Source organism: Podarcis pityusensis (assembly GCF_964106645.2).
Source record: "Podarcis pityusensis genome assembly, chromosome: 4".
Taxonomy (NCBI): Eukaryota; Metazoa; Chordata; class Lepidosauria; order Squamata; family Lacertidae; genus Podarcis; species Podarcis pityusensis.
Window position 1 is genome coordinate 17234771 of NC_138027.1, and position 144179 is coordinate 17378949.

General features: G+C 45.5%; 2 protein-coding genes across 2 annotated transcripts; one reads left to right on the plus strand and one right to left on the minus strand.

Moving 5' to 3' along the window:
- The first annotated feature begins 999 nt into the window (after nt 1-999).
- ENDOD1 (endonuclease domain containing 1) lies at nt 1000-17948 on the plus strand. The gene is made up of 2 exons (XM_081002209.1): nt 1000-1894; nt 13992-17948. The coding sequence occupies exons 1-2, from the start codon at nt 1577-1579 to the stop codon at nt 15117-15119; spliced, it is 1446 nt and encodes a 481-aa protein (XP_080858335.1). The 5' UTR covers nt 1000-1576; the 3' UTR covers nt 15120-17948.
- Nucleotides 17949-19879: 1931 nt separating this feature from the next.
- Nucleotides 19880-90590, minus strand: SESN3 (sestrin 3). Its single transcript, XM_081002200.1, has 10 exons — nt 90374-90590; nt 42529-42594; nt 41366-41563; nt 39926-40108; nt 37893-38129; nt 36083-36230; nt 32282-32400; nt 30978-31168; nt 29894-30038; nt 19880-29437 (listed from the first exon to the last, which is right to left on the minus strand). The coding sequence occupies exons 1-10, from the start codon at nt 90473-90475 to the stop codon at nt 29351-29353; spliced, it is 1476 nt and encodes a 491-aa protein (XP_080858326.1). The 5' UTR covers nt 90476-90590; the 3' UTR covers nt 19880-29350.
- Nucleotides 90591-144179: the final 53589 nt, after the last annotated feature.

Sequence of the window (144179 nt, forward strand, 5' to 3'; positions counted from 1 at the left end):
AAGGGTGCTGGGAATTGTAGCTCCGGTGAGGAGGAATCTATAGTTCACATTTTCTGGGAGATGGGTGGGAGATGCACTTTAAATGCATGGTGCATACACAGCACATTTTGAGGTTTATAATGGATAGGGCGCAGAGTGAAATAAAAAATAATCCCAGCTCTAATATTGGGGGATGGCTTGCAGCCCAGTAATATATTGCATGCTTTGCAAGCAGAAGGTCCCAGGTTCAATCCTAGCCACCTCCAGATTGAACTGGGAGAGATCCCTGCCTGAAACCTTGGAGAGGTGCTGCCTGTCAGAGTAGACCAGGGGTCAGCAACCTTTTTCAGCTGTGGGCCGGTCCACCATCCCTCAGACCATGTGGTGGGCTGGACTATATATATATATGTTGGGGGGGGTGAACTCATTCCTATGCCCCACAAATAACCCAGAGATGCATTTTAAATAAAAGGACACATTCTACTCATGTCAAAACACACAGATTCCCAGACCGTCCCTGGGCCGGATTCAGAAGGCGATTGGGCCGCATCCGGCCCACGGGCCTTAGGTTGCCTACCCCTGGTGTAGACATTACAAAGCTTGATGGACTTAGACAGCTAACTCGGTTTAAGGCAGCTTCCTTGGTAGAATCCTTTTCCGCCGTCGCCCCAGGCGGCTGATTTCAGGTTTCATGCAAGAGCAGCAAACTGCTACTTATTTTACTATAATTATTGCACTTTTATAACCTGGACAAGGGAAAGGGCTCCTGGCTGTGGGATTTTCCTGCCTCGGGTGCCAAAGCACCTTCTCCAGCCTTGGGCCACCTTGACTTTGATGGGGGGGGGGGATTTTGCTGCTCAGCCACTGCGCGCAAAAATCCGCGCGCTGCTGCTGCTGCGTAAAAACCCCTCCCTGTGACCCGCTGGCTGGAGAAGGGCGTCGCAAGCGCGCCATGATCGGCTTAGCCGGAGCCACTGACCCGCTGCAGCCTCGTCTCTCTTTCCCCCTAAGTGGGTGGCAGGCCGGGCGGGCGGGCAGGGTGCTGCACGGGCGCGCGGGGAGGAGATTCTGGCCGAGCCACCCGAAAGGCGTGCTGCTGGGGATCCCCACTGCAATGCGGTCCTCTCTCCGCCCATCCTATCTCTTCCTCTCCCTCCGCCTGACACCAGCCGTGGCCCGGAGCCAAAAAAAGAGAGGAAGATAGCCTGGCGCTGATCTAGTGACGTAAGGGAGGCAATAACTCGGGATCTTTCTTCCTCCCCTCCCCTTCCTTCCTCCCTCTTCCCGATCTGCGGCCTGCACGCCTCTGAGCGCGTGCAGAGCGCCCATTTTCGCTTTTGCGGCGCGTGTCACCACGTGTTGGCGCTGCGCGCGGAAAGCCTCCTCGCGCCTGCCTGCGGTTTCGGGTTTCACTTCCCTCCTTTAAAGGCTGCGCCGCGCGCCCAGGCGCGCACACACACACCCGCACCCGCGCGCCTCTGTCGCAGCAGCGTCTGGTCTCGCCCTTTCCCCTCCGCTGCCAAGAAGAGCCAAGCGGATCGCATCCTCTTCTCGCCCGGGAGAAACTTCAGGCAGTCCTCGGCGCTGCGCAGGAAAGATGCGGACCTCGTTGCCTCTCCTCGCGGCCGTGGCGCTGGCCTTGGCCGGCTGGGCGCAGGGCGAGGTGGTGGCCACCAAGGGAGGAGAAGAAGCCGCGGGCTTCGGAGACTGCGACGGCTTCTTCTACCAGCGGACGCCCCCCGAGGGGCTCCCGGGGCAGCCCGGGGATCAGCACGTGAAGATCTGCCAGAAATACAACCAAGAGCCGCGCTTCGCCACCCTTTACAGCACGCGGGACAGGATCCCCCTTTACGCGGCTTTTCTCTACACGGGAGGCGGCCAGAGCGGGGAAGAGAGATGGCTGGTGGAGCCGCAGGTGAGGAGGGAAGTGGCGGGTGGTATTACTGATGATGATTTCTATCAATATGTTGTGAAACGCCCAGTGATCTTTGGATGAAGGCCGATACACACACATTTTATTTATTACACACACACACAAACACAATATCTGTCCTTCTCCAGCAGCTCCAAGGCTGGGTTACAAGCTAAAATTCATATTTCAAAACAGTTAAAATAGATTATAGGAACAGTGCAAGCTGGCCAGTTTTCTGGTTTTTTTATATTCTGCGATATTATGTTGTGAACTGCCCTGAGATCTACAGGTATAGGGCAGTATACAAATTTAATAAATAGATTAAGTGGGGGGGGGGTAGGGGGAGTGGATTTTGCAAAGCACCAGGTCAGGGCAGCTTGCTGTGAAACTGTTTGCTGCCGTCATTGTTACTTAATGAAAGCTATTGGCTTTGGAACTTGCTGCCAGGAGAGGAGATGGCTTTTTCTTCTTCTTCTTGGAAGAAACGGATTAGGCATCAGAACAGAGCCTGGTACTTGGATGAGGCCAGTGGCCTGCCTGGTCCAGCGCCCTGGTCTTGACAGGTGCCTGCGGGAAGCCTGTAAAGCAGGAGAGGATGCCGCTGGACAGCCCTGCTGTTGGAAACAACGAGAGAGGATTAGCTGTTGCCTCCCTGCTTTGCTTTTTGCCACTGTGGGAAGGAGGATGCAGGAGGGGATCACTGGCCAGGGTGCACTTAGGTCATTGGAGACTAGGCATTTAATGGCCTTGGAGAGCTCCCCTCCTTCGCACTTCAGAAGGCAACGGCCATTACTTCAAAATGTGGTAAGCCAGCAAGCCAGCCTCCTCCCTTTTGATTATTCTGCTGGCTGAGACGCCAGACTTCTAGTGCGGCACCGTTGTGCTGGGTTTGTGTGCGGAAGACGTAGCTTCAGATGTGATCTCCGAGCCTTCTTTCGTATTCTAGGACACCTTGGACAGACAGGGAGCTATAATTAATCCTGGCTTCTTCTTTTTTTACCTGTGTTATCTTTCTGATGGAAGTGTTTGCTGCATTCTGGAGTGACGGCTCGTCTCTTCTCTCTCCCCCACCTGTCTACTCCGACTGCCAATTCCAGCAGCAGTAAGGTTCTCCTCCTCCCCTTGCGCATCGAGCGCATATCCAAAAGCACATTACTTTGTGCTGCGAGATTCAGAGCACAATGATGTCAGGGGGAGGATTGTCACATGGGGTGGCGGCGGCTCCAAGTGTCTTTTTCGTTGGCCCTCTCCGCATTTAGCACATATTCACGGCAATCCCATTTTATACTCTCAAGAACCCTGAGAGTTTGGTTGGGTTGAGAGGCAGCGTCACCCAAAAGCCACTCGTTGCGCATCGTGAGCGGGGATTTGAACCCAGGGCTCCCAGTTCATCATTCATGCTGGCACTCTCTTCCATCTTAAAGTGGACCCATGCTTCTGACAGCGATCCATCGTGCGACTTGCCAAGGAATGCATCCGTGTTACACCCATGTAGGGGCCTCTTGAATGTGCACTCGGAGATGTTGAGAGTTGCCAGGAGGCCCCTATTCCTCAGTTCCCTGAGAAGAGGGATTGATTGTTAAACTGTTCTGGGGATCATAGCTCTGTCAGGGAGATCTAGGCTGAGACTGGCAAAGACATGCTTGGGCCAGGTGGATGAATGGGAAACAGAAGCCTTGGGGTGTTATTTGAGATTCCCCAAGGAAGGGGAATTTAAAAAAAACACCCCGCTGCAAAAGCTTGGGAGCTATAGCTCCTACTTTACAGATGACAGTTTTCAGTTTGAAAGGCTGTTGGGTCCAATCCTGGCTTAAGGATAAAGAGCCCCAAGAAGGGAGAACAAGGCTGCATACAATACCCAAAGAGAATCCTGGGAATGGGTGTACTAGGAGTTATAGCACTGTGAGGAGTAAGCTACAGTTCTCAGGATTCTTTGCCAGGGGTGGTGGCATATGAACTTCATATCTATGGGGTGTAGGCTGCCTAGAAAAGGCCGCAAAGTTGCCCGTCAGCCGTGAGCACCCAGAGAGCAAATTGAGCAGCTGCACACAGGTCAGTCTTTCTCACTGTGGAACGATGCCTTGTATTTCTGTTTAATCTGAAGCAATTGCTTCTAAATTTGCATCTGTTCATGTAAATTGGCAGATGCAAACTTGTGCCTTCTTTTTAATTATGAAGTTGCATTTCCTCCCTTTGGGAAGTAGCTACCTCAGGAAGGAAATTAGAAAGTGTACTGATGGAGTCTCTTAGCAGGCAGGAGGAGCAGAACATTGGCTTCATCATACACACACAACCAGATGTGGGGGACCTTTGGCCTTCCAGATGTTGTTGGACTACAACTCCCATCTGCCCCAAGCAGCAAGAGCAGTGGTCCAGAAGTCATAGTCCCACAACACACCTGGGTGAACACAGCTTCTTTCTCCCTGATATGTATAATTAACAAAAACCCAAGAAACCAGGTGAGGGTTGTTAGGGATGATCTCCACCTTCCCCTCACATCTGGCAGGGTTGTCAACATTTCTTTCTTCATCCAGCAAGACTCCTGCACCTGCAACACCTGTATGGCAGGCAACAAAGAACTATCGAAAAGTAGAGGCATTGTCACACGGCTGCACACCTATGCAGGAGGGAAATAAGAGTTCAGCTCAGTTTCCTCCTTTTGGGTCACGTCTACAGGCAGAAGAAACCTCGGCACTCTTAGCTAAACCAGAGGTGGGAGCACATCCGAGATGTTGTTAGACTACAACTCCCATCATCCCCAGCAGCCAGCATGGCCATTAATCGGGATGGTGGGAGTTGTGGTCCAGTGACACCTGCAGTCATTCTTTGGGGGAAGCTATGGTTGCTTAAGGGGACGCTGGTGGCGCTGTGGTGTAAACCACTGAACCTTGGACTTGCTGATCAGAAGGTCAGCTGTTTAAATCCCCGCGACAGGGTGAGCTCCCGTTGCTCGGTCCCAGCTCCTGCCAGCCTAGCAGTTCAAAAGCACATCAAAGTGCAAGTAGATAAATAGGTACCACCCTGGCGGGAATGTAAATGGCATTTCCGTGCGCTGCTCTGGTTTCACCAGAAGCGGCTTAGTCATGCTGGCCACATGACCTGGAAAAACCGTCTGCGGACAAACGTCGGCTCCCTCGGTCAGTAAAGCAAGATGAGCACCGCAACCCCAGAGTCGTTCATGACTGGACTTAACTGTCAGGGGTCCTTTACCTTTTTTTATGGTTGCTTAAAGTGGTATAATACTGCTTTAAATGTATACAGTGGTACCTTCAGTTGCGTACAGGATCCGTTCTGGAGCTCCGGTCAGATCCTGAGGCTTCCGTAACTGGAAGGACCTCTTCTGCGCATGTGCACGGTAGAGCGCGCTGCGCATGCGTGCGTGGTGAAACACTCCTGGGTTTGCCGCTTTCGCAACCCGAAGGTTACATTACGTAAGCCGAGGTGCTACTGTACTGCGGACAGAGCCAAGTGCCCTAAAGTTTGAGTAGCCAATCTGCAGCAAGGGGCCAACAGGTGACAGAGGCTGCAGAAGTTTGTGGCGCACCTGGGTGAAAGTAGGCAGGACCACAGGCCAGCTGTGGCGCAGAGCCAGCCGTACATTGCTAGCTGCCTCTCCAGAGCTGTGCTCGCTGCTGTTGCCTGTTCCCAGGCTCAGTGGAGGAGAGGTTAAAACTGCACAAGCCACTGAGATGGGTGGGGCTGTTCTTGCAGCGTGCACTGCAGCGACTTGGGCATGCTTGCTAAGACGGATGCACATGCGTAGTTGTCAAGACTTCCTGTGCTTTGAGAAAACCATTGGATGCAGGAACACAGGAGGAAGGCTCATAGCTTACTGGCAGAGAATCATGCTTTTGCATGCATGAAGTCCCAGGTCCAGTCCTTGGAATCTCCAGATAGCAGCTTGGTGGCTTTTGCAACACCTTGCGGGAGTGAATCCCCTTGTTTTAACTCTACGTTGCATGAAGAAACTGCTTTCTTTTGTCTCTCCTGAATCTTCCAACATTCGTCTTCATTGAATGGCCCCGAGTTTTAGTGTTATTAGGGAGATCCACCGACTTTCTCTCCATCCCCATCCACCATGCCTTCGCCCCTTTATCTGGCTCCCCCCCAAAACTAAAAATACTGTGACCTTTCCTCCTTGGGGAGCTTCTCCAACCCCTTGACCGTTTTGGTTGCCCTCTTCTGAACCTTTCCCAATATCCCTTTTGAGGACAAAATAGGGGTGTGCGCAGTTTGTCCTTCCGGGAAAGAGCGTCTATCGTTGCTGATTTCTTGGAGGACCTCTGGCCATGACTGTGGTTCCCACAGGAAGGAGTCGGAGGCTGTCTCCCGAGGGAGCCAAGAATGGTGCCAACCTCTGCCCTGACCCCTGCGGTACACAAATAGTCTTCTCCAAACAGACAGAGGCTTGACTCCAAAAATGAATAGGGAAGGAAAAAGGCAAGAGGGGTGGGCGGTCGCTAGCTATTCTTTGCACACAAACGCATCCCATTGTCATGGCCCCCCTGCTCATCGGCAACAGAGCCGTCTGCAGAGGCTTCAAGAGGGGCATTGTCTGTGGAGGCCATTAGCCTGTTTGGCAGTGATGCTTTTAGGCATGCGCCTTGCCAGCTGATGCTCTGCAAGGATCGCCCTTTCAGCTGCAGGGACATGCAAGGCACTTCCTGCTAGCCCCAAGGGGGGAGAAGGGCTTGTTACCACTCTAATCTTAGGAGCTGTAAAGGGAAGCATCAGCAACATTCAGAGACAGATACTGCTTTCCTCTTGGGACCTTGAGGAAGCAAAACGCCCGAGATACAAAACTGGCATGCCAGCCACAGAGCCTTTCTCCCCCACTGATGTCACTGTCAGCCTGGTTCTCCCAGGGTTGTCAGCTGTGGGCCAATTATCTCACCACAGGAGGGAAGAGGCTTTTTAGCTTGGAGCTGGTGCCGCAAAACTGGGCAGGGAGAAGTTTCTCCTCCCTAAAACTTGGGGGCATCCAGCAAAATTGACTCTGTTGGAAGATTCGGGACAGGCGCGAGAAAATGCTGCTCCATACAGTGCGCCATTGAACGGTGGAGTTTTCTCTCGCAGGAGGCAGCAATCGCCACAAAATTGGATGGCTTGGGAAAAAAGGATTAGATTGGGGTTTCCCAAACTTGGGTCTGCAGCTGGTTTTTTTGGACTACAACTCCCATCGTCCCTAGCTAGCAGGACTGTTGGTGAGGGATGATGGGAATTGTAGTCCCCATACAGCTAGGGAAACCCTGGATTAGATAATGGAGAATTAGGCTATCAACAGTTACTATATGGCTGTGTTCTTTCTACACTGCCAGAGGTGGCATGTCTTTGAACACTGGTTGCTGGCAGTCCCAGGTAGGAAAGACTTTTGTTGCACCCAGGTTCTCTTTGTGGGATTCCCAGAGACATCAGGATGCTGGACTCGATGGACTTTTGACCTGAACTAGTAGGGCTCTCCTCATGTTCTTAAGAGGCATTCTCCACTTCCTCAGTCCTTCGGGGAGTGGTAGAGGAATGTGCAGAGAGCTTTCAGCCAGCTAGCCCAGGGGGGAAGGTGTGTCTGGCAAGGTTGCCAGAAAACAATACAGTATTTTGAAATAAGAAACGTTGGCTGTGGTGCAGGGCACAGCTGAAACCCAAGGTTGCGGGGAGGGTGTGTTTGCAGAAGAGACTGGTTGCTCTTTTCTTCAGTTCCTGAACTTGCATTCTTTTGCATTTTCTGCTTCAGACTGGGAGAGAGCAGATTGCTGCAAACCGCCTGTCAAACTGGATGGCAGTGGCCTGGTACACGCACGCAACACCCGTCGCTTGATAACTGCAGTGTCAGATGGGTGGCTTGCATGTCTAAAAGCAGTGGACAGTGCTTTCGTACTCTCCCCTGAAAGCCGGTGCTTCTCAGTGGAGGCAGATCACACATTCAGCAGACAGTGGAGCATTCAAGGGTAGGGTGGGAACTGGCTCCAAGCATGGAGCAATTAAGTGCAAGGAAACATAGGCATGTCTGAAACAGGCCTGAGTGAGGCTTTGCACTTGGGCATTCACATTCCAAGTTGAGAAGACTTCCCCACACGGAAAAGTGTCGCCAATCATTCGTGATGCGGTTGTTGTCATGGTGATGCGGCTAGGGATGGCCGAATGTGCCAATCTCACTTTGTCATTTTAGTATTTAGTATTTTAAATTTTATACGTTTTAAGATACGGTTGTAAAACTTTACTAGTAGTTTCCTCTTTTGCAAGCCGCTTTGAGGTTTTCCGCAACCAAGCGGTGTATACATTTTATGAAATAAATAAATGGAAATTCAAAAATTGCAAAGCCATTTCCCCTAATATAACATTTTTGGGGGTATATTTTCATGTGTTTATACGCACATTTTACCTTTATGTGTGCCTCTCATTGCTTACCTAGACTAGAGAACTGCACAGCAAATTTGGGGAAACGTGAAATTTGGAAGTTGGCTGTGCTTTCTTGGTCCGTGCATTATTCTGAAAAGTGCAAATTTAGATAAGTTTGCATTTAAACACAAAGTGCATCAGATCCCACCCCTAGCTGCCAGGTACTGGTCTGATCTGATCAGGGAGGATACAAAGGAGTGCCGTGGGATGTGTTCTGGACCCGTTCTACCTGAGGAACTGCATGACAATGCCGGGTGCAGAAGTAGCCCCAGAGCTGGGGTGAGTGACACAGTCAGGACATCTGCTCCGTGAGATTGCAGAGGCTTTAAGTGCTGGGGACCCGCATCAGATTACAGGCAAGGAGGCAAAGCACATGCTCTACCCCAGCCCTTGAAATACCAAATAGCCTTTCTAAATACCAGCGAGAGTAATGGACATAAATTTTTAATAGCCGTGTGTTCAAGACGAAAAGGGCAGGAAGCTGCAGACAAAAGGGCAACATCTGCTAGCGCAACAGCAGTGGCACAAGATAAGATGTCCTTGCCTATGCTCCTGTTCAGCTACCCACGTCCATGTGTACACACATTGTTGCTAAAGAATGTTTTTATCCAGGATCGTGGGCAATAGCTTAGCTCTGTGTGTGTTATGTACAGTGGTTAAGAACTTAATTCGTTCTGGAGGTCCGTTCTTAACCTGAAACTGTTCTTAACCTGAGGTACCACTTTAGCTAATGGGGCTTCCTGCTACCGTCACCTGATTTCTGTTGTCATCCTGAGGTAAAGTTCTTAACCTGAGGTACTATTTCTGGGTTAGCGGAGTCTGTAATCTGAAGCCTCTTTAACCCAAGGTACCACTGTATTAGGCTGTTTCATAGAGGATAAGTCTAGAAACCACTGTGATAGCTAAGCTGAGCCTCTCTGCAGAGTGGCAGCTACCTGAGAATATCAGGTGCTAGGAACGAATTGAGAGGGAGTGGCATTCACTACCTCATGCCTTATTTGTGGCCTTCCTGGGTGCTTCTGCCTCCGCGGACAGAACCGGAAGCAGAATATGGAGCTGGAAGGAAATTTGGTCTGAAGCAGGCTCATGTCATGGTCTTACCTTTCTTCCCCTATCACTGTAGTCTGTGCCTATGCACGACTGGGCCACTTTTTCTCTCTCTCAGGCTCTTTCAGCACCAGCAGGCATGGGTTCAGCAGGTAAAGTTTTTTCCTGTGTCAGGATGATGTGATGGGGGAAAGGCTTAACGTGTGGAATGTCAGCCATGCATGCAGCTATTTAAGCTGCAGGAATTCAGCTTGGGTTGAGAGGGGTTAGTTCTGTGTTTTGTCAACTCCTCCCTAGTCCCAGCCTCTCAGTACATTGCCTCTTCCTTTTGGAATCCTAAATATTCCTCTACATTGAATTTCCTCCTACTGTTCAGCACCTAACTTCCCATTCCCCTCTGACTGACCAGGAGATTCTCTTTCTCCAGCTGCTTAACCCATTTCACCCCCTCCAACAATCTCTGGTGAAGCACAGTGGCTCCAAACTATGATTTTGGTTAGTCTTCCCTAACCAGTTGCCCTCTAGGTATCTGGGACTGCAACTCTCATCAACCCCAGTGTGTTGGCAGGGGCTGACAGGAATTGTAGTCTGAAAACCAGGAGAGCAACAGGTTGGGGAAAGCTGATTTTGGTGACGTCGCTTTCCAAGTGTCCCAGTGGACAAAGCACTGGATTTGGAGAACAGACTCTGGTTAAACCTCTGACCTCAGTGTTTGGCTGCAGATCAATAACCGTTTTCCCTCAGCTTCACATCTCTAAAGAGGGAAGAACACGTACCTGCGTTTCTGACTGAGTTGGGCAGGGGGCTGAGATAAAGTTGGCAGCAATATACAGTATCAGTAGTAAATAGCAGTTGCTGTCCCATTTTCCTTGTTCCAAGTATTTAGTTACATGAAGAAAACTTTGGATCACTTATCCGAAACCTAATACATAGGCTGCAATTTGAGAATGATCGCAGGATGTTGTTTGGCTGATAAAAGTGAATGAGTATAAAACTAGCAAACAGTGGACACAGGTACACAGCCCCAATACAGTAGGAGAAAATGGTGGTACCCAAAGATTCCATTTTGGCAGCAAGATTCCATTGGATTCCATTTTGGCAGCAAGAATGCGTGTTTCTTTCTTAAGATAATTTCTACCCTACGCTTCTGTTCCAATAGTAATATTCAGGGCCAAATGTAGCCCCCTCCAAGAGACCCCTATTTCCCTCACAGAGCTACAATTCCTAGAGTTCCCTGGGAAGGAGAGCTTGATTGTTAAACCGCTCCGGCTATTGTAGCTCTGTGCGGGAAATAGGTGTTTCCCGAAAACTCTCGGCACCCTTAACGAACTGCACTTCCCATGATCCTTTGAGGGAACCAGTGACTGCTTAAAGTGGTATGACGCTGCTTTAAATGTCTAGTGCACATGGAGCCTAAAATAACGGTAGTGTGGTCTTCCCAGGTTCCCCTCCCTCCCGTTTTGACAAGTAGCCGCAGGCTGTGTCTGAAAGGCTGAAGTGAAGGAGGTCTGGATCTAGTCAGGGCCTGGATGAGTGCCCACTTGGGAACCACAGGGCTCATTGATGGGAAAACAAGTGTGATATAAATGTAATTAGTAAAACAGAAGAGGCTCATCCAACTCCTGTTTGGGCTAGTAGCCATGGCTGGGGGGCTGTGCGTGCTTTTGCATGGGCGGTGGTGGTCTGGGTGCTGAGAAGCATTCTCCCACTGCAGCAAGCTGGTACCCATCATTATCAAGCTTAGTGTCGTCCTCTTTACAGGAGCTGGAGAAAGAGAGGAGGGATGTGGGTGAGGACCGGGTGGTTGCTAGGCAACCGCAGCACAGCTAACCAGTTGTTAAGCAACTGCAGCAGTCGGGAGCCATCCTTCACGGCATAAACAGCTCCTGCTCCCTCATTAGGAAGAGAAGAAGGGAAGAACATTGTCCAGATGCTTCTGTAATTGCAGGCAACACAGCGCAGGGGGATGCTTCCGCCTGTTAAATATAAGAGGAGCTAACCTGATTAGCAGCAGACAGGGCTTGGTTTTTGAGCTAGGAATCAGCACTGGAGACAAGGAACAGCCATGCGCTCTCCTGGAATACGTAAAGCAGTAAGAGACTGGAGGAGTGGATGAAGCAGATAGAGAGAGGGTTGATACTCAATGAAGTTGAGTATTGGGGGTTCAGGAGGACAGGCAAAAGGAGGTGCCTCTTTTGCAGAGCACATAGTTAAACTACAGAATTCACTACAAGATATCCCAGTGGCCACCAACAACCCATCAGCCCCAGCCAGCATGGGCAATGGCCGGGGTGATGGAATTTGAAGTCGGTAACATCTGGAAGGTCAGAAGTTACCCCACCCCATCCTCATCCTAGAGACTCAACAACTCCCAGCCAGCCAGCCAAAGATCTGGAGTTAAGGACAGGGTGGAGAGACTATTGCTTGCAGGATGGCTGGAGCCCCAGTCCTTGTCTGCTTAGAAATTACACAGTAGCATCAGAAGGACTATGACAGCCTTGCAAATACAGTGGTGCCTCGCAAGACGAAATTAATTCGTTCCGCGAGTTTTTTCGTCTAGCGAATTTTTCGTCTTGCGAAGCACGGTGTCGGAAAAGTTTTGGAAAAGCTTCAAAAATCATCAAAAACCTCAAAAAAGGCTACCACACCGCGTTCTATGAGTTGCTCCTCGAAGTCAAGTCGCAACTGTATTAACGGTGTTAAGAAAAAGGAAACAAACTTGCAAGACGTTTTCGTCTTGCGAAGCAAGCCCATAGGGAAATTCGTCTTGCGAAGCAGCTCAAAAACCGCAAAACCCTTTCGTCTAGCGAGTTTTTCGTCTTGCGAGGCATTCGTCTTGCGGGGCACCACTGTAAGCCCACAGACGTTACTAGCCTGCTTCTTCTTTTTACCAGCCAACTAAGAAGCTACTCGTTTGCATCTTTGGTTGTAACAAAAGGAAGTCCCCTCCTCCATAGTCCTCATGAGAATTTGGGCTACTTGCAGGGCAGTTTAAAAAAAGAAAATTGACTTCTACCAACCAAACTGGTGGGATGGGTAGAATGATTTGTTTCTCCTCTGCCAGCCGGTTTGGCTTCCATGGTGGCCACAGAGGAAAGGGCTCTTCTACCTTCAAGGCTTGCATGGAAGCCAGGTGGACTAGCAAATGAGAGAGTGGGCAAGAGATGGACCCATACTTCCTCTACCAAACCACTCACTCACCTGTATGGAATCTCTGATTGCCTCTGGGTACCAGGTGAGCTATGAAGTACAAGGCTAGATGATGCACATTCCAGGAATGGCTCTAAGGATGGAGGCCGACTGGCCATGATTCACATTGACTCCCTGACATTCCATTCATTTGTATGCGTAATTGAGTTGTTCTATAAGCTGGTTCTGATGCAATCTCTGCATCACACACACAAGCTGTTAACAGTGTCATTTGGAAAAGGTCATCCTAGTGGTCACTCTGCTACTATAGACCTCTGGAACAGGCACATTCCTTTAGGTGACTCAGGAGAAATGCATACTCAACCTATGTAATAATCTGAAGCTGGCAAAAAGCTGTGTAATGTAAGAGGCGTGTCCACCTGTTCAAAATTGTACATTGCTTGTGGCAAAGGCACTGATTGGCCAAGTTGGCATGGAATGCTGCTTACAGATATTCCAACTGTTCAATGAAATGAGGTTGTCAGGATGTTTGTAGATCAGCTTCTGTAAGGGAAGGGAGAACTGCCAGTTTGGCTGGAATTGTAATAACTTTGTTTGTAACAACCTTGCAAGAGGTGTGGTTTTGCAGGAGAATCTAGGAATAGAGATGCAAAGGGCCAGGAAGCCCTGAAGGAAAAGTGAGGAATAGGTCTCATATTAAAAGGTAGCAGTGTTACTGGGGATACTGTTGACTGTATCAACATACAGAGGTTTTATTAATAAATGTTGTGTACAATCTCTGTAATTTAATCTCTGTAATTTGGAGACAGCAGTAATTACCAGTGTGTCTTTTAAATATGATGGGTTGGCGCTAATGGTAGTCCTACTCAGAGTAAACCCATTGAAGTAAACATACATTAATTTCAATGGGTCTACTCTGAGTAGCAATTAGTTGGATGCAATCCAGGGCATGGACGTAGCCAGGATTTATGTTGTGGGAGGCAGGATTTATGTTAGGGGAGCAGAACTGAGCTATCTGTGACGCATTTGTCAGCTAAGTATTTTTATTTATTTACTTGATGGGGGGGCAGCTGTCTGCTGTCCCCCCCCCCGGCTACCCCCATGATCCAGTATTGAGATTTATGGAACTTTGGATGGTGATGAAAACGTTTTTGAACCATAAAGTTACATTACATGAATTGCTAATTTTTCAATGTCAGGTTTTAATATTAATACTTTTTTTTTTACAAATTTAACATTCAAGATTTCAGAAATACCACAAACACTGAACTCCAGCTGAAGGCCTGTGTATGGTTTTGTGCTCAATTAGAGAAATGGCTGGCAAGTTTTAAATCACAAACTTTCGTTGTTCTTGTTTAAAGGCTTGAGACAAAATGTAAATTTTGAAATTAGACAGTCTTAAGATTTCTAGAATCTGGATTGTCCAGGAAATTGCACATAGGGCCCGAGAAATTTAATGAGTGACCTTTGTTCTAAAATCCAATTATTTCTCTTGTTCGCATTTCAGATTGATGATCCCGAAAATGGCCTGGAAGGAATGATGCCGGAAGTTGAGGTCACAGGTTCAGTGGACAACTTGGGGTCCAAGCAGGCCGTCACAGCAGACTACGTGGACTCTGGCTACGAGAGGGGACAACTAAACCCTAGTTCTCTTCATAATGGCGACCACGAGATAGCCACCTACACACTGACCAATGCGGTGCCATTGACCCCACCTCTCCATGAGATATGGCACTGGGAGATTGAGAGCCTGGTAGGCGAGGCCTTGGCTCCACACTGTGACAATGGGAAGGGTCTCTATCTTGTTTCTGGAGCAATTCCTTCCACCCTCAAAGTGAAGGACAAAGTCTCTGTCCCCGAGTCTCTCTGGCTGGCCGCCTGCTGCGATGATGGCTCCAAGACCTGGTCTTTGGGATTTATTAAGCAGGCAACTGCTGAGAATCGCCTAGAAGACCTCACTGTGGAAGCCCTTGAGAAGACGCTCCACGCAGGAGCTCAGCTGTTTAAGAACCACTGCGGCCAAGACAGACACGACCCCAAGAAACTGGAGGAGGTCCACCATGCCGTGAAACACGTCCGAGCTAAGGAACCGGTGCCACAAGCGAAGAAGTCCACCACAGGCCAGCACACCGGCACACAGCCAAAGGAGGAGAGTGGCTTTCTGAAGAAGTTGTTTTATTTCATCGTTACACCTATCTTCAAACTGCTGAAATTGGTTGTCTACCTGGTTGGCCATATTGTGAAATACACCTTCTCTCTCCTGTGGCGCCTCATCCAGACAATTGTCGGAGGGGTATTCACCTTCATCAAAGGAATTGCCACAGCGCTGCTGAATGTCTTTGTTGACGTGGCTCGCGTGGGCGTCAGCATCCTGAACGGCATTGCCAAAAACATCTACAGTGTCCTGATGGTTACATACAAGATTCTCAGCATCCCTGTGAACGTGATACTAGACATCGTGTCCTTCCCTTTCTACACCCTGGGTGCCATCCCTACAGTCCTCCGAGATATCGCCTCAGGTATTGGTGGATTATTCTTACTGGCAATTGATGCCACGACAAGCATTGTGACTGGCCTAAATTACATCGTTTCGCATTTAGCCAAAAGGTTCCTTCCTAAGATTTACGATGCCTGAAAAGCGGTGTGAGAGAGCAAATGGCTATGAAGAACTCTGGGGAAAGAAACCCAAAGCAATACTTTCCGATATGTTGCTAATCTCCTGCTGTTCCTATAAAGTATTTATTTGTGATGACATTAACAGTAATGAACCGATGTTCTGGTAACATGGGTGAGCTTCATGCCCCCTTCCCCTCCCAAAGGGGCATTTTATGGCAAAATTAAATGTTCACTTATTGTAAAATGTTGCACTTTGGGTGGCTGGTTGACCTTTCCGTCTCATGTCAAGTCTTTTGAGAACCAGGAAAAGTTCTGAACAGGAGAGAAACCTTCATCCTCTCTACTAGAATATATGAAAATGGTGGATACAGAATCCTCTGCAGTGACTGAACCTGCCAAAATACTTCTCTTTGTAGTAAGTTTGCAGCATAAGCAGAGAACCTTACTGGGGGGAAGGGGTTTTTAGAGATTTTGAAGAAATCATTTTCCCAAGTCAAGAATTATCCATGGAGAGGAGAGTCGCTTTCAAAATTTCCCTTTTTGGTTTAGGCTTTAACTCAATAATAAGAGAGCATCCTTGGAATGTTGAGGGTCCCACATTCAATCTTTGACACCTCCGGTTAAAATAGAGAACTGGGCTGGAAAACCCCAGTTGAGCCCATCAAGCAAAGGATACAGCATTTGGGTGGCCAGTGCTGTGACTCATTGTAAGAATTATTTTTGCACTTTTTTGCACTAGTTCCTCCTTCCCCCCACTCCTCAGGCAAATAATAATAATAACAATAACAATAAGAATACCCTGCCCATCTGGCTGGGTTTCCCCAGCCACTCTAGGCAGCTTCCAACAAAGTATTAAAAATACAATAAAACGTCAAACATTAAAAACTTCCCTAAACAGGGCTGCCTTCAGATGTCTTCTAAAAGTCAGATAGTTGTTTATTTCCTTGACGTCTGATGGGAGGTCGTTCCACAGGGTGGGCGCCACTACCAAGGAGGCCCTCTGCCTGGTTCCCTGTAACTTCACTTCTTGCAGTGAGGGAACCGCCAGAAGGCCCTCGGCATTGGACCTCAGTGTCTGGGCTGAACAATGGGGGTGGAGACGCTCCTTCAGGTATACTGGGCTGAGGCCGTTTAGGGCTTTAAAGGTCAGCAGCAGCACTTTGAATTGTGCTCGGAAACATACTGGGAACCAATGTAGGTCTTTCAGGACCCCTGTTATATGGTCTTGGCGGCCACTCCCAGTCACCAGTCTAGCTGCCGCATTCTGGATTAGTTGCAGTTTCCAGGTCACCTTCAAAGGTAGCCCCACATAGAGCGCAAGCGGGAGATAACTAGAGCATGCACCACTCTGGCAAGACAGTCCACGGACAGGTAGGATCTCAGCCTGCGTACCAGATGGAGCTGGTAGACAGCTGCCCTGGACACAGAATTGACCGCTGCGCCTCCATGGACAGCTGTGAGTCCAAAATGACTCACATAGAGCATTTCAGCTAGCAAGTCATCCGCTGCTGTCCCTTGAAGGTAGAAGAATGAGTTCCTACAGGGAGGAATTCAATCTAGCGCTGATGGAGCAATCTCCCATCCTCTCCCCTTGTGTGCTGTTCTGGGGTTCTTCCAACCCCCTCAAGCCAATTTCAGGGGGCACGGGGGGGAGGAGAGAAAGGGGGCAAGCCTTGTTGCACTAGTGGGAGCCCTTGTGTGAGGTTCTGCTAGTGTCGTTGGTTAGTTGAACCTGGTCAATACTGGTGTAGAATATCTGTTTAAGAAACGGAGTAATGGACTGGGAAGTTGCCAGTTGAATTTCATCTCTGCGATGAACTAAACTAGGCAACCTCAAGCCCCTCCATCCACAATATGGAAAATAATTATGTTGACAGGAAGGTGTGTAAGGTAAAGGCATAATGTAATCTTGCAAGCACTATGCATACATTCACACGATCCAATTAAGGCACTACAATACCTCTTGAAACAGTAATGGGTTGCCTCAAAGGATTCTGGGAGCAGTTTGTTAAGGGTGCCAAGAATTGTTTAGCCTTCCTTCCTCCCAGAACTACAATTATCAATCCCTGTTCGTGGAAAACTGGGAATTGTAGCTCTGGGAGGGGAACTACGGGTCTCCTAAGAACTTTCAGCACGTTTAACTCCTCCTCCCAGAATTCTCTGAGGCAAGCCACAACTGTTTACATGGTGTGAATGTGGCCGTAGTGCAGTATCTATTCTATGCTCTGTTCTTTTCAGAGTGTTTGAGGCCTACTGGCTTTTGCTTCTAGGGCAGGTCTGGGTTTCAAACCTGTGCTTAGATTAGATTAACTTCTGAATTGGATTGTTGTAACACAATGGACATGGCTCTGCCCTAGAAGACAGTTTAGGCCGTTTTAGTGAAAAACGAGGCAGCTAGACTTCTTATCTGTGGCTAGATGTAAGGAGCACCTCACCAGTTTTTTTGTTTTCGTTTTAAGAACTAGCCATGAGGCTCCTGGTCGATTTTAATCTTTAAAAAGCCTTTAAAAGGCTTGAGACAAGTTTAACTTAAGGACCACTTCCCCCTCTACGAAGCTGCTCAGCTCGGGAATGCTTTCCCCATGGCAACTGGCAGGGCACCAACCCATATATCTTCTGTGTTCCTGGAGAGGATATTTCTATTTGCCCAGCCTTTTGAAGTTACCGAGTTTTAATCTGGTTCTCTGCTTTGATCTCTGCTGCTGTTATACATTGGATTTTTGGTTTCATGTATTTATTGCTAACCTTTATTTCTGATTTTGTTTGCCACTCTCAAGACGTTTCACATGGAGAGCGGTATAGAAACACCACCTAAGTGAATAAATAGTATTTTAACTAGCTCTATAGAGTGAGGCTTCTCACAGCAATCTTTATTATTTAATTTATCCCTTGCCACATACTATGGTGTCAGCAGAAGAAAGGTAGCAGTTCTGTGCTTAAGAACCCTCTGCCAACGCATAGCCCAAAAGCAGCTTCCATCACCCATGCCCATTGGCCGCACTGGCTGGGGCAGCTGGGAGCTGGAGCTCAACTGGAAAGCCAGTTTCCCCATCTCAGTCTTAAAAGGTGGCATGGCTGACAACCACCAATAGGATCCATCTTTCCCTAATTTGTCCACAAAAAGAGCCACCAGGGAAACTTCTTCTAGTTTGCAAAATAAGTGGACCCAATTGGGGACCAGGGAGAGGAAGAGAAAATGCTATGATGAGTGCTCTTATGAACGGTCACATTCTGCATCAGGTCATGCCTCCATGTTTAAGCTGCTAAGTTACAGACAAATAATTATCTGGTACAAGCAACACCAGGAAGAAGTGTACCGGTATTTGCAGCATTTAGTGCCCCCTTGTGTTCAGATCAGGTTAAACAGGCAACTATCTCCTTTTAACTGGCTGGTTTGAGTCCTTGGTTTGGAGCGACTGTGGTTCCTGGGAATAATGGGCACGATCCAGCTGAAGTTAAGGATTTTTAATCACACCCCATGGATTAAAATGTGGAATCCCTCTTTTTGAAAGGTGTAGGCATGGCAAAACACATCAAGTTAGCTGTGTATTTTGGTTTTTTTTAAGCGTGTAACAGCAAGAAGTTGAAACATTAGGAAGATAGTTCTGGAAAGCTAATTACCGTATTTTTCGCTCCGTAAGACGCACCAGACCACAAGACGCACCTAGTTTTTGGAGGAGGAAAACAAGAAAAAATATATTCTGAATCTCAGAAGCCAGAACAGCAAGAGGGATCACTGCGCAGTGAAAGCAGCAATCCCTTTTGCTGTTCTGGCTTCTGGGATAGCTGCGCAGCCTGCATTCGCTCCATAAGACGCACACACATTTCCCCTTACTTTTTTAGGAGGGAAAAAGTGAGTCTTATAGAGCAAAAAATACGGTACATTCTAATTAAGCTGTGTGGAGATAAGTTTCAGGGCAAAAGAAGTACTTCTACACACCAGGTGCATGGGATTTACACAAACTCATTACCACAATACGTGATGGTGGCCAGAATCTTTTAAAAGAAAGATAAGACCCATGGAAGATGTGCCTTATTAATGGCTATTAGTCACGACAAGCCGCACAAAACCTCCATGATTAGAGGCAGTTTACCTTTAATTCACAAATGGGGGGGGGGGCAAAAAGGGTAGATGGCTCTCTTGCACCACACCTTGCCTTTGAGCCTCTCATGTCACACAACTGGCTTCCTGCTTGGAGAGAGGAAAGCTGGGTTTTAATACTGAATTTTTATGTGTGAAATCAGGCACACTCCAGTTTTCCTCCTAAGGCTAGAACCTGTGAACATCTAATGCAGCTGAATGTTGGAAAATTCAGGACAAAAGAAAGTACTACTTTGCACCGTGCATAATAAAAGCTATGGAATTTGCTCCGGATCAGAGGTAGTGATGATGGCCCCCAATTTGGATGGCTTTAAAAAGAGAACTGGACAAATTCATGGGGGATAAGGCTAGCAGTAGCTACGAGTCCTGATGGCTATGTTCTACTTTCACTTTTAGGGGCTGCATGCCTCTGATAAAGCATTAATGGGAGCAATTCTTTTACAGTCATGGCCTGCTTGCGGGCTTCCTGTCTGGTTGACCACTTTGAGAATAGGATGGTGTGTTAGATGGGCCTTTGGGCTGATCCTGCGAGGCTTTTCTCGTGTTCTCATGACTATATGGACCTTTGCTCTGATCCAGCGCGACGGTTCTCAAATCCATATATAAAATTAATTTCAAAAGCACCTTCCAAGAGAGCCACTGAACTGAAGAAAGAAAGACACGCCACATTACAGGGGTGGGGTTTCTCGCCAGTTTTTATTGAACCAATAAAATTCCTACCGATAACAATGAAAGAAATTTCAGCAAGTATAAACGCTATACAGTTTTTAAACAAACCCCATTGTTCCGTACCTATAAATAGAATTTTTCAAAACCTCATAAAAAGTGCAGATTTTATGAATTGCTGTTAACAGGTTAATAATATGCACACACAAATTCCTTTATTGAAAAATATGGTGTGTTTTTTTTTCTTTTTGTCTCAGCTCGCTAAAAAGTTCCTTCCGCATCTGTTCAGATACAATTCAAGTTGCGTTAACTAAAAGCTTAACAGAAAGAAAAAGAGTCACACAAACAGATCCAGTTGGATAGGCTTGTCCAATAACCACGGATGTCAGAAAAATGCTAGCTGAACTCTTGGTTCTGCCTGCAAGAAGTCCTAAAATCGACACAACTGCAGCAAGAGACACACGCACAGTGCAACTCTATACCTGTCTACTCATAGCTAAGCCCCCAGTGAGCTCAGTGGGGTTACTCCCATCTTGTGTATGGGTTTGCACCCCGAGGGTGTGGTGCTTTTAGGGTGGGCAAGATCTAGGGTTCACCCAAGTGCTCCAGCTATTCTTGGAGTTAAATATTTCTGGGGTGTAGGAAATGCTTTGTTGCTCCAGAGGAGCTTTATCCTGCACTTGTCCTGAGATAACAAGAGTTCTCCTAGACATATATGCTGTAGTAAAGATACACTGTTAGCCTCTTCTCGACCCACCACCCTTCAGTGCCATTAAATTCCTTGTCGCCAAGATGGCATAGCCCAGCCATAGGCAACCAATAGTCACTTGGCAAGGCAACCGTCAGCTGAATGAGTTGCATACACTCTTAAGGAAATAGTGTATTTGTTTTAGTCAGCTTCTCTGCACAAGGAAAGCTCTCACAAACATGTCGGGTCCGTTGCTGCCGCCCTTGGAGTTTCTGACCTACTCCTTTTCCCTCCCAGGATAGTCTTTGGCTAACTGCATCCCTTGATGGCAAGGGAAATGGGCCTGGCGTCTTCTTATGGAGTTCAGCCTTAGTTAGGACTGCCTTGTTGACCCGTCTAGACCTTTATGGTGGTTCTTCCTGGGTGATCATGGGAGGCCATCGCCTCCATTCACAAAGACTTTTGCATTCCCCCTTAACACATCCTAGCACTGTACTCACTTAGTTTCAAAACAACCTTTCCCCTCATGTGGTGCAAAATGAGCTCGTTTCCCCAGGTATGGGGGTGTGTGTGTCACTATTCGAAACTTACAAAGAACGTGATCTTGCCTCTACAGCAAGGTCTGTTCAGCATGGACAGTCCTAAGTGGCTATGGATTTTACCGAGTCAGTTACTTTACAAAAGGGAAAAGAAATAAACCGAAAAAGCTTAAGCCTATAGAAAACACATCACCTTTCTCTCCCCACTCCTGCAGTACACACGTACAAAATGCATACACGTGGACGTTAAAAAAAAAAAAAAGCTGTGCGAATCCTAAATTGCATCATCAATAAGCTTATTCTACGTACAGCCATAATGTAGAACGAACAAACTGAAAATGGGCAACCTTGGAGGACTGAACCATCCAACTCGGGTTAGCCCTACATTTCACAAACTTTTTTTTATTTAAAAAAAGAAGTTACAGTAACAAAGTCAAGGACCACAAAGGCCTATCACAGCTTCTAGAAAGACACTACGTTTAAAAGGAGGGTGGGGGGGTAAAAAAAAAAAAGAAGCCGAAAGAATTAAAGCAACATCAATACTGATTATTTTGCAGAGACCAGGTAAGACGTTCACAGCATGCTACATATAGGACTTCAAACTAAGAAAAGAAAAAAAGGTCAATTCGCTTGGCTACCCTGCATTTGTTCAGGTACCATTTTGGTTTTTACCCTAGAGAACCCCATGCATGGACTAAAGGATTATGTAAACCAGGGGGTGGCCAGCTTATGGGTCACCATAGTCTGCAGGCATTCACTGGGAGCCAGAACACTCAGTACCACTGCCACCCCATGGATGACCAAGCTGAACAAAATATTTAAAAATGGCCCATGTGTGCCGAGATGGTCATTCAGGCTGCGGATGGAATGTGCAAGCAACAAGTCCAAGAGAATCTATGCAGAATGCTAGGTGGACATTCAATTGCTTCGCTGCCGTCTAAGCAAAACTACGGAGAAACATCTGACCCCCAAGTTGATCAGAATGTATTTGATAGGGCTACCAAGAGAGAGGGGGCAGAAAAAGGTGCTTTGGGGGCTGGATCCTACCCTTGTATGGTTGGCTGGTCAGCCCATAGCTTTGGTATCTCAGCCTACTGTACGCTCAGTTAAATTGAGTACCTCTTTAAACAGGGAGCTCCTTTCTACTGTGAGCTCAGAAGCGAGAATTAAGGGGAAAGGAGGGGAGAGGTCTGGCATTTCAGACAAAATAGCATGGAGCAGAATACTGATACAGCTGAGGTTTCTACTGCCTCTACAAGTTTTATTAATTTATTTCCCAAGCTCCACAATAATTTAAAAGGCAAGGGCTCCTGGATGTTGCCTGGGGGCATGGGAGGCTGCTGAACTATTGAAGCTAAGCAGATGTGGAGCTGGTCATTCCTTTGGATGGGAGGCTGTTGGGAGCAGAATAAAAAGCAGAATAACAGCAGAATAAAAGAATTAAAAAGGATTTTAGGTAAGTACATATGCCTTCCTCTGGAACAGCGGTTCTCAACCTGTGGGTCCCCAAATGTTGTTGGACTACAACTCCCATCATCCCTGAGCTCTGGCCTTGCTAGCTAGGGATGATGGGAGTTGTAGTTCAACAACATCTGGGGACCCACAGGTTGAAGTTCCCATTTGTGACCAAATTTATACAGAGGGTTTTTATTTAAGAAAATGAAGGCCTCAGTCCGGAAGATGTTTATTTCAGGGAAGCCAGAGGAGAGGCATTTCAAGACGGCTGTTATTTTCAGGTGGGATTCAATCACAGGCTGGCAAATTCATGAAGTTTATTGAGAGCTCTTGTCCAAGAAACCTGCTTCCCAAAAGGATCAGATTTTTTTTTGCTGTAACTGAAGGGGCAGAGAAATGCACTGCTAAGCATGGAATAACACTTGCTGTGACACAATCGTCATCTAACCTCCCTGAAAACAAATCAGAATGAAGGCTCAATAAACAGCACACATCGCCTGATCTCTCTGCAGACAAATCTGGATGAGTGCTCAACAAAAAGGCTGCCTGGAAGCACCTTAAGGGTTGTGGAGGTTGTGCCTACAAGCATACAAAAAACAACAACCCATATCCACTTGTGGCTTTCCTTGCTTTGTAACAAACATCTGTGGCAGATGTTTGGCACCCTCTTCATTTAGTCCTGCCACACCAATTGCAGAGGAAAATGTACACTCCACAGAGGTGGGAAATCCTTACAGTTGTGCAAGAACCTCACATGCCAATTCTGATTTCTACTATTCCTGTCTCATAAGATGTGCACCTTTTGACGCATAGACCTGTGAGCATACAAATCTAGAAGAGGTTTGTGGGGGAAATGTGAAACTTTTAAAATTTATATGGCACTGTAGAAAGCAGAGCCCAAAATACCGCAAATCCACCTTCCCAACTCCAACAACAGCATTCTGACAGAAATCGCCATTAAAAATGGCCCCATGCCATTCAGCAAATGTTTGTGTTGAAATCTCTCTTCGTATGATGAGACTCTGTGTTCCTTTTATAATGCAGGCCCAATTTTCTGTTTTATTTGTGCAAAGAATGCTTCACTTGCTAACAAAAGAAGCACACTTTTAAAATGTCAGCAATTTTGAAAAAGGGATATCAAAAAACCGAATGGTTCTTTTGAGGGGGGCGGGGGCAAGAAGGTTCAAAGCCAGTTGGAATTTCACCCTCTTAACTAAGATGAGCCAGTTTAAGCAAGCAAATTTCCAATAGTATGATACCCGAGGCAATCTTAATCGGCTGTGAATGATCGCCAAAGAAGATGACGATGCAAGGTACCATACTCATTTGAAAAATCTGGTCAGGAGGTTTGTACATGCCTTCCTCAATGCAGGGAGTGTTAAGTGTGTACCCCATCATGGTTTAAGGGATTTCACACAAGAGCTGGGCATCAGTCCAATGCCCATCTAGTCCAGCATCCTATTCACACAGTGGCACCAGCTACTTAGCAATGACCAACTGAAGCAGACTCAGTTGAGAAGAGTGGATTGGCACTAGTAGCCAAGAAAGGTATCATTCAACTGCCTTCCAACAACATTAAGACACAGATGAACAGCTGCACCCCAGTGTGGGGCAAACAAAGGTGGGATGGGGGGGGAGTTCTAATGACCTATCAGACCCTCAAATCAGAACCTGGGCAAAATTTCAAGTAGTAACCATGCTATGTGTGCCTGTGCTTGCAGAGGGGAGGCCGAATATGCAGGGAACCTAGAAACCTGTTCGGTTAACATCAAATCACGTAACAGTCCATTTGCTTTTGAGCCTGGCAGCTGCTGCAAATCAGAAGCCCGCTGCACACCAAACGCGAAACTATTTAAGCAAGCCAGTTCTGTGAATTGATTAGGGCATCTGAACACAGTGGGACTTACTTCAGAGTAAACATACCCTGGAACTGGGCAGTAATGACCTGATCCCCTGCCCCTGACCAATATGCCTTGATTTCTTTATTTATTTATTGTTTGTTTCTTTACTGGAGCTAGAATCTGGAATTTCCCCACGCATACACCTATTTCCTGCATCTGCACTTGCGGGCTCATGTTTGAAACTTCTCTCTCTCTACCGAGTATGTGCAATTCCACCTGTGAGCCTATCTGTCTCCCACCCCAAATAAATTTGATGCAGTTTCCCCACCTAAAAAAGGAGGGGTGGGGAGATGTCTTGACACAAGATCTTGAAGCAGCCATATTTTATTTTTGCAATCACAGCAAAAATAGCAGAGGGAATGAACAAGCACTTGAGGGCCCCCCTTTTTATGCGCTAAGTAGCAGCCTGAGTCCCACCGCCCTTGCTTTGGGGATTTATATCCTGCCATATAATCCACAGAGCCTGCTGGGGGATTCCCTTGCTGCCGAGTCCTGCTGCTACCAATGGCTGCAGCCTATGACACTCTTTTGCCCCTTGGTTGACAACTAGGACAGATTTTGGCCCAAGGGTGCCAGTTGCTGACACATAATCCAAAGCCATACTAGAAGAAGCAAAACAAAAACGAAAAACAAACCCCCAACTATGCCTACACTGCAAAAGAATGATATACGTTTTTTACATCCATGAAGTTTGATGATTCATTCACATGTGCTATTTTATAAAAAAATAGATTTTGCACATTTTTTAATTTGGCACATCTGTGAGCTTAAGGGGTATATGTCAAGCAAAGAAGTACAATCATATTCACTTGGATGCCTACTCTGAATGTCAGCATTTAAAAACACACACACACATACACACACACACACACACACACACACACACACACACATAACCCCATCACATTTGAGTATATAAAGCTATGCACCAGATCATGACCACATAAAATGTCTACTCTGAATCAAACATCATCACCTTGAAACATTTTGTTAACATTCAAGTTTGCCATTCTATTTCTAAGGAAAAAACACAAACTGGTTTTCAAAACAGCAGGTCCCAACCTTGGATACCACATGTAGGTCTGAAATCACGTGAAATCAAGTTTACGCTCCTGTTAATGGATTCACTTTATATATATTTCACAGAAGGGCGAGAGAGAGAGAGAGAGAGACAGAGAGAGAGAAACCAACAGTCTTACTGATTTAAAATCTAATTGCCTCTCACTGAGATGACTATTCAGTTCGAACAATAAAAAAAGTCTACAAGAAAAGGCACTAATGCTTCTGCAATTGGAACACCAGCCTCCCTGTTAAGAAGAAAAGCCACGACTGCTCTGAAGAAAACGTTTAAGCTCTTACAGTTACATACAAAGTCTGTTTATGTCTCTACCTCTAAAGGTGAAGACAGATGTTATATCTGAAGAGCCGTGGGGCCAGAGGGCTCAGTCCTTCCCCAGCTGACTTCCCTGCATCCACGCCCTGCCTGGCTTTTCTCTGCAACATGCAAACAAGTGCCTGGAACAACAGCAAAGGGTAAAAGAAAGAAAGAAAGGGGCAGAAGTTCCCCTGGCAGAAGTTGCTCCCTCCCCCTCCCACAATCACCAGGGAGGTGTTTGGTGGAGACCTGTCAGCACCTCGCTGCACTTCAAATCCAGTCAGGGTTAAGCGCCTTAAAAGTCCCAGGGAGTCTCCAATGGAGCCCTCAAACTCTTCCACCGAAATCAACCTTTGGACTTCCAGCTTCTGCAATGGTGTCATGCCAAACACAGCCCATAAAGGTAAGTTGCAGGCAGCGTTTGCACAACCCATCCCCATTGCAGACCGCAGATGGCTGAATTATCTTGTTAAATCCAACGCCATCCTTCAAAAAGCTTAACTTTAGCTGGATTTTGATTTGGCTTTTTAAAACACACACACACACACACACACACACACACACACACACACACCCTGCTCCCGGTTTCTCACATGCACAGACAGAGCAGTGAGCTACCATTCATCCTCGGCAGCAATGCGTCGCTCATTCAGTAACTTGTCATCAATGTAGTCATTTCCTTCCAAGGACATACAGACACACTACTGACTCCAACAGGTTTCAACGGTTTCCTGGGAAGCTGAACTGGTTTGGGAAGTGTGTGTTTGGGGGTGTCTTTTAAGAGAAAGCCCTCAGCACTATTCCCAAACTGCAATTCCCAGACTTCTTTAGGAGGAGCAACACATGAAGCCAATACGAATCTGTAGTGTCAATATCGTCTGGGAGAGTTTCCATGTCAAAACAGCCCTGGCAATTCCAAGCGCAGAAGGTTACGTCTCTTCAAAGCAACAAACAATTTTTTCAGCAGCCAAGGGGTGTGTGTGTCACAGGACAATCACACAACATCACAGCCGTTAAGAGAGAGAAGGATCAAGTAAATTTTTAAAAAAAATTAAAATAAACCCAACAAAATAACCACATCCAAACTTTAGTTCCTCTACCCCCTCTTTTTTTACTTTCCAAAATTGCTCTCATGAAAGAAACCACTGCAGAAGTCTTCAATGTACAAGCTTATTCTATATTGCTTTCTACAGCCTACTGGAATGAAGGTCCATCTCATTCATTTCCAATGTGTATAAAAGCAGGTAAAAATAAATATTCAGGGGGACACAAAAATCTGACATCAATATCAATTCAGCAGAAGTTAGTCACAACTGAGTCTTGTAAAAATCAAAAGAGAGGAAAAGACTGGGGCTTAAATCGTTTTATAGACTACCCAAAAAGTCTTGAGGGCAGGTTAAGGTTCCTTTCCTGGATCCCAGATACTGACAGTGGGACACAAAGGGGTGGTCTCCAAGCCCCGCTGGGCCTAAGCAGTGTTAATTTCAAGGGGACTCAGTTGAGCCTAGCTTTTCCTGAAGCAAGCCAGTCACGTGAAAGTCTCTATCATGTCTTGTCTTTCTGGCCTCTCTTTAGGCACTTCACTGGATCATTAATGCAAGAAGGTAAAGCTCTAAAAACCAAGACATTTGTGCCCTGAAGGGAAAAAGTAATCAGTGTAGTCAAGCAATGCAAGGGCAGGACTCTCTTGGCTGCTCACTTCTCTTTCCCAACAATGACATCTGCCCATGGGCACAAGCCAATCGGCCCGGCACTGCTCTGGCACCTCCTCCATTCACTTCTATGGAGCTTGCATGGGGTCTTCCCCGCTAAAAGGAAGGTGTAAAAGGGCTTGGGGACACATCCGATTAAACCAACGCTTTGGTGCTCGAGTAGGAGCCGATTGTTCGCAGCAAACACTACCAAAGTTTGGGAAGGAGAAGCCATTTTTCACCGCGGCCATGTTGAGCGGGACATTTCAGCAGCGACTTCATAAAGGAAAGGCTCGCTCTTCTGCTATATATTGCACTTCCTTTGTTCGCTCATGTCAACGTAGAGAAACATGATTCTTAGCTTGAAAATATTGCAGAGCGTTCTGAAAAATATTTGACGGGAATCGATTTCCCCAAAGCTTAAGCTGAACACTGATATAATTACCCTTGAATTAAGAAGTGGGGTGGGGGGGGGATGACAGTGGAGCAAAACGAGACTGGAACTCAGGGGCAAAGCACATTCTTTGTTTGTAGAAGGGTTCCAGTTGCGGTCTCCAACACTTTGAGTTAAAGGTTAGGGACGATCGTGACCCAAGACCTCAAGGAATCACTGCTGGTCAGAACAGACAAGTCTGACTCAGTAAAAGACAGCAAAGCTTTCAGGGGAGGGGGAAATCTAGCTAAGCGACTGATACATGCTTTGCATGCGAAAGGTCCTGGGCTCAATCCCTGCCATCTCCAGTTAAAACCATCTCAGGTAAGAGGGCTGGGAAAGATTTCTTCCCTCAACTTTGGAGGACCAGAACAGACAGGCCAGGGGCCTGATTCAGCACAAGGCAGCTCTTTACAGTTTTAAGAGAATGTGCTCTTGCAGATTGCTTTTTGGTTTCTCTGATCAGACAGCATGTGCGTGTGTGTGTGCTGGATTTGCACGCATCACATTACCACCAATCAATGAACCAGTTAAGGACGAACCTGGATTTCAAAACTTTTTTAAAAACTCTTAAAGTCAAACTTCTACAAGTTCAGATATCCCAAGTTAAACTGGCTTGCTGGCTGGGCAGTAAGTACCATTCAAGCATCATTAGGGTCAGCAGAAAGAGCAATTGTAGGCAACACAGAAGAATGCAATCCCTGAACTGATTATGTACAGTTGAAATGGATATGGTAGAAAACCCTCTTTGTTCAGAAAAAAAAGCATTTGAATGCTGTGTCTCAGTAGCACGCTGCAGGATTCGCAGCAGTTCTTTTCACATTTAAAAAAAAAAAAGGCAGACAATAGTTGCATCAGCTTTCACACAGCCTCCAAACTACTGCCAAAGTACTAAAACTCTAAGAAAACTCTAAGAATAAGCCAGTTGAGCACTTCAGTTTAAACACAGCACATACTGGATTCAGGAAAGCTGCATTAATATTCTAGAAAGAACTAAAAGGAGAAAATAAAATAAAATCCTTCGCTCTGGATTCCATTTGCAGGAAAAAGTGGGTAGGAACAGAACCTCGGAAGATGCACCAACAAGTGTTTTTCTTCCGAGTGTGAGAAGAAATAGCAAAAGAATCAAATATAACAAACCGTTTTAAGGTTTGTGACCAATACTCCAACTGGAAACAACTTAAGAAGTAGTGTTCCTCAGTGCTATTTTTGTTATCGTTAGTAATGTTAAGCATCAAGAAAACAGGGGGGGAAATATATAGATCATTGCACGTTAACCACCGCTAGGAAAGCGGCTTCAGCTTTTGACACTAGAGAATCCAATAACCTGATGCTACACCACAGGCAGGTGTTTCTGCACATCTGTTTGGAAGTTTTCTTCACACACTTGCAACGGCGGTTCAGGTCAAGTGGCGCGTAATGGCACGGAGGGCGTAAAGGAGTTCCGCCTGCATGCGCGCTTCCATCAGGAGAAGGTTCACGTGGACCTGCAGGAAAGATTCAAACAAAAGATGATGATGGCATCTTTTAAAAATACATAAATGCCGTAGCTCACCATGAGGTTGACCGAAGGGCATTTATATTTCTTTCAGCTTTATCGTTCCTGAGTTGAGATTGTGATAAACGGGTTTGCCACTCGTCAGACTGCAGCATCCAGCAGTGACTTGCACATGTGAACAAGCCATTGCAGAGATGATCTTTTGTACTACCTTGTCATGTGGGTGTGTGTGAGCATTCAACAGAATTCAGTGTGTTCATTTTTCCAAGGTGTTTCATAGTAGTGTGATGTGCGTTTCACTCTTGGTGGCTGTGCAGTGCAGAACTTCACATTAATGCAATATGAACTTTGGATTAATGGCTATGGGAGCTTCCCTTCTTAACAATGCCATTTCCCCTGTTTACACATAGACACTGGTTCATGCATCCATCAATGAGACACTCACCTTCTCCGAGTGCTTGAACTGGCGCCAGTAGCTATCGTACATGCGCTTGGTAGTTCGCTCTGGGTAGCAGGTCACTGTCTTAATGTAAACCTTCAGGCTCCGTTCAAGTAACTGATTAACTTCTCCATAATCGTAGTCATCATACCTAAGCAAGATTAAGCCGGCCTGAATCTCTCTTTTCTGAGCATGCACATCTTTAAAAAGAACACCTTTCTACTGCACAATTGTTTTTAAAAAGCATATGCTGGGGTAAATCTGCCTGAAGATCAGATGATAAGTCTCCTAAAGCCAGGCTGGTATTATTCAACTAGATTTGCAAAAGGAAGGAGGGCAAGACAGGTGGACGACTTGTACAGCTCTTCCAGTAGCCGGCAGAACCCACGTTTGGAACTGCACAGAGGCCACAAAGAATAATGTGCTAAATTGATTTGAATATAATTTACACCCTTGTAGATTATTGGGGCCCAATTCACACTGTACATTTGACGGGCTTCAGATGATGACAACCATGACTCCCATCCTGAACACACACACATTTCTATGGTGGAAATGGACTGCACAGCCCTTTGGCTTCCTGGAAGTCATTTTGAACAGCTAAGGGGAACTCAGAGGATTACTGTTCAATTAATTTCCAAATAACTGGTTAACAGATTTTTATATGCACCCTAGAGAAATCACTCGAGGGTCTTTGATTCCAGAACACATGTTGCACAAGTGTGTCTAAATTTACTGTTCTGCTTGGTTTAAGAATACTTCGCCCACCCCAACATCACCCATGTTGTCCCTGTATTTATGCTGATAAATACTGCAAACACCTTACAGGGTGGAGGGAAGACAAATGATTTTACCCTTTTATCCACTCTTTCTCCCTTCCACTTGAAACATGCTATTGTGAATGCTTAGGCCTGCGCTAAGCAAAATGCAACCACTGGTCCAATCCTAGCCCCCAACTTCATTCCTATAACCAAGGACATGCAAGCCTCTTTAATATAAGCCATAGCTACATTCTGAACCTCAAGCAGCACCCCAATCACAGAATACCTCCAGAAGTGCACTTATTTAGCCAGATCAGTTGGTGACATACCTGATTCCAAACATACAGTGAACATAATTAAATAAAGCTCTTCTTAACATGGTTGTGTCAACATCTTCATGCGTGGCCATAGTGTTGTACGTGAGGCTATAGACCATTCGGAACTTCTCATCCAGGAGATGCCCAATGTCGGAATAAAGCCTGTTCACAAGGGAGAATCCATGGTTTTCCCAGGTATAGTCCTGCAGAAAAGCATGAAGACTACCAATTTGTACATGGCATGTTTGAACAGTACTGCAGAATGGTTTTGAAGACACACAATGCCGTTCTACTGCTGAAGGAAAACAGGGGAGGTCACAATTTGTTGTGTGCCCTTGTGTGAAATGCATTGGGCAAGGGGGGGTCCCAATTTAGTCTGATTATGCCCCTGTATCCAAATGCATACTTCTGATCGGAGGTGAAGCATGATCAAGAGAAGAAACCAAATTAAGTAGGAACCGTGTATCCTCAGAATGTATTTAAACTGTAAGTGCAAATTTATACGTAATAATAATTGACACAATGAAGTTATATTAGAATATGAAAACCAATTTATTTATTTTTAAGAATCAATAACTTTTCAATTCAAATGCAAAACCTTCTCTTTCTTGCTCTGAGATAAGCAAACTTGTTGTGATTTTGGGAATACCCAACTGATGTACTTGTTTATTCTCTACTGAAAGAACAGCGAGTCATGAACGCCTGTCTCGAATCAACTTTATGTTGCACCGACCATTGCGTGGAAGTTTTGAGCAGCTTAATTTTGGAAAATGACTTTTCAGCTGTGGTAACTGACAGGAATATTAAGAGTGAACATTAAACCCACGTGGATAATAGGGGTGTGCACTGGCTTTGAGTGTACCTTGAATTACAAATCAAATCAGGGTAATTTGGGGAAAGGCTCTTATGTTTTTCCAAGTCAGATTGCACCGTTAACAAGGCATCGCAAGACAGCCAGGGACTTCTGAAGCTTCCAAGGTGATATTTATTTAACTGAACTTAATCAGATCATGGGTGGCACCAAACTGGGTGGATATCTGCCTAATTTGGGGTGAATTCTCCACTCCCTCAGCAGCCCCCCATGCCCCATTCCACATTGTTCAGCGAATGTCCCCATGCCCCTGAGGCTTTTGGGGGGACATGCATGGCTGCAGGTGGGAAGAAGTCCCACAAACTTCCTTAAATTCACTTATCTCTAGATCTGAGCCACTGCGTAGTGAGTGTGCTATCTGGAAACTTTGCATTCTGACCTCATGCAATAAACCACCTGGTTTTTCAGAGGGTTACAAACGTAAGCTACACCATGTTAAACGCACCTGGGCTCGGAAAGTTGGAAGATGCTCCTCACCCCGCCTGGCAAAGTCTTTGTACCCAAAGCCAGGATCTTCAACGTAGCGCGAAACGTCGGCTGTGGAAACTATTTCATCATCAAATGCTGGCAAAGGAAAATATTGAAGCCAATTAAGTGTACTCTTCTCATTCCTCCTCCACGGTGTAAACCACTTAGAAGTTTCTTTTGTCAATTAAGCAGTATATAAATCTTGTCGATTAAAAATAAAAAATAAGGTGCTTAATGGGAAGTATTCTCTGGAGTGGCATTCCATTTTATTCTTCCTGGCACTATTTCTACATACGGAAGTAAAGCAATGGCTCTGATTTGGGTTAGCCGCTTGACCTTTTAAAGGTCAGTGCCAGGCAAAACAACAACAACAGAGACCGCTGAAGATTTGTTCCCCACTGAATACACATAATAGAGGCTGAGGGCTGAATCCAATGCTAGTCCTACTCACTCGTTGAAATTAATATGACTAACTTATGTGCATTAATGTCAATGGGTCTACTATGAATAGGACCGGAATTGGATAGTGTGGCTGTCCCTGTTCTGAGCAGTAACATTTCTGTAGAACCACAATAGACACCCACTTGCTGCATCCTCTGGAAACAATCAAAGACATTTTTATTCCAATAAGTTTTCCCAGCTAGGTGGCTTCGGCCATGAGTGTCTACTTTGTATTGCTTTTAAACCTACCGTGCTATGTTGTTTTAAACTTTCTCTTTTTTTGGCATTTTCATTGCATTCTGTACATCGTGTTGAGACATCTGAGGAGTGAGATTAATAACTAACTAACTAACCCTGAGGCAATGCAAAGGAGCCAATAGGAAACAGACTGGAGATGTTCAAAGTAATCAAGAATGGAAAAGCCCTCCTGTGGCGCAATGGGTCAGTTCGGCTGGCTATCAACCTGAAGGCTGATGGTTCTAGCCCACCCAGGGATGGCTGTGGGCAAAATTCCTGAATTGCAGGAGGTTGGACTAGATGACCCTTGGGGTCCCTTCCAACTCAAGAATTCTATTATTCTAAGAGACACTGTTTTAAAATTGCTCTAACAGAGGAGTCAAATTTAAGAACCAGGTGATCATAAATATTACACTTAGTAGGAACACTGTGCAGTATATACATGCAATGGTATGGGAACAAGGCTTGGGGGTCTGGGAACAAGGCTTGGGGGTCTTGAGCTCTCCCACACTGCACACAGAACCTTAGAGTTGAATAGGACCTTATGCACACAATGCCTGGGCAAGGAAGCCCTGCTCCTCGATGAATAGAAAGGACCTCGGAGATCAGGGTTCAAATCCTCACTCAGATATAAAGCTCAATGGGTGACTTTGGGCGAGTCACAGTGTCTAAGTCTAATCTATCTCACAGGGTCGTTGCAAGAATAAATTAGGGAGGGAGGGAGAAATGAATGCAAGCTTGAGCTCCTTGGAGGAAAGCTGGAATATACATTTAATTAATAAAACAGACCTAAGTCCAGAAAAGGGGGTGGATAGGGACCAACTAAACAGAGGCTACTTGAACAGGCATATACACACATAAGCCTCAAATCACAGCAATGGTTGTGTATCGTAGTGGGGTGTTCGCCTAAGCCCTGGGGCTCACTTTTAGAAGGGGAAAAGCCCCTGTAGAAGGACAGAGGTCCTTTCTCATGACGCCAATTCAAGATTGCCAGCCATGCACATGGCAAGAGATGCCACAGCCTGAGCATGTCTGGCAGTAATCATTGTTAGCCCTGTTGAATCAGTAAGGGACAATCATGAACCACCCTGGCGTCATGTACTGTGGGATATCAGATGCACTGAAAAAAGAAATCCAGGCGACCCAACCCTTTAAATTAGAGCCATTTGGCTAGAGTGGATGGGTTCAGCAAGTTGATTTATGGCTATGTAACCAAGCACCATGGAAGAACTTCAGCAACACCAGTACTAAGGAAGGCCAATTGCTCCCATCCAGAGATGTTCTCCACCTCGTTGCCTCCTGTCTGCCAAGCGGCTTCAGCACATTAATCACACTTCCGGAGAGCTGACTGCTGCAAAATTACTGCAGTTGACCTTGATGGTCCAGCTTGGCTCACTTTCAGGAGCCCTAATAAGCCTGGGTGGGGAAAGCGCCCTGTGTCTACCGCTAGAAAAATCACTACGGGGGGGGGGGGCGGGGAGAGGGAATCAGTTGATCCAAGAATCACAAGGCTGCCTTTATCCTCCTTCTGGCTCATTAGCCAATCAAAACATAAATCTGTGTGGGAAGAAATCAGCTTGGCAACCATACAAATAGGTCCTCAGTGCAGTTGGGGGGAAAATGAGCTATTGAGCCTAGGCTTATCCTTTGTTTCCTGGTTCCTGCAATCTGTTTTGAACTAATGCAGAAAGGAGGTCCATGCCTGCTTCTGCTTCTTTTAATGACTAGGCTATTAGATGTTGACTGTCAGGGGTGAAATAATTTCTACCTTAAAGTTCCTTGCTTGCTTTTGAACTCTTCCATTCTAAGAGGCACAAGGAGATTTTTAGTTCACAAAATAAAAAATGGACCACTTTCTAAATGAGTTTCTTAGGCCACTAGTCACTTTCGAAATCTAAAATCTTTTGCGGTATCTTTAAATTAACTCTTCAAGCATCATGTGTGCCTGGATTGGCTCCAACATAAGACTGTCTGGAGCTGATGTGCCATTTTGGTCTTCAACAGTTGCCCGCCAACCTTTTTGGTTTTCCCAAGATTGCCCCCTTCCTCTATGGCTATAGCATTTTAATGCATCACTGAACTGGCCCCATGTTGGGTTGAACTGGGACTCACCTGGAAACACGGGACTCAAACAGCACAGAAGTCTGATGGAGAAAGTGCTCTAAGGTGTTAAATTCAAGGCCAAACTCTCCACCCAGAAAATGTTCTGCTAATAAATGTCAACTCCACCTGAACCAGATATCAAAACTACCATTCTACTTCAGACACTAACATCTGAACAATTATGGGCATTTCGCCTGCAGCTCTGACAAGTTCTCTTTCTCTAAACATTTATAGCATGAATGCAATAAGAAAAAGGTATTTTCTATATGCACATATGCCCATAAACTCTTGGGGCATCCAAAGCAAATATTATTGCTGTTAAAGCAGGCATACATGTCACCAAAGATGGTTCAGCTATTCATGTCTAGTGTGTAAAGGCCACTCTGAAATCTTCTCAAGGTCCCAAATAAACCTCTTTCCTAAGGATTATTTACCTACAGAAGAAGGCCCTGTGGATCAGCCTTCTAGATATTGTGTTGCTTCAGCCACAGGTGGTTAATCAGCCTGAAGAATGTTCCAAAACTCTCCACAAGATTATTTTGTTTTTTAACAGTAACATGTCAGAAAGAAGGCTAAGCTAGAGGCTGTCAAGCTACTTTTCTATGGGCAAGTTGTTGTTCTTAAACAGGGGAGCAATCATAGCTCTGTTGGTAGAGCATGAGACTCTTACAATCTCAGGGTGGTGGGTTCAAGTCCCACACTGGGCATTGCAGGGGGTTGGACTACTAGATAATCCACGGGATCCCTTCCGACGCTACAATTCTTTGATACTATGAAACAGGCAGCCTCTGACCTAGCGTGGCATATAGCCGTATTCCATAGAAAATGGATTCCTCTGCATGTATAACTTGGCTCCAATCAAACATCAGAAAGTGGAATGCTTGTTTTCCTTTTCAGCTGTTTTTATTTAACTTGGTTTGGTTGGGTTTTTTGCTCTTCAGCAAAACCTCTGAAAACTGGATTAAATGAAAGCAACTAAAATGAAAAGGAGCAGTACCTTCAGTGACAACCAGGAGGCTCTCAGTCTTTTCCTTTTCAAAGCGAGTATCCATTTCCTCCTGAGAGGCCTCCTCGTCCTCCTTCTCCTCCTGCAGCCTTTTCATTCTGTCCATCAGGGCCTCCAGCTCACTTAAAGAATCTGAGATCTAGAAACACATCACATCCTTCAGGATCAAATACAGATCATTCCCTCTCCGGCCCCTAGTTCCATACACAACATTTTTGGGGACACGCTCAGGTCTGTGCACTGCATGCACTAACAGATTTAAAATTGCGCCAAGCAAGTTTTGTGCACTGCCTAAATCATGCAAACGTTCCTGGGGCCCATTAAAAAATCCTACCAATCTGATCCAGCCACTCCTCTGGCTAATGGAATTTCAGCAGGCATTGCCCACAGATGTTTAAGTGTATTGTAAAAGCAGTTAAGAGAAAGAAACTTCCTTTCTGTTTTAAAATGAAAGCAGAGAACCTCCGGAAGCTTGTTTTTGGGTCTAGAATCACTTTCTGTGTTTGAAATGCAGCTGCAGAACCCACAAGCTCTGACCATACCCAGCCCGCTCCTTTAGTTCTTTTGTGCCAGGCTCTTCTTTGCAAATTCCAATCCGATATGCTGCTGTGCATTTGCCAGTTCAGCCCCTAAGAGTCCGCACACTGTCACTTTTGCCCCCAATCTACCTGTATCACTTTACTCTAAGCCAGTCAATCAATGATATCTGATCCCCCTTTTTAGTATCCCAAAGAAGTTGTGACACATCATTTGAGAAAGCAACTTTTCTTTTCGTAAGTAAGTCACTATTACAGAATGAAAACTATTTGTTACCTCTGCCTACTGACGTTTTGTAAACATAATTGCATGATTTATACGGCCAGCAGAATCCTTGGTAAGGAATGCGAAAGCCATCTTAGAAAAGGCAATTTTTAGTCGTCTGGAAGAACCCAAAAGCTCTTTGTAGCTCCTTCCTCTAGAAAGGTTTGCTATTTAGGGCTGTACAAAAGGGACAGGCTCTGGTTGGAACAGGATGGAACTAGACTGTTGTCACTTGGAATAAAAACGGTAGCAGAGGAGAATTTGGTCACCCTAAGGATGAGGGTGAAAATGTTTATGATCATCCAGATGTTGGGAGGAGAAGAACTGAGCAACAGAGAAGAAAGGAGTAACATGATCCTCCCATGTTCTGGCATGGGTCTGCCCCTCCCAGCAACCCACTGATTCCTCCTGACCTCACATGGCTATTAAGTGCTTTCAGATGCAACCTCAGACACTGCCTGGGCAACAGAATAAGGCTCTTTTCAAGACTGCCTGTCATTTTGCTGGTTCCAGTGAAGACACCAAGGTGTGGGGAAATGGGACCGGGAGGGAGGAGCGAAGTAGTGTTCAATCAGTTTATTATGGCCATAGACCAGCAGCAGCAAAGTGGTGTTCCGGTGAGAGTTTGCACCACTTACGATTTGCGAAAGAGAAATGTATTTCATGTTAGTGCTGCGTCTGCAGTCCAGTGTTGCTTCCCCTACCCTGAAACGGACATCTCGATTCTGTCCTGCAGAGCTAGCTTGCCTCTCAACGGACCTCTCTTTCGGATCTGCCTGCAACACCCCACTCAACTCAGATCCCAATTCTTCTGGGGTTTGAGTTTCAGCTCCCTATTTCCCAGCCCTGACAAACATAGGAAAAAGCTAATCTCTCAACCCAACCACAAGCAGTAAACGCACCTCCTCTCCACCCTGCAAACCCCTTCCAAAAAAAGTACGAAAAAAAAGTGGGACAAGCAAAATGGGAATTAAAGAAAAAAAAATCTGGCAAGACTAACCCCAAAGTTGTTACTGATGAGGGACGCGTTTTCAATGTTGTTGTCGTTGGCAAGGTCGCAGACACAGAAATTGTTAACTGATATGAGCCTGTAGCCGTTCGAGGTATCGAGATCTCTCTCTGGATTGATGCCACTACCAAAGACAAAGCTTGCCAAGGCATGGTAGTGTGCCAAGAGGACCACAGCATGCACCAGTTCTGGAAGAGACCAATTATTTTCCCCTGTCTTGACAAGTTTCTGAAACGGATGAAAAAAGGAAGACATATGCATATATGTTAGATGCAGACACAGGAAGGAGACGGAATATTCCAGTGGCAGGAAGGCAACAGTTATCTGGTCTCTTCCAAGTTTCCATTTTGAGAGGGGTAAGTTGGGAGCATCAGTATCAAATGATGCCAGAAGGCTGCCAAGTCACAAGGGAAATTTTTTTTTTTTACAGCATGCTATGGTTTAAGAGAAAATTGTATGAAAATGATATATCGATGGCATCTAACACCAAGTAAACTTGCAAAAATGTATAAAACTAAATCAAATGAGTGTTGGAAATGTAAAGAGAAAGAAGGTTCTTTTTATCATATGTGGTGGTCTTGTAGGAAGGTTAAGGGTTACTGGGAAATGTTATACGAAAAACCCAGAAGCCTTTCACTTGCAAATTATAGGGATAAAAAGGTAAAGGGATCCCTGACCATTAGGTCCAGTCGTGACTGACTTTGGGGTTGCGGCGCTCATCTCGCTTTATTGGCCGAGGGAGCCGGCGTACAGCTTCTGGGTCTGCTAGGTTGGCAGGAGCAGGGACCGGGCAACGGGCGCTCACCCCGTCGTGGGGATTCGAACCGCCGACCTTCTGATCAGCAAATCCTAGGCTCTGTGGTTTAAGCCACAGCGCCACCCGCGTCCCCTATAGGGATAGAACTACCTAAATTGTATAGAAATTTTTTCATGTATGCAACTACAGCGACAAGAATGTTACTTGCCCCAAAATTGAAAAAAGAAGTAGTCCCAGAAAAGGAAGAACAGATACAAAAACTTATGGAATACCCAGAAATGGCGAAACTTACCAGAAGAGTAAGAAATCAAGATAACAAACTTTTTATAAAAGAATGGAAATGGCTTATTGAATATTTACATATATATTGTAAACAAATAGAAACACTGGCAGAATTATTGTAATAACCTGCAGCTACATAAGGGTATATATATATATAAAGAAGATAAATAAATGACTGTGTTAAGTTAATTTGGATATGCAGAAGATATTAAAAATAAATTTAAGGAACCATAGAAAGAGGGGGAAAGAAGCCAAGTTTTAAAATGTCAACATGATTGTTAAATTAGTGAAATGTATATATCTGAAAAGAATAAATAAAATACATTTTTTAAAAAGTCACAAGTAAGCACTATTTAGGCACTACCAGCCTTTCCCAACCCTTGCCTTTTTCTGGGCAACAGATGGGAAGGGCCATAGCTCAGTGACAGAACATCTGCTTTGAATACACATTATCGCAAGGTCAGTCTGTACCAAATCCATGTAGGACTGGGAATGTCCCCTGCCTGACACTTCGCAGAGCCACTGCCAGCCAGTGTAGACATTACTGAGCTAGATATACCAAGGTGGACCACTGGCCTAAGGCACTTTCCTATGCTCCTATGGGCTCTTGTGCCTTTAACCAGGATTGTAAGTGGCCGTTTCTGTATCCTGGATGCTCTTTTTAAAAAATCACCGACTTCTCTCTCTCCCCCTGTTATTGCTTGAGCAAAAACTACTTAGCCATTACACCACTCTTCTGAAAAAAGCTTAAATAGGATTCCTAGGCAGGCCCACTGCAGAAGAAAGTCCCTACAAAGAAATTGGCTCCAAGAAACGCAAACAAACAAATCCAAGCCAAGTTCACCAGGTTAAAAAAGAAGACGTTTGAATGAGATTCCCTCCTTCCCAGATCTTATTCCTTTTAAAAAACAACAACGCACACATACACACTGTAGTAATTTACACATATGCAAATACTGGAGCGTTTCTCATTTGTAGTAAATACCTGAATGTGCTCTTTTGAAACTAGCCAGGGTCGATGTGCAAGAAGCTTATTGATTTCATTCAGGTTTTTCAGTCTTTGTGGAACGTATTCCAAGCCATTCAGCCATTCTGGGATCCCTCCAGTCTTCAGGAACTCATCCACATGCATGTTTATAAGGTAGGAACACTGGTGCCTGGCAGCAGCCTGGAGTCGGAAACAAAGATGAAAGTGAGCTGATCGAAACCTGCCTACTCTCCTTGAGGAAAGGAGGAGAGCGCAGGCACAAGAGAGAAAAATGCATTGTCATAAAGGCGGAGAACCACACATTAAACACATGTGCAAGAAATTCCAGTTCGTTTTCTCTGACAGAAAGGCAGATGATAGAGCAAGAAACCTGTTTTGAAAAGCATGATTTTTAAAACCAAGCAAGCGATAAATGCGCATACTGAACGTCTGCAAGTATGCCCTAGCAGAGCAGCCAGGACACTTCCAGCCAAATCCCTACTTCAAATTTTGCCGTGAATTCAAAACGTGGCCTTGGGAAAAGCACCAGCTTTCAGCTTCAGTCCTCCCCTCTGCACTATGGGGATAAGAATATTGATTCATTTTTACAGGACTTCATAGATTGTTGTTGACAGACTAATATATGTGAAACACTTTGAGCATTTGAATGCTAAGCAATATATTTTGACTACTTGCAGGATTTGGCAATTTAAGGACTATGCTTTGCATTTTATTTATTTTAAATGGAAATTTAAAGAGGAGCAGGTGGTGTGTGGTGGCTCAACTGCTGGGCCTGGACCGGAGATATTTAAGTTCAGATCCTTACTGAGCCATGACATATTCCAGCCAGGCAAGAACACAAAGACACCTGGTGTGGAAAGCAAGGCCAATGAGGGGAGTGCTCTGAGGAGAGGTCAAACAGCCAGATAGAGAGGCCTGGGGAACCACATTCTGCCTTGGGCCTGAGGTTCCAAGGGAAGCAGATCACTGCTGAGAATTTATAAATTTATTCTGTAAATAAATAAAATTTATTTACTGAATAACTAAATCCATATAACTTATTCAGAGTGCAGCTCTGAGTGTTCCTGCATGTGAAATATATATTCTATAATAGTATCCAGCACATAGTCCATGTCATTGATCGCAGGGAAGCAATTTCATTTATGGCTGCATGTCAATCACCTTGGGATGCAAGCTCTGGTATAAATCCCTTAATACTCTGGGATTGGTGCCTTTCTTCTGAAGCCAGGCTCGATCCTGCCTCAAGTCCAGCTGCTGGAATTTAAAGCTCTTAAAAATGCCAGACTTGTGAGATAGCACCCTTTTCCTTTTCTTTTTAAACCCTCACAAAGTGAAACAAATAAATGTTGGTTCGATTTGCAGAAGCGCTGGAAAGGATACAAATGTCAACTACAACCGGGAAGGAAACAATAAGAGGTAGAGTTTCTGAGTACATACCATGATTGCAATGTAGTGCCGGTAGGGCAAAGGAAGAGGCCCGTCCATACGCAACATATAGAACTGGCTGCGAAGGAAAGACTCCAGGTATTGAGTGTGTAAACTCATGACCTGGGTGATGTTGTCTAGGCGGCCCGATGTAGAATATTCTTCCACAAGCAGGTGCATGCGTTCATTCAGACTGTTGGCTTGGATAACCTACAGGGAACATAAGCAAAACAAGCTAGCTAGGGAGGATACGTATATTTACCTCTATACTGTACTATAATCAGTCGTACCAACAGGCTAAAAAACAGTTTCTATCCGTGGGCTGTTATGCTGCTGAATGGAAAATAATATAGTGCAACTGACTTTTGGGGTTGGTGTGTTGTGCGACATGCACAGAGTGCAATGAAATTGAGTGTTTGTGGGGGGGGGAAGGCTCGGTTAATTTCATTGTACACAGACTGTACATTGACAATAAATGTATTACTACTACTACTACTATTATTATATTCAACACCTTTTTTATGAGACCCTTGAGGAGCTATGACCATTCCAAAAACAAACAACTACAACAACCATAACAACCACAAACTAAGTTCAAATGGTGGTTTACTCCATCTCTGTAGAACTTGTTGGTGAGATAGCCTCTACAGAATATCTACTGTTGCACAAACTTCTATAATCACAGCCTACTTTATTAAAGGGTTTTTAACAATTCCGTGCATCCAGAAATCTTTTTAGCAAATAAACATTCAGTAGAAATTAAAGCCTGCAGAAACACACAACAGAATGCATGCTTGCATGCCCAAGAAGCTGGCATAAAGAACGCAGGTGTAAGCATATGTTTACACCAGATCCAAGCCCCGTTCAGCAGCAGGGACAGGGGCTACTGCTCTGCCTAAGCCTGGCAGAGGGAAAACAAGCCTTTAAATCAGAGTTCTATGCCAGGTTGCCAGGTCATGTGACTGAGCTGAACAGGCGAGTTTCCTAGGTGAGTTTCCCTTCTGGAATTCTCATCCAAGAAATTTAAGCCAAGCGGTCACCTGCCTGATATAAACCTGGGGTCAAAGCTGTTTAGACACTCAGGAAGAAACATAGGGTGCAGGGGGGGACATCATTCAACAGGAATGTGTCCCGTCATCATTATTGCACATTTAAGGTGCGGGAAATAAACTTACTTCCTTTTCTGGTATAAAGGCACTTGGTCCTCTTGTCAAAGGCAGGGACACTCTGATTTTCTTTTCCTGCAGAAGAAATAGCAGATGCAAAAATTACCATGCTTTGAAAATATTAGGCCTAGAAAGCCTGCCCTATATTGAGTCAGACCATTGGTCCATCTAGCTCAGTACTGTCTCCACTGACTGGCAGTAACTCTCTCTAGGGTTTCAGGCAGGGGACATTTCCTGCCCTGTTTGGAGGCGCCAGGGATCAAACCCGGGACCCTATGATGCAAAGCAGATGCTACAGCCCTTCCCAGGCAAAATGGGCAAGGTTGTGTCTCCACTGAATTCTGTATGAAGAGATGGAACACTTCTAGAAGCCAAGCCTTATGAGGAACGGTTGAAGGAGCTGGGTACGTTTAGCCTGGAAAAGAGGAGACTGAGAGAAGGTATGATAAAGGTAAAGGTAAAGGGACCCCTGACCACTAGGTCCAGTCGTGACAGACTCTGGGGTTGCGCTACTCATCTCGCTTTATTGGCCAAGGGAGCTGGCGTACAGCTTCCGGGTCATGTGGCCAGCATGACTAAGCCGCTTCTGGTGAACCAGAGCAGTGCACGGAAATGCCGTTTACCTTCCCGCCGGAGTGGTACCTATTTATCTACTTGCACTCTGTCGTGCTTTCAAACTGCTAGGTTGGCAGGAGCAGGGATCGAGCAACGGGAGCTCACCCCGTCATGGGGATTTGAACCGCCAACCTTCTGATCGGCAAGTCCTAGGCTCTGTGGTTTAACCCACAGCTGTCTTCAAATATCTCAAGGGCTGTCACATGGAAGATGGAGCAAGCGTCTTTTCTTCTGCTGTAGAAGGTAGGACTCAAACCAATGGCTTTAAGCCACAAGAAAGGAGATTCCCACTAAACTTATGGAAAAACTTTTTGACGGTAAGAGCTTTTTGACAATGGAACAGTCTCCCTCGGGAGGTTGTGGACTCTCCTTCCTTGGAGGTTTTAAAGCAGAGGTTGGATGGTCATCTGTCATGGAGATTCCTGCATTGCAGGGGGTTGGACAAGATGACTCTTGGGTCCCTTCCAAGATTCTATGATTCTGACCTATATGGCCTGGCCCCTCCTCCTGTTGTGGGGCTGGGGCAAAGATTCACCTACCACGCAGTACCACTAAGAACATCCACAGCACGTCAATTTCAAATAGCACTACCTCAAATCATCAGGTATGACATACTGAATAGAATGGGTGGTGATAGAAGAGGGCAGAGCTTGGAAAATACCCAGAGGAGGAGCAACAGCTAGACTGTGAATTCTTAGGATGCTGGAAACCAGTCCAGCTTGCCAAGCAAGCTCCCCACTATGTAGCTTGCAGCATGGTCAAAACAATGATCCCAGCAAGAAGCCACTCACTTTTAAATATCTGTTTTTATACGCTTTTTTTGTTTGTTTGTTAGAAAAATGTTTACTCCAATGCAATTTACAGAGAGATGTGATAATTGTACACCATTAATACAAAACCACGCTGTGTAAATTAGGGATGGGTGAATCCGTCCATTTAGCTTTACTTCAGTTTCTCATTTTTCCAAATCTTAAATCGACTTAACTATATTTCCACATCCGCTTATAGCTTTTTAAAAAAAAGCCCCCATGAAAATTCATCAACACTTTAGTGCAAATTTCCCCTAACAGTTATTTGTACGCAATTTCGCCTAACTCAGTATTTCCGCAAAACAATATGTTATGCACCCCTGCCTGAAAGCAATCCTACTCGCCACAGGTGACCAAGCCATCTGCAAGCCTGCTGTAAGACTGGACAAAAGAACCCAAAGGGTTTTTGTTTTTTTCACATATGGGCAGAGAAGCACATTCTACACACATAAGCAATTTGTTTAAGGGCTCCAAAAGTCATTAACAACGCTGCAGTTCTTGGAAAGTTATCAGAAAAATATATTGTAGCAAGTTCCAAAAAGAAAGGGGGGGGGCAGAGAAGGAAGTGAAGCCCTGCCAAGTTAACACACACACACACACACACACACACACACACACACGTTATGTCAAGCTTCTTGGACACAAAAGGCAGAAACGCATGAAGAACTAATGCAAATTGTTTCCCAAGTGGTGAAGATTTTGGACGAGGAAACATACAGAAAAGCACAAGCAAATGCTTGCTGCCTGGGAAAACAGCAAGCTGTAGGCTGGCCACCCGTTTATATAGCTTCTTTTTGCAACAAATGAGCCAGGAATGGCTCGAGTTCTCTTCGCCTGATACTTTCCCACTCAATTCAAAACAAGTTCTGATTTAATTTAATTAACACGTTGAGTAATACGCTGCCCTGGCTGTGCAAGTAGATGTCTCCTCATCTCACTGCGCAGCGAACTAACTCTGTCGTTCTTCTTAACCCTTCATGGGTTTCCAAGAGCTGGGGACCTCACGTTGTGTTCCGCTGCCTCCGCATGATCCTGGCATCAACCTCAGACTGCCAGTATTTTGTGGGAGGGATTCAAGTGCACACAAGAAACTTAGATCTGGGCAATTAAAGTGAATTAGTTGTACCTGAGATGAGCAGATAATAACCTCCGATGTTATTAGGCTCTTGTGTTTGTAGGGGGGAAGAGTTCTAGGGTTTGCTGCTGGGCAGACTTATTTATTAAACACCACCAATTCCCCCCCCAAAGAAAGTTGACAGGGTGAAAAAATTGACCCTGATGCTTATTATGTACTATTAAGTATTCTTTCGGCATTATGCATTATTATACATTGCTAATTATTATGAACCGTGTTTATATAATTATATTATGCTTTTTGTATTTAATGAAGATTATGCTATGTATTTGCATTAGGTGGTTTATGTTGCTATGCTGTAAAAAAAAAAAGGTGGCCTTTTGAAGAAGGGTGGTATATAATTTCTTAATGGTTATTATTATTATAATAATGCTTTGCTGCTGTAGCACAGCAAATCTACTTTTAAAACAAAACAAAAACACTTCTCCCTTGAGAGGCTGTGGGCTCTCCTTCCTTGGAGGTTTTTAAGCAGAGGCTGGATGGCCCGTCTGCCATGGATGCTTTTGTTGACATTCTTGCATTGTAAGGGGGCTGGACTAGATGACCCTCGGATCCCTTCCAACTCTTAAGATTCTATGATTCTGTGTCCATGACATATCCTTCTCTCTCACGGTTCCACTTCTCCACTGAAAATCTCCCCCTCGCAGCCTCCACTCTGTAAACGAGAAGAGGAGCCAGTGGTCAGAAACTGAAGACATGTGGTTGGAGGTGGGGATTTCTGTTGAGCTCCAAGATACTCTCTGGAACAAGATTTCAAGCCTGGGTCAAAACAATAAGGGCTTTTTCTTTTATTTTTTTTGCGACTTGTCAGATTTTGAAAAAGAAGGCGTGCCATGCAATAATATTGCACAGTGGTGCCTCGCAAGACGAAAATAATCCGTTCCGCGAGTCTCTTCATCTAGCGGTTTTTTTGTCTTGCGAAGCAACCCTATTAGCGGCTTAGCGGATTAGCGCTATTAGCGGTTTAGCGGCTATTAAAGGCTTAGCGGCTTAGAAAAAGGGGGGGGGGAATCGCAAGACTCGCAAGACGTTTTCGTCTTGCGAAGCAAGCCCATAGGGAAATTCGTCTTGCGAAGCGCATCGAAAAACAGAAAACCCTTTCGTCTAGCGGGTTTTTCGTCTTGCGAGGCATTCGTCTTGCGGGGCACCACTGTATATCTGAGGCTTGGTTTAATTGAAACATTGTCTATGTGCCCTTGAGAAGGGATTGGAACATAACACATGTGAAAATAAAATTTCAACCTCAGGCGGAAGTTTACTTTCGGAGGTGCAGCTTTCATCCATGTTTGGGGTTAGCAGCAACTGGCAACCTATGTGCAAAATTTAGCCTTTAAATGAGTGCTACCTTATTTCCTCCATCCTCCAGTTCCCAACTTTGCATCGATAAGGGTCAGTTTAGAGGCAGGACAGCAGTCCCTCAAAGCCCTACTTCTTAGAAGTGACCTTCCAGTGAAACTATTGACTTGATCAAAAAATAGGTGCTTGGCTACTAAGTGCTGTGTGTGTTTAAAGTATTTCCTTTTAAATCCCACCTTTCCTCCAGACAGTCTCCTGCTCAGGTACTAGCCAGGCTCAGACCTGCATATCTTCAGAGATGGAACTACATCAGACAACTCCAGATACATTCTCTGGGCTTGAGCCATTCTCTGATTGCTATTGTTCCAGGAAAATATGAATTGGTGCAGTTCCTATGAATTAGGTACATTTACGAGTCGTGGTTGGGGAAAAGAGGTAGGAATCCCCCCCCCCCGCTAATGAAATGCAGCCTTTTGAGAGTGTTTATTATTTAGAGAGCTGAATGAAATAGTGGAAAAACATCACAGAGCTGTAGGAACTGCAGCTTTCTGCTGCATGAAATGCCAACACTTATTCACCTAATGGTCTAAGTAACCTAATGGACAGTAAGTACAGTGGTACCTCATTTTGAGTCCGCCTCGTCGAGCGTCCATTTCGGCAAACGTTCGTGGCAAACCTGGAAGTACCAGAGTGGGTTACTTCCTGGTTTACTGCTCTGCGTGCATATGCAGAGTGGTGCGTTGTTGTGCATCCTTTTCGTCTAGCATCCGGGGCTCCGGAATGGATCCCGGTCACAAAACAAGGTACGACTGTATCTGGAGGGGGGGGGTGGACTGAGAAATCAGATGATTAACCTGGTGCCTTACTAGTCTGCAAAGGACTTAGAACTAGTTTTATGGGAGGCGGAGGCACATGAGGAGCGCATGGAAAATGGTAGTCCAGCCCCACCCCAGTGGGCTATTAGGACATCCCGTTTGCCACAGCCATTAGTCCCTCCCCACTATTGGGCTGGCACCAAGGGATTGTGATAGTGACCAGTACTCTGTCAATCTGTCCTGGATGCTCTCCAACTCTACAATTCTATTATTCTTAAGGGGCATATTCGGCAAACCCTGCCTTATACAGACTTCTTCCCTGAGGAACACTGTGCTGTGCACAATATAATATCCCAAGACATTTTATGAAAAGGGGGGGGGAGGAGCCAAGGTATGATCTCTTAGAGTCCTTGTGCCATCCTGTTTTTAAATAAACAATCTATAAGACACCATCTGCAGACTCTAGGTCTCCCTGCCTTTATGCAAGCCGAAGGCGAACGGCACCTTGGCAGAAACAGAACCACAAACTTGGTTGGGATGCTTTTCTACAAGGCACGTGGCATTTCAGAGCCTTAGAACGACATTGCCTTCAGGCAGGTTTTGGCATGAAACAGAGGACTGCTGGGCAGGCAGCACAGAAGAGAATCAGCCATTCTGCAGGCAAGTCGGTTGAAGGGAGCTCATTAGATGGCAGCACTAAACAAGCTATTGCTCGAGAAAGCTATTTCAGATACGTGCAAATGTATCTGCGCAAATGCTCCAGAGATCATCATAAACATCCACATTTAACCTAGAAGAAAATGGGCCCTTCGTGTCCCATTCAAGTCATTATTATTTTAACCACAGGGATCTGGCATTCCTGTCTGGGTAAGGGTCATCCACACAGCAGAGTGGGAGGAAGATGGATCGGTGCCCCAGGACACCCCCAACCCCTTTAGCGTGAACAAAGCTGCAACTCCCGCCCTGCCTGCCCTTGCCAATCTGTTCCATAGACCACAATTGCAGGGCCAAAGTAATATCCATTTTTTTTTTGCTTTTCCATGTTGTTGAAATAAAAGCACAGGAAGCTGCCCATCTTGAAACACCCTTCAAGGGCAGAGAGACAGCCTATGGGCCAAATGAGATGATGCATAAAACGTGCGAATAATAATCATTAATGAGAATGGTGAGAAGTTCAGGGTAATTTTTTTAACGTTTTGACAGAAACAAGTTGTTATTATTATTAATTACATTTTTACACTGCCTTTTCAGTGGTTTACAAACTTAATCTGTTCCGGAAGTCCGTTCTTAAACCAAGGCGTGCTTTCCCATAGCAGCGGGGGACTCAATTTACAAATGGAACACACTCAACAGGAAGCGAAACATCTTCTTATTCCAAGGCAAAGTTCACAAACCAAAACACCTACTTCCAGGTTTGCAGCGTTCTTAATCCAAGTTGTTCATAAACTAAGCTGTTCTTAAACCAAGGTACCACTGTATACCTGTAGGTCTCAGGACTGTTCACACTACCCAAGCTTATGCCCTGGGGAGGTCACTTCGGTGCTGCTAACACAGTGGTTTTACTTCACCCCCAGAGACGCACTTCATTGTCTCTCGAGATAGACGCATGCCAACTATATCTTCCAGGCAGCTTAAGCTGGCATTCATATTTCCCCCCGTCCCCACTATCTCCTATCACAGGCATGGTCAAACTTGGTCCTCCAGCTGTTTTGGGACTACAATTCCCATCGTCCCTGACCACTGGCCCTGTTAGCTAGGGAGGGCCAAGTTTGGCCATGCCTGTCCTATGAGGTAGGTTAGGCTGAAAGAGAGTGAATGACTGAAAATTGCCCCATGAACTTCATGACCAAGCAGGGATTTAAACCCTCCCTGGTCTCCCAATCAGTTGATGCTTTGCTATATAGGAATACTAGTACTCCCAATTCTGTGTCAACCGCACCCTCACAGCAGCCATTTTGTGTCAAGCCACGCCATCTTGGGGTAGCCATTTTGTGACTGGTGCCCACACAATTCTTTAAAAATTCCAAATTTGTCCCCTGGCCCAAGAAGTTTCAAACCACTGTACCAAACTATGCTGGCTCTTTAGCAGACATAGGCAGGCTGTCTTGCTCAAAAGAACTGCACTGGAAACATATAAGCTGAAGTTAATTTGAAAGTTATAATGTGCATAATTAAGAACAATTCTTCCAACGTTTGCGTGTATATGGTGGATTAGAGCCATCTGCCTTTTGGCTATGCTTTCTGTAGCACATTCATCCACTTTCAAAATGTAATTCCTGGCATTGATGAGTCTTCTCCTGGCCAGCTGAATCCATGTGTCAACCAAAGTTATAAGAAGGCCTGATACTGCCAGACTCAAGTCCAGAAATCATTTTTACCTTCCCACCCACCAGCCCGACATGGAGTACTGAGTGCATTAACTTGTGACATTTAAACATTGTGGTGTTTTTGTCTTTACTGCTGCCTTTCTTTCTTTAAAAACTGAGGAGAAACAGATATTGGGTACGCACCACAAACTCCCTCCCTAACTAAAAGCACCCTCCTTTACATATATTTTTTTCCAGGACACTGCACACATGGGCAAAGGCAGCCACCCATTCAGAGGGACTTCAGGAAACACGGCCTTCAACTTTGAATTGATTTCATGGCATCACTACATAACCAAAGCAGACGGGCTACGACGGCGCCACCACTGGGCATGTGACTCCAGGCTGTGGGATCACTATTCCCAACATGGTTTCATAAACAAAAAACAAAGAGGCAGAAAAGATGTCAAAGAAGCGGAAAAATAGGGACAACCAAGAGGTGCAATAAAAGAGGAACATTTGGGAGGAATATTCTGAAGAACCAATGGTTTCAAGCAAGGTAATCATAGATATGGCATAGCGAGCTCTGAGCACGGATCTTTGTGTAGTCCAAATGGCATCATTCACACACAAAGGAGATTTCAGCAGGCGTGGAGGAACTCTAAGCTTGCAGAAGTACCGAAAATTATAACAGAAAAGTGGGGGAAGAGTCCAAAACAGATGAATGAGGTCTGAGCACATTAAATGGCTTTGGGGGGGGGGGGAGAAAGGAGAGGAAAATCAGGGGGTGGAAGAATTGAATGAAATACCCTGAAAGAAGACATAGCTGGATGGCTCCCTAAGCAGAAGCATTCCACACTTCAGAAATTTGCTTCTGGTCCCACTTGAAATAATCTAAAAGCCAGTTTGCAACTCTCTACCATGCTATAGGGTGTCCAACGAAAACCACTGATAAAGCTTTTGGGGAGGGGGGAGTGCTTGACTCTCATTGGCTGGGGTTTACTTGGGCCAGAGAACAGGTTTGGTCCTCATTCCAAGTGTGCTAAATGCACCCCTTTCCTTCCTGCCCCATAAATGAAGGATTGCCATTTGCTCACATGGGGAAAAGTCAACTGCTGCCCTTTGGGATAGTGCTGCAGTATGGACAAGAGCCAGAACCCCAAAACCCTATTGCACCTTACTATCCATTCCTGACACAAGCGCCCCAGCCCTCACAGACTAGGATCCAGCAGAGCAATGCCAACTTGGGGCAGAGGTGGATATAAACTGCACCCGCCTCTAAGAGTCCTTGCAGTAATCAGGACTTTTCTCCACGCACAAACCAACTTGGCACAATAGAGGCATTTGCAAGTCAGCCTATACAGTAATACACAGCTCGGGAGCAATAGCAAAGAATACAGTCAAATTTATTTTGTTGACTTCTGCTGTTTTATTGCCTCTGTTCAGCAGCTTGAAACGGAGAGATATCTGGTTGCAACAGAAAAAGAAATCTTTTCTTGCTGTGGAAACTTCCACAATCTCAGTGAGACAATTCGGCATTAAAATTTCATACCGCACCACTCAAGAGAAGAAACTCTGAAACGTGACTGTACTGTTTGCCAAAAGGACTGTGTGTCATCCAAGCTATGCATAAGTTCAGACGGAGGACTTTGTCCCAAGAATCTTCAGTTCTATAAACTTGAAAAAACTAGTCAATCCCTTCAGACTGATTATTACAGTCAACAAATCCAAGCATGTTTGCAAATTATTCCCAGTTTAGCTCCCGTAACACCCAACCTCTTTTTGCTTTATCTGTTTTTCCCCCAAATGAAGCTCTCCTGCAATTATTTTACTTCAATAATCACCATCTGCTTTGATGGCCTTTGCTTGAGCATGCTTTAAAAGGAACCTGCTCCAGCCATGATGTGCCAGGTTTCTTTGGAGTAAAGATCAATCTGAACTGCTGATTCATTTAACATCCATCTGCCCAGATGCTTTTTCATGCTTTTAAAGACAATCAGGGAAGTGTTGTACCTGTGGCTCCTAGCAGTTTATTTTAATACAGTTAGCCCGCAATTTACGCACGGGTTACATTTTGGGGGTCGCATCTGAAGCCAAAATAGTCAAAACACACTGGCAAGTGGGAATACAAATGTCTCCCCCCCCCCCGAATGCCCACCCCCTTTCAGCCCCCTTTCAATTTTAATTTTTTTTTTGCCAGCACATAAAGCTGAATGCATGCAAGCTGATGTGCACAAGTTAAATCTGCATTGTGGGATTACTGTACATACACATCTCACCTTTCCTCAGAGTTCAAGGCAGTGCACATGGTTCTTTCCCACCCCATTTTATCTACAATACCACACCTGTGAGGTGAGGTTAGACCAGGGTTTCCCAAACTTGGGTCTCCAGCTGTTTGTGGACAACAGCTCCCACCATCCCTAGCTTAGCAGGACCAGTGTGGTCAGGGATGATGGGAATTTGTCGTCCAAAAACAGATGGAGACCCCTGTTTGGGAAACCCAGGGTTAGACCAAGAGATGGGCCCAAGGCTACCTGGGTAAGCTTGGTGGCTGAGGTTTCACTGGTTCGGGTCCAATACTTTCACTACTGGCACCACACTGGCAGATAGATCTTCTCCCTGCCATGCTCAAATACCTTAAGGAGCAACAGGAGGCTACTTCAACTCCCACACTAGGGTTGCCCACGCTTCCAGGAATGAAACCATCATGAGGAGGAGCTGTAAGATAGTCTCCTCCTGTATGCCCAGTCTCTCATTACCTTTGGGGTACTGCAGTGCATCCACTTACTGGCATCACTCTGCTAAAGTAAGAAGGGAGAGGCAGAGAACAGTTCTAGACATTGTATTGACTAAACCAAGGGTCAGCAAACTTTTTCAGCAGGGGGCCGGTCTACTGTCCCTCAGGCCTTGTGAGGGGCCAGACTACTTTTTTTGTGGGGGGGGGAGATGAACGAATTCCTATGCCCCACAAATAATCCAGAGATGCATTTTAAATAAAAGGACACATTCTACTCATGTAAAAACACGCTGATTCCCGGACTGTCCGTGGGCCGGACTGAGAAGGCGATTGGGCTGGATCCGGTCCCCGGGCCTTAGTTTGCCTACCCATGGACTAAACTGACAAGATTTTGGGTTGCACCTTCTGGGATGCTTCCCTGCACCTTAGACTGCAGGGGAGCAGAGACTTACTGAACTCTTTCTGTAACATAAAAGTTTGCTGCATGCCCTGAACTGGCAACTCAAAGACCAAGGAGGCTCTTTCCCTGGTGTGCTACTTTATGAGCATTCAGAAATGCAACCCATCTCTAGTCTGAAGTGGCACAGCCCAGAATTCTGTCCCCCTCAATCTGTATAAAGCGCAGGAAAATATCTCAGTGATTCACCCAAGGACACAAGAAGTGTCCCCAATTCTGCATTTTCCTCGGTATGTTGGGAGAATCCCTGGGTAGGTGACTCAACTTACAAGAGAAGTTGTTCTTTTAAAAAAGGAAGAAGATCGGTTATTTATAGATCGGTTCTCCAGACCCAGAACTATATGGTCGTTCATTCTGGATTCATTTAAAAGCAACACTATAAATAGGGATGGGAGTTGATGACATCCTGTGATGCAATCCTTGTCTGTTGTGCTCTAGAAATGACATTTTAGAGGCCCTCTTTCTTCGACCCCAAACTGTTTTACTGCTGCAGTTCTGTACATGCACACATTTCTAAGCATGTGAAAATATTTTATACCTCAGGTTTGGGTTTGGGGAGGGCCCTAGAAGAGCTAAACTGCATTACATGATTGGTAAACAACCAAAGTAAAAATATTTGTGAGCCAAATCTATACTTTATCTTGCAATCCATGGGTAATTCCTATTTTTTGTTTCCTTTTTAAATTGTGAAATGTTCAGTTAGGCACCCTGAAGGCATTTGAAAAATAGCTTTTTTCAAATAATAAAAATAAATGATAGACTAGAAGGAGCATTTTTCCTTTAGCCTCCGTGAATTCAATCATGTTGGAAGGTTGTTTTGCCTGTCCAAGTTTGAATTTGGCAGAGCTTGGTGGGTGTGAGAGAGGAAGAGGGAGAGGGAGAGAGAGCTCAGCAGGGAGAAATCATTTAACAACTGAAACAGAAACCTGACCTGCAACTCATACCATACATTCATTGATGAACTGTAAATTTCTAGAGGAATCAGCATTTTTGATTGTGAAAGCAGTCTGTAAGGCATCCAACTTATTCTGAGCCAAAACTGCTTCAAATGCCATGTTTACTTGAGTCTAATGCGCCATCGAATCTAGCAGGCCCCTCAATTTTCAGAACCTTGAAATCAAAAAAAGTATTTGCTGCTGAATGTAAATGTGCCATCAAATCTAATGCACACCTTGATTTTCACAACATAATGTGGCAAAAAAAGGCGAGCATTAGATTCGAGCAAATACGGTAATCCTTCAGTAACATGTAGGAAATTGCTAGGTTACTTCCAACTATGAAACAGTGCTTGTGCATTTAGAAAAGGAAAGCATGACATCGGTTTCTCTTAATTTCTAATCACCTTGCTCATAGCAAGACTCTTTGTTAGTTGAGCTGAAAACAAAAATCTGCTTTATGTTCTTTCAGAGCCTCAAAGTTTTAAATCTAACCAGCATATCATTTCAACTATTTTCAAAGAGAGAGATTAAACAAGGTGCCAAATGCAGCAACATGGAAGTAAACACCTTAAAAAGAAGATTGCTTTGCTTCACTGCAGAATGCATAAGCAGGAGCATTTACTCAATTCTAACAACCTCCTTTGCTCTTATATGGTTTTACTAATGCTTCAAATCTAGGTCAACAAGAGCTGCGCTTGCATGTAATGCTTGATTCACAAGCAGGGTTTATTTGTGGCTAAACTATGGTTAAGACACTAGGGAAGGTTTGGATGATTAAATCAAACCTTTATTTATAAGCCATGACTTTATGTGTTATGTGCAAACAAGGCCAATGTGTGAGATGAAAGGGAATCCTGATTTTTCAGGAAAGCTGCAGAACTACACTTGTGCAAGAGCCATGCATGGGTGCAGGTATCTCATTTCCTTACAGCCAAACCATGAATTGACCTCCAATCTGCACCTGTGGATAGGTGGGAAGACAAGGGGTTCTGAGTTCAAATGTGAGGTACCAAGTGTGCATTGAAACAGCACCAAATAAACGTCCTGGAGAGGTTTTATACTATTCTGGGTCAGTTAAAAGACAATGCCCTTCAGTTCTAGAAAGCACAGAAAGGGCCAATACAGTCATACCTTGGATCTCGAACGCTTTGGCTCCCAAACAAATCGGCTCTCAAACAATCGAAACCTGGAAGTGAATGTTCTGGATTTTGAACATTCTTTTGGAAGCCGAACGTTCGACGGGGCTTCCTGCAGCCAATCAGAAGCCACGCTTTGGTTTTCAAACTTTTTGGAAGTCGAACAGACTTCTGGAACGGATTCCATTCGACTTCCAAGGTACGATTGTAATCGTAAGCATTTAACATTAGCCAAGGAAGAAAAATGCAACCTAGCCTCTAGGCAAGCTCCCCTTGCTGGCAACAAGTCTCTCCAACTACTAAGCCACAGAATTAAAGGTAACCCATCAAAGCCATTTGCCGCCTCTTGGTTTGACATTTCCTATGTAATAAAGCAGCTGGAAGAATAAAGCGACATGTTACCATCTTTACAGCTTTTAAATTAACTACACCAGGAAACGGGGTGGGCGTTTCTTGTGTCCTTAAGGTTCTCTACACAGAAGAGCAAGTCACTCAATAGTCAATATTTTTCTCAGTGCGAGTCCTGAGCACCACAGACTGAGATCCATGCCAAGTTGTACAAGGCTGGCTAGAGGGCAGCCAACACATGAGGATCTTAAAAAAAAAAGTGGGTCAAAGTTCAGAATTCTTGCTTTTTATAACAGAGTACAGATTGAATGCGAATCTCGACATTGTGCCAGATCTACTCACCCTGCAAGCTATTTTTAAAAAGGCAAGACATCCCCAACCAGACAGCCTTCCCTCTAGAATCGGAGCAGCCATTGGGAACTTATTTCCGAATATACCTGTATTACGTTCTCTCCATTAGGGCTCATTCATGCAGCTCTTCCAAGGTATCCTTTAACTCACTTTCACTGTGGATTCTGTCAGCACAATCAAAAAGCAGACCCTCCAAGTGTCCCTATTTTCCAGGGACATCCCTAATTTAGACAAGACATCCTGGTTTCTGATGTGATCCCAGAATGTCCTACTTTTCCTTATGGCGTCCCTATTTTCATTAGAGAAATGTTGGAGGGAATGGACTTATCTGCCCCACCCCCCCGGAGCTGTGTGAAGGCAATCCTGTATAGGAAAGGTTTTTTAAAAAAATGTTTAATGTTTTATTATGTTATTATATACGTTGTAAGCTGCCCAGAGTGGCTGGGGCAACCCAGTAAGGTGTGTGGGGTATAAATAGTAAAATTATCATTATGGAATAGGACGTCCCTATTTCCATTGGAGAAATGTTGAAGGGTATGAAAAAAACAAAATGAAGACAAGAGTGAATAAAAGTGAGGAACGAGGTCTAGATAGGGGGCTCAACCCTTCGGCATGGCTGCAACTACAGATGCAGCAAAAGTCTGTAAGTCATGACACCATGTTAATGCTTCTCCACATAGAAAATCACCCTTCCCCATCAAAACAAAGACATCAACCAGAATTCCTATAATTCTTTGGAAGAAGCTGTGAAAAGGACTAAAAGAACAATAAAAATTTGTAGTATGTCTAGGCCCTTGGGCGCAACCTACCTTCATGTTCTGGTTATTTGAAAGAAAACCCATGACAATTCTGTCCTATTGCAGAGTTTCCAACTGGGCAGCTCAAAAGATCTGATAAGGTGCTGGCTGCATACCCACCCAACCCAACACATTGTTCAGGATTACCCGAGCCTTATTTGTAGGCACTTCTAGTCAAAAACAGTACAAAACTGATGCAACAGGAGCACTGCAAAGAGAAAGAGTTATGCTGTATGACAGCCATAGTCAAGCGCTTCTGGATCAACTCAGAAGACTCATTATTTTAAAGCTGTTTCAGCAACTACCAACACTGCACAGAATGCTTACGCAGCTCTCCAGGAAACAGATACAAAAAGTTTTAAGAGTGTAGACTGCTCAGTATCTTGAAAGTTGATTTTAGAGCACGGACATTTAAGAACTCTCCCAACACACTCAGCCTATTTTGTCTCTGCCAGCAGAAACCTGGCTTAGTTGTCACAGGAAGGGCTGAGCTTTACGTTGCAGGTAATTTCAGAATTCTTTTGTAATGCTTAATTTTTTCTCTAGAGTAATGTAACGACAGAAGCAGCAGTGTGAGGCAGTAGTCTTGGTTTTTGTTTCAAAGTACAGTGGTACCTCGGGTTACAGATGCTTCAGGTTACAGACTCCACTAACCCAGAAATAGTGCCTCAGGTTAAGAACTTTGCTTCAGGATGGAAACAGAAATTGTGCAGCGGCAGCGGGAGGTCCCATTAGCTAAAGTGGTACCTCAGGTTAAGAACAGTTTCAGGTTAAGAGCGGACCTCTGGAACGAATCTAGTTCTTAACCTGAGGTACCGTTGTAGCCCCATCCTAAGGCTGCACCCCAAACAAGCTTACCTGGGAAAAACCTCATTGAAATTAAAGGGATTTTCAAGGAAACATGCTTAGGATGGGGATACAAGTTGAACATCTCTCCCCCACTTGCCACAAATCACTTTGGCAGCCAAACGTTAAGACTAGGGACAGGGAACCTGAAGTCCAAAGGTCTCACTGTCTTGTCACTTAGCTCTCTCACCTCGGCCCACAGCAACTCTGCCCTGAATGCTGCTCAAGTGTTCTTCCCTGGCTGGAATGTGTCCTTGAACTCGGATAGTGACTCTTTGCTTGCCTACATGGAGGATAAAGTGTGTGCATGGGTAGGAAGTTAGTCTTTCCACAAAGGTAAAATTGCTCCATCTGCTTTTGGCTCTGGCCTCAACCCCTACCGGCACCTGGAAGGTCACCTGGGTAGCAAATGCCCTTCCCTAGATTTAAACACTCCTCATCTTTAAATATTTCAGGCGTACACCTAAAATACACACCTAAAAATGTAAAGCGGAATTTCTACAAATATGTGTTTCTAAACTTGAGCATCCTATCAGGAAGCCCCAGTTTGCTGCTGCTCCCTGGAGGGAGAGAGAGAGTTTTGTTTGTTTACAGTAATACCTCTGCGAACGTCCGCCTTGTCTAGCGTCCATTCCAGCGAACGTCCGCGGCAAACCTAGAAGTACCGGAATGGGTTACTTCCAGGTTTGCCACTTGCGCATGTGCAGAAGCGCAAACTGCTCCATGCGTGTGTGCAGACGCGGTGCTTTGCCCTGCATCCTTTTCGGCTAGCAGCCGGGGCTCCGGAACAGATCCCGGTCGCAAAACAAGGTACGACTGTATTAAATTTGTGAAGTGCACACTTCTTGGGGAAACCATGAGTGAAATGGCGCTGAGAAAGCTGATCACAGCATTTGATAAACAAATCCTACAAGTCTCCTCTGAAAAAGGATCCTCTCATTGCCGTTTCTTTAGTCCTATATTATAAGTCTACTTTTTCGTTTCTCGGCTTTTAATCAAAAAGATACCAGAGATCCAAAATGCTGTTTGAGACAAACGGCTTCTTGTTTTCAGGCCAGTGTCAAGAGTAAGAACACATGTTACAGCCACATCTGAAGACTGCCTGCGTTTTGGATGCTGGCCAGTATTCCCCACCCCAAGGAAAACCAGTTTCCCCATAGCCACAGCTGCAGAGCCAACTTTTACGGAGCAAGGAAACGCCGTCACATTCTCTGCTGCAAACTGTCTAACTGGCTGCTGATGAAAGGGCAAAACTGTACCCATTTGCTGCTTCCTGTGTAAAGCCAATTTCTATTCTGAAACACCAGTTGGGGCCACGGCATTGAAGTTAGGTGGGTTAGTGAAAGCCACAAACAAACAAACAAACAAACAAACAAACAAACAAACAAATATATATTCATTTGGAAGGAAACAGTAATTGGGCCCTTCATTATGTGCAAACATGCCATGTCTCATTGAAAAAGGTAGGATTCCAATGCCTCCCCTGCCTTCAATACAGGAAAGGGAGATGGAATTACATCTCAACGTTGAACAAGCAAAGATCTAGCATATGTCATGACATATACACTCAAAACGTGCATCATCCTACAGGTGCACTCATCAGAGAGCCAAGATTTATTACATTTCACTGCCGAACACACTCTCTCTCTCTCTCTCTCTCTCTCTCACACACACACACACACACACACAGCTGCAACCCTTGGCTTGTTGCTGTGCAATGAATGGAATAGTTCTAATTTGAAAAATGCGAAATTTGCACTTAAAATGTGTAACCCACCACATGGATCCTTAAAGAAAACCCAACAGCAGCTAGCAACAAAAAGTCAACAAAAACAAAACAATCGCAGCAGTAAAACTCAACGGAAAAGATCATAAAGACGACATAATCCATATAATCCCCTATAAACGGCAACAGATCGTTTCAGCTTTGCTACAACAGCTCTCTTTGCTTCCCACACCTTCTGCTAAAACCAATGTCAAATCCAAAAGATAAACTAGCCAGGTATTCCACTGCAAAATACTCCAATTATATTTTCTGAACCGTAATTAAGGACCATTTCACAGCAAACACAACAGCACCTGGTTTGTCACAGTGTGTATGAAGAGCATCGTGTGAAGTGGTTGTCTCAGAAGGTAGGGCTGAGCCAAAATGGAACTTCTGTCTTCTATCAGTGGTGAAATGGTGAAAGGCATTTGGGGGTGGGTTATAAATACGCAGCAGCTACATTTGAACCTCAATTACTACCAGTCCTCCCATGATGCCATCATGAAGTACCACTCATAGTTGATGATGCTCTCCCACTAGCCATCCCTTCATATTAACAGAGAACCTAATTTGTCCCCTCAAAATGGGCTGGGGATATGAACTGATGCTCCACCTTTGCTGAATTTATTTCTCTGTTTAACAAAACATATATTCCGCTTGATTGTAGTAGTAGTAGTAGAAGAAGAATAAGAAGAAGAGTTTGGACTTGATATCCCGCCTTTCTCTCCCCTTAAAGAGTCTCAAAGCGGCTAACATTCTCCTTTCCCTTCCACCCCCACAACAAACACTCTGTGAGGTGAGTGAGGCTGAGAGACTTCAGAGAAGTGTGACTTGCCCAAGGTCACCCAGCAGTTGCGTGTGGGAGAGCGGGGAATCGAACCCGGTTCACCAGGTTACGAGTCCACTGCTCTTAACCACACTGGCTCTCTTTCTTTGTAGCTAAGCCTCCAAGCTTCATAGAATCATAGAGTTAGATGGGACCCCAAGGGTCATCTGGTCCAAGCCCCTGCAATGCAGGAATCTCAACTAAAGCATCCATGGCTGATGACCATCCAACTTCTGCTTAAGAAGCTCCAATTAGTGTTATCAATAGAAACAGTGAAAAACAATGAATTGAAAGCATTTTAAAAACAAATGTATTTAACAGAACATTTTTGCTGTAAAAATAGTCACACAGAGAGAATGGCAATGCTGTTCTCTTTGCATCACTGCAGTGTTTAAACTTTTCTTCCTGCTTTGCTTTAAAAAAGGGAGAGCCCCTCAAGCATTAGTATTATTTTTTGTGTGCTCATTTTCTTCATTTGCTATATTAACACAAGGTGTATGGGCTGGTTGAGTGACTCTAGGACATGCACCTATCTTCAGCCTTACCTCGAGGGCCAAGTTCATAACATGCAATGTTTCCCTACTTGCCATTTTCAAGCATTTTAATTAAAACAGTATTAAAGAGTACAAGACAAGTCTGGAGCGCTTGCAGTGAAAATAGCTCCCTCTTCTCTTTGCTTCCTTGATGTCTGATGGCCCAAGTCCACCAGTAGCAGGATCACCATCCTAATTCTTTCAAGAGTAGCAAATACAGAAAAAACATGAAACTTAAGTATGAGCAAACTGAAACTCAAGAACTGTACTCTATCCCCAATAATAGGGATAAAGGGAGAAAACAGTGATGGCTTTATACGAGAGATGGGGAACTTTTTTTTTAAGCCTGAGGGCCATATTCCCTCAGAGGCAACCTTCTGAGGGCCGCACGCCAGTGGTGGATTGGGAAACAGGAAAAAGTGGGCAAAGCAATGAGTATGACTCTTATGTTTGTACAATAGGCTATATTCTAGACACAAAAAAAGTCAGAGGTTTACATGCACACAAACACACAAAACCCCTCCATCTTCCATACAAGCAAGCAAGAGAAATCACTACAGTTCAAGGAAACTTTCCGGTCAGGCACAACTCCTCAAAAGGTGTGGAGCTGGGATAGATGGGGAGATGGCCTGGAGAAGACTCCTGAGATCCAGACAGACTTTTGAAGAGCTGAATTTTAGGCCCCAGCCCTGAGTTTCACCACCCCTACTTTATTCTGTGGCCATTTACTCTCTTGCAAACAGTTCTGTGGCCATTTACTCTCTTGCATTCTGTGGCCATTTACTCTCTTGCAAACAGTTTCTATCCCTGAATCCCACCCATCTGACCACACTACCACAATGCCCCTTCCGATCGTCAGGAGGAGGGGGGGTTGTGGGATCACGACCCCGCCCACTCTCGCTCTCCCGAGGCTGGCGCCAGCCTCGCGGGAGGCAGGGATTCCCCCAATTAGCATCCCCTGTGGCGCCAGCCAATTGGCTGGCGGCAGGGGCGGGCCTTAGAAAGGCCACTTAAGGTCGGGGAAGCCCTGGCTTGCCCCTTTTCACCCTGGAGACGACGCGGTTTGGTTTAGGTGATCCTTCCGCTCGCTGGAATCCTCGGAGCCTTGTGGAACCTGGAGCCTTCTTCCAAGCCTTAGTGGAGCACCAGCAAGCTTAGCCTTTCGGAACGTTCTTTTGCCGCTTGCCTTTTTTACTCGAGCTGAAATCACCACAGGAGAAGTTTTCCTCCTGCGCTTAGCAAGGCTATTGGGCAGAAATCGCTCAGGTTCCTCGGGGGGCTTATTCTCTTAGGTTGCTTCAGCAGCGTGACTCACCACCGGCTCCTTCATCGCTGGAAAAAACCCCATGCAGCAGGGGAGCTAGCAGCGACGCCCCCGACTGCCAGCTGATCGAGCCCTGCAGCCTCCCTTTCAGTGCTACAACCCTCCCCACGTGGCTTTACTGTGTTTCCTTGAAGCGGAGTCTTCGTATCTTCCAGCAGGTCGTATCTTACTTTATGGCTTGTTAATTTAGCTGGTTCTCCTGTAGTCCCCCTGGTGGTGCAGCAATAAAACTGCTGGCACATTTGCAAAGCTAAGCAGGGTCTGAGGTGGTTTCAAATTGGATGGGAGACATGGTGTTAAAAAGTTCAATATTAGATTATTAGAAAAAGGCGGAATATATTTTGTTTAAAAAAAAAAAAAAAAGATTGTCTGCTGCTGCGGGGGCTTTGCTGAGTGTTTTGCAATTTATTATAAACGGGTTACTTGTGTGTTTCCTGCTGCCACGGGGGCTTCGTTGGGTATTTTGCAATTTAATTTAAACGGGTTACTTTTGTACTATCTGCTGCTGCGAGGGTTTTGCTGGGCATTTTTCCTCTGTGTTTACCCTCACCTGGCTTTTTAATACAGGCAGTACACGTGGGAGCCTGTGTTGCCACGTTGCTAGGCGACCGGCGCCATTTTAAAGCCACGTGGCTTGCTGAGCGGCGGCCATTTTAGGTGTGGCGAGAAGTCCGGGCGGCCATTTTAGGTGTAGCGAGAGGCCGCGGCGGCCATTTTAGGTGTGGCGAGAGGCTCCGGCGGCCATTTTAGGTGTGGCGAAAAGTCCCGGCGGCCATTTTAGGTGTGGCGAGAGGCTCCGGTGGCCATTTTAGTTGTGGCGAGAGGCTCCGGCGGCCATTTTAGGTGTGGCGAGAAGTCCCGGCGGCCATTTTAGGTGTGGCGAGAGGCTCCGGCGGCCATTTTAGGTGTGGCGAGAGGGCCCCGGCGGCCATTTTAGGTGTGGCGAGCAGGTTTTTCTGGTTTATTTCACTGCAGTTTATAATTTACTGTGTTATCCTTTGGTTTACTGGGCTATAACTTAGCATAATAAGCAATCACATATACATATAGATATAAATAAATATATAAATAAACAAACAAATATAAGCAAATAAATAAACAAATAATACATAAATAAATAAATAGATAAATAAATAAATAAAGTTTAAAATAAATAAATAAATAAAAAATAAAATAAAAAAAATAAATAAATAATAATAATAATAATTAATTATATATATATATATATTAGACACTTGTCTTGCGCCCACCCCCCCGAGGCTCTGCTTTCAGCTTGGTCATGGAGAGCAACAGCAACCCCCAACAATCTCAGCGTGGCAATGCCCTAATGCCAACAGGCCCATGTAACCCGCAGGTCGTGGCCCAGCTCTTTTCCGCGCTGCAATCATTCTACGCGCAGTGCAGAGCACCTATCACTCCCTCACCGAACATCGTTGAGGTGTCACAAGATTGCATACCAGACACCCCCCCCAGCCAGCAGGGTCAGGATGGTCCCTCCACTAGTGCAGCTAACGTGGTTGAGCAGGCCCCCAGCAGGCCACGGACGCGCTTACAAGCTGCTAAAACTCAAAAATCTAAGTCAGGTCCATTGAAAGGCAAGGCACCAGCTAAAAAACCTAGGTCGAGCGCACAAAAGGCCAGGCCGGCGGTGGCCTCTACATCAGCCCCGCGCCAGGAGGTGATTGATGTTCCCAGTGTTTTCCAGGATAACCCTAGACAACCAAGCACCTCGGAGGAGTCATCTTCTGAGGAGGAGCTGCCCCCTCAGCAGGTGGCCGCTGCCAGCGACCCGGCCCCCCGTGACGACGCACCACGGGGCGGAAAGCGGAAGGCGAAGAAGCAGCACCGGTCGAAGAAAAGCAAGAAGAGGGACACTTCGGACTCTGAGGAGGAAACAGGTACCTCTTCATCAGATGGGGATAGTGACACTCCAATGGAGACATATTGGGGGGAGGGGGAGGACGTTGGAGCCCCCCAGTGGGTGCATGAACGGAGGGCCAACTCACACAGGAAGGCATTTAATGGCACGCTTGATTGGAAGGATGGGGCTCTGGTCCCAGACGTTAAAGTCTCAACCAACGCTGCCACTGACTTTATTCTGGGGAACCACCTCTCTAAGAGGAAGAGGAACAAGATATTGAATGGCAATTACGTAGATATGTTTTCCTTGCTGCCCCCAGCTCAGGTCAAGGGAAAAGGGGAAAAAATTAAGTACTATGGGAAAAGGAGGTACAGGGTACCCCGGGTAGAGCGAACGTTTGAGAATTGGCTTAATGGCTATCAGGTGTTTATGGCTGTGGTGTCAAGTTGCTATCCTAAGAGGGGCGCGCACCTCGTGTCCTACCTGGCACACGTCAGGAGGGCACGGGAGCAGGCAGGAGATGAAGCTGCTTTGGCGTATGATGAAGACTTTCGGAGGAATGCCTCGCTGCTGTCTTCAACGCGCTGGGACCAAAAGGACAACAATTGCTGGTTCGAACATGTGGGGCTCAATATCGAGAAGAAAACCGCTCATCAGCCAAAAGCTGGTAAGGTGGAGACCCAACGCCGTAGGCAGTGCTGGGACTTCAACAAGGGTATCTGTCAGCGCGTTACCTGTAAGTACCTGCACGAATGCGATAGGTGCTTAGGCAGCCACCCTGCAGTCAACTGCTTCAAAGGGAGGCAGCAGCCCTTTCGGGGGGGCAGGGGTCACCTCTCCCGGGGAAACAGGGGTGGCTCCGCCGGACCTGCAGCCCCCGCCCAAGGGCCAGCTGGGGCTCGTTACTAACATCTCCCTAGGCCTCGCGTGCTCTCTGATAAAATTGGAGCCATTGAGAGCACTCTTGAAGTTCTATCCAAATAGACGTGCAGCTCACCTACTGGAGGAAGGGTTTTCTGAAGGTTTTAGAATTCCGGTTGCTTTTACACCCAATTCCAGTTGCCCCCCTAACCAGAAATCAGTCTTAGAAAGGCCCGACATCGCGCTTAAAAAGATACAGAAGGAGATTACAGCCGGCAGGGTAGCCGGTCCATTCGCAACTCCGCCTATCGAGGGGCTTCATATCTCCCCGCTTGGTATTGTCCCAAAGAAGGCCCCCGGTGAATTTAGAATGATACACAACCTGTCCTATCCCAAAGGAACATCGGTTAACGACGCCATTCCCCAAGAGATGTGCACGGTGAAGTATTCTTCATTCGATCAAGCTGTGCGGTTGGTGCGGAGCTTTGGCAGGGGCGCCTTTTTGGCAAAATGTGACATCGAGTCAGCATTTCGCCTACTCCCGGTTCACCAGGAAGACTACCGCTGGTTGGGTTTCAAATTCCAGGGAGCTTACTTCATTGACAAAGCTATGCCCATGGGTTGTTCTATTGCCTGTGCTGCGTTCGAGACCTTCAGCACATTCCTGGAATGGGCCCTAAAGTTTAGAACCGGTGCTCTAGGGGTGGGTCATTATCTCGATGATTTTATTTTGGTGGCAAGGGACGCTGGGGAGTGTAGGTCCCTCCTCCTAGCCTTCGAGTCCTTAGCCAGGGAACTGGGGGTCCCCCTGGCAGGTGAGAAGACCGAGGGTCCGGTCACTACCATGACCTACCTGGGCATTGAACTTGACACCGTAGCCCAAACCTCGCGCTTACCGGCTGAAAAATTGGTTGCCTTAAGAGAGCTTATCGGCCAAATGCTGCCCCTAAAGAAGGTCACCTTGAGACAAATTCAATCCCTCTTGGGGCACCTCAACTTTGCCTGCCGTGTAATTTCCCCCGGTCGCCCTTTCTGCGGCCGCCTGGCAAAGCTGTCCACGGGCTTACGGTCACCCCATCATAGGGTACGCATTCCCAAGGCAGTGAAGGCGGACCTCCTGGTTTGGTTGCAATTTCTGGACGGTTTCAATGGCATATCACTTTGGCAGGATAGTTTGGCGCTGCAGTCTGATTTCCAGGTACATTCGGATGCGGCCGGGTCCTTAGGTTTTGGGGTCTACTTCAGGGGCCAGTGGTGTGCCCAGCACTGGCCTCCCTCCTGGCAAGGTAAACCGATACTACGTGACTTGACATTCTTAGAATTCTTTCCCATCGTGGTTGCAATTCACTTATGGGAAGACCAGTTCAAGAACCATAGGGTCTGTTTTTGGACGGACAATCTAGCGGTCGTGTCAGTTTTGAATAAACAATCGTCACGCTCACCCAGAGTAGCGTCCCTTTTACGGTACTTCGTCCTCTCCTGCCTGCGGTTGAACCTTCACGCTTCAGCCAAGTTCGTCCCTGGTATTGATAATAACATCGCGGATGCTCTATCTCGTTTCCAGATGGAACGCTTTCGCTCATTGGCGCCGGATGCGCAGCAGCAGCCGCAACCATTCCCGGAGCACCTCTGGAATATTGGCAACGAGAAGCAATAAAGGGAGTATTGTCTGCGCTAGCACCTTCTACCCTGAGATCGTATAATAAGGCGTGGCTAGACTTCACATCCTTCCGCATCAAAAAGGGGCGGTCCAAGCCAGGCAGGCCACCGTCCAAGTCTGAAGTCATAGAGTACATGGTCCACCTTAGAGATCTTGGCCGGGCCCCCAAAACCCTCAATATTCATTCAGCAGCTATATCCTTCTTTTCTAAAACTTTATTTTCTGTGGATCCCTGTTCGCATTTCGTTGTGCGTAAGATGCTTGAGGGCTGGCGCAGGTCCAGGCCTCACGGCCGGGACAGGAGAAGGCCAATAACTTTAGATATACTCACCCAAATCCGTAGGAAGCTGAGGGCCCTGTGTTGGTCAAGATATGAAGCCAGGTTATTTTCAGCAGCGTTTTCTTTCGCATTTTTTGGCGCCCTACGCATAGGCGAAGTGGTTTGTGAGGACCGCGCAGCGTCCAGGGGGCTACTACTTGAGGACGTAACTGTAGACAGGGCGCATGTAATGTTAAGAATCCGTAGTTCGAAGACTGATCAGCTTGGCAAGGGAGCCTTGGTTCGCCTCCAGGCGACTCAAAAGGCGGGCCCTTGCCCTGTAAAGGATGCTAGAAAATACCTGTGTGTAAGACCAGAACCTAGTGGCCCCTTTTTCTTGCATTCCGACGGTTCCTCCCTCTCAAAGCAGCAGTTCACGAGGGTCATGCGCAAAGCAATTGCCGCCATCGGGCTTCCCCAAGAGGAGTACGCCGCGCACTCCTTTCGCATTGGGGCGGCGACCACCGCCGCCCATATGGGCTTACCGGCTGAAAGAATTATGGACATGGGGCGCTGGAAATCCAACGCATTCCAGGGTTATATTCGGTAGACCTTCTAAATTCCCCTCAGCTTTCCCCCCGGGCACTCCTCCTGATCCGGTTCTCCGATTCTCTCTTTTCAGGTACTGGTGTGGTTCGACTGTGGATCCTCGGCCACAGCATCGTATATTGGGCAAAGCGGCGCGCCGAACAAAGGGGCTGGGTTGAAGAGCTACGGCTACCCAGCTGGGTCAAACTATCGTGGATCTCTAGGAGGGGTATGCGTTGGGAAGAGTTTTTCCCAGTTGTATCCAAAAAAATCGCTGCCGAGGGCCCACCCAGTGCCTTGGTCATCCAGCTGGGCGAGAACGATTTGGCGTATAGGAAAGGGGTGAACTTGATGTGGAACATTATCAACGACTTGGAATTGTTGAGGGCATCCCATGAAAACATTACAATAATTTGGTCATCTTTGCTGGAAAGGCGATGTTGGCGGGATGCAGAGAAACCCGTGGCTGTGAATAAAGCTAGAAGGATTGTGGAGCGCATGGTGGCACGTAGAGTGGCCGCATGGGGTGGTCGGGTCATTCAGCACCCATGCATACGGTTTGACAAGGAAATGCTTTATCGCTGGGATGGCGTGCATCTATCTGTTGCGGGAAATGATATTTGGTTGGCTGATATTTTTCAAGGTGTTAGGGATTGGTTACAGGTCTGAGGGTATTGGCGGCGAGCCGGCTTGCGGCTCGGTGGCGGTAGGCATTGGCCGGGGTATTGTCATGCAGATGAGGTTGGGGGGGAGGAACGCCATCACCTCCCCCAATGCTTGAAGGGTAGTTCGTTAAAGGACTCCGAGGGGCGACGCCTCGTCCGAAACCTACGGAGGCTAGGGCCTAAAGCGCGCCCCCGAGCGGTAACCCCTCGGGGAGCGCCTAGGGATACGCATCTCGGGTGGCTCCCCCTGTTGGTGTTTAACCCTTCCCGGTCAGACCGGATAGTCGGTTAGGGGCCAATGCCTAAAGCCAATACCCTTCATTTCCTGTAATCAATAAAGTTGTGGCCATTTTCGCCCATTAACCTAAAACGCTGTGTCCGTTGTCTTTATTTATTCCACCTGTGGGGGGGGGAGGGAATAGCCACACAATGCCCCTTCCGATCGTCAGGAGGAGGGGGGGTTGTGGGATCACGACCCCGCCCACTCTCGCTCTCCCGAGGCTGGCGCCAGCCTCGCGGGAGGCAGGGATTCCCCCAATTAGCATCCCCTGTGGCGCCAGCCAATTGGCTGGCGGCAGGGGCGGGCCTTAGAAAGGCCACTTAAGGTCGGGGAAGCCCTGGCTTGCCCCTTTTCACCCTGGAGACGACGCGGTTTCCCACCCACCCGCCCTTTAGGTTTTGCCACTGACATTGCTATGGGCTTCGGCTGGTCGCCGCAAGGGGCCTGGTAGGAGTTTTTCCATTTGGCTAATTGGCTGGTTTTGTGAGCCACTTGGTTTTTTCGCCTACCTCGTAGCAAATCGTCACAACTCCCTCGGTTTTGGCGGTAGGCATTGGCCGGGGTATTGTCATGCAGATGAGGTTGGGGGGGAGGAACGCCATCACCTCCCCCAATGCTTGAAGGGTAGTTCGTTAAAGGACTCCGAGGGGCGACGCCTCGTCCGAAACCTACGGAGGCTAGGGCCTAAAGCGCGCCCCCGAGCGGTAACCCCTCGGGGAGCGCCTAGGGATACGCATCTCGGGTGGCTCCCCCTGTTGGTGTTTAACCCTTCCCGGTCAGACCGGATAGTCGGTTAGGGGCCAATGCCTAAAGCCAATACCCTTCATTTCCTGTAATCAATAAAGTTGTGGCCATTTTCGCCCATTAACCTAAAACGCTGTGTCCGTTGTCTTTATTTATTCCACCTGTGGGGGGGGGAGGGAATAGCCACACAAGCCTCAAATCCACCTCAATACCAATAAAGTGCCTGAAGTGAATAAGGTTGGAATGAGAGGGGAAAGTGACCTATGGTGAGGGAACAGATGAGGGCCTGAACTGCGTGGCACACACAATACATTAGAGTAACTCACAACTGTAAATTGCTGAGAACAGGGAATGAGACTCTCCATCTAGCACAATCCAGTCACTTGTACTGATGGACTGTTCACCAAGAGCACATCTGCTTATTATGATTAGCCCTCACCCAGTCCATGTGAACACACCAGGATCCAATGTTGAGAAGCAAAACTTTATTTCATCAGTATACTGGCAACACCCATGTCCAAATCTCCCAGTGACCTCTCCCAGTGGTTTCATAGAAACACGGAACTTTGTGGTACTTCTCAGGATTAAGAGTCATTGTGCTGAACACCAGCACACCAGTCCCACTTTCTGGAACAGACCTATCAGACAGGAGTGTAACTGCTTTTAGACAGCGCCTCCAACCTTATCTAGGGCAGGCAACCCAGAAGGATACCACTGGCTGATGCTATTGAACAGTACTGAAAGGTCCAAGAGAACCAGCAAGGAAGCACTTTCCTGTTGCTCTCCCAGCAAAGGTCATTCACTAGGCTGACCCAAGCCATTGCTGCCCCCAAATCAGGCTGGGAGCTGCAATGAAAGGGGTCTAAACAAATCTGTACCGTCCAGCAATGCCTTCAGCTGAACAGCCACAAGCTGCTGAAATGTTGTATCACCAAAAAGCCAAGAAAGATTAACTACTGGTTTATAGCTGGCTGAATCAACAGGTCCAGAGAAGGCCTCACTACTCCCTCCTTCAAGGCAGCCAGAACATCTCCCTCTCTCAGTCAAAGCCTTCTGGACCCAACTAGCAATTCTCATGTAGCTTGATTTCACCAGCCAAGATGGGCAATGGTCAAGCAGACAGGTGACAGGCTACAACTCTCCAACCACACTGCTCTTCACTTTTTTAAAAAAAACCTCTTCAAAAATTGCATTTTCCCAAGATGGCAAAAAGCAGCTAAGAAAAATGACCCACAGGCAGTGACGTAGGTGCTTCTATCCACCCAGCGAGCACTCCTGACTGCAGCTTCCAGCTTAAGAGAAAAACATAACCAAGGCCACACTTGTGGAAGCATTCATGCAAGCAAACATCACAAGTAGCTAGGCCTAGGTTAAGGTTGCAGAATTGTACCTTCCCACCTCCCTCCTTCCTGCAGCTGGTCTTGCCTGTGGTTAAGCAGTGTCAGCAGCAATGCTAACCACACAAGGTTTGAAACCAAGTGTTTTTGAAATGGTTAGTACATTTGGCAGCATTGCCCCAAGTCTCTGTGCCCTCTTTACGTCTCCCAGAAGATGCCCCATGCCCAGGCATCCACAACTTCTAGTCAATGCCCTTTGTTGTGGTTCTTTGGTCCTGTTGGTTGGGAATGTTGGACCACCATAGAAAAAAAGAGGTTTGCCAACATGCTCAGCATAGAACAGCATGTTGTTGCAGTGCTTGGGAACTGAACCCTTAATCCATAAACTACCATATACCCTAATTCAAAGAGGCAGGCTACAGAATGCAGCCAGTCTTTTTCTCTACAAGGTGCCAATTCATTCTCATTTAACACCACCTCTCTATAGGGCCCTCCTGACAACCTATTTATTGAGTGATCACCCTGATTTGCTTGCACAGAGTTTACATAGAGGTTAAACTGCTTTTAAAATTAATTTTACTGTACGTATCAGATGTATACAATATAACATAATAGTATGAGATAACAGTGGTCCTATTACAGTGGACCCCAAAATGCTTATGGTACTATAATTTCTTGAATTCTGTTGCATCAATATGTGACAAACATGCTCCAATTTTCAATAAAAAGGTTGCTTAGTTGCCTGCCCTCTCTCCTAACGAATTAGTTAACTTCACCATATAAACTATGTCCCAGATCCTTAAAATCCACTCTTCTAATGTTAATTCCCAGTTTGCAAGAATTGTGATACCTGCTGCTCTCAAGAGGTTATTATCATTTCTTCAGATAGGACTAGGTCTTTTACACAGTTAAATAATACAACTGATGAATCTAATGGTAGTTTATATCCCCAGAAAGATCACTCACCCGGTATCACACCCCAACAGCATTCTGGGATACTGAAAACCTGTGAGAAACATCTGCTTTAGAAAATCTGAGGTAGGTAAGACATAAAAAAAGCTGCACTATCACCATAGAAACAGAAACTAACAATTACACAATCCACATAATTAAGACAGCCACTTTTCAATAAGCATATTTGTTTCTTTTGGCAGAGTTACTTGTTTGGTGTTTGCTTAAGATATAAAATTAGATTCCTTTGTGATCTCAAGACATCCATCCATCCAGAGTGTAATTAGAAGGCAAAGAGGCAACATTACCAGGTTGTTCTACCAGGTGTACCTAAATTGCAGAAAGATCTCTCTATCTAAGATTGCTATTATTCTCCCTGGGCAAGTTCAGCTCTCCACATTTCCACCTGAATTTGCAACTTGGTAAAAAAGCCCTTATTTGCCAGCATTTTAGTATGAATTTCTCTCCATGCTATTTTTTTATTTTTGCCTAATATACACATTTTTGCAAAGCAATTTTCTCTAATAAAGTGCATGTTTGTATGTCATTTCCACCAATATATGCATTTTTATGCACACTGAACCCTATGCATTTATGTACACATTAGGTGGCTGGAGAATTGCATTGCAAAATCTGGAGAAGTGCAAAATTCGAAGGATGGATATGATTTGGTTCGCATGTTGTTTCAGAAAGCTTGAATCAGGTAGGTTTGCCTTTGAATGCAAACCAAATCAAATTTCTCCCCAATCCCTAACGGCAACATCTGCAACCATCAGTTTTCAGAACTTTGATGTATAAATCCTGACACATGAACTTAAATTGTAGACTATTACTCAGGTTTAAGCCCTACTAAGTTCAATAAGATTCTCATATGAACCACCTTTGCTTGCTGTGGCAGGCTCTCAATACAACTTTGCCCCCAAAGAAGTTGAATTTAACAAATTTTCATTTCTCAAGGAAAAATTTAGGTTGAATAACAGAATGCTGACTTTTCCTTCCTGTAACTCTTTACTATTATTTCTGTGTGGCCCTTTAGATTGCATTTCTATTCGCTTTCATGTCATCATAGCTGGACTTTTAAACTGCCTCAAGGGTTGAGCATAGATCCAATGGTAAGCCATAAATTTAAATGTAAGTAACTTAAAATTTAAGCATGACACAACCTAGGGTGTGCTATGCGGTTCCGCTGCATTGAGAAGAAGAGGGGAGAGAAAAATACACACATGGGTATTTCAGAATGGGGAAGTTTAGAAGCATTATAGCCACTTTCCTTTGACTTCTCAATTCTACAGGCACGCGATGGAAGAAAAGGGAACTCGGTGGTTGTGAGCTGCTGTGCTCAGCTTGGCAGGCTTCCAGGCAAGACATGTTGACCCACCCACTCAAAGCCAGATTTTCAGCCCAGCAAGTCAGACGACAGCATCCCTTTGCAGTTGTTTACTCCTATCCTCTGTGGAAATTAGAAGCAGAAGTCAGAGCCCAACCCCCCTCCAAAGCTTGTTTGGATAAAGAAAACCCAAAGACTGTGTATGCACCCTTTCCTTACTGGTTTGCAACTGAAAAAGATATGGTATGCATCAAAATGAAACAGGGTGCCTTAGACCACGGTGCATCCAATCACCAGGCCGCCATGTTTTTTGATAAAGGAAGACAGTGGCGCCACTCAAACATTACCTTTTTGCTGTACATCAAACATGGTTCAGGTATACAGATAAAACAGGTGTAGGGAACCTTTTTCAGTCCAAGGAGCACATCCCTTGTGGCGGGAGGGTTTAGAGGCAAAAGCAGGCAGAACAAGGAATGTAAATTTCACCTTTGTTCTGTAGGCTAATTTCTAATACAATCATACACTCTTCCTCCTGACAAGCAAGTGACATTGTCAGAAATTAAGGACACAGTTGGTAGAGCATGAGACTCTTAAGCTTAGGGTTGTGGGTTCGAGCCCCACATTGGGCAAAAGTTTCCTGCAGTGCAGGGGCTGGACTGGATGACCCTCATGGTCCCTTCCAACTCTACAATTCTATGATTCCAGCCAGGCAAAAGCATTCAAGGAGGGTGCAAAGCAGGGCCAGTGAAGGGCAGGCCTAGGGGGCAGGGATAATCCCAACAGCCAGATCGGCTTGGAGTGCAAGAAATATTACCATCTTTGCCACTTTACTTATGCATCACCTTATACTATAAGTGTCTCAAGGCAACCCAAAGCACAAAACACTACATACAACAGTAAAAAAAAAAGAGATCATGCACCAATTTAAACATCCCAATCCTAGCTTTCCGTACAATCACCATGAACAGCAGACTGAAACAAACTGTTAAATAGGAGGAAAGAAAAAATAATAACAGGCAGGTGCCTGGGTGGAAATTTTCAGTCTGGTGCTGAAAAGGCAGTAATGCCAATGCCAGACAGGCCTAATTGGACAGGGCATTCCACAGACAGGGAGCCACTACTGAAAAGGCCCTCTTATGTAAATGCCCTATGTAATTTCTCAAGTACATACCATACATATATACACTTGCCCAGAAGCACGACTGAATCCAGCTCCCTACTGAGTGCACACACTGTAAGAAACTCAGTGTTGCTTCGGTGTAACATAGAAAATTATCCCTTCTTCCTTCATCCAAGCAACATGTTGGGTACAAAGCAATATTGTTCTTGTTCTCACATAATGATCACCTTTCTTCATTCAGATATGACAATGGGTTGCATTCAACTAACTTCTACTCAGAGCAGAGCCGCTGAAATTAATGGCCATGGTCCATGGGTTTACTCTGAGTAAACATTGGTTGACTACAACCAACCAAGTATCCCAGGGGCTGTACAAACATTCTGTGGATTTAAGATTGGTAAAGCACATGAGGACCTCATGGACCAAACAGAGAAATGGCTAATCCTAAAATGGCAGTAAAAGAAACCACAATATGCAACACAAGAGTCACCTCTATGGCCAGGTAGTAATTCGTAGTCTCATTTTGGTAAATGTGGTTGGATCCCAAAATATATCAATTCTAGTGCACCCAAAAACCTGCTAGGCCTTGGTGTCCATGTAAGCAGCTTTCATTGTGGCATTGGATCAATTAAATAATCTGCCGTACAGTGAACCAAAGGCATCAGAGATTTACTTTGGTTGAGAAGACACTGAAGGTACTGAAGAGCCTTGCCAGATTCTAGCACACTGAGTTTCTGCTCTGGGTGGGTTGATGCTTCTGCCAGATTCTTGGCATCGATTCCAGAACCCTGCAACATCCCTCATCTAAACCAAACCTGGTTGTGGGCTCACACACTGAGTTGCCTAGCAATGACAGTGTGATTATTCCTCCTCCTTTTCAGTCTAACCAAGTAGCTGAATTGGCACAGGAGGCAGCAGCAAAGCAGCAAATGGAGGATGCACAGAGGCCTGGCCTGCTGCCCATACCTCGGCCTGCCTTGGGAAATTAGGGTTTAACTTAGCATGGATGCCGATGGGTAACACCTATATGGAGAGGGCAGGGTGTGACAAAGGAGCAGCAAAAGGCAGGGACAGAATGATATAGTTAATCTTTTAATATTCATTTAACGCTAACTGGGTGTGCTAATCATAATTTTTGTTGTTTAAGCACAGCGAAGCAGTAATGCTACAGCTAACTGGGAGGTTATTCTGCTATTGTAGCCTGAGAAGATAGGAGGCTTGGTGCCATAAAGTGTTCCCACCTGTCTAGCTTCAGCCAGGCAGTATAGGCATGGAAGATCTCTATGGTCTGATCTCTATGTCCCAGACATTCAAAATCTGGGAACGGCTGGTGAATGGTGCAGACACCCACACCCACCTTCTCCAGACCACAACAGGGCTTGTGCTTGTTTTGCTCAGGAACCTTGAGAGATTTTGCTGGGAAAGGAGGAGCCAATTGGTTACGGCAGTGTCTACCCCTCTTCTGCCTTCAACTTGGCTCTCTCAGTGCTCAGCTCAAGTTGCTTGGCTTCGGAACCTCAGTCTGTGGTCAGAGAGAGAAAGATGAATTATGGCAGCATGAGCCCTGGGTGAGACCATTAGTAGCTGGTGGCGGGTGGAGTGGAGATACACTGCCCAGCCCAACCCGATCCCTTTCCAGCTGTTTCTGTCTTTTAGGGCTGTTGGGAGGTTTAAGAAATAACAAGAGCCCAGATGGATCCGACTACGGGCTCTTCAAATCCAGCATGCTGTTTGGAACAGCGACCAGCCATATGCTGCTGGGAAGCTTAAAAGTCAGTAAGCCTTCCTCTGTTATCTGTCCCCAGTATCCAACATGCAGAGACACCAGCATCACTCGACAACAAAATGTTGCAGCACGCAGTGCTTCTGGCTCAGGTTTCTAGCCACTTCATTTCATCCACCCCCTCATTTCCCTTCCTCTCCAGTCATTCTGTGCTCAATGTGCAAGCTCCATCCTCACGTGCTGTTTTGGAGTTTGTTTCTTCTTCTTTACTTCTTTGAGGGGGTGGGCATTGGACAGACTTGTGCCCAATCCCAGCTGCATTAATTCTTTACTCAATGGGCAAATCTCCTGGTGAACTGGTTATAGAGCATCACACTTGGACTGGAGAGACCCAGGTCCAAATCCCACTACAGCCATCAACTCACTGGGAGACCTTGGAGCACTCACTATCTCAATCTAACCTACTTTACAGGGTTGTTGTGAGGATAAAAAGGAAGGGGGAAAAGAAAGCCATGAACACAGCCTTGGACTTCCTGGAGGAAATGTGGGGCACAAATGTAGTAAGAAACTAAAATTGTTTCTAAATTCCCCATTGAGAACTATGCAAAGTTCTCTCTTTCATTCTACCCTCTCATCCTGTTCCAGCCACTATTTTCAGTAGAGAATCAACAAGGTTGAGATGATTTAAATGAACTGTATTTAAATTATGTTTTCATTTATTTAATCAAGTAGAAAGAGAGTAAATAAAAGAAGTGCTTTATAGGTATGTTAAGCGGTTTTATGGTACAACGGCGGCTTGGCCATATTGTGTCAAACAGACATGCTCAGAATAAATAATTTGTAAGTCAGACCATTGGTCTATCTAGCTCAACACTGTTTATGCTAACTGGCAGCTGTTCTTCAAGATTCCAGAAATGGGTCTTTCCTAGTCCCACCTGGAAATGGAACCCTGAGACCTTCTGCACCCAAAGCAGATACTCTACTACTGAGCTAAGGCCCTAGTGGTAAGAAAGTCTTGTACACTTTCTCAAAGCTTTTCAAACAAGAAACTTGAAAACAGTTTTTTATTCTGCCATGCTAGATATAGATTCTGACCAAAGGCCTGAAATAAACTGCAAATCTATTTATAACATAGAGTTGAGATGCTGGTCAATTGACCGCCTATTACTTGACTGCCGTCAAATATTCCATGAAGTCAAGAATGCCTTTGTATAAGCGGCAGATTTCTTTTCTTTTCTTTTTTACTGCATCCCATGGTCCTCTTGAGAGCAATGATACAAGGGCTTCTGTGTACTGGTTACTTGTAAATAAAACCTCTAAGCAGTTTATAATAGCAGCTGCCTGGTGTCATTAATTTTTATTTTTATTTTAAAAAGGTAGACTGTATTGCACTTTTCATCACATCTGAGTCTCAAAGTGGCTCACTATGGGCATGAGGATAATACACTATTTGGAGACAGTACTCTATCACCTATGTAATTCTCTATACAGTACTGTTGTTCTACCAAACTGATGTTTTCAGCAACGTCCAACTGAGTCCAATCAGCTGTTCATCTTGCTAGGACCTTGTCTCAAAAAGTGGGCAGTCCCAGGTGCATTAATAGGGGTAGGATGCAAATGCTGCCCATTTTCCAATACTCAATACATTGGGAAGACCTGAAATCTTGCATTTGCACCATTGATCACAACTATATTTTCTGACAGAGCACTCCACGGGTTATCAGTAAGAACACATTATTTTGCTTGAACCAGGAAGTTCCTCAGTTTCACTGAAACCCTATCACTTAATGTTATGTACATATCAATTCAAGGATATATCTATGCACATGGGCCTATTTTAATATCTTTTTAAAAAGCATCTTAGAAGCTTTCACAACTAACTTTCCAGTCAAAGAAGCCATAGGTGTTTTATCAGGTGTGCGGCATGAAGACAACCAATAAAGTTAGTGGTGAACACTTAATTATTTAAGCTTTCATTAGATTTCAGCAGCACTTTGAATTCCTGGCACATTTAAAACAAAGTATATCATGTAACCCCTTGATGACAGAGGTGGTGGCCAAACAGTAAAATATTTGGCAGCATTCTTAATTCCCCATTCTAAACACAGCCTACTCTGAACAGGTAAATTCAATCAGTTAATCCTTATAGAATGTCTTATCTTTCTTGATCAACCATTCAAAAGGCCTCGTGATGAAAAAACAGAGATGCCAGTGTTTCTGCCCACCATGCTACTTAAGCAGTACAGTGGTACCTCGGGTTACATACGCTTCAGGTTACAGACTCCGCTAACCCAGAAATAGTGCTTCAGGTTAAGAACTTTGCTTCAGGATGAGAACAGAAATTGTGCTCCGGCGGTGCAGCGGCAGCAGGAGGCCCCATTAGCTAAAGTGGTGCTTCAGGTTAAGAACAATTTCAGGTTAAGAACGGACCTCCGGAACGAATTAAGTACTTAACCCAAGGTACCACTGTATTTGTAATTGCCAGGTCCTTGGTAACTGAAAATAAGCTTTCCTAGATTGCGCTCAAGGCAGGTTTGGGTGGGTGGGTGTGTGTGCCTAAGAAGATTATATGGGATTGAGATCAAGTGTCGATCTCCCACCACTATGAATATTGCAAAAGGCTATCAGTTTTCACCAGACACTGAACAGTCTGTTAGCCCACCCTACTGCTTCAACAAAGCTTGTTGAGGAGATACTCAGCTAGACTCAATGCCCAAGAAGAGACTGGGGTGGGTGGTGGGGGACTCTGGACTGTGGGAAAGTAAAGAAAAAATAGGGGCAAAAACTGAACCAACCAACACCTTCAGCAAACATTGCTGTGCCATTAAAGTAGAGCAGCAAGGCCTCAAGAATTCCCCCTTCCCAGCTGCAACAAAGATTAAATAAGAAATCCTTCCACAATCTCATCTCTCTCTCAGCCTGTTCACACATGCTTAAGGTACACACTTGGGTAAACTTAAGTCTCATGCCAGCAGATGCAACCATAAAGTGTGAATGTGACAAACCAGCAGCTGAAAACATGCATCCAACACACATGATTAGAGACAGCCAGGATTTGCTATGGTTTCTGGTAGAGAGTATGGTCAGAGGCAAAGCCAGGTAATGTATAAAACAGCCATCCCTACTTCTGGAAGTTGGCAGAACTATAGAAGAATTGCATATTGAAACCATGGAAATCAGGATGCCAATTCAGCACATCTTTGCATAATTAGTACAGGATTTCCATATTATACAAATTGTGTCACCTGGAATGTGGTAACTAAAAAGACATTGCACACTGCAATCCAACCTGCAATCATAACCCTCCAATGGTTTGCATGAACAGCAGTAATTTGCGTAGCAATCCATAAATAGTCCCTGGGAAAGTCAAAGCATCGTCTGAATTAGAAGCAAACTACTGCTAAAATTATATGTGGAGACACTCCTATTGTTACTATTACTAAAGTACAGTACAGATGGTGTGCTAGGTGCTGTACAAATTATATTAAGGCAATAAAGTATCTAAATAAAATTAATTTTAATTTTGGACAGGAGTAAAACACCAGTTTATTAGAACTTGCATGTCACCCCATGTTTGTTCCACTCTATATAACCTACTTTTCTGGAGCAAATAAACATATTTCACTAATTAGATTTATAGCATGCCTTATCCCCAAGGCACTGGGTGGGTACAAATATGTCATCACCTCCTTTATGCTCACAATAACCCTGTGAGGGAGGTCACAATTACTGATATTTTGCAGTTGGAAAACAAATGCAACAGCAACTTGCTCAGGGTCACCAAAATAGACAATTGTTGCAACCTGGCATCAAATCCCAGCTCAGAACTATAACATCACCAGGACATACAGCACCAAGCAATCTGAAGCATATTTACTCAGAATTTCTAAAGATTTCAGTGAGATTTGCTTCCGAGCAATAAATTTTTGGGTTGGTCTTTAATGTCACAAAAAGTTATCTGCAGGCATTCTCTGGTTTGGTATCGCACTCTTGAGTTAGGAACCCTAGTCACATACAATCTATACAGTAGTACCTCGGGTTAATTACTTAATTCGTTCTGGAGGTCCGTTCTTAACCTGAAACTGTTCTTAACCTGAGGTACCACTTTAGCTAATGGGGCGTCCCGCTGCCGCCGCGCGATTTCTGTTCTCATCCTGAAGCAAAGTTCTTAACCCGGGGTACTATTTCTGGGTTAGCGGACTCTGTAACCTGAAGCATCTGTAACCCGAGGTACCACTGTATATTCAACACTAATCCCCATCCTAGCCCACATGGATAATCTAGGTGAGTGGTAAAGCTTCTACAGTGTTACCTCCAGTTGTGGACAGGATCCGTTCCGGATCCTGAGGCTTTCACAATTGGAGAGACCGCTTCTGCATGCACACACGCGGCAAAAACCCAGAAATATATGTTCGGGTTTGCTGCTTACATATCCTGAAGTTTATGTAACCGGAGGGATACGTAAGTTGAGATACGATTGTACTTGTTTTAAAGACCACAACAGTAACTCTATACCCCAGTATTATGAAGTACCTCTTCTCTAAAGTACTTCCTCTTTTGCACTACCACCCCTCCCAACAGCAATGCTGGGAATTGCCTTTAGTGCTCAAACCCCATAGATTAACTTCAGCTTGACTCCTGACTCGCTGTTCTGGAGATTGTCACTCTCCCCTGCAACTGATTAGCTTACAGTGGCATGTGAACCAGGCCTAATTCTGGGTTCCTGGAACTGTGTGAACATGCCAGCTCCTGCTGAGAAGCCCTTAGCCACCTCCTCCCCAGTCCTCTTTACTACCATGATATGCTGAGTAAAAACAGAGGAGCAAAGCAACCTCTATGGAAGCCACTTGCCAACACGATCCCAATAAACTATAATTTGGCTTACAATGGCATGTGAGTTGTGAATCAAGCCATATTCACACTAGTTGCTAGCACCCCGTTCGTGCATGTGTGATTTCCTCAGATCAGGGAAGAGGAACCTTTCTGGCCACTCCTAAGGGTCAACTCTGACAGGTGGGTGGGACAACCCACGCATCAATCATGTGATGCCTCACCTACCTGGCAAAGTCCACTTGAGCAGTGCTTCCCAAGCTCCCGACAACATTGTGAACCACAGAGCAAGGGGGTTCGACAGTCCTACGCCCAGCACTTCAGAAGCTCTGAGCACTGGCCTTGCTCAGCAACTCCCAAACGCCTGGCAACCAGCTGGTTGTCAGGAATTTGGGAAGCACTGTGCAAAGTGCTTTGTAAGCCCTGTGGTCAGCACTTCTCAGCTCCCAAGCATACGGCTGACATAGCTGCTTTCTGCAGGGATCAGCTGTGGGATCAAGTTCCCCATGGGAACCTGAACTCACAATGCATCACCCAATGGGAGATGACTTTAACCCTTCTACGTGCAGGGATGGGACATGGAACTTGTATGTAGAGACAACTCCCAATTTACACAGGGGTTACATTCCAAACTACCATGTATATTTGAAACACAATTGAAAATGCCAGCAAACACCCCGTTCCGCCCCTTTCTGTGACTCTTTGGGTCACTTTCAGGTTCAGCACGGTCACACACATATCGGACGTGTCTAAAACAGTCGCTCCCTGCAACTGATGCTCACACTAGCTGTTACTGCCCCATTCATACATGTATGATTTTTCTAGATCGTCAGTGCATCCCAAGAAAACTTGACAGCCCAGACTGGACTGATGGCTTAGGGAGTGACAAAGATGCAGAGACTTCAGAAAGCCCAATGTGGCCTGCAGGTTACTTAGTGAGAAGCTGAGAAATGAAACATGAAAGGCAAGCTCTCACTATGCAACTATAAAGTTGGCCAATATGTGCAAACCTACCTTATGTATGTTTACAGAGAAGCCAATCCTACTGAGTTTAATGAGGTTTACTCTTAAGCAAACATACTCAGGGCTTCCAGCCAAGTCTGACAAACAGGACCACCACATCTATACTTCACATCTTAAAGCAGTTTAGAACCAATTTCACAAAAAAGACTTCCGAGAAAGATCCCTGAGGAATTATGGCTTTTGTGAAGGTTCTGGGAATTCTGTGCTAAGAATAGCCTCAACACTTCACAGCACTCCACATCCAAGGAGTCTTCAATCTGGAACCGTGGCATTTATAAACCAGTATGAAAGTGCCTTTATACCCCTTTAACAGTCACAGCTTTCCCCAAAGAATCCTGGAAACTGCAGTTTATCCCCACAGGCCTACAATTCCCAGCACCCTTAACAAACCACAGTTCCCATGATTATTTGGGGAATGCCATGTGCTTTAATACATGGTGTGGACGTGACTTAGAAATGCCCACAAAAATAGATGACAATATACCAGGACGGGTTTGATCACATCAAGTAACACCACTATTTATAAAACATATATTGCCTTGGGAGTTTTGAGATCACTTTGTTCCCATTAACTCTGTGATCTGTAGAACAACCCTGCAAATTAACGCAACACTCTATTTCCCAAAGTACAGCTTGGGACAGGGCTATAATAAGGGTGGGCCTTCATAAGACCATCTAGCTAGTATGCAAGACTTTCCCTGGCTCACAGCTTATTTCCACCCTCTTGCAAAACCCATGTTTGGGGATGGGGCAGAACTAATATGAACCACAATACTCTGGAGCAGCCTTTCTCAACTCCCATCATCCTTGACCAGTGGCCATGCTAGCTAGGGATGCTGGGAGTTGTAGTCCAACGACACCTGGGGACACAAGGTTGAGAGTGATGGGGAGAACTCAGCCAACAGGAACACCTGGCCCAGAAATGCAACAGTTAAATCCAATGGTATTGCTCTGTGCTTCTCAAATCCATGAAACTTCTCACAGATTAGAAAGCAGGAAGAAACATCAAGTATGATGTATAATATGATCCAAGAGCTTAGAAGAGGGGGAGGAGAGGGATAAATAAATGCACGTACCAAACATACACATTTGTTAGCACAAAACACATTTTTATAAGCCTACAGACAGTCAAGTTTTTTTTTAAAGTGTGTATTATCCTACCCAGCCCTCCCCCACACCAGTTCTCCAAAAGCCAAACCCTTCTTTGGAAGACAGCAGGGCGGGAGGGGGGGCGGAGCTGTTCTACAATTTCACTGCATGGCTTGAAAAACAACTTTGATTGGCACTTGGCCTGACCCACAGAGCAAGAAAAAAAGAAAAAGAAAAACAGCTTTGGGACAAAGAGTGCAAATATTTGAGCGCAATGACTTACATGCTTTCTTTATATTTACAAGAAAAAATCCTGGTACAAAGATATAATTAGAAAGAGGCTGCCAAACATACACATACACAGCGCATTTGCCTTAGTTGCTCCAAGCTGATAGATTTGCCCAGCTCAGCAGTTTTAATTCATTTGCGCTGGACAAACAAGAGGCAACTCAGTTAATCAGATGTACAGAGTGGAGGCAAACCAATCAGAATATTCCTGAAGGGTGGCTTGCTGGATAGCTAGTATTGTTAGAAATAGTGGCAGATGTGTCTGGTTTGGCTTGGGGCTCCATAAACCAAGGTTTTGATGTGGTAAACAAGCTTTGCAATCAAATGCAGTCAAAGGCCTCCCCTCTCCTTGTACATCACTTTGGAGTTTAGTTTATGGTTTGCATTATTCCGCATTCTGACTGAACCAGGGAAATCTGGTTTAATGTCATTTAACAAGACAGGACCAGATCCCTTCAACCCACTAGCCATGTGTCCCAACTTTTACGAAGTGTTTTAACCCACCCCCCTCCATATCACTTGCCATTACTGGCAGGGGCAATGCAACACACTTCTTCATAAGGATGTCAGCACACATGGAGAATTGAATTAGCTGTTATTATGGAAGGTGGTGGGAAATTCAACATGCAACTACTGTCTTCAGCAGCAGCCTCATCTTCACTGCAACACCTAATTCCACTTTCAGGTACAGTCTTAAGAAAATAAAAAAACATGTTTTCTAGATGTTGCTGGCTCTTTCACTTAAAACTAAATGGCCTAAGCCTAAAACTAGTTCAGGGAATGCTTTTCCCCATATTGACCCCTTCTCATTCTTCAGTCACTTTGGTCTTGTTCCAGGAAACACTTCCATCTGAAGTAAGGCCAGTATCCACTGGCAGCAGGGCCTTCTAAAGTATGGCACATTTCTTCTCAGAAGAGCTTTCCTATGAGGAAAGGTCTTCATCTGCCTTCTGAAAACCATTTAAATTATTTTATTATTTAATGCCAAAAAGACTAGCATTATTAACGCTCCTGCTAAGATTCCAGCATTTATATTAAACTCTTTTTTCATCTTTTTATGAATTTTATATGCATTTAGGGTCAATTCAAATCTTCCTCAGGGGTAGAAAGCATGATAAAAATGTAATAAAATAAACTGTGTAATGAAATGAACTGTGACAAGAGATGCACGGATAACTTTGCCACAAGAGGGTAAGGAAAAGTAGCTGTGCGTGACCTGCACCCAAATCATTAGTCAACCTCCATTCCCCCCCCCCCCATCAAAATAAGGAAACTAACTTAATTTGCCTGATTGCATTGGCTTTGAAGGTTTTCAAATACTTTTTCCCCCTTTTAGGCAAAGGAGCATGTTGTTGACTACTCATACAGTGGTAACGAAGACTGCAGAAGCAAGGCACGTAGGAAAAGGGAGGAGGCATCATTCAGTTTGGATACACACAGAAAAGCGGGAGGGGGAGTAACAGGTAGCCAACTGGCTTCTATTCAATTCTTGGCTTATTTTCCAAACACAGTCAGCTTATTTTTAACCTCTTATTCACAGCCATGAGGGCTAGGAACCACACCTCAAGAAAGAGAGGAACGATATTCTCAGGATGCTAACTGTACCACTGATTCAGAGGTGGTCCTATGTTAACAGAACCCCTTCCCTAGGCGTATTCATATGGCCCCTATGTTGATGGCTTGTAAAACAGCCTGAAGACTTTTTTGTTGCAAAATGCTTTCACTTGCTATTTTAGCTGTTTTGTATTTCACAGCTGTTGTTCTTTTAAAACTCTTTATGCTGTGCCACTTGTTTTTTTATACTGTTTATTGCTGTTGCTATAATATTTTTAGTTGTTTTAGTGTTTTACGGATTGTGTGGTTTCACAGTTTATAATCACATTATGAATTTTATGCTTTTAATATGTTGTGGGAAGCTTGGGGAAGGGTTTAACACCTGAATGGCAGCCTATAATAAATATTGATCTTTTTAAACAGAATGTACATGACACAGAGATCAAGTATCAGAGAGGTGTTGTCATAGGAATTTACTTACCCACATCTCAATAAATCAGAAATCACCTCAACAGTACAAAATAGTTAAACTATTCCTTAAAAAAGGGATCCAAGGATGAAAATATACTCATTCATCACCTCAAACACACAACTTCCCAGGTAAAGTAGGAGTTCACTCTAGAAATATTACTTTCTGCAACATCCTTATACAGGCAAAAACAGCCATGTTTATATTACTTATTACATCTGAACAGCATCCATACACCATTTTTTTAAAAACTGCATTTTAAGGAATTCATACTAGGAATCAAGATTCTCACTAACAAGGGAGCCTTCCTACAGACAGTGATTCATGATTCTAGCATCAGATTATGTGACCAGCAGGATTTGGTCCTCTTTTGAGCACATTATTACATAATTTTAAAACTGCAAAGAATTGGGGTATTGTATCTTTCACATACCACTTTTTTCCATCATCCAGTAACCCTTAGTGCATCAATTAATCTGCTGAATAATATCCATCTCAAAATCTCCACACATCACTTGGTATTCTAGGACCTTACATGAAATGTATGGAATCCTGACCAAGCCGCCTTAATAAAAAAAGTCATCACAATAATTTGTCAGCATTTTATTGTACGTTTCTCCTAATATATACATTTCTGCTTGTAATTTTGTTCCCTAATACACCCCAACATATTTTATGTTATTTTCACCAATATATACATTTTTATGCACATGCTTTTGTGCACATTATCTGATTGGAAAACTGAATTGCAAAATTCAGAAAAGTGCACATTTTGAAGGATAGCTTCATTTGGATTCACATTTGGGAGGGGTGTGGGAAGTACAAATAAGGTAGTTTTGCATTAAAATGCAAACAGAATTTCTCCCCTATCCCTTGCTGGGTGCCACTTGGCCAGTATAAATGCACACTGTGCCACAGTACAGTCCTCCCTCCATAAAGGGAAGAGACATAGACACTGAGGTGAAGGAACTGCAAAGTTCTAGGCAGGGAGCTAATCTTGCAGCAAGTAGGGCCAAAGATGCTTCACACCCAGCAACAGAGGATTAGCTTGCAGCCCTCAAATTGCTAAGTATGGCAGCTGCAGAGAAGCAGGCAGCACATGGGAGCTTCTAGTCAAAGGTGTTCTTCCCACTCCTGTTTTGTACCCTGGCTGGCTGGATTCACAAGGAAGCTTGAAATGCCCTCTTCTAATGCCAGGGTTGGAGTACTGCTCCGGTCTACTGCATGCATGTAGCTGTGTGCAAGGAGCCCCCATTCATTCACTTACCAAAGAGATGCCTACTGGTAGAAGGCAGGAGGAAGAGAGCAGTTAGAAGGGGAATCCCATGTTTGAAAAACCCTGCCAGTAAAACATACCCAGCACTCAACAGAAGATGTGGGCAAGATATCTTCTAGAGAATTTTGCTTGGCATTACTGTAGTAATTTTACTGAGGAACCCCAATAAGCTTCCAAGAAAGCCAGATTTTCTGAGTACACACACAGACATGATGTTCATATACAGAAAGGGGAGGGGGATCTAATAATAAGAGATTTGTCATGGAGACAAAATCTAAAATCAGACATACAATACAGATATAGCTGCTACAGAAAGTGTAAGCATAAAAAAGAGCAGGGAGATTATATATAGTTGGGAGGCATTTATTTTGACATACTCTACATATACAGAGAGGATACAGTTCAAAAGATAAAAGTTTCCTTCCCCTTCTCTTTCTTCACCCTCATAGCAGACCCACACACTGAAGTCAAGGTTATGAAGAGGGCAGTGCTCCTTGCAAAAATGTGTGTCAGATGTGGGTGGAGATAAGGAAGATGAGATGTAGTCCATCTCTCTTTCTCTCTCTCCTGCAGCATGTCTTCAATAAGATATTATATGCAGAACTGAGGCTTAGTGTTGCAGAGGCAAAACCAACAGGAATCAATATCAATACAAAAGGGAGAAATAGTTAGAAGGTAGGAGGTTTCTGCTTCAATCATACATTAAGGCTGGAGGGTATTCTCTGCATTCTAGTCTGACAACACTGAAACCAATGAAAACCCTGGTTTGCTTAGTGACATCATTGGTATTGGCTGCAATCTTACAGGATGAAGCATATTCAGTGTCTGTCTGATATATGTGTCTAGTTACAATCTATCCCCCAACCCCCCAAAAAGGGTTCTAGTCTGGCTCAATGATTACTTGGGGCAAAGATCCTATTTCCATGGTAACGGGGGGGGGGGAGACTATGATAGCTAAGTTTTACACCCAGCAGACCCACTGAAAAAACGAGCATGACTAAGTTAGGTCATTTAATTGCAAGATCCCCCCCCTCACTTTTTTTTAACTAGAAGGGACAGAGCTGTCATAAATAAAGAGGGGAGCAATTTGAGTTAGACTGCCAAGTCTACGGCACAAATACAATTTATATTTATTCTGCAAACTATCCCATAGGCTTTGCGCTGATAACAATATCCAGGAGGATAAACCACTCAGTCAGTCTGACCTTACCATCAACTATACCACCATTATCCACTCCTTCAATTTACTCCAGTCCTCAGTCAACATCATAAGCTTAGGCATTAAATATTTTGATGGGCAGTAATGCAAGGAGAAATCATCTCAATAGTCACGCATCAGTTTTGCAGCCTCCCACAAAGTTACACCACAGCCAAAACCTGAATTTGTTCTAGAAGTAAAACAAGACCTCTCAATTAAGATTAAGCAAAAAGCAGGCGAGAAACTAGAAACACATGAAAACACCTACATATAAATATTTGTCTTTAAAGTACATGCATGCTACACTTGATATTAAAGTGGGATTTTTTGAGCATCTTCTGGGTGGCAGGAGGAAGCTCAACCTGGAGCTATGAAAAGGGAGGGGGTGTAGGAAGCTGCCTTTTGCTGAGTCAGACCGTCAGATCCATCTAGCTCAGTTTTGTCAACACTGACCAGTAGCGGCTCCCTAGAATTCCAGACATGAGTCTCTCCTAACCGTACCTGGAGACACCTGGGATTGAACCTGGGACAAGTAGATGCTCTACCACTGAGCTTCAGCCACATTCTAGCTTCCTCTCGCCTTTGGAAAGAGGGTGCACAAATCAAATATAGAATTTAAGACAGTGTTTGTTCTTATTCTTTTGAAGGTCTTGAGACTTCAGGGACAAGACATATTTTAAAAATTCCAATGGATAAGTGAAGTAGTGATACAGAAGGCAAAGGTACAGCAAAATAAGAATTTCATACAGACACATACCACATCAAGTACAGAGAGCACAACCCTGCCAAAGTCAAGCCCCCTTAATTGATTTCACTAGACACTGAAACCCTGGGAAGGATATCCCAGGGGCCATAGGAATCATTGCAGCACCCTTTATAAGGACAGAAAGAAAACTCCTCAACCTTGGAGAGGGAGATCCAGTGTTGGATCCCACCTCGCCATTGCTATGGTACCTTCCACAGCCCTTCCTCTATTGTTGTCAGAACTGATCTCAGCAGAGCAAAAAAAGGGGGTGGGCATGCCAAGGGTGTGCTTGGATCCAAAAGATCCAACGCCTTCCCATTCCCCTGGCACACCTCCAAACCAGGAGCACACATACAACAGTGAATTTCATTCTCTTTATTTCCCATGGGAGGTGAATGGTTTTGGGGGATGTAGAAAAAACAGAAAAGGACAAAGGTGAGCAAGAGCCGTCCTCTGTTCTCAGGGCACTGGAGAACCCAGGAGGTACATGAACTGCCTTCAGTTCCCTTCCTTTCAGCCCTGCCCACCCAGGATCACACTGTTTAAAGGTGATTATCTTTACCATACTGTTTAAATGTACTTGTTTTAACAGGATCACACAGAGAAAGAAAAGTATACACTTATTACAGTAAGTGTCAGACTTAGTGAATGTTAGCATTTACTAGTAATTCTTAAGATTTTTGGAGGACTGCCCACAGTAAATGTCAGAAATGTGCAAGTCATTAACCTGAGTTTTTAGCATTAGCACATCATTTACGTCTAAGCAATGGAAATATATAGGCATATTATAACCTAATTAAGGCAATTAGGTTAGCTCTGAGATTTACTGGTAAATATTTTCTGACATATCCCACTGAACCTTCTTTTTCTTCAGTACAATGATTACAAACAGAAGACAACATTCCCCAGGGCTGGAATTCTATACTTTCTTATCTGGAAAGTAAGGCCTACTGATCTCAGTGAAGCTTTATTTTCAAGTAAACATGCAAATTTGTATTTGTTATACTTAGAGGAGACCCATTAAAAACTCAATGGGCAATTGTATAAATCAGATGTCACCCATATTCTATACACAAACACAAAGACACACACCCTATTGCACTATATTCATTTAGATGGTATGTGAAACCAATCCACCACCAAACCACCCCTTTTTCTTTTACTGACAACATGATCGGCTATTTTTTGATGTTGCCAGGCTGTATACAATTTTATCAAATGCTATTATTATTATTATGCTTTTGTTTAAGTGGTTCAGTACCAACTGTAACCACACTGAGCACCTTTCAAGAACAAGTCACACTAAAAGCACATGAACAAATAATAAATTATGCATACATTGTATTAAAATGATATGCATATTTTATGCAATTTTAATATACAATATATACATACAATATGTACAGTATTATCCTACTTTACTATGCAATTATAAACAACCTTACATTATAAACAAAAGAACACAGTTTTAAAACTTTTTAAAACAACCAAATAACCTTAATATAGCTAGCACTTAAAAGCAGCCAGCCCAATACACTTTGTAATATAAAAATAATGGGCTGGCTCCAGACTAATTTAGCCACGCTTTACCCTCATTAAAAATGATTGGATTTTTCTTAGTCGTAATTAACAGCACAAGCCCAACCACATCACATCTACTTAGAAGTAAGTCCTATCGAACTCAACAGGGCTTAGTCCCAAGTAAATGTGGTAACAGGACTGTCAGTTGTCCCATGGACTGCAATGGGGCTACTGCATGGCTAACTTAAGGCTGCAGTCCCAACCCCACTTACCTGTGAGCAAGCCCCACTGGGACCAGCACAACTTACTTGTGAGCAAAAAAACGGTTAGGATTGCAGTTAAGTCTACATCCAGCTGGATATGGTTCTTATTATTTTTACACAGCTATACTATGCAAATCATACCTATTTTATACAACTTTACTACTGGATAGGAAAACACACAAACTGCTCTCTTGATATATACATATGTATTTAGAGATAGGGTTGTATCCAAATTAAGTCCTGCTCAGAGCAGACCCGCCGAAATTAATAGGCATGGCTAACCTGGATACATTCCTTTCTGAGGGTCCTAGAAGTTAGTTGCAGACAACACCGGCTGCCCCAAGTTCTATCTACTCACAAGTAGAGCCACTGAAACCAAGGGACCCAAGTCAGCCTTGCCCATGGGACTTCAGTGGGTCTACTCTGAGGAGGGCTATTGCGTTGTATCCCAGCTAAGTCCTCCTCAGAGCAGACCCACTGAAATTAATGGACATTGCTAATCTGGATACATTCATTTCTGAGGGTCCTAGAAGTTAGTTGCAGGCAACCCCTCGCTGTCCAAGTTCTACTCACAAGTAGAGCCACTGAAACCAGGTGACCCATGTCAGCCATGCCCATGAGCCTTCAGTAGGTCTACTCTGAGGAGGGCTACAGTTTTGTATTCCAGTTAACTGCTCCCCAGAGCAGACCCACCGAAACCAGCAGACCTAAGTCAGCCATGCCCATGGGACTTCAGTGGGTCTACTCTTGAGGAGAACACGAGCTACCAACGTACCTCACAGGTACACTAGATTTCACACTTACACACATATAACGCCTCATTATAATATATTCTTTAGGATAACCCTGACTGACTGACACACGTACACAAGCAGCCCTACGCGAAGGTGAAAGAGCCCCCCCCCACCACTTCAGCGGGGCGCGCGCCCCCCCCCTTTATAAGAGTTGGCCGAGGGGGCGTGGCCCGAGCGCAGCAGCCCAACGGTCTACAATCGGGAGAGGCGAGCAGCATCTCCGAGCGCCTTCGGGCAGAAGTCGCCTCCTCCGATCGGGCTCCCCCCCCCCACCACCAACCGCCCGATCCCCGCGCGCGCTGCTCCCCAACGTTCCACAGCACCGCGCGCACGCGCGGAGGGGTGTATGTGTGTGTTTGTGTGAGGAACGTGACGGGGGTCGACGTACACCCACCTGCCTCAGCACTTTCCGGCAGTTGCTACAGACCCTCCGGCACTCTCCGTGGCCGCTGCCGCCGGGGACGGACGAAGGGCAAGAAGCGGCGCCCCTGTTCATGGTTGCCGGAGCCAGCGGGGGCAGAGGGAGGCGACTGGCTGCAGCGGCTGCCTGCGCTCAGCGCTCAGCGCCTCCGGCCGCCGCCCCCATCCGCCGCTCCCCTCCTCCTCCTCCTCTTTCCCCCTCCCGCCCCCCTGGAAGCGCTTCGGCTTCAGCCGCTCAGGAACAGCCGCTGCCATCCCCGCCCCGCCCACCAACCGCGGCTCTCCCTCGCGCGCACACCCCTCGGCCGCCGCCAATCGCCGCGCCTCGGCCACGCCTACCCGCAACCCCCGCCTGGCCAATCGCAGGCGCCGGCCACAGCCAGCCAATCGGCCGAGCGTTCTCCCGCTCCCCATCTCCGGGCAGTCTCCGAGTTGGAGGAGGGGCCGTCCCGCAAACGGGGCGGAGAGAAGAAGGGAGCTTCTCGGCAACCTATAAGGGGGCGGAGGAGGTGGGGCCAGGTGGCGCGAGGCGGGGCTTCCCTCGGCCAATGGGACGCGGGCCATGTCCATGGGCTGGAGGTGGGGGAAAGGCACCCACGAGGTGGTCACGCCCCCGTCTCTCAGTGCTTACTGCTGTTGCTGCTATGGCAGGCGCAGGAAAGGGAGGCAGAATAATAGAATGGTGGAGTTGGAAGGGACACCGAGGGTCATCTAGTCCAACCCCCTGCAATGCCGGAATATTTTTGCCCAATGGGGGGCCGGGACCCAGGATCCCCAAAAATATTAATCTATTAACTGGTTTTGCTTTTACATTTACATTTTTTCTTCTGCAAACACCCTCCACAAACCAGCCAGTATTTAAAAACACATAACTTCCTCTTGCTTTGCACTCTTCCCACCTTAGATCAAATCGATGCTGTCAGGTGCCATAAGAAAGCTGCAGAGATAGTGCAGGATAGTGCGCACCCCAGAAATGATCTCTTTCAGCTTCTGCCTTCTGGAAGAAGGTATAGGGTTATAAAGACCAGGACTAGCCGCCTGAGAAACAGTTTCTACGCAAATGCAATTCTGGTTCTAAACGCAGCATAAGGAGTCTCTATAGCATATTGTATTTTAAAATGGGGTTTCAGAGTTTTTAGGGGTTTTTGAATGTCTTATGTAGATTTTTCAATTTCATTGTTCCATATGGGACAATAACAATAAAGATATCGTATTGTCTTGTGTATGCTGTATAAGACGCTGGCCCTGAACAGTCAACAGTGCACAACCTTATATATGCCTACTGAACCTGACCCTGCGATCATCGTCTGTGGCCCTTCTCTGTGTGCCCACGCCACAAGAGGTCCAGAGGGTGGCAACGCAAGAATGGGCCTTTTCTGCGGCGGCTCCTGTTTGTGGTATGCTCCCCTTGGGGAGGCTTGCCTGGCGCAAATACTTTTCTCTATAACCAGCAGTGGCGTAGCGTGGGTTGTCAGCACCCGGGGCAAGGCAAGTAATTTGCGCCCCCTAACCCGTGGATTTGCGCCCCCTAACCCGTGGATTTGCGCCCCCTAACCCGTGGATTTGCGCCCCCTAACCCTAACCCCCAGAAGTTGCGCCCGGTGCGGCCGGCCCCCCCTGCACCCCCCACGCTACGCCACTGATAACCAGGTCTGCCTTTAGCTATATGTGACCTTTTAGAAGTGGGTGGGATTTTTTAAATGCATTATTTTCCCCCTTGGTTTTAAGGTAGCTATGTGGGGTTTTTCGTTCGTTTATTTTGGGTTGCCCTGCTCAAGAGAAAGCAATTAACACATAATAATAATAATAATAATACTGTTTGGATGTGTTTGACTGAGTGCGGTGGGTAAGTGAATGTAGGACTGCAGCCCCACTGAAACACGGAAACCTACGAGTGAGTACACACATAGGATTCCATTGTTACTGCTTTATTGTGGATTTAAATCAGTTGGCCTGTTGTTTTTAATTATCTGCTTTTCATTACCCCTAGAACAGCAATGAACATAAAAACAGCGTGCTGGATCAGGTCCATCCAGCCCAGCATTCTGTTCTTGCAGTAGCCACCCAGATGCCCGTGGAAATGCTGGAGGTTGGGCTGGAAAATGGTTTTAAGTAACTAAATAAAATAGGGTGTTTTCAAAATTTCAGATCCAATTCAAATGTGGGAGCTTAAGCAAAAGGGCATTTTCACAGATGATGTTCCAGGGTTTAGTCACTCCCCTCACCCCCCCCCCTCCACAGCTGTAAGGAAAGCATCAAGTCTAGGAAGAATTTGATACATGTATGGTTTTGAAATGCTCATCTTCTTCATTCCATCTTAATTTAAAACTGCGTTCACACCTTTGCACACATGGCCTGCAGATAGCTCTGAAGTACTTTTTTTTCATGTCACACGTAAAAATGTCAGGAACAATGTGGGACTGGAGAGCCAGTGCTGCCACCATATCTGCCGTCTGCAATGCAGGTTAGCAAGCGATGAGTAAAAGCTCAACACAAGGACCCACCTTTGGCATTGGAAGCAGATGGGATGAGGCTGGCCTCCACCAGACGGCTCCTAAAAGCTTTTCTTTTTTTTTACGGCGACAGGCCTTTGCAACTCTTTAAACTGGTCAGCCAGACACGTTGACGATCGCTTGTTTGAACGGTGTTTTGCTTTTGTACAGCGCCATGATACGTTATGATATGGAGGTACCGAAATATTTTTTTAATTGATTGACATTACTGTTCTTTATTATATCTGTATACCGCCCTTCATCCAAAGACCCCACACAATAAAACAAAAACCAAACCAATAACCTCCCTGACTTTCAATGGGTTTACTCTGAGTATAACTAAAACTGGACACAACCTAGGCTACCAGGATGCTGTTGGTTCCTCTCACCTCCCCATAGCACATGACAGCATCACCATTATCATGTGCAATGGATAATTAGTAATGCAGTCACTGGTATTATTATTCGCGGGGGACCAGAACTGGAGGCAATTTGGCTGTGTGTGTGGTGAGGATTTCCCCCTTCACCTCTCCACGACACCCCAAGTCTCCTTGAGATTTATTAATAATGTAATAATGAATAATATTTATTAATAATTAGTCACTTATTACTAGTAACAAACCAAATTTCTGGTATTTGCGAGGTGAGGGGGTCATGCCTTGCTTCCATTGGTTGAGAAATTTTGTCGTCTGCTAACAGCTGTAGCACAACCCTTCTAGGGCTTAAGTAGTCTACCTAGCAGGCTCTATAGTAGCTCATAGAATCAGGCAATCTTATGTTTCATCTTCCTATTCAAGGCTCTGTCATCAACGCCACATCCAGCTGCAAAAGGCCAATTACCTTGCAAGGTGGAAGGAAAATAAGTTGTATGCACATCTGCAAAACACGGTGCTGACTGTCGCTGGGGTGCTCCTCCAGGAGGACAGCCGTTGCCCCCAGCAAAAAAATAATAACAATTAATTAATAGCCCCAGCGATGGGATAGTTTGCTTGCACATGTAGAAACAAGACAGCTGTGCTGCAAGGCAGGACAAGATTAGATATTTGCTCAAGGGGAAGTTGGGACTGTTTGGAGAGTGCGCAGCAAAGTCTGTTTGCCTCGGGTCGCGAGGATGGTGAAAAAACGATGAGTCAGGGCTACTTGTCTCTGTGCTAATGCACAGCTAGACAGAGCATATAATTAGGACGAAGGCAGAGCTCAAGTCCACAGAGCCAGGTGGAGGCAAATTTTTATGTTCTGCAGTACAAGGATGGCCAACAAGGTGCCCTCCCAATGTTGTTGGGCTTCAGCTCCCACCAGCTCCAACTAGCAATGGGAGGAACAATGGGAAGTGTAATTCATCGGCATTTGCTTGCAAGTGTGTTGGCTATCCACAGAGCCAATTCAGTGCCCCTCATCAGTGGACTAGACCAGGCATACCTAACCTAAGGCCCGGGGGCCGGATGTGGCCCAATCACCTTCTCAATCCGGCCCATGGACTGTCCGGGAATCAGTGTGTTTTTACATGAGTAGAATGTGTGCTTTTATTTCAAATGCATCTCTGGGTTATTTGTGGGGCATAGGAATTTGTTCATTGTTTCCCCCCAAAAAAAATATAGTCCGGCCCACCACATGGTCTGAGGGACGGTGGACCGGCCCCCTGCTTTAAAAGGTTGCTGACCCCTGGACTAGACTATATAGAAGCTATCATGTCAGAACCTCCAAGTGAGTATCCCTCTTTTCAAGGGACAGTCTTTGATTTACAGAAGCCATCCCAGTTTCTGATTCGATCCCAGAATGTCCCGCTTTTCCTTAAGATGTTCCTATTTTCATAAGAAAAAATGTTGGAGGGTATGGAGTTATGTGACCCTTGAGCCAAGGTGATAAGTAACTATCCAACCTTTAGAGGACATATGAAAGCAGCCCTGTATAGGGAAAGGTTGTTGTTTTTAATGTTTGGTGTTTTATTATGTTTTAATATACAGTGGTACCTCCGGTTACGAACAGGATCCGTTCTGGAGGCCCGGCCATATCCCAAAATCTTCGTAACTGACCCTTCTGTGCACGCGCATGGCATGATTGAGCACTTCTGCGCATGTGTGAGCGGCAAAACCCAGAAGTATATACTTCTGGGTTTGCCACGTTCGCAACCCGAAAGTTACGTTACTCAAAGGTAACGTAACCCGAGGGTCCACTGTATGTTGGAAGCTCTGCTCTCCTTTCTTAGGGTTAATATAAATCTTTAAACTGGACATGGGAGTGGATAGCCCTTCAAACAGAGGAGTCCTCGAAACTGAGGGATTCCAGCAGGCCAATGCAGAATTGGCTGAGTTAGCCAGAAGTGGAATGTGTTTAGCTGGCTTTTCTGCACGGATGTGCAAAGCCAGCTAGCCCCGTACTTCTGTTTCATTCTCTTTTGCGAAGCTGAGCAGTTCCTTTACAGTTGTACAGGAAAGATTAAAAAACACGCACACTATACAGACTAATCTGGGGAGCATTGTTAGATATTCCAACTCAGAAGAAAATGAGAAGCTACTTCTTACCATTTTAAGGATTCCTATTACTGATGCCCATTTCCACCTTTCTCCTTTTAAATGTTGCACATAGCCTGCGACATATACAGTAAATAGTCTCCTGCAAAATAAATGATTTTATTTTACCCACAGCTCACCTTTGCCCTTCCAGGCCGCCTCCCCTCCCTCTCCCTCCCTCTTTCTCCCTTTCTCTCTATCTCTTATGAACAGTAGGACTTCTAAGGCCTTCTAGCCCAAGAACTCTGGTGAGAAGTGATTCATGTGTGGCTGTGTCCTCCCTGGACTGTACAAATTCAAACTGCAGGAGGGAGGTAGCATTTTGAATGATCCCTGCATTAGAGTTGCCAGCTGCCCATTATCTGGGAAAGGGCCTTTTCAGTTGTGGCTCCTTGCTTGTGGAATGCTCTCCCCAGTGAGGCCCTCTTGGCACCACCATTAACATCCAAGTAGAAAATGATCTCTTCTCCCAGGCATTTCACAGATGGCGGTGATTGTTCTACTGTCTGTTGATTGTGTGTTTAAGCTGCTGTTTTGTTTTTGTTTCACAACTGTATGGTTTTAATGCATTGTTCTTTTTCTGATGTTATGCCATCCTTTATACTTTTAAATTTTGTAAGTTGTTTGGAGACTACATATGTGTCAAGCAACTAATAAATTGAAATTCTTTGGTGATCACTCGTAGCCGAGTAAGATTGTCTTCCATACACACGGTTTTAACAATGAGTCCGTAAGTGACTGTGGAGGCCAATTCTGGATCCACACGTCCTTCCACAGTGGAGACATTGGTTTCCAGGCGGGAGTTGATCACAGTGTGGATTTGCCAAGTGTGCCTTCCTCTTCATACGTTTCTCCCTTGCGTCCTGAGTTTGAGTGTCTTCAAAGCCCATGACACCTTTGGTAAAGGCTGTTCTCCAACTGGAGCACTCGCAGGCCAGTATTTTCCAGTTGTCAGTGCTTATACTGGAAGAAGCAAAGATCACCAGTGTTGAAGCAATGATTCTTCAACATCAACTTCGTCCCACCCATATAATGGGTGGCTGTCCCCTTGGTCTTTAACAGCTGCTGTGCTCAGGAGTGCTAGGGACTGAGGGCCTTGTATTTTACCATGTGCCATTCATCGAAGGCATTAGACCTTACCATTCCATGCTGGCCTGTTTGAGGGTTGTAATGGGCCACAGGCATGGCCAAACTTGGCCTTCCAGCTGTTTTTGAACTACAGTTCCCATCATCCCTGACCACTGGTTCTGTTAGCTATGGAAGCTGGGAGTTGTAGTCCAAAAACAGCTGGAGGGCCAAGTTTGGCCATGCCTGCTTTAGGGCAATCAATTTTACATTCCCTTAGTGGCTTAGACCCAGTCAAAGCAGTTATCTTGCTGTACCTGGGCGTTCAGAGCCTCGTTTGCATAAACAGGGCATACCAAATCCAGTGTGGACAGTAGATGAAGTAGACATTTGGCTATATATTCATCACCCCATCAATATTTTGATCACAGGGGCTGGGTCATTTCATATGGGGAGAGGCAGTATTGGCTTCCTAAGCTGCGTAAGATTATATAGGTCAAAATGCAGCACTTTGAATTGGGCCTAGAGACTAATTGGTTCTACTACAACTGCTCACAGGGACCTACCTAAATATGAATTCCATAGATCTGAGGCCAGAAGCTGGGGTGCTAGTAAGTGCAGAATTATTTCTGCATGAGACCTGGTGGCATCTTCACAGCAGCACAGCTGTCTCCCAGATTCTCAGGGGTGGGGAACTTAATTTATTTTATTTAAACAATTTATGTACTACTTAACTACAGTAGTCTCTGAGCCGTCTACAAAGATACAATGCCAGAAATAAAAAATAAGGGTTGAGTTCCTTTCTGGGCAACCTCTTGAGGACAATATGGCAGTGGCAGGCGGAGACATAGGCAAAAGTGGGTGGAGCCATGAATGCAATTTTTGCCTTTGTACAGAATCCCGGTTTCTAGACTCACAAGCAAGGACACGCTTCTCCATCCAGGAAGGAAACAAGCACTATCGGAATTCAAGGATACATTTCAGCCAGGAAAATATGCAGACTGAGGGAAGCTCACATGGAATGATTAGCACATGGATTGTATATGATTAATTAATTAGTTAATAAATGGTTTTCTATCATTGCTAGGCCATGGCTAACAACAACAGTCAAATATTTTCTTTCAAAAAATCGTTTTTAGTGAAGCAACTGGAATTGCCAGGCTGCACAAAATCGTAATGTTCAAAACTGCAAAAATAAAACGAAACCTAAACCAGTGAACCTGCAGAAAAGCAAAGAAAGGAGAGCATTTGTCTGAGTCTAAAAATGTATGACACAACAGGAAGGGCAGAAAGGCAGAGAAAAGTATGGGGAAGTAGAGGGAGATGGGGAAAAACACAAAATGAAATGAAAAGAAGATTATAAAAGAAGATTATAAAAAGCTTTTTAAAAAAGGGACCTGACTAGGTCACATGGATTTTTTGCACTCCTGATGTGGATGATAATTGTGTGGTTTGAAGCAATTTAAAGGAGGGGCTGTCTGTCTGTGCATTTGTATTTCAACACCTGTCATGACAAGCACCAGTTCTCACGCCAAGACAGTGTCACATGCATTGTTGACACTAGTGAGCATGCAGGACATCACCCCCATTTTGCAGGTAGGGTAATTAGAGGTGAAAGCGATTTGCCAAAGGCCAGAAGGTTGAGCAGTGGCACCACAAAAAACCAAATCCAGGTCTCCTGTCTCCCAGCTTTTTCATCTACTGGGACTGTGGCACCACCAACACCCAGATGAACAGGTCCAGACTGAGGTTGTTCAAAGGGCCCAGTGCAAATAGCCCTCGAATCTGAGACCGCACATGACTTCCCCCAAAGAATCATGGAGACTGTAATTTGTTAAGGGTGCTGGGAATTATAGCTCTGTTAGGGGATAGACTTCAGTTCCCACGATTCTTTGTGGGGAATGTCATATGCTTCAAATGAGCTTGAAATACATGGTATGCATGGAGTCCGAGTGCAGGGAACGTCGGTTAAGGATTACGGAAAGGAATGTCGCCAAGTTAGCAGATTCCTCCGCTATTTTGAGTGTTCCCCCAGCACCTTCTGTTTGCATTTTATTTTGCTTGTAAAGGAAGGATAGGAAGGATTTAGCCGCACAGGACAAAATCCAAATGCAGAGCAAGGCTCCTCGCTGAAAACTACAGCAGAATGGTCCCCACCCTTTCCCCACCAGACATGGGGCCTCTGGAATGTGTACACATCCTGCTCACTACTTGGTTCCCGTCTAATCAAAGCCTCACCCAGGCCACAGTTTTAATTGGCTTTTTTAGAGCCCTCCAAGCAAGAGTTATGGGACTCCCATTCCCATCAGCACCAGTTAGCATGGTCAGTGGTCAGGGACGATGAGAGGTATAGTCCCAAGAACGTTTGAAGGACTACAAGTTCCTCATCCTGGACATAGAGGAATCGTGCACCATACAGGAAGCCCCGCGAAGTCACCTGTTGGAACAATACCATCCATGCATTATGAGAACACAAGAAGGGCCTGTTGGATCGGGCCAAACACCCATCCTGGTCTCACCAGACACCTCCAGGAAGCTCACAAGAAGGCCTGAGTGCAAGAGGACTGAGACCTTACCAGGACCCATTAAGACTAGAGATCTATACCAGTGGTTCCAAGCTGGGGGGGCCACAGACCCCAAGTGATCCAAATAACCGTCAGCTGTCTGGGACATCCTGTTTTGAGGGGCCATGCTTTTGCACGAGAGCACAGCACCCCAAAACATATGAGATCGCAGCAGCCAAAACCGTGCATCTCAGTTTTGTGCTGGGACATGTTGGGAAGGTATGGCGGCACCATTCACATAACAAAAACTAGCAGTACTTGCCTAATTGGGAACCAAAAAGCAAAGACATCACCTTGCCAACAAAGGTCTGTATAGTTAAAGCTATGGTTTTCCCAGTAGTGATGTATGGAACTGAGAGCTGGACCATAAAGAAGGCTGATCGCCGAAGAATTGATGCTTTTGAATTATGGTGCTGGAGGAGACTCTTGAGAAGTCCCATGGACTGCAAGAAGATCAAACCAATCCATTCTTAAGGAAGTCAGCCCTGAGTGCTCACTGGAAGGACAGATCATGAAGCTGAGACTCCAGTACTTTGGCCACCTCATGAGAAGAGAAGACTCCCTGGAAAAGACCCTGATGTTGGGAAAGATGGAGGGCACAAAGAGAAGGGGACGGCAGAGGATGAGATGGTTGGACAGTGTTCTCGAAGCTACCAGCATGAGTTTGACCAAACTGCGGGAGGCAGTGGAAGACAGGAGTGCCTGGCGTGCTCTGGTCCATGGGGTCATGAAGAGTCGGACACGACTAAACGACTAAACAACAACAACGATCTACCCCACTTTGCAACATCCCACATGTGAATCTTGTACTAAGCACCACTGGAGGGAAGCACAAATCCTGCTGCTATCACATAATCACCTTTGCCCTCCTTTGGAGTATAAGAAAAACACTCTTTATAAACCAAACCATTAAACCCAAATCCCTTTGAAAACTCGGCAGCAGTGGAACTGAAAGGGGGAATAGGGGCATTCCAGGATCAGATCAGAAGCTGGATTGGCTTTCATCATTCTGGGATTGTCCTTGGGAAATAGGGACACTTCGTATGGATAACCCCACCTGCAAGACACAAAATCCAGCCCTCCTCTGTGCAGTTCCTTGTTGCCATTTGGGACTGACTCCCCACAGTCCCCGGCTGCTCCCTCTCTTGCTTGGAGCCTGGAGTCTTTGAATCTTAGACGAGTAAGGTACATTTTTAAAGTTAATTCCACTAGGGTTGAAAGTTCATTCAGCTATAGAGGAAACTCGGGCCCAGGGAGATGGCAAACGCAATCTTCCTGGCCTCTCTGTCTGGTTCCTAGGACTCTCCCCAGCCAACATATTCTCATCAGCCACACACCCAATCCTCAGGGTACACCCCTTGCCAATCCTATTTCATGCCCTTGAGTGGATTTTTTTAAATAAAAAAAATACGCCTTCCTGGAATGTGTCCTTGGACTCTGGCAGTGGTTGCCGGGGAGGGAGAACAGAGAGAGAGGTGTACGAATGCATGAAGGAGCTAGCACACTGTATAAAGGTAACGTTTGCATTCTTTGCTTCGCCTGCTTTTGTTCCTGTCTCTGCCCATCACTGCCTGTCCAGAATGGATGTGACCTTCCAAGATGGAAAAAGAAGTTCCTCCTTCTCTGACCTAGGCTCTGTGATGGCTGGGCTCCTGGACTGCTGCAGTAAACAAACCACATTCACACCATCCAGTTAAAGCACTACAATACCACTTCGAACCGCCACAGCTTCCCCCGTGGAACTGAGCTGTGAGTTGTTAGGAGACCCCGGTCCCTTTCGCACAGCTACAATTCCCAGAATTCCCTTGTGAAGAAGGAACCACTCTGGGAGTTGTAGTTCTGGGAGGAGGAATAGGGACCTCCCAACAGCTCTCAGTACTTTTAGTGAGCTACAACTCCCAGAATTATTTGCAGGGGAGAGGGAGCTACGATTGTTTAGACTGGTATCATGGTGCTTCAAATGTACGGCATGAATGTAGCCTCTGATTGACAGGAGGTTCTATCCAACCGAGCCAAGTACACAGGGAAAGAGAGCAGGCAGGCAGCCAGCTAACAAAAGAGAGATCCTGGCCTGGAAACAGACCATGGGTGGTTCTGGATCAGCAGCCCAAGTAAACAAAGCAATGCGGAGCTGGAGAGATCAGACTTATCCAGCCACAGAAATAAATGGTGAAGAGGTTCAGGGTTGGGCTGGAGTGGGGGATACTGGGGGTCACTGAAAAGAGGTAGGGGAGATTTAAAAAAAAGAATCCCTCCTGTAAAACAGTACCTAAGTGGGCTATCAGGAAAAAAATTAAGAGGTTGGGCAAGATCTCTGTAATCCAAGCATGGGCTGTTTTTGGATCATGCAAATTAGCTCAAAGCGAATCTCTATCATGCAGCTATAGCACTGGTTGTACTTTTCAGAAGTAATAATTCACTCGCTCCCTTCACCATGGAAATAAGTCTGAGGTTTGAATCGCAGCATTATAGAATTGCAAAGTTGGAAGGGACCATGAGGATCATCTAGTCCAACTCCTTGCAGTGCAAGAATGTTTTGCCCAACATGGGGCTCAAACTCACAACCCCAAGATGAAGAGTCTCATGCTTTTCCGACTAAGCTATCTCATTCTGCACACACACCATATATATAAAGTACTCCACCCAAAGAATCCTTGGAGCTGCAGTTTACCTCTCACAAAGCTACAATTCCCAGTACCCTTAACAAACTACAGTTCCCATGATTCTTTTTTTTAAAAAAAATTGGTGCTTTAAAATGTACGCAGCCTGAGTTAAGTTTATGTGTTGCAATGCTATAACCACAGATGGTGGTCTAAGGTGTTGCTAACAATTGAAACCAGAATGTAGCTAATATATTCATTTAAAAAACAACAACAACACATCCCACTGTTTGAGAAAGTGCAGGTTGCCAATTAACTTCCTAAGCTGTTTGCTAGGCGACCGTCTAATTTTTCTATTTCTTTCCCCCACTGCGAAAACAATCAGCTCAACAGAGTCATTTTCCGAACCCGCTCACCGAAGACAACATCAAGGGTTGTGCTTCAGATGTTTTTAGCCTGGTAACAAGATGATGTCAGTGGTAAAGGAAAGTGACCAATCAGCAGGGAGAATGAATCAGATAACTGCTGAGATTTCACCCAGGCTGTTTCCTAGCAAAGTCGGAGCTGCTTGCAAAGTGCAAAGCAGGGGGGAAGGGGGGGAGATCTCTGCACTTCCTTTGCACTTGCTGCACAGACAGGATGTCTCCAGCCACTGTTTGATAGCATTTGCATGAAGTCAAAGAAACAAGTCTCTCTGTGTGTGTGTGTGTGTGCGCGTGCACGCATATGTGCACATGAGTTTGTGCTCGTAAGATAAATATTGATAGCTTTCCTGGCAATACCAACCTTCCCAAGACCACAGTGATACAGAAACTTACGAACATCAGCTTTGAACAGTTGCTTCTTCTAAATGCTTTTGTTCTGTAAACAAACCCTCAGCAACCATATGATGTAACTCCTGGCAAATTAATCTTATTCCCAGGCCCTTGAAAAATATTGACGAAGCTGCTGCCCTTCAGTCATGGTTATTTTTGCTGTTAAGAGCATTAAAAAACCTCTGCCGGATCAAACCAATAACCCATCTTTTTTTTAAAGCTGGGTGACCATCACTGCCCCCGTGGGAACACGTTGCACAGTTTAACTACATTGCTGGCAACCTATTTCTCTCAGGAGACAACGAAGGAGCATGGCTTTGGGGGTGAAGTCAAACCATTGGAGAGTTACAGTGCCTGCTGTGGCTGTAGAGACCGATACAGGAGAGACATGTTTTGTTGCAGCTGGGGCAGATGAAGGCGTCCGGTTTGAGCTGTTGCAGATGCACCATGGCTTTTCTTCTCTCTGTGCTCCTCCCAACAGCCATTTCTCCTCCGGTCACTGCTACAGATACACAACTTGACTGTCCGTCTCCAGGCACTGCGATCATCTGCAAGGGATTTCCACACGGCAGGGTTGACGTTGCCAGCCTTCATGTCTCGTCTGCAGACATATTTGTAACACAGAGTTGGCCTGGTGCCTGAAGCCAGCTCCCCGTGGAGCACATATTTGGGGAACCTGCCATTTTCCATTTTGTGGACAGGACCAAGCCAGCATAGACGTCGCTGAGACGGGAGCGTGAACATGTTAGGAATGTGGGCTTCAGAGAGCACATATTTGTAAATAAGTACTCTCTTTTATAGGGACGCGGGTGGCGCTGTGGTCTAAACCACAGAGCCTAGGGCTTGCCGATCGGAAGGTTGGCGGTTCGAATCCCCGCGACAGGGTGACCTCCTGTTGTTCGGTCCCAGCTGCTGCCCACCTAGCAGTTGGAAAGCACGTCAAGTGCAAGTAGATAAATAGGTACCGCTCCGGCGGGAGGGTAAACGGCTTTTCCGTGCACTGCTCTGGTTCGCCAGAAGCGACTTAGTCATGCTGGCCACATGACTAACCCCAGAGTCGTCCGCAACTAGACCTAATGGTCAGGGATGCCTTTACCTTTACTCCTTTTATGTGTCCGAATCCTACAGCATTTAGCTTCACTGGATACCCAACAAATCTACTGCTAATGTCCAAGGTTATCATACATCTTGGTGGCTTCAGGGAATTCTATCCCTCCCCCGGTGCGATGCCAAAAAGCAGATAAACAAGAAGAGTTCTTACCACGTAGTTTATTCAATATTCACAGAGAGAGATGAAGGAATGTGGTCTCTCTTAGATAATGGTGTTGCTCCGAGTAGGGCTGGATTTATGTCTGATGAGGTCTGAGGTACAGTGCACTGGTCTCCTCCTGAAAAAGTTTGCTGATCCCTGCCCTAAGCTACTAAAGGTAATGGGACGCTTTATGTGTCCAGCTGTCGATTGTCAACAACAAATTGTCACTATTTTTTTGTGTTGAATCGGGGTAGGCAACCTAAGGCCCGTGAGCTGGATGCGGCTCAACTGCCTTCTCAATCCAGCCCGCGGATGGTCCGGGAATCAGCATGTTTTTACATGAGTAAAATTTTATTTTATTTAAAATGCATCTCTGGGTTATTTGTGGGGTATAGGAATTTGTTCATTTTTTTCTTCAAATTATAGTCCGGCCCACCGCATGGTCTGAGGGATGGTGGACTGGCCAACGGCTGAAAAAGGTTGCTGACCCCTGTATATGATATATGGTAATTTATGGACCTAATAGGTATCTAAAGCCATTTGCCTATAACAAAATATGTATTTTATTACACAAAACGCTGTTGCTGTATGTAGGTTTTATTTGTTTTTTATCTTATATTTTGGAAATGTACATCCAGTTTTCCCCCCTTTAATTTTTGGGGGGCCCTCCAAGAGAGGGGGCCCCAAAGCTATAGCTTGTTTAGCTTATACGTAAATCCGGCACTGGCTCCGAGTAAAGTCCACTGCTCAGTCCCTCCTCTTCTACATCACCCCTGCGCCGACTAACCGGTGCTTTCTGCCTTTGAGTTTTCTGTTCTATCACACTCAAGGCATGCCTGGTCCTGGGAGAGGGGGGGGGCGGGTCAGGAATGCTTTCTAGAGACACTGAGTCTGTTAGCTGTCTCTCCCCTGGTCCTTCTTCTTCCTGCTGCTCTCCCGCTATTTCCCAGCTTCTCCCCTCTGCAGCCTCTGAACTCTGACCTTCTGCAAACCACTGTTCTAAATCCCTTCTTGGGAAGGTGCAGGAAGCGGGACCCTCCTCAGTCCAGTCCCTGACACCTGGACATGCTGGGGGCTGAATTTGGACCTTTGCATGCAAAGCAAATGTTCTACCACTGAGCTGTGGCCAATGCTCATAGTTTGTTTATCACAAAGGGCTTGCAAGCGAAGGGTCTTTCTACCAGCGACGAGGGCCTTCTGGCGGTTCCCTCATTGCGAAAAGTGAGGTTACAGGGAACCAGACAGAGGGCCTTCTCGGTAGTGGCGCCCGCCCTGTGGAACACCCTCCCTTCAGATGTGAAGGAAATAAGCAGCTATCCTATCTTTAAAAGACATCTGAAGGCAGCCCTGTTTAGGGAAGTTTTAAATATTTAATGCTGTATTGTTTTTAACACTCGATTGGGAGCCGTACAGAGTGGCTGGGGAAACCCAGCCAGATGGGCGGGGTATAAATAAAAAGTTGTTGTTGTTGTTGTTACCAATCTCTCCTCTTAACAGCCAGGGATCGACACCTGTCCTGTAGGCCCAGGTAGCCTGCATATCCTCTTAAGTCCACCTTTGCCCATCAGTAACACTGTCCCGTGCCTTGTGTCACAGCCGCCGTGGAGAAAGTGTCACTAAGCTAGTCGAGGCACACATAACATTTTTAGAACAGCTGTTCCTGTTATGTTCAGTCCAAACACACCTTATTTCTCTCCCGGGTTCCTTTGTTTGTTGATTGCAGTTATTTATAGCCTGTCTTTCAGGATACAAATCCTTTCACATTAGGAGGCGCATGAAAAACTCACCCTCTCTGAAACGCAAACACTCGCACACCAGCGACAGGGGAGGAGTTTGATCTCATTTGCCTCGAAAGGCAGGCTTGCCTAATTTGCAGTTCGCGAAACAATATGTGAATTGTAGCACAACCACCTCTAGAAATTAACACTTCTTAAATTAATGTATGATTTTGACAAGTCCACCCCCCACGAAATTATTATTTTGTTTTGTTTTATGTTTTTTTCCTTTTTGTGTGTGTTCTTATTTGTAATTTTTAATGTGCAAATAAAGTTTTATAATTTATAAAAAGAAGAAGAAGAAATTAACACTTCTCTGCATTTTGCTCTGCAGTCAAGTAATGTGTGCAAAAATTTGCACACACTAAAATGCAGGTATTAGTGAAAATAACATACAAAATGCATTATATTAGGGAAAATGTAAATATTAGGGAGAAATGTGCTTTACAAAAACACATGTATTGGGGAACATTTTATTTTAAAATGCGTATATTAGCATAAATTAGCTGCTGAATATTCATATTCATTAACAAACTAACAGAGAAACAAATGACAAACCGGTGTGGAAATGTGGTGAACTGAACTTAAAAGTGGCAACTATCCCTGATGGCTCTGCTCCACTTGCAAAGTTGGAGGCAGTAATGCTTCAGAATACCAATTCCTGCAAACCACCAGAGCAGACCCTCCAAATATCTCTATTTCCCAGGGATGTCCCTGATGTTTTAATACATGTTGGAAGCTGCCCAGAGTGGCTGGAGCAACCCAGTAAGATGTGTCGGGTATAAATAGCAAAATTGTCATTATGGAATGGAATGTCCCAATTTTCATCAGAAGAATGTTGGAGGGTATGCAGGAAGGGAGAGTGGTCTTGTGCTCAGGTCTTGCTTTTGGGCTTCTCACAGGAAACTGGTTGGCCCCTGTGAGAACAGGAAGCTGGTCTAGATGAGCCATTGGCCAGATCTAGCAGGCTCTTCTGCCAGTGTGGTGTAGTGGTTAAGAGTGGTGGACTTGTAATCTGGTGAACCAGGTTCGCGTCTCGGCTCCTCCACATGCAGCTGCTGGGTGACCTTGGGCTAGTCACACTTCTCTGAAGTCTCTCAGCCTCACTCACCTCACAGAGTGTTTGTTGTGGGGGAGGAAGGGAAAGGAGATTGTTAGCTGCTTTGAGACTCCTTAGGGTAGTGATAAAGCGGGATATCAAATCCAAACTCCTCCTCCTCCTCTTCCTCTTCTTCTTATGTTCTGATGAAAAATAAGGAACTGAGAAAATCGGAAACGGACAGATCCACACATCTCTAACACACACAGGGCTGCGTCTAATGAAGTTGGCTCATTAGCACAAGGACCTTCCACCTGAGCAGCAAGGCTTCTCCTCACCCCATGTGCCCCCTTAACTCTGCTTTGGAGGACAGGGAAACCCCCAGAACAGATGGCGAGGGTGGGGTGGACATGAAGCCCCACACTGAAGGTGGAAGATGATCCTGATTGGTCTTCCTTGCCCCTATAAAACTATAACTTAGATATCCACTGATGGACAGGTAAGTGGTCCAGGCCACCTGTCAAAGTTTGGCCACAGAGGGTGGAGACATAAGGATCTGGCCTGCTGGCTAGAGCCTGTTCCTTACCCCTGCCTTGAAATATTTGTCCAGCTAGCCCAGTACTGAATACTCTGAGTGACAACAGCTGCCCAGAGTCTCCAGCATAGCTGTCAAGTGTCCCTTATTTGAAGGGACAGTCCTTTATTCCAGTGCCATGTCCCGCTGCTGTCCCTTATTGGTGGATGTCCCTTAAATGTCCCTTAAATGATGTCCCTTAAATTTCAAAGGAAGCAGCTCCTCTCCCTCCCTCCCTGCCGGCCAGGGAGGAGGGGGGCTCCAACTGTGCTGCTTGGCTGTGTTGCTCACCCAATAAGAAGTCTAAGAACGACTGGGGGGTGGAGCTTGCATGCCTTGTGTGTGGCTAGTTAATGCAAGCTGAGGGGTTTCTGAATGCTGGATGCCATGTTGTTGCACGTGCTGCTGCAAACTTTGCAGTGCAAAGCCAGGCCGGGGAGCCATCTTAAGCTGAGGCTGCATAGGCCTTGTGGTGCATGTGATTCAGATTCTATTCAGTTGAACCTCTGGTTACAAAGTTGGTTGGACAGTGTTCTCGAAGCTACCCAGCATGAGTTTGACCAGACTGCAGGAGGACAGGAAGACTGGAGTGCCTGGAACAGGTGAGGCTGCCAGGTCCCTTATTTTGGCTGCTGGTCCCTTGTTTTCAAGGCTGCTGGTCCCTTATTTTCAAATCTGTAAGTTGACAGCTATGGTCTCCAGCAGAAGACTTTCCATCCCCTGCAACATGCTCCTTATAATTGGGGGCGCTGGGTGTTGAATCTGAGACCTTCTGGAGCTAACTCTATTATGGCTGCCATCCTAAATGGTGATAAGCTCCCCTGAACTCAACACACCAGTCTTTCTGATCAGTTAAGGTTCAGCATCTACCTGCAGCAGATCCCTTTGTTTCCACCATGACTGACGGTCGCATGGAACCATTCTGCGAACCAACCGCAAGACAGAAAAACAAGTTGCATAACCCTGAATAAATACATGCTAAATAGCAAGTGACAAATTCGTGAGCACTTTCAGATGCATTTTTTAAAAAATGTGAAGTGACAGACATATCACTGAAAATCTGTCCTGCAAATATACCCAGCACCTCATCTGATTCAGAGTTCACTTTAAATATTTGGTTGACTCGCAGGTCAAAGATATCTGACTGGTAGCATTGAGACCTTTGTCATTATCAATTGCCACTGGTGTCGTTATCATTATCAAATGCCACTAACAATAAGAAAATAGGACCAGGGATATGTATGTTTGAAGGCTGCAACCCTATGCTCACTTTCCTGTGAGTAGGTATAATTGAACACAGAGAGTCTTACTTCTGAGTAAATCTGTCAATTTTGACCTCTTTCGCTTTCTTCCCCCCCACCTCCAGTCTTGAGTTAAGTTCTCCACATTTCCACAATCACTTTGCAATTTATTTCCTTGTTAAAAGCCCTCCAGAAAACCCATCAATATTATAGCAAGAGTTTCTCCCAATATACTAGCGTACACATTTTTGAAAAGCAATTTCCCCATATGCAGTGCAATTTGGTATGTTATTTCCACTAACATATGCATTTTTAAAACAAAATAAAATAAATAAAATTAAATAAAAAAATAAAAAAAATCCTTCCAGTAATACCAATAACTAACTTAGTTGGTCTTTAAGGTGCTACTTAGAAGGAATTTCTTTTTTTTTTTTTTAATTTTATTTTGTTTCGACTACGGCAGACCAACGCAGCTACCTACCTGTAACTAGAAATATGCATTTTTAGGCACGCTTTACACAGTATATTGTTATAGACTGAGGGGGGGGGATCCCCCCAAACCCTAGCAATGAATAAATGCTAGGATTTTTATTAATTGGAGTAGGGATTAAAAACATAAACTGCAGAACTGTGCCAGACAGGGAATTCCTGGGCTGGCTTATGCAAACCAACATGGCCAAGCTACAAGCTATGGCTATCAAGAGAACAATAGTGGCCATTAACAATACAAGGGAACTTCCCTTTTGCCCCCAGGTATGAACAGAGATTGGGGATTTGGGAGGTTGCCAGGGTAACTGCTCTGGGGGAGGGCAAGGGGTTTTCTGGGAGGAAGGAGGAGGAAGAGGGGGAGAGATCCATCTTGGTGAGGGAAACACAAGCACCATGCCGTAAGGTCTGGATTTCCTCAATGCAGACTGAAGGTGTAAATAAGTGAATAAACCATATTTCTTAAACAACAGTCTCCGCCGTGTCTTCTATTCTCCCAAGGGACACAGACCCTGTGTGTGGTCAGAAACCACAGTTTAGGTAGGTTTGCCTTTCAGTGAGAAGAGCATCAATTTTCTCCTACTTCTGAATAAACCCGCTTAGGATTGCGCCGTTAATTAATCGGAGGTTTTTTGAATGTTACTCTGTGGCACTTGCATGCATACGTACGCACAGGGGCGCTCACTATTTTAAATCCCTCATCGACTTGCACAGATCCTGAACTAAAAATAAAACCCCTTGGGAGGCAACCGATCTAGGTCAGGAGGACTTGAGCTGGGTTAAAACCAATGAGTTGGCAATCCTACAGAGACCATGGTACTTATTGCTTCTGCAACTGGTTCAGTGCTGCGAACTGGCTTGGCCATATAAAGAAAACGAGTGGTGGTGCGTCAAGAGCTTTATGACCGCTGTCAAAACACAGCTATATACCTGGCAGGAGATGGGCTGTGTGTGGAAGATGCTGCAGACAGAAGCAGAAAGAAATGAGAGGAAGGAGTCAGGAGAAGTTAACTGAATATCTGTAGATCAGTGGCATGCGGTCCGTGGAGTAGTGGGACTAGCTTAGTCCCCTTAATGTTCCCAGCAGGACCTTTCCATGGACCTGGTTAGCCAGTGTGTCCAGGCTCCATGTATGTGTGTGCATGCATCTCTCTTTCTGATTACCGTATTTTTCCCTCTATAGGACGCACTTTTTCCCCTCCAAAAATGAAGGGGAAATGTCTATGCGTCCTATGGAGCGAATGCAGGCTCCTTGGCTTCAGCGATAGCAATGCAAAGCCTCCGAAGCGCAGAGAGAGCGCTCCCTCCACACTCCGGAGGCTTCGCGTTGCTTTCGCTGAAGCCTGGAGAGCGAGAGGGGTCGGTGCGCACCGACACCTCTCGCTCTCCAGGCTTCAGGCAGCTATCCGCAAGCCTTCGGAGCGCGCCCCCAGCCCCGCAAGCTCCTGGAGTGGCGGCAAGGATGCGCGCAACCTTGCCGCCGCTCCTGGACCTGTTCTGGGGGCTGGGGTCGGGGGAAGCTCGAGTTTCCCCCGCTCCAGCCCCATGGCTAAAAACGAAGCGGGATCTATCCCGCTCGCTGTCTTGGCTTCTGCCAAAGCCACGCGCAGCCTTTCCCGCCTGGAGAGGTTGCGTGCGGCTAAAGAGGAAGCCAAAACAGCCACCGAGATGCATCCCGCTCGCTGTCTTGGCTTCTTTGCTCTTTGGGGCTGGGGGGGGGGGAATAAAATGTTTTTCTTTATTCCCCCCCCTAAAAACTAGGTGCGCCCTATGGTCCGGTGCGCCCTATGGAGCGAAAAATACGGTACCTCCAAAGGCTGCTAAACTGCAGGACCCTGCAGAGTAATACACACACATGAGAAGGAAGCAGCTGCTTGAAGCAGAACTGCAGCCCCGTCTTCATTTTTTTCAAAGAAGAGCAGTCGGAAAGCCTGAAGTGCCTATGGAAGGCATGTCAAAAGTCCGTTTCCGCCTGTTGGTTTAATCCAGTTTATTTCCTGAGGTAAAATCCTCAACAATTTCAACCCTAAAAAAAGCTCAACAACTTCAATCCTACAAAAAAGGTTAACAACTTTGGTTGTCCCTTTGATCCCTGCAACCTTAACATCTCACTTCTTCCTCCCTCCTCTCCTTCAGCCACTCTGTGTGTGTGTGTGTGTGTGTGTGTGTGTGTGTGTTTTGAAGCATTGTGTTTTCATAAAATAAACCCCCAGCCCCAATCTGCCAGAACCTGAAGGAACAGCAGCAACAGGCAACAACCAACAACAACGCGATCATAGATGATCAGAGATGATGAAGAAAGGGTGTGGGTGTGTTAAAAATTGGGTTTTTTTAATTGGGGAGGGGGAATCCACCCTTCCAACTGGGGTTGTCTTTTTCAAAAAAACAAAACAAAGCAAACTTTCTGCAAGCTGCTAGGGACTGGCAAACTGACTGGCTGGGGAATAGCAAAAAGCTATTCACCACAACAAGCGGACAGCACTACCAAAAACAGATGTAGAAAGACAAACTGCAGTTGATGGGCCCAAGGTTTCTCTGGCTAATCAGATCTGGAATCTTTCCAATACTGAATGGCTTCAGAAGACGTGGAAAATAATCCAGTGACTAGGCTCACAATGTATAGGAAGCAGCAATGAAATACTGTATGAGCAAGCTCTGGGGCCTAGCGGTGTGGTATTGTCACTCCACAGCTTTACAACATGCTCATGCGCAAGGCCTACTTGGAAAATAAGTTCTACTTGGAAGCAAGGCCCTCAGATAGACAAATCTGGCAATTTTGGAGTTAGCCTCAGTTTTGCATTTTTTTTCAGGCTTAAGTTCAGTTTGCCACATTTCCACATCAGTTAGTGATTTAATTTTTTTGGGGGGGGGGGGGAGAGGTCCTTGTGAAAAGTTGTCAGCATCGCAGTGCACATCTTTCCTGCCATATACATTTTTGTATGCAATTTTGTCCGATCTACACACGTTTGCAAGCAACCTCTCCTTGCAGAGCTCTCCAGCTTTGTCCCACAACAACTGCCCAGGCGAAATCCTTACCCCCAGAAAGGAGGGGCGAAGTGAACATCATAGCCAATTGAAGCTGGAAGACAACAGACCCTTCCAACTCCGGAAAGTGGTCTGTGCTGCAAAGTCAGATTGCCTGCACATAATGCTTCATAACTTTCTTTCCCGAGGGTTACTTTTTTTTTTTTTTAAATGATCGCTCAGAGTCTGAGCTATCATAAAGGTCTTTATGTGCTCTTGGCTGGTGGAAACAACACAACTAGAATACAGTGCTACCTCGGGTACAAACACTTCGGGTTACAGACTCGGAAGCAGTACCTCAGGTTAAGAACTTTATCTCAGGGAAAAAACAATGCTGTCCAGGGTTGTAAAGACTGCAGAGAGAATAATTGGGTGCACTCTTCCCACCATAGATCAAATCTATGCTGTCAGGTGCCGTAAGAAAGCTGCAGAGATAGCGCAGGATAGTACGCACCCCAGAAATGATCTCTTTCAGCTTCTGCCTTCTGGAAGAAGGTATAGGGTTATAAAGACCAGGACTAGCTGCCTGAGAAACAGTTTCTACGCAAATGCAGTTCTGGTTCTAAACACAGTATAAGGAGTCTCTATAGTATATTGTATTTTAAAATGGGGTTTCAGAGCTTTTAGGGGTTTTTAAATGTCATATGTAGATTTTTCAATTTCAGTGTTCTGTATGGGACAATGACATTAAAGATATCGTATCAGGATGAGAACAGAAATCGTGCAGGGGCAGGGAGGGGTGGCAGCGGGAGGCCCCATTAGCTAAAGTGGTACCTCAGGTTAAGAACGGTTTCAGGTTAAGAACGGACCTCCAGAATGAATTAAGTTCGTAACCAGAGGACCACTGTGCTAGAATTCATCAATGGCAATTCTTTGTTGCCATGTTTCAAAGGCATCCTCTCAGTTAGCAATGTATACTAATCGTTTGAGGGCTTCTCAGCTGCAGCAGGGGTGGAGGGCCTAATTCTGTGCATCCTGTGCATGCCCATTAATCTTCCACTGATGACAGCTATGCTATTTATCCAGGGTTGAAGGCAGTATGCTTCTGAATAGAAACCAGGGGAGGGGAGAGTGCTCCGGTGCAGAAGTTCTGCATCTGGTTGGCCACTGTGAGAATAGCACGTTCTTCTTATGTTCTTATGATAAGTGGTCCAACTTGGTATAAGGCAGCTTCCTATCTTCCTGTGTTCCAGAGTACATGCAAAAAGGAAAGGAAATGAAAGAAATCAATACAAACATGCTTTGCAGGCTCTGGAGAGGAAGGACAAATCTCATAAAGTTACAAGGGTGGCTGTTGCAGCTTTATCACCAAGAGTAAATATCTTGCGAGCCAAGATGGTGGTGTGACTGGAAAATAGCCAGAATACAAATGAAGACGTTGATAATGACTATAAGCAGTTCAGGTAGGAGTCTAAGAAGCTATCATTTTCCATTCTGCCCTGTACCTGTTGCATGCAGCAATGTTTCCATTCTGCTGCAGTTCGTCTTCCACCAAAAGTTACATTATTCATCTCGCTGTACACCGGGGCAAAATTATGTAACGTATGCAATGAATGGTGTAAGTTACATTGCGATCACGTTGTTCCACCCTGTCCATTTCAGCAAAAAGGAAATACGGTGCAATTGGGGAGGAAACGTAATCAGTTCTGTGTCGTTTGCAGCAGCGACAAGAGTGAATATGCTGGAATTATTTTTGTTCCTGAGAGGGGATGAATAAGCAAACACTGGCAATTTCCATTTCTGCCAGTATTCTCTGACATCCCTAGTAGGTGGAGGACCGTTAAAAACATTTTTCAACGCTGCTGTTTATCATCTGCTTTTCCTGCAATAATGCTGACAGTTTCTTCCACTCGGGGCCAAAGCAGACATGGGTCACTTCCAGACAACCTGTTTATTTGTCCTGGCTCCCACTCAGACCACGACAACAGAGGCATTTACCTAAGACCAAGGAAGATATCTTTATCGAGGAGAGAATAGGTACAGGCTCAACAACAGGTAATGAGTCACTATGCTGAGGCTAGGTGACAGGAAGGGCAAGGCTATCCAGACTTGAAGCAGCAGTCCAAGCATAAACAGTCGAAGACAGGGCATTGGTTCAGGTCCTACCCTTTGGAGGAGAAAACAAACTAGCACCATCTTCCATGTGACTGTCGGCATGCAGAAGATCTCAAGGCCAGCTAGCTAGCCCCAGCTGGGTCGTCTCCTTCCAGCCGTCCCGCAGCGAAGACCCATCGGCCTCTGCTCAGCGACCCAGGCTTCAAAGCCAGGACACACTATATCAGCAGAGCAAACTGCACATACCGAATAGGTGTGAGGCTTGTGGAAGCATACTACAACTACAGATTTATTAATCATAAATCAGGACAAAGAAACATGTCCCCCCTCTCTCTCTCTTTGTCTTCTCGGAGAGACAGAGAAAAATAAAAGCTATTCACAAATGGAAGTTCCCAGCAGACTGTGCTGGAATGTAAACAGACATGTGACACGCAACAGTTCCATGAATTTTCCAACAGCGACAACCCTTTAGATATTTGAAGATGGCTCTCATATCTTCTATTCTTTTCCAGGCTGAACATATCCAGCTCCTTCAATAGTTCCCTTCATCACCTTGGTCTCCCTCCTCTGCACATGTTTCAGCTTGTCAATATCCTTCTTAAATTGTGGCACCCAGAACTGGACACAGTATTCCAGGTGTGGTCTGGCCAAGGCAGAATAGGGCAGCCCTATTCATTCCCTTGATCTGGATGCTAGACTTCTGTTGATGTAGCCTAGAATTGAATTAAGTTGTTTTGTTTTTTTTTTTGCTGCTGCTGCTGTTGCTGCTGCACCCACACTGTTGACTCATGTTCAGCTTATGGTGTACTAAGACCCCCAGATCCTTTTCACATGTACTTCGTATTTCACATGCAAACTATATACAGTGGTACCTTGGGTTACATACGCTTCAGGTTACATACGCTTCAGGTTACAGACTCCGTTAACCCAGAAATAGTACCTTGGGTTAAGAACTTTGCTTCGGGATAAGAACAGAATTCGTGCTCCAGCGGCATGGCGGCAGCAGAAGGCCCCATTAGCTAAATTGGTGCTTCAGGTTAAGAACAGTTTCAGGTTAAGAACGGACCTCTGGAACGAATTAAGTACTTAACCCGAGGTACCACTGTATTTCAGTGCAGACCAGTTCACACCTTTGGGTGAAAGCCATCAAATGATGAGACCTCTTTCCTACGTCCTTCCCAAAGGCCTGTGAATACAGATTCCAAGGCGAGGTCAAACAATTGATCTATATAACCGTCTGCCACCCATCACCCTAGCTGTTCATTTCTTGCGTTGTTCAATTGTCACAGAGCAATAGCGATACTGCTCTGTAAAACTGTCCACCACGACACCTAACTCTTACTCCTGTGTAATTGAAAAACCCTTTGGTGTGCATGAATGGTTCCTATGATTCCATCCAACTATCATTCACTTGCCTGTGCTTTCCCCTTTGTCAGACACAGATGCCAACAGGGTGGTGACCTTCTTCCCCACCCCCACCCACCCCTTTCCAGGATTAGCTCGAAGGTGCTCTAGGTTTGCTCTGGTAGTCTGGTCCTCCACAAACACCAGTGGGTAAGGATCAAGGAGGTAGCAATTTCCATCTCGTGCCCATTGCAAGCAGCCTTGTTTCCGTTCTGCTACAGTTTTGCTTCTGCTAAAACCTATGTGATTTGTCTCACTATCCGCTATTGCCAAAAGTAACATAATGAACTATCTAATTCATGTCAATGCATCTTTTATGGAGGAGAAACATAAACAAAGCAGAAAATAACTTGGCGAATACTGCTTGTTGTACAATAATATCTCTAGTGTACTAGTGTCGGAAATAACATTTTCTGCCTAGTTCTTTGCTCAGGGGATTTTAAGAGAAGAAGAAGAATTTATTGCTGTGACCATTTCTCCTGCCTTTTTCTGTTTCATTTTCTTTTCAAAAGTCCCAAAGGATATGATGCTCAAAGCAGAGCTGAGACATCAGATATCTGCTTTTTTAAAAAAGAAAAGCAAAAGCAAAAACCTTACACTGAGTCCAGCCTGTTTGGCTGTACTCCTCAAGCATTGGTATGAATTATACTCCAGTTTAGCAGGAATTTAATAACAGTATTCAGCAATCTCAACAGGTTATCAAAAGCGTTAGGAACGAGCGCTTCACTTTGTTTGAAGCTCAAGTCAAACATTAATTAATTCCCTAGGAAGAGAGTCGTCCGTAGCTGCAGCCGGGCCTGTTATGCTCTGTGCACACTCAATGCGAATTCTCTACTAGGGGAAAAAGAAAAAGAAATAACACCAATGGCAACGGTATGCAAACGAGGCGTAATTTAGTCCATTTGCAACAGATTGCAACACTGACACTCTGGGGCCTTGTGTTTGCTGTCTGGTCTAAGAGCAAAGATACTGAAATGACCTTGGGGTTTTCCTGCTACACAAAGAGGTTCCAACGGTTTTCTCTGTTGTGCAAGGTGGAGGCAGGGCATCGATGGGAAGAATCAAAGCTAAAGAGACAACCCGCAAGCACCAGGGAGCTGTGCAAATCTCTCGGTCACATGGTAATCTGATGCCAGGGCAGAAAACAGAAGAGGGGTTTTTCTCTGCTACATGCCAAGACTGGGAACTTGTTTTGGAAGGCTGGGGCCAGAACTGCTGTCCAATTAGTCATCAAGAAGCAAAAAAACAAACAGTGCAATCCTATGCATCTTTCCTTTGAGCTCAGTGGGGCTAATGCTTTACAACAGTGGTTTTCAACCAGTTTGCAGTGGCACCCTGAGGTGCCTTGAATGATGGTCAGGGGTGCCGTGGGCAACACTGGCCTCTGTCCTGTTCTAAACAAAATCTGCCCTTTCCCCCTTATGGGGTATCCAAGAGCCCATATAGAGTCCTTACGTAGGTTCCCTATTGGTAGGAGAAAATAACAGAGGCCAAACAGAGAATACTAAGAAGCAAAGCAGCTAGTAAGCCTGATCTTTATTGATCTGTTGCAACAGGATGCTCCCCTCACACGCAGAAAAGGAGGAGGACCTCAAACAATGGCACGCAAGCCTTATATAGACATTTTAAATTCCCTGCCCTGGAGCTCACGACCACCCCTCCATACATCATACATACATCACAGAAAATGTGGTCTACAGCAGAAATCTGAGTGTGTTGTTCATCTCATCTGACAGGTTACCTGTTAACGCTCACTTGATTGGATACCCTGGGGAGCCTGGCCAGTCTTTTGTAATGATAAATACTTAGTTCCTGAGCCAGGTCACAGGCTCACCCTATTCAAACACAGACATACCCTTAAGACAGGATTTGTGAAGGAAAAGACAATGGGGAGGCTTTTCCATTTTCCGTTGACCTTACAGAGAAAACATTTGGTCAGTTTGGGAGTCAAAAATGGTTTCAGGTCGGTCTTCCTGTGCTGATCTAGGTACATGCTTGGTTGGTACATTTATGAACATTTATTATATATCTAAGACTTTAAAATTCTTATCACGGTCCCTCTTTCCTTCCCTCCCTCCTCTGATGCCCTCTCACGTCTCTGCCTCCCAAAGGCTTGCACAGCTGTTTGTTGCAGCAGCCCTGGCTACAAGCTCCGCGGGTGAATGGTGCCTCTGGTGAATGGCTGGCTGAGGGGGTGCTTCCCAGGCCCCTGTGGGGCAGCGTGAGGAGGCACCTCTCTTTAAGGAAGGGGGGCAGCTCAGAGACCAGAGCAGCAGAGGACTCCCAAGGGAGAGGGGTGCGGAGGCTGAGGGAACACTCCACAGGGGAGGGTGTTCGAAAAATGGTGAGGGGCTGCCAGCTCTGCAGGCAAAGGGTGACATAATTGGGCTTCTGAACCCCACAGGGGTACCACAGAAAGAATGTAGTTGGTCAAGGGAGCCGTTGACCCAAAAAGGTTGAAAACCCCTGTCTTACAAAGTAGGTTTGGGACTTTAACAAACTTTAAATGTACAGTGGACACTCGGGTTGCGAACGTGATCTGTGTGGGATGCACGTTCGCAGCCCGCAGCAGCGGGTCTGCGCATGCGCAAAGTGCGATTTAGCGCTTCTGCGCATGCGCAACCCCCAAAACCCAGAAGTAACCCAATCCAGTACTTCTGGGTTTCGGCGGGTCCGTAACCCGAAAAAATGCAACCTGAAGCGTCTGTAACCCAAGGTATGACTGTATTAGGCTATCTGCATTTATGTACATACTGTCCTGCAACGATTCCTCCCCCCCACTCCCAATTGGGCCTCCTCTCCACAAAGCTGAAGGAAGAATTGTGGTTTTATAAAAACCATATTGGCTGCAGAAAAGCATGATTAGCCCTTGAGAGAACTGCCTGAGATTGGATGCTTATATTGACGGCACCAATGCTGGAAATGTAACCCTTTTGCTGGGTTACTGGAAATTCGTTTTTCACAGTTAGCAAAACAGGGGCTTGTTTTACAGATCAGGCTTCTGATAACCAGGCAGCAGTGAGTGGCACAAAGAGCTAAAAATATAAATGGGGGGGGGGGGGAGATCTCCGTGGCAAATCTGCCAGTGCAACAGTGAATAAATAAATCAGACCTCATTAACTTGAGCAATCCTCCTTGAATTTAGGCAGATGGGGAACGTCAGCAGTAAAACTGCCCTTGACTTTTAACAGACTGCAAATCACTTTCAGGATAGATCTTGCAGGCTGACCTAGGAGAATATCAAGAAGGCTTCCAAAAGAGATATTGTTGACTCTTTTTCTGTGTGGCATACCTCTTAAACGAGTTACCAGCATGGCTGCCAACCAACTAATCAAAACCCAAGTTGTGGTAGTTAATTAAAAAATAAATAAAAAATGTGGTGATCTGTCAGGGAACAACGTAACTGAAGAAGATTACCCAGTCCTCGCTGCTGGTTGTGAAGGGGCCCCCCATAACAATTCAGGCTCCAGGGCCCCCCAAATGTAGGTCTGCCACTGGATTCATTATCTGGCATTCAAACAACTAATTGATTACCTGATTACATGGGGATACATTTGCATATTACCAAGAGAGTCCGAGTTGGAACAAACTGCATAGATATAAAAACATATGGCCATCCACAGGTTGAGAGATTTTGGCACCAGTAACAAGATATAATATTGGCCTCAGTATGATGACGTGTCTTACTGGAGTCCAATATGAGACGCTGACATTATGCACATCTGTAAATGGAACAAGAATCCCTGCGCGAGTCAGCTTTCATGTATCAGCTTTGTCTCCAATAACTTCAACAACATTCCTGCACCTTAAAACCATAATAAGTCTTTCCATCTTTGTCCACACAAGAGTCTTTCCGCTGTCATCATATATCAAAATAATATCCCACAGTTCTTTTCTTATTACCTATGTATTTGGTGATTCGCACCCAGTACCGTATCTTCTGTTCCCATTTCCTGTTGTATTTGGTGGTTTTCAACCCTGATTTAGCCATTTAGCCTATCTTTCTCTTGGATATGTTGCCCCCCCCCCATGTGGGAATCTTTTCCTGGTGGGTTTGTTGTGGGGCAGGAACATTCCATGACATGAGAAGTTTCTCCATTCTGCACAGTTCAGAGGCAAAAACTAGACATGGGGCAGACAACCCTTTGGTGCTTACAGGTCCTTCCCTAGCACTCCCTTTGCTGGGATTTGTGTCTTTAAAAAATACATATTATTGTCATCCAAGCCATTTTGGACATATGCCTGTGCAAGATCTCCGCCTCTCAGCTGTCTCAAACCTGGCTCTCGTTCCCCCCAACACAGGCATCTAATAGTTGAGACCATATGCAAGATTTCATCACTCCGATTCCTTGTTTTCAGAGATCGTCTGTTATTTGTCAGTATGCACTTCGCATCCATGAAAGCACTTTGCCGTAACACTTATTTTTTGCTTGAGTTTTGGCGGGGAGGGGGCGGGGTATTATATGGATGAAACCCTATGCATTGTGTACAAAAATGCCTTCGATATTAAATGTCACTTCTGCATAAATTACCACAACAAACCTTATATAAGAGCAGAAGAAGAGCCCTGCGGGATCAGACCAAATGCCCATCAATCCTGCACCCTTTTCTCACACACAATGGGCAACAAGGCCATAAAAAGGACATGAGTGCCTGAAATTTGCTGTTGCCAGTTTCTTATATGTTCACTCAAATGTCTCATTGAGTTCAATGAGGCTTGTTCCTAAGTGAGTATAGTGGACGCTCGGGTTGCAAACGTCGTCCGTGTGGGAGGCACGTTTGCAACCCGCAGCGCCGCGTCTGCGCACGTGCGGGTTGTGATTTGGCGCTTCTGCGCATGCACAAAGCACGATTTAGTGTTGCAGCGCATGCGTAAGAGCTGAAACCCGGAAGTAACCTGTTCCAGTACTTCTGGGTTCGGCATGGTGCGCAACCCGAAAACGTGCAACCTGAAGCGTCTGCAAACCGAGGTATGACTGTATAAGATTGTAACCTTCAAGCTGATAAATTTACCCCTTGCTGTGCTTACTGGTTAAAGAGTACTTGAAACAGTGAGTCCTAATCATTGGATCTTAGAGTTGGAAGAGACCCAGAGGATCATCTAGTCCAACCCTCTGCAATGCAGGAATCTCAGCTAAAGCAGCCATGACAGATGGCCATCCGGCCTCTGCTTAAAAACATCCAAGGAAGCAGGTTTGCAGTTTACTGTTTACAGGTTTACTGTTGCAATGTATTATTATGGAAGGTAGGGAACCAAGTGGAAGTGGATATATGGATTAATTAAGCCCAATGGATGAATTAAACCAAAAACAAAGGTGTGATTTTTTTTGGTATGTGGTGTAACTGATGTGCAGCTATGAGATGTACTGATGTGCGCGCGCGCACACACACACACACACACACACATTGCATACTAATTTAGCTTCTGGACTGGGTAGTCACATCCACGTGGCTCTGGGGGCAGATTTACTGTTAATGAATAGTGAAGAGGAGGCTGGAACTTAAAGGTAAAGGTAAAGGGACCCCTGACAATTAGGTCCAGTCGTGGACGACTCTGAGGTTGCGGCGCTCATCTTGCTTTATTGGCCGAGGGAGCCGGCGTACAGCTTCCAGGACATGTGGCCAGCATGACTAAGCCGCTTCTTAGAGCAGCTCACAGAAATGCTTTTTACCTTCCCGCCAGAGCGGTACCTATTTAGCTACTTGCACTTTGATGTGCTTTCGAACTGCTAGGTTGGCAGGAGCAGGGACCGAGCAACGGGAGCTTACCCCATCGCGGGGATTTGAACCGCCAACGTTCTGATCGGCAAGCCCTAGGCTCTGTGGTTTAACCCACAGCACCACCCGCGTCAATGGAACAAATTAGAATAGTGAGAAATAATAATAATAATTCATGAGCATCACACTGACTAACCATTAGCACAATCTGAAAAATGCGGTGCATTTTGATAACTAGCGTTCTCGAAGCTACCAGCATGAGTTTGACCAAACTGCGGGAGGCAGTGGAAGACAGGAGTGCCTGGCGTGCTCTGGTCCACGGGGTCATGAAGAGTCGGACACGACTAAACAACAACAACAAACCTTAATTTCCACAAGGACTAGAAACGCGTTCTGTTTTAGAATAAGAACATTGCAAAGGTTTGACATGGGCCCCATGCTTTGCCTTTGAACAGTAGTTCCCAACTGGTGGTCCGCAGACCCCCAGGGGGTCCACATTAAACCACCCAGGGGCTCCATGGCACCATTCACATAACAAAAAACTTGTTGTTTAGTCGTTTAGTCATGTCCGACTCTTTGTGACCCCATGGACCATAGCACTCCAGGCACTCCTGTCTTCCACTGCCTCCCGCAGTTTGGTCAGACTCATGCTGGTAGCTTCGAGAACACTGTCCAACCATCTCATCCTCTGTCCTCCCCTTCTTCTTGTGCCCTCCATCTTTCCCAACATCAGGGTCTTTTCCAGGGAGTCTTCTCTTCTCATGAGGTGGCCAAAGTACTGGGGCCTCAGCTTCAGGATCTGTCCTTCCAGTGAGCACTCAGGGCTGATTTCCTTAAGAATGGATACGTTTGATCTTCTTGCAGTCCATGGGACTCTCAAGAGTCTCCTCCAGCACCATAATTCAAAAAACTACCATAGATATTTCACAATTTTCAAAAGTAGGGAGCCCATGGCTTGGCTTTTGAAAAACAGGGAGTCCACATTACTCAGCTAGTTGGGAACCACTTTGATAAACTTGGAGCTGTGCAATGGGATGGTAGATTTGCTGATCTTCTGTCCGAATAACATGAATGGGGTTACACAGGAGAAAGTGGTTTGAAGATTGTGGCCAGCTTGAGGAAATGGGAGCGCCTTCATTAGCATAGGCACCAGACCTATGCTTATGAAGTTTATGATGTTGTTGAAGAAGATGATTGCTGCATCCAGCATTTTTTTAAATATAGTTTGGATCAGGCTTATAGGTTCAAATGTACCATTAAATACAGCATAATAGATTGCAGGACTTGGTTTCTTTTTTTCAGCAATGTCCTGTACATGCTTCAGAGAACTGCGCTGTCAGCAGGATATAAGCTGGGCATGTATCCATGTTTTCCTTACTTTTAAAAGAGTCATTGACCTTACAAAGGCCTGTATCAAAATGCAAAGAACAAAAACGAGACCAGACGCTGCAGTATTTGGTGGAACTTCTTTCATCGTGCAGGAAAAAAAACCCAACAGGGCCGTACATCTCTCTGCATTCATCAGAACAGTGATTGTGTATTTTGTGAATGTTCAGCAATTGGCTTTAATTAAAAAGTGCACGAGAAGGAATAAACTAGCCAAGCAGGCTGGTGGCAAGAACAACACAAAATACAAGGAGTGGGACGGGGCGGATTGGATCTACCTCTTTTCCCTTTGATTCCCTAGTATTTCTGCGGCATACCTCGGATACAAACAGGGTTTCCTAGGGGGTGGGGTATATCACATTGGGTAAAACCGGTGAAGTGTTTTAAGAGTGACAAAAGAGGTTTAATTGTTGCTGTCCTCTAAAAACCCCAGCATTTTCGATTCGTTTTGCTGGGCAAACTCTGAAGAAAAACACCATAGTCTCCAACTGCCCTGAAAATGATGGTACTGCCACGGAAACCCTTAAGCCATCATGGCTTCTCACTTTGTAACACAGAGTCCCGAATTCCCTGGCGCTGAGGTGGTGACCTTGCAGGAGAAAGTGGTTTTGCTGGAGGTGGATCTGGGCATCTGCATGGGGAGAAGAAGCTGCGCCTCAAGCCCAGACCAGCACCCCTTTTTTCATCTGAGGAATGTTGGAGGACACAAAAAGTTCTTCAAGCTTTCCTCATAGAGTTCTTCTGGACTGTTGGACTGATGGGAGCTGGAGTTCAATACCATCTGAAGGGCACCATGTTGATGCCTATCTCTGACGTCATATTGTTGACTGACCTCAAATCAGACCTGGCTCCAGAATTAGGCACTTGCCAAGGCCCAACCCCCTGGAAAGGGCCCACTGCTTAGCTTTGCTCCTCGCTGTTGTTGCCTGTTCATCTGCTGTCTCCGAGTGAGCAACTAGGGAGAGGAGCAAGAGCAGTAACTTCTGCCACCTTGCCACTACCCTCTGGTAGGTGTTGGAGATTGGGCCTAGAGGAACTTGGTGGGTGGGTTGTAGCAACGATGGCTAGGAGGTGCTGAAAAAACTGAGAACTGGAAGTTGAAAAATATCTTCATGTATGTGACAATGGCGGCGAGAGTCTTAATAGCACAAGGATGGAAGAATGAGGAAACCCCGACTAAAGAACTATGGCAAGAGAAACTGATGGGACTATGCAGAACTGGCAAAATTGACACATAAACTACGGGACAAGGATAACTTTGACTTCAAAGATGAATGGGAACCTTTTACAAAGTATTTAAAGAAGCAACAAAGTGAACTGGACTCCTTGGCAGGCTTTGAATAAACATTCATAAACTTTTTATTGATAATAACCAGTCGGATAAATTAAGGATTTATACAATTTTGTAACATGCAGAGAATAGCATTTATAGAGAAACCAAAGATTGGAACTGAGGGAAGTCAGGGGGGAGGGGGGTTGTTTTATGGAGGGAGGGGGGGAAATGGGGGGAATGGGGGGTTGAGGATGAGTTTTAAGATAATATGTTTTGTTTAAATTCCTAATAAAAAATATTTAAAAAGAAAAAAAAGGGGGGGGGGAACTGAGAACCATCATACAAAAATCCTGGAACCAGCAGAGTTCATTGTGAAGTCATTGTGAAGATGAAAATTAAGACTGTCCAACCATTTGCATGTTAAAATGCATGATACGTGTGGTGGGGTAATAGTACTGGGGGGAAACACCAAAGAAACAGATCTGCATTTTTTCCTTGAGCTTAGGTGGTAAAACATGACTCAATATTTTCCTTCTATCCAAAGGACTCTCAGTTCCCAACGACTTGCACATCTCTGCCTTTTCTTAACATGCAAAACAGATTCCGATTTGTTGACATTTTTATGGTCATGTTGAAAAATGACCTTGTTTATTTTGTTGCGTGTAGAACAATAGGTTTGACTGTCTAGGCTCGTTCTTCCCCCTTGGGCTATGAGTCATTAGGATTATGAAACATAGAGCATTTAGACCTGGCTCTCAGTCATAGCTGATGCTGATGCTGAAATCGGAGGCCATTTTCAGTTTGACCACACCAGTGAAATTGTTGCTCATCCTTTGCTTCTCCCTCTCTCCCTGTGGGCCCAATCAAAATCCATGCTCTCTTGCACTGAGCATCCACGCACACTTGTGTAGCGCCACTCATGGCCCCGATGGGTTTTGCGTGGATAGTGTCATTATGTAGTTTAGTCACTAGATGGCACCGGACTGAGTTGCATTGAGTTGGAATCATTTAGCTTGTCTATGTTGTTCTCAGTTGGGTAGAGCTCCCTTTTAAAAACTATGTTCTCTCTCTCTCTCAGCAGGCAGCTCAGCACATCAGGACAGGCCCCCAATCCTCCTTTCATCTCATTTTGTGGGTTCCTTCGCCTTCCTTCTGCAACCTGCCTATCTTCTTTTCTCAGTTATAACAACATAAGACTGGTCTTTGTTGTATGATACAACAGCATACCCTCCAACATTTCTCTGATGAAAATAGGGATGTCCCATTCCATAATTGAAATTTTACTATTAATACCCCACACATATTACTGGGTTGCCCTAGCCACTCTGGGTAATTTCCAACATATACAAAAACATAATAATACATTAAACATTAAAAAACTTCCCTATGCAGGATTGCCTTCAGACAACTCGGGGGTCGGATAACTCCATACCCTCCAACGTTTCTCCAATGAAAATAGGGACATCCTAAGGAAAAGTGGGACATTCCAGGATCAAATAAAAAAACTGGTATGGCTTCTCTAAATCAGGGACGTCCCTGGAAAATAGAGACACTTTGAGGGTCTGACTACAGTTCCCAGGATTCCAGTGGAGGCGGGTTCATTAAAGCAAAGGGGCACAGCCCCACCAATCTCAGTCTGCCTTCTTACTTACCACCAATCAGGGGGAAGGTCTGCCTGTGATTGGCTACTGGTGACCTTATTGGATTCTGCCCTACCAGTCATAATGGGCACCAGCATCACTGCAGGGGTCTATAAGATAATTGTGCCGTTTATTATAATTGATATTTGTTAGCTGTCTTGGGGGGCCTTTGTGAGGCTGAAAGGCTGGGATACAAACATTTTGATAAATGATGCTGCTGTAGTTATTATGAGCTTCTTGCTTTTCAGTTTTAAAAGCCCCATAGCATGTTATACTTAAGAACTCACTGAGTTTGTGGCTACTGTTCTTGAATATGTATATCCAAAGAGTGGGTCTTCAAATTTTCACCCCACCCACCCACAAAAATCTTATTGTTTCTGCCCTTTGCCCAAACCAGAAATTGTTCCCTCAATAGCCTATCAGATGCTTCTCGATAACTCATAAGCAAGTCACAACGCTGAAGTCACAGGACACTTAAGTTGTGTTTCAGAGTTGTTGTTTTTATTTGGGAGTCCAGGTTGTCTTTAAAGATATGTAGAGAACAGGGCCTCTCTCTCCCCTCTCAGTTCCTCCTCTCAGTTCCTTCAACACACACACACACACAGAGAGAGAGAGAGAGAGAGAGAGAGAGAGAGATATTCAGGATTAAGGCTTGTGGGAAATGATAAATCCTTTAGGCATAAATCTTCACTCTAGCTTGAGTTGGTTGAGAAAATCAAGGGTGATTTATTGGGGATTAGCAGATCAGAATTGAGGAATGTAAAGAGGTTTATACTAGTGAACCTCACAGTAAATGTGGTGGAGACTTGTGGTTAATTAATTACATGCACAGAAGGAAAAAGAGGAGGGCGAGGGACAGAGAAACTTGTCTGGCCTGTTTGTTTGTTTGTTTGTTTGTTTGTTTGTGCAGGGATGGCCTGAGGCATTTTGCTGCCTGAGGTTAAGTAGCAAGCGGTGCCAGCACCACCCCACCACCACCCAAGTCAAACACCCAAGTAGATAGTACCCAAGCCCGATCAAGTTATTTTGGCACCTGAGGCAGAAAAATCACACCGCAAGCACCTCTTTCTGTCCTTGACAATTCACTGAGTGTTCACAAGACCCCACATCAGCTGCGGTGGTTGCATCCCTTGGTCAAAATGGGAGGGCCAGCCCACACCACATGTTTTGCATTTAAAATGTCTCAGGTTCAATTGCTGGCATTTCTAGATTTTTTAATAAAAAGATCAGGTACCATCTAATGGGAAAGACAGCCAAGAGAGTCAATGCCAGTCAGAGTGGACAAAACATAGCCAGATGTACTATCAGTCTCACAAGATAAAAGGCAGCTTCCTTTGGTCCTCAGTCAGCAGCAAGTATGTTTACAGTTCAAAGGAGATTCCCAGCACACAAAACTCAACTGATGTAGTAGTAGTAGTAATAGTAGTAGTAGTAATAATTACATTTATTATTAGAGCCAAATTCATATCCCGCCTTTCAGCCGCCACAGTGGTTAACAACAATATATAATAAGGAGCGTCTCCACTCCCATCGTTCTGCCCGGACGCTGAGGTCCAGCACCGAGGGCCTTCTGGCGGTTCCCTCACTGCGAGAAGCCAAGTTACAGGGGACCAGGCAGAGGGCCTTCTCGGTAGTGGCACCCGCCCTGTGGAACGCCCTCCCACCAGGTGTCAAAGAGAACAACTACCAGACTTTTAGAAGACATCTGAAGGCAGCCCTGTTTTGGGAAGCTTTTAATGTTTGATGTATTAAAGTATTTTAATATTTTGTTGGAAGCTGCCCAGAGTGGCTGGGGAAGCCCAGCCAGATGGGCGGGGTATAAATAATAAATTATTATTATTATTATTATTATTAAGCAGGAGAAAGCAAATAATATTGATTTGCAAAGGCATTACAAAAGACTCCAGCCTGGTCCATACCATTCCTGGGCAAGTAAACCTCTTCACATGATGGTGGAATGGTCCCAGTGGAGGGCTGAAACCATTAGAGTGAATGGGGCACCGCTCCACCAGCTTTACTCTGCCTTCAGCATGCAAGCACCTGCCTGCCTCCCTCCTTATGTCCGGTCCAGGGATGATCTTGCTGTGGTGTAGTGGTTAAGAGCGGTAGTCTCGTAATCTGGGGAACCGGGTTCGCGTCTCCGCTCCTCCACATGCAGCTGCTGGGTGACCTTGGGCTAGTCACACTTCTCTGAAGTCTCTCAGCCCCACTCACCTCACAGAGTGTTTGTTGTGGGGGAGGAAGGGAAAGGAGAATGTTAGCTGCTTTGAGACTCCTTAAAGGGAGTGAAAGGCGGGATATCAAATCCAAACTCCTCCTCCTCCTCCTCTTCTTCTTCTTCTTCTTCTTCTTCTTCTTCTTCGTCTTCGTCTTCGTCTTCGTCTTCTTCTGTTGGCTTCCTCCTCCTCCTTAGTCTCAGTGTTGCCCTTGTAGAACTCAGCTGGGAGGAAGATGGGGACAAAGCTGGAATTAGCTGCCCCCGCCTGTCATCCTTCCACCCCACCAATGGGCACCAGCCACCACCGAACAGGATGCATCAAGGGTGGCCAGCCACTTAACACATTACTAGGAAAAAAATGGCAAAAGACAACGAAGATTTACATTAGAATTTCATATTATAATTTACACAGATAGATGCAGATTTTGAAACCAGAGCTCCCATTTAAATAGAGCACATCTCACCAGTTTGGGGTTGGTATGCTGTGACTAGGTGGAAAGAACAGATCAAAACAGTTAAAATAAAAACAGCAAGCATTTAAACCAGGGGTCAGCAAACTTTTTCAGCAGGGGGCCGGTGCACTGTCCCTCAGACCTTGTGGGGGACTGGACTATATATTTTTTGGGGGGGGGGGGGAATGAACGAATTCCTATGCCCTACAAATAACCCAGAGATGCATTTTAAATAAAAGGAAGCATTCCACTCATGTGCTGATTCCCGGACCATCCGCAGGCCGGATTTAGAAGGCAATTGGGCCGGATCCAGCCCCTGGGCCTTAGTTTGCCTACCTATGATTTAAACCATGGGCAGCCAAAATGGTGTCCTCTAGATGTCCCGCACTCCCAACTCCCATCATCTCCAATCCATACATTTCATTCCCCTCACAGAATGCACAGCTGGGGCAGCCTGTGAATAAACTGCCATTTGGCTGACACATCTGTATATCAAAACCTCTGCCTTTTGAAAAGGACAACCACCACACAAAATATTTTGTTTTAAAAGAGAAACGAGAAGGTTTCCAATTTTCACAGGCCTCAAACAAAAGTGAGCCAGTTTGCGGTCCTGAGGGCAGCACAACAGCCTTGTGGGGGCTTATAAAGGAAATGCAGCTGGTGTTGTGAGCCAGCTGTACGGGCCGCCCAGTCCTGTAGGAATGGGGGAAACAAAACAAAACAGGAACAGGAACCGTTAGCTCATCATAATTCATAAATTCTTCCAAGCATCATATATACCTGTCTCTGGGGGGGGGATGAAAATAAAGAAGATTGCAGCTCTGTTGTTCTCTAACAACAACAACAACACAACACAACACAACACACACACACACACAAAAGAATACCAGTCTGTTGTTTCTGTGGTGAACAGCTGGATGAGTACATCAGGATCTTAAAGATCCCCTGACAGCAGGATAGGTAAAGTTGCCATATCTTAGGCTTCGGCCCTGAGACTATTTTGGGGGCAACCAGTTGAATGTTAATGCTAATGGTCACTCTCATTCACTTAGTTGCTTCTGAGATGGCTGCTTTGAGTTGACATGGGTGGAGGCTGGTCTGGTATGGCAAATGAGGGCCTGTCCCACCAGCCTAGGTCGGTTGGTAGGCAGCCCCACCTGCTTGCCTTCCTGCTCGCAACTGGTCCAGTGCAGACTCCCACCTAGGCATTCATCAAACCCAGACCTCCTCAGCTTCAGCAAAGTTCTTTCAGAGGCTGTGCCCTTGGGGTAACCATCTCCAGCTTCCACAACTTTTAGGCAGACGTTTAATTTCTCATCTTAGAAATTAAGGGCTATTTAAATACCTCTCAACTGCCTCGATTTGAGCAGGACACCCCAGAATTACAGAAGCCATCCCGGCTTCTGGTTAGATCCTGGAATTTCCCATTTTTTGGTTCGGCGTTCTGGTGCAAGTCAACTGGCTCACGTCAGAGTGCCAGACCATAAAAATACGCTCGTTTTTCAGTCTTGCACTTTTGCACGAAACAGCTGACTCACGCCAGAGCCTAGGATGGAAAAATGAGCGTCCCAATTTTGATCAGTGGGATATTGGAGGGTATGTTTTTGGGGATGAAGGTGGGAACCTGTCCTCCTTCCTGCACCAACGCTTTGAGGAATTGAGACCTTAAAATAACAACTTTTTTCTTCCCTCAAAATTCTCTTCTGCTGTTTCTTCTTCTGCTCTGCCTTTGGATATCTCTGGTTCAATTCGAGTGCTTTGCTCTCAAAAGACTAATGCTAATTATTGTCAATTAAGGACCTCGTGACTTTTGAAAAGCAGGAGGCTCCAAGGTTAATCCTCGTCATCCTACCACCAGGGAGCAAGAGTTCAAGGCTATTGTTTTTCCAGGCTGACAATTGCAGACTTATGGACTGCCCACCACTGGGAGGAAGTCAATGATGGCTTAACCTTCATTTGGTGTTTTTCCAGCGTCTGGGGTGGCATGTAATTGCATCCTGACAAAATATTCATTGGTTTGTCCAGAAATGGGTCCTGGAGAACATGGCAGGAGGAGAACAGCTCACCCCTCTTCTGTTCTGCAACTAAAAGTGTCAGTGTGCAGGCCAAAAGTCGTTCTTAGAGCAAGTCTTGGTGACTGCTAACACAGAGGTGGGTAATGATTTTAAAGTAAGATAGCGGAGACCAGGGCCATCTTAAGCATATCCGGCGCCGTGGTGCAAAGATCCCTCCACCACCCCATCCCCAATTTCCCAGAGTTGTTGACCTTTTCCCAAGCCTCTGTGGGGATAACTCTCCTCCCGCAGAGGCTTGGGAAGGAAGCTGCATGTCCGTCAGCCATATAGTTAGCAGGGCACAGCTTCCATCCTAAGCCTCTGCAGGGATTGCTCTCCTCTCGCGGAGGCTTGGGAGGCAAGCTGCACGCCCGCCAGCCATATGGTTGATGGGGCGCAGCTGACGGGTGTGCAGGAGGGACAGGGGAGGCCATCGGCAAAGCCGCAGAGCTCCCCCACTTGCTGGGGCACCCCTGAGAGGCTGGCGCCCTGGCGCAACGCGCCAGTAAGCCTAATGGGAAAGACGGCTCTGGCAGAGACACATTCAAAGGAAGTTCAATTACAGTTAGCAGATTTTGTGTACAAAGAAATTCATAATGTCTGTGTGGAGTTCCTTCTTCCTCAGAAGAAACATCTGAGGAATTTCAAAAGAAGGAAGGCAATTTCAGCTAGACTAGCAAAAAGTTCCACATCCCAAACACATGTTGAAGAGTATGTTGAGACATACTTAAAACATGTTGGGCAGAGGTTGACAAAATCTCTTTTTTAGAAAGGAAACAAGTAAGAGAAGATGACTGGTGCCAGACAATGAGGAACAGTATTACCACATGTCCTGCAACACTTGTTGTTGTTGTTTAGTCGTTTAGTCGTGTCCGACTCTTTGTGACCCCATGGACCAGAGCATGCCAGGCACCCCTGTCATCCACTGCCTCACGCAGTTTGGTCAAACTCATGCTGGTAGCTTCGACAACACTGTCCAACCATCTCGTCCTCTGTCGTCCCCTTCTCCTTGTGCCTTCCATCTTTCCCAACATCAGGATCTTTTCCAGGGAGTCTTCTCTTCTCATGAGGTGGGTATTGGAGCCTCAGCTTCAGGATCTGTCCTTCCAGTGAGCACTCAGGGCTGATTTCCTTCAGAATGGATACGTTTGATCTTCTTGCAGTCCATGGGACTCTCAAGAGTCTCCTCCAGCACCATAATTCAAAAGCATCAATTCTTCGGCGATCAGCCTTCTTTATGGTCCAGCTCTCACTTCCATACATCACTACTGGGAAAACCATGGCTTTAACTATACAGACCTTTGTTGGCAAGGTGATGTCTCTGCTTTTTAAGATGCTGTCTAGGTTTGTCATCGCCTTTCTCCCAAGAAGCAGGCGTTTTTTAATTTCGTGACTGCTGTCACCATCTGCAGTGATCATGGAGCCCAAGAAAGTAAAATCTCTCACTGCCTCCATTTCTTCCCCTTCTATTTGCCAGGAGGTGATGGGCCCATGGCCATGATCTTCGTTTTTTTGATGTTGAGCTTCAGACCATATTTTGCGCTCTCCTCTTTCACCCTCATTAAAAGGTTCTTTAATTCCTCCTCACTTTCTGCCATCAAGCAGTGTCATTTGCATATCTGAGGTTGTTGATATTTCTTCCGGCGATCTTAATTCCGGCTTGGGATTCATCCAGCCTAGCCTTTCGCATGATGAATTCTGCATATAAGTTAAATAAGCAGGGAGACAATATACAACACTTATCCAATGCAAATAGGGACTTCCTAAGGAAAAGCGGGGCAATTTGGGATCAAATCAGAAACCGGGGCAGCTTCTATAAATCTGGGACTGTCCATGGAAAATAGGGATACTTGGAGGTTCTGTTACACTGTTATTCGCTATACAGATGATGTTTGTGCAAACTGTTTTAAACATAGCTGTCAACGTTTCCCTTTTTTAAGGGAAATTCCCTTATACAGAATAGGATTCCTCACAAGAAAAAGGAAAAGTTGACAGCTATGGTTTTAAAGTGCTTTTTCGAAGGAAAATTCAGAACTGCCCGGTGATGTGCAATTGTAATTCCTTCACCAAACGCTTGTGCGGTGCGTTTTCCCTCATGTGTGCATGCAGAATTTCCTACTTAGAGTCACACTCTGTGACATTTAGAAGTCTACGTAGAGTAGGAGAAACATTACAGTCCACTTTCACCCAAGAAACGTCATGGACATTGGCAGTGAAGTCTGTGAGGAGCATCTTCGGCAGGGGGAGGAATAGTAGGCCATGCCTGGTGAGGGTCTGGGTTTTTAGCAGACTCTGGACTACTCAATCAGCCACCAACTTAGATGGCTTTGAAAAGAGAAACTCACTTCCAATGAGCACTTGCCATGATGGCTATGCTCTGCCTCCATGGTCAGAGGCAGTATTGATTCTCAACACCAATTGCTGGAAACTGTTGGGATGTGTCCAAGGAAATGGGGGCAATTGGCAGGCCCCCAGCTGGCTCCAGCCCACCGGCCAGGAACCAGGCGATCACCGGTCCTTGGATCAGCATGTAACTGTGGCTCGAGCTTCAGAAACCTTCAGAAGCTGAGCACACAAGCCAGCAGAGTAAACTCTTCACAACAGAAGGGCAGACAGAGGCTGTGTAAAGCGTGTTTACATGCATTTTATTCAGCATCAGGACAAAGAAAACATGTCTGCTCTCCTTCATGTCCAAACAAGAAGCATAAGCAAAAGCTATACACAGAACGGAAGTTCCCAGCAAGCTGTGCTGGAATGTAAACAGACATGTGACATACAACAACTCCACATATCTGTTAAGGTGGAATGGAATATCATAACAGAAACAGCAGAAGAGAAATGTGCTATTGTGCTCAGGTCTTGTCGGTTTCCTACAAGCATCTGGGTGGCCACTGTGAGAACAGGATGCTGGACTCTTCTTGATTACTTTTCACACTGATACCAGTCACTTTTTACATCACCTACATAATACAACTTTTGCACGACTTGAAATTTCAAATTGCACAAATCTTCTTTTGAAACTACCCATTTCCCCCCACTATAAATGCCCATATTGGCTCTGGCTGCCCATTTTAAGTAAGCCCCATGTTGCACAAGGTGCTATTTAACTCTATTACTCATCTGGTGTCAGCGAAGCCTCTTAAAAATGATTTTTTTCAAGTGGAGTCTGTGGCCCTTTCCTCGCTTCGCTAGACGATGCTGTTAAACTTTACAACCAGCTTGTCTCCTTGTATAACTCTCTTACTAGTCTGAACAGTAATTCAGTTTTACGGCCTCATCTATTACTGTGAGACACTGTCCTTCCTGGCATTCCCATCACCTAAATACTGGTTTCCCCTATATGATTTTCCTCCTTTGAAACTGTGCACTGTTAGAAAGAGCTCCAATGAGTTACTTCTTTTGATTTCAGAAAGCAGTTGTTTCACTTTGCAGATTTGTGATCTGGCAAAATGATGAATTATTGGTACAACTCATTGTACGAGTTGAACCCCTTTAGTAATAGCACGTTCAGAGTGCTATTTTTTTAAAAAGGGAATTGGATGTGCTTTTTTCCAGCTTTTGCCCAAGCAATCCAGATGTGGCATGTTCCTGGGTGTAGACAGCTGATAGACAACTCTCAGCACTAGAGGTGTTGGATAAATTAGATTTAGCTTGCATTTAAAGACGAACGTACCTACCGTAATTCACACTTTCAAAAGCAATATAGAATCTCAAATACTTCTCTGAATTTCACAGTGTACTTCTCCACGAAAAAGTGTACAGAAATGCATTTACCTGAGTAATCATGTGTGTATATTAACAAGAACAACTTACAGAAATGCATTGTATTAGAATAAATTGTGTGCAAAAATGGGCATATTAAGCAAAATTGCATACAGAAATGTGTATACAGTGGTAACTTGGTTTGCATATGTCTTGGTTTGCATACGTTTTGGATTACAAACAAGTCAAACCCAGAAGTGCGTGTCCCGGTTTGCAACCTTTTTTTGGATTACAACCCATTTTTTTGGATTCTGAACACTTTTTTTTTTGGAGGCCCCATTGGCAAAAGCGCGCCTTGGGTTACAACCTGTTTTGGTTTACAAATGGACCTCTGGAACAGATTATGGTCCAAACTTTTTTCAAAGAGGGCCAGATTTGATGAAGTGAAGGGCCACAGGGGCCAGATTAAACCGACCGGCGGGCCGGATTAGGTTACCAAAACAAACTTTGGACATGCCTGTGTAAACCAAGGTACCACTGTATTAGGAGAAATTGGCACTAAAATGCTGATGAGCTTTCAGGAGGACTGTGTGTGTGTGTGTGTGTGTGTGTGTGTGTGTGTGTGTAAACTGATGTGGAAACATGAAACTGAATTTAAGTTTGGGAAAACAAGAAGCAGAGACAAACCCAACTTGTTTTCTTGGGAAAACAAGAAGCAGAGACAAACCCAAACCTAAGGCAGCTCCCTATGCAGCAGAGGTGGCTTCTTGCAACCTTAATAAGCAAGCACCTCCTGGGCAAAGGTACCTTTCCGCAGGATACTTCCTAGTGGTGCAGCAATAAAACTGCCAGTACATTTGCAAAGCTAAGCAGGGGCTGGTATGGTTTCAAATAGGATGGGGGACTTCATGTTGAGATTCCTGAATTGCAGGGGGTTGGACCAGATGCCCCTCGGGGTCCCTTCCACCTCTGTGATTCTATGTGTGCTTCTATGTTTAACAATAAATGCTGTTACACACAGTTTATTTTAGACCGCTGCTATGTGCAAACAAGGAGAGCTTTTTTTTCTATTAACACATCTATAATATGGGTTGCATTACCCTGCAGCCACCTTTGGTGAGGTTTATCTGTCACAATTCTCATTTCTCTGAATTTTGCAATGCAATTTGTTGGCCAAGGAATATGTACGTGAATGCAGGTGGTGCTGTGGTCTAAACCACTGAGCCTCTTGGGCTTGCCGATCAGAAGGTTGGCGGTTCAAATCCACACAACGGGGTGAGCTCCTGTTGCTCTGTCCCACCTCTGCCAACCTAGCAGTTCGAAAGCAAGCCAGTGCAAGTAGATAAATAGGTACCACTGTAGAGGGAAGGCAAACGGCATTTCCATGCGCTCTGCTTTCCGTCATGGTGTCCCATTGGACCAGAAGCGGTTTAGCCATGCTGGCTACACGACCCAGAAAGCTGTCTGTGGACAAATGCCGGCTCCCTCGGCCTGAAAGCGAGATGAGCGCCGCAACCCCATAGTCGCCTTTGACTGGACTTAACCATCCAGGGGTCCTTTACCTTTACCTTATACTAGGGTAAAGCATGCATATATAAATGCACGTGTGAAGAACGGAAACTAAAGAAAATGAGAAACAGAGAGAATCCATATTTGCCCATCCTTGGCTGCCAGTTGAAAAGTCACATGAATCCAACTCTTCGTGACCTGACATCTGATCATTGCATGTTGGTTCAAAAGTTGCACAACAACCAGCAAAAGGAATCTGCCAGCCGGGTGTTGCTCGATGTACTGGAACACAACAACATCCTGAGTTTCTCAGCGTGATGCTGTGAAGAACGCGCGTCGGCCTAAGAACGGATCCGTAAAGGAGGAAGTCGTGGAAAAGAAAATAAGCTGAACAAAGGCACCAGAGGATAATCAACAAGAAAGAAAACTCCCGGAGATGTATATGGAAAGAAAGAAAAGGGTAGATGTTGCAATAATAAGCAGTTATGAACCCTTTTTTTAAAAAAAGAATGCTTCTCTGGTATATAAGTTGAAGAAACAGTTGCATCCTTGCTGGAGGGCATTAATCATGTAGTCCCTTGAAATGAGTAGTGTATCGAATTGGCTTGTTTTCCTGCCCAGCTATACTTCCTGCCCATGCTTGCAGCGCTGTAGCTCTTGTGAAGTTCTCAATTAATTTCTGCTTTGAGAGGGATGGCTTTGCTCTTGAGCTATGATTTCTTGTCAGGAAAAGAAATTGTATCGTTCCATTTACAGTGGTATCTCGGGTTAAGAACTTAATTCGTTCTGGAGGTCTGTTCTTAATCTGAGGTACCACTATAGCTAATGGGGCCTCCCGCTGCCGCCATGCCGCTGCTGCCGCCGCGCGGTTTCTGTTCTCATCCTGAAGCAAAGTTATTAACCCGAGGTACTATTTCTGGGTTAGCGGAGTCTGTAACCTGAAGCGTCTGTAACCTGAAGCATCTGTAAACCAAGGTACCACTGTACAGTAGTACCTTGGGTTAAGTACTTAATTCGTTCCGGAGGTCCGTTCTTAACCTGAAACCGTTCTTAACCTGAGGTACCACTTTAGCTAATGGGGCCTCCCGCTGCCGCCACCGCACAATTTCTGTTCTCATCCTGAAGCAAAGTTCTTAACCCGAGGTACTACTTCCGGGTTAGCGGAGTCTGTCACCTGAAGCATCTGTAACCCAAGGTACCACTGTATATGCACTTTCCCTCCCAAAGTTCTCAATATGGTGAACATGTTTCCCCCGCCTGCATCCTCACAGCAACCTTGTGAGGTAGGTTAGGCTGAGAGAATACTATAAAATAATAGGCTACAATAACAGACTGTAAAATAGCCCCTACTCCCCTCAAAGAGCTACAATTCTTATAGCTCTCTTTGCATGGAGAATCGTAGAATTGGGAGGGACCCTGGTTGTGTTCTAGCCCTTGCAATGCAAGAAGCTCAACCAAAGCAACCATGACATCCGACCTTTGCTTAAAAACCACCAAGGAAGGAGAGATCACCACCTTCTGAGGGAGTCCGTTCCACCGTTGGACAGCTCTTACTGTCAGAAAGTTCTTCCTGATGTTTAGTTAAAATCTCCTTTCTGGTAACTTGAAGCCATTGGTTCGGGTCCTACCCTCCAGAGCAGGAAAAAACAAGATTGCTCCATCCTCAATGTGACAGCCCTTGAGATACTTGAAGATGGCTATCATATCTCCTCTCAGTCTCCTCTTATCCAGGCTAAACATAGAGCACTCTGGGAAGAGTGCTCTGCTCAGATTTGGAAAGAGCTGTGGTAGCAGGGCTGGGGCAGGAGAGTGCTAGAGTTCTGTCTAGTCAAGTTGTATGGGATCAGTTCCAACCTGTTGCCTCTGAGGATGTGGACAGCGTGCTTGGAAGAGTGAAACCAACCACCTGTCTCCTTGATCCTTGCCCATCCTGGCTCATAAAAGCAAACCTGGCAAGGCTGGGCAATGGGCTCTGTGGGATGGTGAATGCCTCCCTGTGTGAGGGAGTCTTCCCAGACCCGCTAAAAGTCTCATGGCTTCCTCTGACCTTCAAAAAGGTGCCCTAAATCCAACGAAGAATATGTTTGACTTGCTTTCTAAGAAATATTTGTAGTCTAAACAAGTTTTTCCCCATACACAGACAGAACAGACAATGCAGTACATTCACAAACATCCAGACAAGACCTGACCATGCCAGCAGAACAAGGAAATTAGGCCACAGCCCAAGACAAAAATGCAAAAATATTTATTTTTTTCTTATAGTGGTGCTTATTTATCTGCATAGAATAGCACCGGTTAAGTGTGTGCTGGTTTCTGAATATAAGCTCTATCTCTTCTAGACGTGAACCAGTATTCTGGACTATAAATTTTCATTTAAAAGCAAATTTATCTAATTTTCATTTTCCAAAACAATGAAAGAACCGACACAGAGTGTTTCCGTTTGCGGACTGTTTCAGAAAGTGTGAATTAGATAAATACGTGTTTGAATGCAAACTGAATTGAATTTCTGTGCTGCCTGGCACAGAATCCTTTTTCAGGGGAGTCTTCTGCAAACCTTGGGGTATCCCTAAGTCTGGTCATACTCCACTCTTGTTCAGTACCATTTTGTCCAAAAAAGAATGCGTACTCAAAGAATATGTGAAAATATATAAATGAACACAAACACACACACAAAAGTTTATGTCAAACTGAAATCACCATCACAGCTAAATCCACATGTTTTAGTTACTTCTCTTCTTTATGTGAACTCTGCCACCCTTGTACCTTTGAGCAGGCTGTTTTTAATTCAAGCTGAGGTAATAGGAAGGCCAAAAGGATGTCACAGTCGTTTTGGAACACAAATGGATCAGATTTCATGTGTTTGTCTTCAGAACGAAAAAACAAAAAACACAAAACAAAACCAGAACAACTCTTTGCTTGAATGTGTACCAAACAATCTCTCTCCTACACAGTGTCCAAGACATTCCTGTGAACGCATCAGATAGTTTGCATCAAGCAAAATTGCCAATAGCTTTGTAAATATCAAGAGGAGAAGGGCAGGATGTAGACCAGAGGCGCTATCTTGTTAAGAGGATTGAGGGGGCTTGTGTGTGAGACCGCGCGATGTCGTGACGTCAAGCATGCGGCATTGCATAACTCTCTGATGCAACACACGCAATGCTGCAAGGAGCAAGGGGGCAGAGCAGAAAGCCCCCTCAATGTTGAAGGGGCTCAGACCCCTCAAAAAATATTTTGGGTGTGCTGAAAATGCCTCGGCCCCTAGGAGATGGTGTACTTGTTGTATACCATCTCAGGGGAGCCTGTTTCCACATACACCCCTTCTTGGAGTGCTTTTTCGAGATGATAGATAGATAGATAGATAGATAGATAGATAGATAGATGATAGATAGAAAGATATAGATAGATGATAGATAGATGATAGATAAGATCTTTCCCAGAGAGGATAAATCCAGATCAAATAGGGTGGGGAATACAGGCTAGCATTCTGAGGCCAGCAACATAATGTGGGCATTGCAAAAAAAATAAATTTTTAAAATGAATGTATTGGAATCCCACCAAAAATACCCACCTGGGAGCACCCACAGTATACGCCAAATGGGGATTGTTATCAGTGTTTTCAGTGATTTGCAATAACCCCACACCTCAGTGTTTTCCAGCTGGCAGAGGTGTGTATGTGTGTGAACAATTAAGGGGAAATTAAAACAATTTTATCTAATTCAAAGCTTCTTTTCTCTGGTTGCGTATAGCTGAACAACATAATGGGCCTCGGTCGGCATCTTTTGAAGTGAGCAGCCGTTTGCAGGAAAATTCAACGGGAAAGGAACATAGGATGACATACTGAAGATTATAACCATTTCCTTTCCAAAACATAATGACTGCAATCGCACTCCACAGTGGTTTAGAGGCTTTGCAGAGGTGGCTTTCAAGTCTATCCAAGATTTATCTACTTTTCGGAATCTAGCTTTTGCAAGAAAGCCCAGAGGGTTTGGTAAATTCGGACCTCTTCCAGCTTAGCGGGCTCCACCTTTTTCTTAAATTGGCCTCTCCTGTGCATTCACTTCTTCATGCCCACAGAAAACTGATAGGAAACGCAGGAACCTGCCTTATCCTGAATCAGACCCATTGGTCTATTTAGTTCTGTGTTTGCACTGATCCAGCGGTGGAGCAAGCTGATCAGGCGCCTGGGGGCCAGCCAGGGCAGGACGCTCCGTGGGGCCTCTGAGGAGTTTGCCTGCCTCCTCCCAGGCAGCTGCCCTACAGCTGAGGGGGAGTGGGCAGGCGGTGGGCAGACCGTTTGGGGCAGCATGGAGCCTGCGGGCGCCCAAGCCACAGCGTCACTCCCAGGAGAGATGCGTGGTTCGAGCGCACTGCAGGCCCTGTGGTGAGTGCTGCCCGGCATTTTGTCACTCCCCCTCAGTGGTGACACCCGGGGCAGACCACCCCCTGCTTTCCTCCACCCCTGCATTTATCAGGCATGGCAACTTTATAGGGCTGAGGTGGCTCCAACCCTCTCAGTATCTGTTAGCAGGGGGCTGGGCCGTCTCAATATTGAGGGGACGGAGGGAGCTGAGAATGGGGGGAAGAGGTGGAGGCGGCTCTTAGTGAACAAAGAGCAGGAGGAGCCAGGGTTCGTGGAGGAAGCCTCTCTGGTGGCCGGCGGGACAGGGAGACGGCGCTGCTGAGGATCATCAGCCGGGGCTGTGGAAGAAGAAGAGTTTGGATTTGATATCCCACTTTATCACTACCCGAAGGAGTCTCAAAGCGGCTAACAATCTCCTTTCCCTTCCTCCCCCACAACAAACACTCTGTGTGGTGAGTGAGGCTGGGAGACTTCAGAGAAGTGTGACTAGCCCAAGGTCACCCAGCAGCTGCATGAGGAGCAAAGACATAAACCCAGTTTACCAGATTACCAATCTACCGCTCTTAACCACTACACCACACTACACTGTGGGGTTTCCGTTGCCTGAATTGCCCCCCTGGGAGGTGGGGAGCCCACATTCCCCACACATGGCTGCAGGAAGTGGCAGCTCCAGAGGAAGGAAGGAAGGAAGGAAGGAAGGAAGGAAGGAAGGAGCAGCAAAGTTAGCCGAGGAGCAGCAAGGAAGACAGAGGAGCATGTGGGGTGGGGGCAGGGGTGCCTTCTCCTCAGGCTGGGCATGACAGCGGCCTCCTGTGGATTATGTGGTCACATACGTGATCTCACACTCATGTGACATCACACATGCATGATGCACGCCAGACCCCCTCAATATTGGGCACAACTCGGCGCCTCTGACGCTGACTGATTGGCACTGGCTCTCCAGGGTTTCAGACCAAGAGTCTTTCCCAGCCCTGCTTGAAGATGCTGTGGAATGAACCTCACATCTACTTCATTCAAGTCAGATGCTCTACTACTAAGTGAAGGCCCTTCACTAAAATGAAGAAGAAAAAGCCTAGACTGGCTGAACCTACTAGTTTACAAATTGCACTGCTTTTGCCAATAATCTCTATTACATCATCAGTGCGCATGGTGTTTTACACCACAATGGTTGCAGAATGGATAGGTCCCTGTCCTGAGGAGCTTGCAAGCTAAAATTCGAGAGAGAGAGAGAGAGAGAGAGAGAGAGAGAGGAACTAGAGGCAGGGGTCAACAAGGAAGCATGATGTGGCTGTTTTGAATGCAGGTGTTTTGGCTAAGCCAAAGGCTGAGCTACAGTGGGCTATGTGAATGAGGGAGTTGTGTCTTCAAGGAAAAGGTGGGTTTTGAGGAGGGATTTGGAAGAAGCAAGGGAGGTGGCTTTGCGCAAGTTTTCCTGGAACCACTTGCACAGTTGCAGAGTAGCAAAGGAGACCAAGGGTGCCTTGAGACTGTTGCTATTTTTGGGTGTGATTCAGTCACATCCTGGTGAGTTCAGGTTGCAAGATTATCATCGATTGGGAGCTCTTGCATGACAAACCCGCTTCTCCAAAATATGACTTTTTTGCAGTAAGGAAAGTGATGGGGAAATGCACTGGGAAGTGTATTATTGGTCTGTGGCCATAACGGATCATTCATTCATTACCCTGGAAAGTGTGGGACAACACTTGCTCGAGGCAATGTCATCTAATCTCCCCATAGAGAAACAGATGAACGCTCATTAAATAGTCAATTATTTAATTGTCTGATGTGATGATGATGATGATGATCTAATCTCCTATCAAACCAATCTGGGTGAAGGCTCAATAAACAGGTCGTCTTGAAGCATCCATCAACTGCTAACAAGTCAGACTGAACAAAGTTTGTGTGTGTGCAAACGTGCATGTGTGTGCGCAGAATGTGCAATGTGCTAGCAAAATTGTGAGAACCTATCTAGAATCACAACCTTTGAACAACACCGTGTTGTTACAGCAGAGGAATGAGACGCCACACTCATATCTCTTGCTCAATTTGTTTCTGCAAAATGGCTGGCCACGCCTGGCACCCTAAACCAGTTGCTTTGGTATGAGAGGGTCGTGTGGGTGCTCTTACGAGCTTAATGCTCTGCTGTGCGTGTGGTAAATGATGTGCCATATTACACTGCTTATCTCCTAAGATGTGAAGGGATTTCAGAGCGTGACTGTATCTCCTTATTTATTCTTCTCTCGCTCTAACTCTCCCTTTTATAATCATTCTGGCAAGTTCCCACAGGTACCACAGTAAAAATGGTTAAGCCTTTCCCTTGCTAATCTTGATAAAATGCAGGGTTCCCCACCACCAGTCAAAGAGTAGTTGGTTTGGGTGTGATGAAACTTATTCAGGAGCTATCTGATGCTCAGTAAACAAGATAGCGCCTTTTATCAAAGACATCCAGGATTTAAGACGCCCACACTCAGTGCTTGCTTCCCCCCACCCAAAAATTGTTTGTAATAATTTTCTGTTTTGCCCTCAGCAGCAAAACGTCCTGGATCAGTTTGCTCTTCACGCAGCACATACGTATTGATGTTTCATAAAATGTAATTTTTATGATTGATTTTTTAAAAATGGCTGCTCAGTTGAACTGGATCTCCCCCTCCACAGAGCTATGCGATGTCCACTTGTGTGGATGGAGAAGGCCAAGCTACACTCAGAAGAAATACGTTTTCTCTAATAGCGTGGAATGTCAACTGCAATTCTGCTTCTAGCTTAAGAGGAGAAGAGCATCTTGAGTGATAAAACAACAACAGCCCCGAAACCAGCTTAGTTCTAATGAAAAAAGGTGGTTGCCAGACTTTGACACTGGTGGGGAAGAGACTTCTTGGAAGCGTCAAAGTCATACAAAGTGTGAGCTGGTCGAGCCATGCCAGCGAAGATTATTTTTAAAACCAGCAGGGAGAAAAGCAACCTCTAACCCACACAGCCTTGTGAATGGGCACAGAAATGTCTTTGCTGGCTCTGGTCCTGCCCAGCGTAGATCAAAATTCCTAAGGCTTTGTAAACACGTCACAAACAAGCTGCGTCGTGACATTTTCAGGAGGGCCTATAAAAAGAAATGTCTCCCTCCCAGAGCCACCATGTGTTTTCGATTTCATTCAGCGATGGGCGGAACAGTGGTCTTTGTCAGAAACACACAGCACTCCCCCCAGAGATGGGCTCCTCTTTATTCTTCTTTCAAGCGGCCCAATAGACGAAGCTGAGGAGGATGGAAGGGGAAGCAGAACGGTGAGAAGATTTGCATGGTGTATTATTTATGCGCCACCCTAAATTATTTATCCTGATTACTTAAGAAAGTACAAAAGTCCCCTGCAAGCTACTTAAGGGAGCCAGTAATCTCCATTACAGGGTAGACATACAATTCATCGGATGCTTACAAAAAATAAGAAAAGCCACTATTCAACACCGTCATGTTTCACACAGATTCTCTGCCTCAGTATCATTTTGTATTGTGATAAAGTGGGAGGGAAGGGGGACGTAAATAAACAGGGGATGAACCATAGTTCAGTGACAGAGCCCATATTCTGTACACACAAGATCTCAGGTTGATTCCCTGCTGTCACCTGTTAGGGGTGTCAAACAGTAGGGCCGGGCTGGGCCCAAGACATTTTGCTGCCTGAGGGAAAGGACAAAATGGCCGCTTCTTTCGTTCCACAATACTTCAGCTCTGCATCAAACCTGTGGGTTGCAGGTTAACTTAGAGGAGTACACGGCAGCTCATGTGGCACATCAGCTCAGTCCTCATAAGAACATAATAAGTGCCCACTGTTCAGTTTCGTGAACAACCTCAACCCACCCGCCAGTTAGTGCCATGCTGAAGTACACCCCTGGCCTCCCCAGACCTTTTGCAGCTCTCTAACCACTACATCATGGTTAGTCTCCAGTGGCCATCCAGGAACATGGATGTAAAATCACATTTGCTCCACAGTTTTCTGCAGACCACCTGAACACAGCTTGAGGACTGCTAGTGGTCTGTGGGTGGACCACAGTTTGAGGATCTTTGCCCTAAGGCACAAACTCTGAACTTAACAATGTCAACAAGCAAAATGGTTGGCAGCTTAGCCCAAGGAAGGAGATGAAAACATACACTGAACAAAGCTTCTGAGCTGTAATCCATTTAAACAAGCAAGCAAGCTTTAAAAACCAAGGGAGATTTACTAGAAAGGGGTTTATTTGTTTTTTAATAATGACGCTTTTCAGCTCTGCAACAACTTGAATCTGAGGATCCAATCCTCCTTTTCAAAAACCGATTTACCTCCCCGCTTAAATACCCAGAAGACAAGTTAACCCAAAGAGAATGAGAAGTGATTTGCTGAGTCTTCACAGCATAGCAACAATCCCTCCCCAACCATTTAAGAAGAACAAGGCAGAATTGCTTAGCTAAAATGTTGTTATATTTGCATCTTGCCACTTTCATGGGAAGATCTGAAACCTGACTCTAGAGAAATCACTCTGAGAAAGTTCAAAGGCATATGTAACCGGAACACACATCCTAGGTTCACACATATGTATTGATGTGTTTTA

Bases quoted from the DNA above. Each gene is read 5' to 3' on its own strand.
- SESN3 (XM_081002200.1), bottom strand. From the start codon at position 90,475: ATGAACAGGGGCGCCGCTTCTTGCCCTTCGTCCGTCCCCGGCGGCAGC. The intron at 40,109-41,365 runs GTATGTACTCAG...TTCCGACTCCAG, and splicing joins GGCACTACATTGCAATCATG to GCTGCTGCCAGGCACCAGTG. The intron at 32,401-36,082 runs GTACTGCTCCTT...TTCCTTTGCCAG, and splicing joins CCTCCTGGTTGTCACTGAAG to CATTTGATGATGAAATAGTT.
- ENDOD1 (XM_081002209.1), top strand. From the start codon at position 1,577: ATGCGGACCTCGTTGCCTCTCCTCGCGGCCGTGGCGCTGGCCTTGGCC. The intron at 1,895-13,991 runs GTGAGGAGGGAA...TTCGCATTTCAG, and splicing joins GATGGCTGGTGGAGCCGCAG to ATTGATGATCCCGAAAATGG.